The 144,179-nt window shown below is 36.6% G+C and overlaps 5 protein-coding genes across 7 annotated transcripts; 3 read left to right on the top strand and 2 right to left on the bottom strand.

The window, feature by feature from the left end:
* The first annotated feature begins 6,516 nt into the window (after positions 1-6,516).
* LOC137399852 (sialate:O-sulfotransferase 1-like) lies at positions 6,517-50,459 on the top strand. Of its 3 annotated transcripts, XM_068086089.1 has the most exons (9): positions 20,129-20,169; positions 20,354-20,478; positions 25,038-25,181; positions 29,316-29,468; positions 33,118-33,252; positions 36,875-37,037; positions 38,929-39,059; positions 42,209-42,432; positions 49,265-50,459. In XM_068086089.1, the coding sequence occupies exons 3-9, from the start codon at positions 25,076-25,078 to the stop codon at positions 49,466-49,468; spliced, it is 1,116 nt and encodes a 371-aa protein (XP_067942190.1). In that variant the 5' UTR covers positions 20,129-20,169; positions 20,354-20,478; positions 25,038-25,075; the 3' UTR covers positions 49,469-50,459. The 3 variants fall into 3 exon arrangements, with proteins under 3 accessions (XP_067942192.1, XP_067942191.1, XP_067942190.1); XM_068086091.1 differs by lacking the exons at positions 20,129-20,169; positions 20,354-20,478 and adding an exon at positions 6,517-6,550; XM_068086090.1 differs by lacking the exon at positions 20,354-20,478 and having other exon boundaries at positions 20,040-20,169.
* Positions 50,460-56,888: 6,429 nt separating this feature from the next.
* LOC137400262 (WSCD family member AAEL009094-like) lies at positions 56,889-67,889 on the bottom strand. Its single transcript, XM_068086589.1, has 7 exons — positions 67,811-67,889; positions 66,616-66,738; positions 65,567-65,698; positions 63,983-64,145; positions 59,474-59,604; positions 58,598-58,821; positions 56,889-57,432 (listed from the first exon to the last, which is right to left on the bottom strand). The coding sequence occupies exons 1-7, from the start codon at positions 67,824-67,826 to the stop codon at positions 57,256-57,258; spliced, it is 966 nt and encodes a 321-aa protein (XP_067942690.1). The 5' UTR covers positions 67,827-67,889; the 3' UTR covers positions 56,889-57,255.
* An 8,371-nt stretch (positions 67,890-76,260) lies between these two features.
* On the top strand, positions 76,261-104,272 carry LOC137399629 (kinesin-like protein KIF6). The gene is made up of 20 exons (XM_068085810.1): positions 76,261-76,357; positions 79,973-80,082; positions 81,501-81,575; positions 82,131-82,278; positions 87,526-87,635; positions 88,075-88,204; positions 88,689-88,807; positions 89,373-89,460; positions 89,760-89,903; positions 91,329-91,519; positions 92,618-92,723; positions 92,896-93,025; positions 93,696-93,894; positions 94,126-94,220; positions 95,129-95,287; positions 95,938-96,058; positions 99,290-99,454; positions 100,948-101,109; positions 101,370-101,632; positions 104,156-104,272. Exons 1-20 carry the CDS (start codon positions 76,298-76,300, stop codon positions 104,176-104,178), a joined length of 2,598 nt encoding a protein of 865 aa, XP_067941911.1. The 5' UTR covers positions 76,261-76,297; the 3' UTR covers positions 104,179-104,272.
* A 150-nt stretch (positions 104,273-104,422) lies between these two features.
* On the bottom strand, positions 104,423-112,314 carry LOC137400781 (high mobility group protein B3-like). Its single transcript, XM_068087118.1, has 5 exons — positions 112,277-112,314; positions 110,849-111,041; positions 109,344-109,512; positions 107,150-107,253; positions 104,423-104,713 (listed from the first exon to the last, which is right to left on the bottom strand). The coding sequence occupies exons 1-5, from the start codon at positions 112,312-112,314 to the stop codon at positions 104,423-104,425; spliced, it is 795 nt and encodes a 264-aa protein (XP_067943219.1).
* Positions 112,315-127,059: 14,745 nt separating this feature from the next.
* Positions 127,060-142,604, top strand: LOC137399593 (DBH-like monooxygenase protein 2 homolog). The gene is made up of 10 exons (XM_068085772.1): positions 127,060-127,137; positions 129,172-129,361; positions 130,435-130,528; positions 132,293-132,430; positions 132,755-132,937; positions 135,129-135,321; positions 136,628-136,833; positions 137,546-137,642; positions 141,555-141,660; positions 142,156-142,604. Exons 1-10 carry the CDS (start codon positions 127,109-127,111, stop codon positions 142,318-142,320), a joined length of 1,401 nt encoding a protein of 466 aa, XP_067941873.1. The 5' UTR covers positions 127,060-127,108; the 3' UTR covers positions 142,321-142,604.
* Positions 142,605-144,179: the final 1,575 nt, after the last annotated feature.

The following is a 144,179-nucleotide window of genomic DNA, read 5'->3' as shown; positions in this document are numbered from 1 at the left end:
AAGTAGACTCGCTTTCAGCTCATGGTCACTTTCCAACTCATAAGAAGTCAATTAGTTGCACTGGAAAGTAATTATTTTGTTATCCTCGGGCGAGCAGTCCATCCTTGACGTATAATTGTGAATTTAAAGGCAAAAAGTTCAGCAAAAACAGTAATGAGTAGCAGTAGACCATTTTCGTAGCAGTAGACCATTTTCGTAGCAGGGATGGTTGTGGGCTTAACTTTTTACCTTGATTGAGAGAAGCATAGCCGGGTTTTATTAATTCTGATTTATCAGCAGTGAGCACTTCTTTGCTGTCATAGTACTCTCATAGCGAACGCCTTCACAAAATTTAGAGAAGCGATATGACGTCAAATGAGTTCAGATTTTATTGTTTTCATGATTCAGAGCGGGAACAACTTCTAACCCATTTAAAGCAGGAAAACGCAGTGATAGATGGTGACGTGAATGAAACTGGTGCAGACCTAAAAAAGGCAGATGGCTCAATGGGCCCACAGCTATTACAACAGGAAGGGGTGTTAAAAGGTGTGATATCCGCTTAAGATTGGAAAATAAAGACAATTCAAGAGACCAGTGAGCCTAAAGCTATATATAACTAAGTGAATGCCCTACGTTGTCCGGGTAATAAAAGTCTTTGCCCAGAAAATTGATTTGTATTTAACATGTAACTACAGTTACCATTCTAAGTTTTAAACTACATATCATGAGAAAAGTGTTTTGTGCAGTTTAAGCAAATTAAGAGAAAAAATAAAACAACTGTAAAGGTTTTCAAACTTTGTTAAACAACTGTAACTTTCAAATTTTAAATCATGAGAAAAATGTTTTATGCAGGTCATATAAATTAGGAAACAAAATAAAACGACTATAAAAGTGTTTAAATGTAAATGTGAAATAGTTAGCGAGTAATAGCTAAATTTAGTCTGTTTTACTACGATTACAATAAAAGATGATTTTGTAATGATACAATTAATACGAACTGAGAAAACAAAATATAAATTCTGAATATGTTGAATTAATAATAACAATTCTTGCGTAGAAGTGTGTGTTTTTTAACAAGTATCTGTTCCATCAGATACTTGTTAAACATCCATCAAAACTCGCATCCATCGTATCCATCAAAACTCTGAATACGACGATACTGGTACCTCTCAAATGTAAAAATGAGATCTCGGACTGTCTTTGTCTGGAACTTTGTCTGACCGAACGAAGAGAGAATTTCAAGGCTATTCCTACTTGAAATAATACAATTGTCAGAGTGAAAAGTACTGGCCTTTACTGATTTAGCATTGGAACCTTACGAAAAACTGGAAATAGAAGTGTAACGGCACATTTCAAATTAAAGCGGCACATTTAAAAATTAAAAATTAGGTAACGGTAGCAAAAAATTAGTTTTTGATCAATTTCAAAAAATAAAAAATGCAAAAGGTAATATTAGTTATTAATCAAAAGTGCACATTTAGTGTGTGCATGCGGTATACAGTACATGATAAGAGCGATAGAATGTTAAGGACTGTATAGATCAGTGGTTAAATGCGTGGTTGCAATCTCCATGAGTTCAAATCCAGCATAATGTCTTACAAATGTTGTAAGAAAGCTGCTCTCACTGTCGATTTCAAGTCACAAAAACCCCTGAGTTGCATCTAATGAGGTAAAAACCCTTGACTGCGATAATTTTTAACATATTTCAGTAGCAGTTGGCAAAGCAAAATGTTCTCGTCTGATACAACTGTTTAGCTCGGTTGGATCAAGACAAACGTGTAGTGATCCATCAGGCTTCAACACATTCACAATGGGATGAACCTAATCAGTAGGCATTCTAACCTTGGGTATTGTATTGTTAGGTTCCATTAAGTCAAGCATGCTCTTTAATGAATCTCTCAACCTAAGTGGAACCCTTCTAGGGCTCTGTGCTACTGGTTTGCTAACCTCGTTGAGTGTCAAAGTATGCATACTGGGTAATTTGTCCAATCCTTCAAAAACATCAGTAAAATCAAATACAATAGAATTATTGGCTATGGCACATGCAGTTTCTACTGCAATCATAGTGATCAATTATGCTTTTGCGAGATACGGTTATTAGACTACACTGTAGGTACACAGATACGGTTATTAGACTACACTGAAGGTATACAGATGTGATTATATACTACACTGTAAGTATACATGTGCTTATATATTACATTTTACGTACACATTTGTTGCCATATACTCCCCTGTAGGCACACAGATGTGGCTATTAAACTGCATTTATTGATGGCCACCAAAGTGATCACCTTGACCTCTATTCAAACTCCATCTCTTCTCTCACTATGTTTCCATGACGCACAAATTTGAGCCAACCAACAAGTTAACCGCATCATGAAAGCGGCATAAATTCGCAAACTAAGCGAGTTTTGCGATTCACAAAACTTTATCGAATCCATCATGCTTGCGAATAATGGAAACAGCGCTTGAAAATGATGCTCATTGAAATACTGTGCCAACTATTCAATTGTAAACATTTTTAGTGCTTCCATCGTCCTTTCTTGATCGAGTTTCACGTGTTTGGCTTGCTAACACGTGCGACGCTAACGGCATCATTAATTATTAACTTATAGCGTACAATTCCTCACCTTTTTTCAACAAGGCCCCGGAATCAATCCGTATCAAGCGAATGTCCATAGAAACACTTAGTTCACATGGTAACACAACTTACACACAACTCCAAATACGCATGATTCGAGTCATTTGCGTCATGGAAACATAGTATCTGCTGCACTAACTTAACTACTTTAATACGATTCATTACGGGTTACCTGAGTATCCCTTTCCAGCTAAAGAGGAATTTGGGCTTTGCATAGCTCACGATCTACTTTATTACACCTCTTGTCCTTCTTGCCATCAACCATCACTAAGTTTCACAGCTCGTTTACAGGTCAGCAACTATGTTATGTAAAGCTTAGCGTGTTTACTTTGTCTGCATTAACTGTATCAAATTTTGCAGTTGCAGTGTCATGCTTTTGCTGATGTTAGCATTTTAGTTAAAATAAACCCTACTGATATTTCTTATGTTTTAATTAAAAATGTGCAAGTATATGTACATATATACACATTCAAAAACTATAGCCAAATTGTCTAGAAACTCTAATTAAACTATGTAGAGACTGTGCCCAAAATATGTAGAGACGGTACCCAAACTATGTAGAGACTGTAACTAAACTATGTAGAGACTGTACCCAAACTATGTAGAGACTGTAACCAAGCAATGGAAAGACTGTAACCAAACTATGTAGAGACTGTAACCAAACTATGTACAGACTGTAACCAAACTATGTAGAAACTGTAACCAAACTATGTAGAGACTGTAACCAAACTATGTAGAGACTGCAACCAAACTATGCAACTTACAAAACAACTTACTGCAACCTACAAATGAACAAAATATTTGTTACAACGGCTGAAAAACATTACAGATTTAAAATTAATACACGAAGTTGTTGAACAACAGAAATACAAAACAACATAAAACCTGTATTTGAATGCCACCTTTATTTGAAACTCACCTTTATTTGAACGTCACCTTTATTTGAGTGCTACTATAAGAGAAAAGTTGAAAAATAGAGTGTCAGCCTTTAATGAAACGTCACTTCTATTTGTACACCGGTATTGGTCATTCTTGATTTTTACGAACCCATAATAGAAAGCGATCAGTAGAAAAGTGTCCACACAATCGTACTAATCATGACTCGGTTATATCAATAATAATTAATTCTTTTGTTGTTTCTGTTTAACATCGAAGTCCATTTTCCAACTCCAAGTCTTTACAGCTTTTTCATTAAAACTTTGATTGCAGCACTATAGAAATAATTAGTAACTGTATCAGACTAATAGTAGTTCCTGTTCTTATGCGATCTTGATACTTCAATGCATGTGAGAAAAGTTTTCACATTTACGATGGATTCTGCGCTACTATGTATTTTGAGGCTAAAAATTTGAGTCTATTTTGATTACACGCAGTTTCTCATTTTTCTCGCAAGAACTGTATACAGAAGTACATCGCGTACAAGTTTTATCTGCTAAAACATTGTCTGAAAGCCAATATTGACTAGCTCAGCTGTGTAGAAGAGTAGTTGAGGTCAGAAGACACCGTGGAAGGTATTGAACAGTCAGAAGAATATGGAATCGTTCCAAACAAAAACAACAATCAGAATGGAACAAGCGGGGCAAATGATGTTAATATTTTTGTTTTAAAAATGATAAGTTTTGTTTCTAAATGTAATATAAATATGGTTTGCTCATATCACTTATTCTTTAATATATTTTGTAGCATTTGATATATTATTATATAATCTGTAAACTTGCAGATTTATAGCATATTATTGAATAGCATGATTGCGGTAATCTGAACTCCGCTTACAATGATCGACTCCCGTAACTCCTCTTCTTTTGCACATAAAAAGCCAGATTCGCTGCAAACTGTAGCAAACATATCATTAAGTGCAATGAGATGTTATGCAACATTATTTATATAGTTATAAAAATAAAAATATGCCTTATAATTTAAAACGAAATAAAAAACTTACAAACTCCATCAAATTGCACTTCAGGCTATAAGATCATCATAGGTTAATTGCAAGCAATAGATCTCAACTGGTAGAGACATGTATCAGCTCCCCGTGCAAATTATTTAGAGGTCTATGACAAGTTGGAGGTGAGTTAGCGACTTTCTTGCATCCAAAAGGGTTAATGGCGCTCCTCCCAAAGGAGGGTGCTAAATATAGTTGACATTTCATTCACCCGTGAACGGGTTAAATTTATCTTCTCAATACTTTGACGAGGTGTTTGAAAAAGTACAACGCCACCCTTTATTTTAACGTCCCATCTAATAAAGCGCCACTCACAGAGATGGGTTGAACAATTGAGCGTCATGGCATTCAAATAGGGGTTTTACAGTATTAGTAAAACTATTGAGGGGACCTTTTTTAAAGCCTTTTAATTGATCAAATACAGATTGGTCTGCTTGTCACGGCTTGTCAGAAATGAGGCAATAACATTTCATGAAAGTATTGATCCACACTCAGTAAAGTTCAGATTATGACAGTCTGGTATGGAAGCTGGTGACAAGCTAAGTATAACTTTTACACTCTGAGAAGCTATTCACGTGAGAGATAGAATAAGCTCTAAACAATGCCTGTCAGGTTACAGACAGACGCATGCGGGTGGCGTGGGTGACACTTGTCTTCTGTTTCTAGAGAGTTTCTGCTTTTGTTCTACTTAAGGTTATGCAAATGTTCTCATGCACTGATTGCTTTTCTTTCCGGTCTTACATAACCTGCAGCATATGACTACTCTTATAGTATAAAATATTGGGTGCAATGACTTGTATTGTGAAACTGCTTAAAGTTCTGAAAGATTGTCTATGTGAGCTGTTGGTATAATGGCCTAGGGCTACAAGATACACTTACTCTGATACTTTGCTATGAAAATTATAATAGCCTAGGGCTAGGTGCTACACTTATAGATCTCTAGCCATGACACCAGTAACGGTCTTGAGGTCAGACTTATAGATACCTGACCACCTTTAAAATTTAATCAAACAATAAAAATGTTTGTTAATGCTGATGCAACTTTACCTTGTTTCTATCCTAATGAAGTTGTTATTTGTAACATATACCTTGACTACCACAGAATAAGCGCTTTCTACCACATTTACAAACAAACAATGACACTCGGCCATTGACAAATTGCTTTGTAAATTAAAGAGATGATTAAATTAAACAGGCCTGCTAATGATGCACCTAGTTGGGTGCAAGCCAGACAGTTGCCTGCACCAGGAATGTTCTAGAGACTTCCCTTCTCTTTTTCTTCAGCAAATCGGGTCAATTGGCTTCATTCTTGAGTAGGCCGTGTGACAGCTGTGAAAGTTGTAATAAAAGTGACGTGTTGAATACATAAGCTAGGAAAGCATTATTGAAAATTATGTCTATGCACAAATCATTATGAAGTAAACATGGAAGCACCTACTGAACCCATGGAGTCTCCGCATTCCTCCAAACAGCTGATGCTTTCAATGTTTGCTCTGTCTCCTTCCCCCTCTTTGTCATCATCTCTCTATCTCTGCATTAATCACAGAGTTTCTTTAGTATTCTATTATTCATAGACTTGTACACTTTATGACACATCTATACAAAACGCTCTCTTTTTCGGTTTCACAACTTGCATACACCTGTCAGTTTTAGATAGGTGATACTGTAGACAGGGTCATGTACTTTCGAAAATACTCAGCCTGAGAAAAAGGAGATAGAGGAAAAGCTGAGAGTTACTCGAAGCGGACAGCCTTAAGAAAATTGTAGCGTGAGTATAATACGGCTTGAATGCGGGCAAACAAAGAGTTGAGGTCTGCCTATTCTTCTCCATTCAACATACCTACCAGCTTATAGCATTGTCCTTATAGAAATAATTGATCCGTCGGGCAAAGCCTGCCAGTGTACCTTGGCTCACTGTTACACTAGCCAAGCACATTTCATCTGAAGTGAAGGCGTGTATTCTTCAGGCGCACAGCTGTAAGGAGGTGAGTAAGGCGGTGGGAGGAAAAGCAAAGACTAACTAGTTTCCTTCACCAGGTAGGGATATCTAGGAGACTTCATTCCTCCTCATCATCAACTTTCTATTTTATCACATTAACTTTCCTATTCTATTTCATCAACTCTCAACATGGTCTACGATCAAGTTGAATGTGTGAATATTACTGCCTGCCGTGAACTAGCAACGCCTTAAATTCAATTGAAAAGGTAGAGAAAGTTATAAATTGCGCATGAAGTACACCCCTAGTAATGTATAAGCTAGGCAGTCGGTCTACTTTGCTCATGGGAATTTGTAGAAGCATTAACATTTTACTTATTATTATTACTAGTACCTTGGCAGTTCGGTACTCTGTGAGAGATCGTCATGTGTGATAAATATCTTCACAATTATTCCAAAAAACAGTAGGTTGATCTAGATGTGCAAATGGTTGTGTGCCTAGATGGTAGTGTGCCTAGATGGCAAGTTGAATGGGCAAGTTCGAAACCTGTGCAATGGAATCTTTTTTCTCCAACTTCTAACCATGGTTTTGGACAGACGGACAAACACGGTTTTGGACAGACGGACAAACATGGTTTTGGACAGACAGACAGACGAACACTGCTTTTGTTATAGTAAAAATTGTGTATTGTATATTATTGCGTTTAGGCATCTTCTTTGAGGTGAGGTGATAATAATTCAATTTCTAAATATTGTATCAACTAGATCTATATCAGTGATGTATTTTTGGAAACTCCTCGATGCTAGGTTTTGGCAGATAGTTCGCTGTATTGTTGACAGCAAGCAACTCACACGAGGAGACTGATAGTTATCACAGGCTAGCCTGGAAGTGAACTTTAGTATAGAGGTCTACTTGTGGTTGAAAACTAGGCAGGGCTATGTTAGCTTCTGGCTATCCTACCTGTATATAACATCAAGGGTGCTGTCAAATACATATCCTTACCTACACGTAAGGGCTTATTGCCAATAATATACCTCAACTCATATATAAGGGTATATTACCAGTAACATATCTCTACCCAGATACGAGGACATGTTACCAATAATATATCCCAACCCAGATATGAGGGTACATTACTAATAATATATCCCAACCCAGATATGAGGGTACATTACTAATAATATATCCCAACCCAGATATGAAGGCATGTTACCAAAGCAGAAGGAATAGTTAAAGCTAGTTCAATGACACGTAAATTGTTAAATCTTTCATTTCATTAAGACAAAGTATAGTTTAGGCTAATTTGAGACATCCAAAGCATTTTCCTATAGCCTACTTGCTTTCATTTTGTTTTGTCACCAAGTTTATACAAGAGAATGAATCGTGGAGGGCTTAATGAATAGATCAATGAAAACAAGTCATTCAGTGAGCAGACCACTCACTATGATATATTCACTATGATATATTCACTAAGATATATTCACTATGATGTATTCACTATGATGTATTCACTATGACGTATTCACTATGATATATTCACTATGATATATTCACTATGATATATTCACTATGATATATTCACTATGATGTATTCACTATGATATATTCACTATGATATATTCACTATGATATATTCACTATGATGTATTCACTATGATGTATTCACTATGATATATTCACTATGATGTATTCACTATGATATATTCACTATGATGTAATCACTATGATGTATTCACCATGATGTATTCACTATGATGTATTCACTATGATGTATTCACTATGATATACTCACTATGATATACTCACTATGATATACTCACTATGATATACTCACTATGTTCTCATGACCTGCATTATTCGCAAATTTGAGCCAATCCGCAAGTTAACAGCATGGAAACAGATTAAATCTGCAAGCTAAGCAAGTTTTGCAATCCCAAAACTTTATCAAGTTCATCACGGTTGCGAATTATGGAAACAGCACTTACGAATAATGTGCATTAAAATACCGCCCCAGCTATTCAATTTTAAGGGTTTGCAATACTTCCGTCGTCCTTTCTCAATCGAGTTTCTCAAGTTTGCTTCGCTAACACACGCGTCGCTAACTTCGTTGCCAGCTGTTAAATTATAGCGTACAATTCCTCACCTTTTTTCAACAAGGCGCCAGAGTCAATCCGCATCATGCGAATATCCATAGAAACACTTAATTCACACGGTAACACAACTCCAAATCCGCATGATTCGAGTCATGGAAACAGTGATTCAAGGTCAAAGCTCATCAATGTCCTATGATTGCACTGCGCAGTACCTATGACTGCACTGTGCAGTACCTATGACTGCACTGCGCAGTACCTATGACTGCACGGTGCAGTACTTATGACTGCACAGTGCAGTCCCTATGACTGTTCTGTGCAGTACCTATGACTGCACAGTGCAGTCCCTATGACTGTTCTGTGCAGTACCTATGACTGCACAGTGCAGTGCCTATGACTGCACAGTGCAGTCCCTATGACTGCACAGTGCAGTCCCTATGACTGCACAGTGCAGTACCTATGATTGCACAGTGCAGTCCCTATGACTGCACTGTGCAATCAGGGACTGCACTGTGCAGTCGGAAACCTGTCACTGTAAGCTTATGTGTGCTCTCAATTAGTAGTATAATAATAAAAGCTCATGGGAAATATTAAGTTTATTTATAGCTTTAGTATCAGTCTTCTTGCATAAATTAAATTAGCTCTACAAACACCGCTGTCAAAACTATAATTCCATCAACCGTTGATCAGGCTTCAATCATACGTCAACGACTAAAATTTGTGTATAGAGACCATTGGGTTTTTAGGTACGTGTATAAAGGTACATTGGTTGAACACTATCACTCATATAACCAAACTTTTGATGCACCCGCCACTTGGTTAAACCTTTGATATGGCATGAAACTGGACTTTTATGTACCAACCGGCAGTGTTGTGTCCTCGAAGCCTTGCGGCCTTATAGGCTACCCTCATAACATTATAGCCTCATAAACTCGTAGCCCAGTAACCTCATAGCCTCGCTGGCTTTGTTGTATTTTCTTGTCGAATGAATTAACATGAAAGATATAAAAGCCAAACACGGGTATATACACGGGTATATACACAGGTATATACACGGGTATATAAACGGATATATACACAGGTATATAGACGGGTATATACACGGGTATATACACGGGTATATACACGGGTATATATGAAGTCATGAAGGAGCTGGTTGACAAAAGCAACAGTTATAATACTAAATATAGTCATGAGTGACAGTATTGTATTGTATAAGATACCATGTTACAGGTACAAAGTAGCATATGAGATAAACCATGTTTTGTACAATACATACTTGTGCCCTGGCAGTCCTATGTACAGTGAGAGGTGTGCCAATAAAGCACAGAAAATAACCCTCTGCATAATTTTTTGGCAATATAGGAAGGTGATTGATCGGCACAAGTGTTTGAATGTCGGTTTTACAAGCAGAATATCACAAGTTTAAATCTCATTTCATGCAACTTTTTCTTAAACCGCGGTCTGTAACTTCAGGCACCTGAACGGACATGGCTCTCTCTAAACTAAAGACTAACAGAATTCCCAGCATTGCACGGGTATTAAAAACAGTTCATAAACAGTGGCAGGTACTGTAGTTGCCATTGGCTAATTTGAGTAGGTTAGTGTCCATAATGCTAAACATACTAATAAGAGCCGTGAGAGCAAGCTTTAGTGATGTTGTGTGTAACACAGAGTCGCTATGTGTATGTTAAACCAGATGACTCATATCGCCTAATGAATCCATTGCATCCAGTGTAGCTTATTGGATTAGCGTGTCGCCTTGTGAACACAGATTCTGATATCAAATCTTCTGCGATAGAGATTTTTCAGTGTTAGGTTTTAATCGATGAGAGACGACAACAACAAACAACAACAAACTTTGATATATATAAATACAGATTAGCTAGTCTTTTTGCTACTTTTTGCTCCATGTATGTACTTCGATGACCTGAGCTAACTGGAGAAATCAATTGAGAGTTGAGAATATACACATACGTCCGTTGCAACGCTAGTGAGGGGTGAGGTCACACGCCTCAAACTTGCTAGAAACCTACTTTAACCTCAGTCTTCTGTAAAAAGTTATTAGTCTGCAAATATAGCGTAAATAACTACTTTGATTATGCTGCAGCTAATTTCTAATTTTCCAACCTCTTCTAGTTGCTGGGGCCATAAAGATTGCTAGGTCATAAAGCAATTCATTGATAGGGTGTTATCAAAGATAGAGGTGATAGTTTGAAAAATTTCATTGTTATTTTATGGTTACGCAGTAGATAAAAAAGCTATAACATATATTATGCAATAATTGAAGACAGCTGTTGCTCACCTAAGAGGTTAGCTTAGTTACCTAGGAGGTGATTAGGAGGTGATAGCAAACTGATTGGCATATCCTAAAGTTGGATGTAAGGTAATAAGGCTAGTTTCCCATTTTCTTGATAGTGCTTAAGACCCTCACCTTGGTAAATACCAAGATACTTAGGAATAATGTAAGGTTATTAGAGTAGTTGTTTGTCAAGTTCTAACTGCTGCCAATTGGATAGCGGACTGGTCTAGACATACGCAGCTGCGCATTCCTGATTAGCTGAGCACTGAATTGCTGTGGAACGAAAACTCATGAAAACCTTTTCAGTGAATGGTTCTAATTCATTCGAACACGCTAACAAAATCAGTAAAAAAATTCCCATGCCAAGTTTTGCTTGGAAAAAGCTAGCCAAGACAAAAGCTTCAAAAAAGCTATAACACACAAATTATCAATTTTCTACAGTAATTACTTGGATTGTGCCAAATCCAATTATAGATTTACCTTATTCCCTTATATTGTCATCTGTAATTAATTATTGACATACTGATAACTATGTAGTATCCTAGCTGATGAGTATCCAATCTATATATACCAATCTCAAAGTCTATGTGTCTGTTACTAGATATGTGTATAATTCAGTATGTCCAGCTATAGCTATTATAATATTGGAATGAGAATCTTTATCCCAGAAGATTTGATCTTGGAACTTTCCATTCGCCAGGCAAAAGCCTTACCAATTTAGCTACGCAAGATTGATGAATTTGTGGGGCGATATATATCGCTATGTGGGTGAAATACGCTACCGTTCTCCTTGACGGTGCAACGTAATTTTTCTCACAGCTTTTATTTGTAAGCTTACTCAAATTAACCATTGGCATTGTGCCATGCTAATGGCAAGTGGCAGGCAACTACATTACCTCTAATTGTTTATAAGCTGATTTATAATACTTGTGCAACACCGGATATTCCGTTAGTACTTAATGTAAGTATAAATAGCAAAAAATATAAAACTGTTTGATAAAACCATTCTACAAGTATTAATATTTGATGGCCGTCGAGTTATAACCATAGCGATATAATGTTATTGGCATTATTAAAAAGCAACATATAGAATCGGTTATGATTGGCACCCAAATGTCTTTAATGCTGATGAGCTTCCTGTGTTACTAGATATTTGCTGCCTAAAATGTTGAGATTGATCTCCAATCTACCTGACCATCCATTACATTCCTACTTTTCCAGAAAAACCACAACACTTCATACCAGACACCAATACCTTACCAATCATTATAAAACAACCGTTATGTAAAAAGGCCTTTTTCTTGAAATATGCAGTTTTAGTGTTCTATTTTTTATCTCACGGTCTAATTTTTTTTAACAGCATTGACCGGGAATAATAAAGTTTATATGTGTCTATATATATATATAACGGACTTTTAAACCTTGACATAAAAATTTCAAATATTGAGGCTGGATAACAAAGCCCTTTATAAATATAAAAAACTTGCTGAATGCTTGGCAATACGTGAGTGGTAAAGAACATTCAACATTTACCATTCTAACTTTTAAATGAAGGTGTATGTTTATTTTTGTGTGTGATATAAGTTTAATTAATATCTGCTATATATATATTTATATATACATGTACATTTATAGCATTTTGGAAAATTCTGGGCAAGTTTTTTTTTGTCAAAATTTTCTTCTAGTTAGTTGGTTCAAGCGTGCTAGCTAAAGTGTGAAAGATGGGTATTTTAACCAATTGCCATTGAAGATTGGCAGTTATTATAAGTATGTGCACAATTATTTCATAGCATGGCAAGTAGGTGCAGGGAATAGCACGCCTGTCTGCAGAACCAGAGCTTCCGAGTTCAATTCCGATGCGATGCGGTTTTTGGTTCCTAAAATTTTATCGTTATTGGACACACCAATGACAGATGACAAACAAACAAATATTGTTATTTATATAAATAGATTAAAGTTGATGAAATTGACTAAAGGAATCCACCACTAAGTCTATGGTTTCTTGTACAGATTGCTATAGGGTAATTCTAATCACCTTTGGTCACCTAATCACCTAATCACCTAATCACCTAATCACCTAATCACCTTTGGTCGCATTAATTTCAGCTTGAAAAATATATAAGCATTTAGAGAGTAAGTTTGGAGTTTATCAAATAATAGTATATATATTATATAATAATAGTATATATATTTATATAATAATAGTATATATATTTATATAATAATAGTATATCGCTATAATAAAAATATTCACTGGCATACAACTCAGTCAGACTTTAGTAGGTGACTTGAAAAGGCAATAACCTTTGAGCTAGCTGTACAATTGTATTCACAAAATGGCAAAAAGTATTCAGCCTTGCTCCAATGAGACTAGCTCATAGTCGCTGACCTAGCAGTTGTCATTATCAAACTTTCACTTATCAAACTCTTGTGGCTGCTAATGGCAAACTATTGGTTTGGTTGCCATCTAACCTCCCTTTTAACTTCGTGTAACCCTTGTTTAGCGGCTTAGAGGCTGTTTCCAGAGTCAATAAGGTACTTCATGACTAGTTATCCTATTATTAAAGGTCAGTTCGGACATCCTTTCTCATAGGTTCGGAGAACTACAGTCAAACATGACATAATTGTCCGATCTTGTTGATGCAAGTCACAATAAAAAAGAAGATAAAATTGAATGTTTCAACACTCATGTCATATTTTACCATATTTCACTACAACTATACGAATGCTAGTCCACGGCTAAATCCTGAGAGTTGTTCAGTTTCAATTCAGTGATCAGGTAGCAATTCTCTAATTCACTTGATCTACCCGTTAAGCGTACAGCTAAGTTTACAATAAGCAAACCTCTACATTTCCTTACCTTTTTGTATTGTGTTATCAATGCAGAAGTTATCTTCCCTCTGGTGCTACTTGGAAAAACATGATTATAGGGTGTGCAGCGAAGTTGTGATTAGGGATAATTAGAGCATAACTAATTGTAGCCTGTGGTATTTTGGTATTCTTATTAGCGCAAAGCTGTAGTTCCTTATTGCTATAGTCATACGGAACAACACTTGCACAAACTAACATATCTATAATAATTGCCCTATTAATTACACAGAAAATCCTAAGTTTGTGCCAATTCTATGTTTTAAGTAGACAGAGTGAATGTTATATCTACTACTAAGCATTGAGCTTTGATAACTTTACTTGGCTTTTAGCATAGTAACATGCATGTAGTCTGTTACATAGCACTGTTGCTTTTAATACTCCACACCAACACTTCATATATAGTATGGCAGTGCAGACATTAGAAAACATTTCTGTTTGAAATGAATTATTCCCAGTAAAGTATTACATATAATACTTCATTGGTAATAAAGTATAGTATATATTATTTTTATAGAATCACTCTCGTGATTCGAGCACTCTTTTCTCTTTCTTTTCTCTTTTCTTTTTTCTTTTCTCTTTTGTCACAAATTGACATTTTTTCAAGTATGAGACGACCTAGTTGTTTTATGGCAAAAAGTCAACTCTCATTGGTGATGGGAGTTATCTGCCTTGCCTTCTCCGAGCTGCACTGATGAGGCTCAAATAGCCAAGGCAGTAACATGAGGATATATAGAATATACATACATCCTATATATACATACATATACGTGTGTATGTGGGAGCATGTGTGAGTATGTGTAATGGATGCATATGTGTATGTATACTAGCGGAATGCCCGGCGTTGCAAAGGTATTAAAAATCAGCTTATAAACAGTGACAGGTAATGTAGTTGCTTGCCATTAGCCTGGCATATTGCCAATGAGTAATTTGAGTAAGCTGGTGTTGCGAAACATGCTAATAAGAGTTGTGAGAGCAAGCTTTAGTACCGTTGTGCCGTAATGTAATTATATGCGTATTTTCACACACATAGCGACATATGAGTACATCAATCCCACGTAACTTAATTGGTAAGATATTTGCATGGTGTAGGGGAGGTTCTGAGATCAAATCCAGCATGAAACGAATATTTCATTCCTAATTTTTAATAGCTATAGCTGGAAAAGCCGAACTACACGCATACAGACAAACTTTGACGTTTATATATTATATAGATATTCTTATGTTAGTACAAAATAAAGAGTTCAAATGCATTAAACTGACAGTAATTAGAAACAAGGATGAGTAGTCATTTAAACTTTGTTATAGTATTTGAACTTTGCAGTGTAGGCAGCCATGAGCCAGGCAGGGGGTGGATTTGCTTGGTTATATTAGCTCCCCTGATCCACATGCTTCTCCGGCGTGCATAAAAATTTGACTGTCGTTTTTTCTTCTCGGAAAGCGCTACAGTTAATGCCCTAAATTACCCAGTTCCATTGCATATCCTCGGTCTGCAACTAGCCAAACATGTTTGTCACAATATTAGATATCAGTAGCAGGTCTGACTACGTTAGCTTATTAATTGTGTATCTGGCATTGCATTAGAGGATATTCACACAAACCTAAATTTGATGCAGTCTAGAGAATTTATTGCCTTTGAAAGAATGGCCATAAGTTATGTAACAGTTATCTGAACTTCAGTGTCGGGGAACAATATGATCATTTGATTTGCGTGTGACAATCGGAGCTGATTTCTATGCGAGCTTTTAAGGATTATCTCTAGACTTTCTCATAACCATTTTTTGTTGATTGATGTCAAAAGTTCAAGAAGTGCTGCAAAGGTGAAGGCCGTATCTTGCTGATTTGCTAACATGTTGCCAATCGAGCACGGCCTACTCAATATAAGAATTAGCAATACTTACGATATATACTGGTACTAAAGTAACTATTCAATACAAATCTGTTTTAATTCTTGATGCTCGTTAGTCTTAGGATATCACTAGTAGCATAAAACTTAGAAAAAGTTTGGTGTCACACTCCCACACACGATGAATGCTCTGATAAGAAAATACAATGATCTACTGCGATTATTGTGAAGGCAAGACGGGGAAGGCAAACCTTTATTGCCAACACTTATTTGTACCTAGAAAACTGTCTAAATAAAACTAAGACTAGCGCTGCCAACAACATGATGTGTGGGTGTTTCTGACTGCTAGATGTTATCAGCTCCTAGACAGCTGCTCCAGTTTGAGACATCAATCAGTACTCCATTTCCTTATTTTGTAACCCATGCCTTAGGTTTAAAGACAAAAGCACAAAATGAAATTTTATTTATTATAAAAACAACAGAAATGTAACTTTCCATAGAAAGAGATGCCGGTCAATGTTACACCCAACAATGTAACATAAGCTTAAAGTCACTCAGGTGGTGGTCGTCTTATAGCAAATCACCAAGAATGCTCCAACAGGTAAAGTCAACGACATAGATGAATATGGCTAACCTTATGACCCCGATGTCATCGCCTATGAAAAAAAGTAGAAATCTGTTACTAGGGTAGCCTATATGCTTCCACTGCCGATATGCCCTTGGACAGTTTCATCCACCTTTGCGGGTTTAAATTTTGGGCAGAAGATATGTCAGGTAGAGCAATGAAAAGGAAAACTCCAGCTTGGTAAAGTCATGATATTTTGGCTATAAGAAGTTCCTCATTGGCTCCATACTCGACCTGCTACTAGTTGCTCAGTAAAGCCTAGATAGCCTAGATAGCTACGTGGCCTCTGCGTAGCTTCAAAATGAGAACTATTAATGAGCGCAAATTAAGAGACATCACGCTGTACAATAATCGGCAAGATGGCGACTATACTTATAAATTGAGGAGAGGACAGACCCGTCAAGATACCTTTATTTGTACTAGTACGCTTAGCAGTCTCGGAATTAGCAGAGATTGTGAATAGTAATCAATGTATCCGTAATTAATTGGTGAAGTGGCAAGGTGACTGAGTGGTATAGTAGTTGGAGGACCGAACTGTAAATTGGATTACCCGAGTTCAATTATTGGGTGAGGCGATTTTTCCTAATGCTCTGAGCTTGGCTTCAGACAGATAGACAGATAGACAGATGAACAGACAGATGCTGCTCATATTATGGTAAAGATTTTATTGATGTTACAACTGCCTGTTACACTGTAAGACATATTTATTCAATATTTGGCTACTCGACAATTTATTATAGTCCTATACCTTAATTAACACTATGTTATCTTGAGACACGGTGAGATATCTATGCTTATGTTGTTATTGATACGTGAAACTACATTTTATATATATCTTGCGCTCCAACCATTAACAACTAGAACTCGTGCTCTAAGCGTTAACTGTGTAATGTTGTTATTACTGAAATAGTGGCCGGAATATAATTATACTTTACGGAACTACGGACCCTCTCTTCCTGCTACACGATCAGGATCTGCGCACGTAAAATAACAAGCAATGATCATATTCATCTTTTACTGTTGTGAGCAGAGAAGTAACTCTCCATGATGGCCACACCTTCCAATATGGGACAGCCCTACCAATCAAAACACCTTAAAACTCGGCTACTTTACTAAGTGTCTGGTTTCCCAGTTGAGGTAGTGCAGCCACCCATCTACTAACAGGTCAAGAGTAAAGTCCAAACTTGACGCTTCAGACATCCGACAGCCATTGCTACTCAAGAAAACATGTGACATGTCGACAAGCCGCCTACCAGTTGTTAAAGTGAGTCTACTATCAGCCCGAAAATGATATGCATTTTTTCACCGACCCATTTCAACAGCTCACCTGAACTTATCAACGACTCAACAACAGAGTCTGGCTGACTCGACAACAGACTCTGACTGACTCGACAACAGAGTCTGGCTGACTCGACAACAGAGTCTGGCTGACTCGACAACAGAGTCTGGCTGACTCGACAACAGAGTCTGCCTGACTCGACAACAGAGTCTGGCTGACTCGACAACAGAGTCTGGCTGACTCGACAACAGAGTCTGGCTGACTCGACAACAGAGTCTGGCTGACTCGACAACAGAGTCTGGCTGACTCGACAACAGAGTCTGGCTGACTCGACAACAGAGTCTGGCTGTCCGGGAGTTCCTGGCCTGTTGCCTGCTAGACACCCAGCCGCCTGAGCCCTCCAGTTGAATTCACCACAATATGTAATAAAAATAGAAGTTTCCCAATAAAGGAGGCTGTCATTTCAATATCTTTAACCCAATGAAGTACCATCTTCATTGAGGACAAATTAAAAGACTGTCTCCACGAGTCGTCATGGAGTCATGAGTCATCAAGCGACTCGTAGCATTTCAGAAATACTGAAGGCTATGTTGCAGAAGCATGGGTAAAACCGAAGAAGGTAACCGAATGAAAAATAATTCTCTGTTGTTGACACTGCCAGAAGGAAGGGGATATTTCACAATTTCACCCTAATCATTCTTAGCAAGTTCCGAATCGAAAATAATGAGTGTAGAGAAATGGGGATGACCAAGATTAGAAAGTCCCTGGAGGTAGTAGCTGTCTAATAGCAAATCACTAGGACATGCCCTAGCAGGTAGTGGCTGGCTAATTGCAAATCGTGAAAACATGGCCTAGCAGGTAGTGGCTGTCTAATTGCAAATCACGAGGACATGCCCTAGCAAGTAGTGGTAGGTGGCTGTCTAATAGAAAACCACAAAGACATGCCTCAGCAGGTAGTAGCTGACTAATAGTGAGTCATGAAGACATGCCCCAGCAGGTAGTGGCTGTCAAATAGTGAACCATGAAGACATGCCCCAGCAGGTAGTGGCTGTCTAATAGTGAACCATGAAGACATGCCCCAGCAGGTAGTAGTGACTGTCTAATAATGAACCATAAGGTTGTATGTATATTAAATCTTCACAATACCTTATCTGGTGGTTGTAGGATGAAGCCACAGACAAATTTACATAACCTTAAATTCTAACAGTTGAAAGTTGAAATGTTCAATCCGAACGAGCCCTGATTGAAACAGTAGGTTTCAAATCATCAGCCACTGCTATCTAGACACGGTTCCTATAGGTAAATAAAACTGGGCTCTGTCATTTAAATTTTGTGGTACGGTTTTACCTTTAAAGTGACTGACTGACCGTGATGAATTCCTACATCAAATGGACAAGATTCAAAACATTTCTGACCTCATTTATGTATTTTAAAGCATGCACCCTGCGCTGCAAAAGTTTAATGTTTTATTTCGCTTGAGCAAGCTGATCTGCTGGTCTGATAGTTTGCTGGGTAGCTTTTCTACTGGGTTACAGATCAGCGCGCTTTCTGCATAATTTTTGCTTTTTGACGAAGAAGTAAATATGTAGTACTACTAAAAGTAGTATCTGTCCGATGAGGATAAAACAAGTTGCGGATTTCCCAGATGAATAGAGGTACTTTTAACGAGGTCAGATTATTGCAATTGCGCTTTTGGTGCAATGTACAGAGCTGATAATACAAACTAAATACACACTATTTTGACAACAGTTTCTTATTTGCCTTGCTTGCTACTTCTACTAGGCAAATTAGTAGCTGTTAGAGTTTACTTCATGAGGTACAGAGAAGGCAGTAAAGGGTTCTAATACTTTGAGTGACAGCTAATCAGGGCATGCTTAATAATTAACTGTTGGATTTACCATGGGAGTAGCTATAAACATTTTTAAACTGTTTTATGGCTCTATCATTATGGTTAAACAGATCAAGACTCTCTTAGTATTAGTCTACCAGATCATTCCAAGCTTTATTTACAGGTCGTAGTAGAGTAGAAAGACACGTGCGGTAATTCCACAGGCATAATCGTCAATCGTAAACCTCAACTGCGTCATAGCAGAGTCTAGGGCTGCACTGATAACAACTTTGATCAGCTTCCAAAACAGAATCATAGATGCCTTAGAATTAAACTTTACATAACTGTTTTGTTAAAAGTTGAAAAAACTCAAATTTTATTATGGTTTTAATATTTTAATTAAAAAACTGCTTTTTGCCAAAAGGTAATGAAAACAACCACAAATTGGAACTATTGGTGTAGATTGTTATGCTACAACATACTATAAATAATGCACAAATCACGTTTTAATATGTAGTTTTGGTGATTGCATGTTACTAGATTGAATCTACATAAGCTAGTCTTTGGTATAACCTTATACCTAGATGTATTTGGTGTCATATTCACTGTCTAGCAAAAACGGAGATTATCGCAGCCCTACAAGATTGCGGCGCCAGGTCTCTCTTGTCATTCTAGCAACGGCTTAGCACCATATCGTAAGGTCAGAGTTGAGCTTGTGGTTGTATCACGTGTAGGAATAGAAGCACGGAGTTCTGTTGTAGATACAAGCATCACGCACGATTGTGTGAGTTTTCCGTTCGTGTGTCTGGTTAGCTCACCTAGCTATCAAGTAAGTATCAGTCTGGAAGTATATATATGTATATCTTAATAACCTTAATAGTTAACGTACTACAATAAATCATTTTAGTAAACTGTAGGATACACCATTTAGTATTAGTTATTGACCAACCATTTTTTGGGTGCTACCAATATCTTATTTTGAAGATGCTAATAATCAATATTGCTATCAACAGAAACCGTATTGCTAAATTTTGGTGTGGTAGCATAATTCCAGGTTGACTGTTCACATTAATACCAAAAAGCGGTTTTCATCCTTACTGATTGACTATTCTCACCCTCAACTGCCTGCCAAAACCAGGTATACCTATATTGTTAGTTACACCTCAACTACTCATAACAGCATTCGTTTGTGTTGTCTGAAAAACTGGAGGTCGGAGAGCATTCTGCGCTAGTAGGGCTTCCATATAACTATAACTTGCCATGTTACTACAGAAGCTCGCTTGGGTTTTAGGATGTGCAAAACTCGATGCTTACTGTCAAAACTACCAGAGTAAAGCTGGAATGATATATTGTTTATCTTTTGTTATGCTAGAGCAGCTTTCATTCTAAATACTTGATTCTCATGCTTTTCATCATGCTTATTCCTGTGTGCAGCTTGTATGAAGCTTATTACCAAACCTATTATATTGACTTACCTCATCTATGGTAAACTAACTGTTAGTGGATATGTAGTCTATATTAGTTATGTTATCGCTGGTTAGCCAGAGGCACTGCCAAAACATTTTTAGATCTATTAGATTAGACACCTAAATATTTACTGCCCGTGGAATAACATTCATGCATTGAGACTACTGGCTGATTGAAATTCTGATAGTATTGCGTCTGCACTGTTATTAGATGAATTTTTTTAATTCGTGTTATTTTTGTCTGTGATGGTGTGTTAGTAATAGTAATGCTGACTGCTGCCTTTGCTGTTCGTCTCCTACTACTGTATACTCATCTGGCTTTCTATGCCGCAATCATCTGCTTGTGGCGAGTTATTAGTAGTTTGGAGCAAGTAGGGCCTCGTGATGGTAGTAGAGCTCTGCCTACTAGTAACAAGTAGTAAGACTGTGTCTAAGTAGCTGTACAGTTGAAAGTGTTTATGCTAGTTACTTACATGTAAGTGCATTAAAAATACCTATCGCTGGCTAGACAGTCTACCAATAGCAATCGTTTAGGCCTATGCAAACGTGTCGAATTAGAGTTGTCCTGTTTATGCAACCTTTAACGGTTAACAACCATCAGAGTAATAACGCTATCAATGTAACGATGAATTAATGATAAAATCAATAGAAAAAAGCTTCAGGATTTTCAATTATCATCTATTTTAATCCCCAAGAAAAGCTACAGTAATTCTCCTACGACGGGAAGAAGTCCATGTTTGAAGTCAGTGTGTGACAGACACTACAATGATCTGTGAACTATTGAACTATAAACATGCAGTATTTAGCACAAACAAAATGAATCTGTTTGTCAAAACAGTTGTTTGGCTGCTGTTTATATTATTTGTAAACATATTTAGGCCAGCACTTCAATCCATGCATTGAAAAATGCTTTTATCAGCTGTCAAAGCAATCGACTCGACTATCACTTACCTTCATGTATCCCAACAGAGCCACAAACTACCGCAATTCTCGTACAGTAGAGTTCAGTTTGAAATTGATTCACGATTGAAATCCATAATGAAATTGATTTTCGATTGAAATCCAAAATAGTATCGGTCTTTTTCTATAATTTGCGATTGTTTTGGACTTTTGGTCAGACTACTAGGATGTTTCAAAATTAAAAACGACCAAACTTGATCGTCGTTAAAACGCTCGTTAGACAAATACGTGTGAAATAACGCCACTAATTGATGTCGTTGCTATAGTTGATATCCGCTATTGAGTTCAAGTTACAGCGTTACGAGTCTTTATTCTGTCGGTTTTCTGGTCGAAGTGCGACTATAGACGTCATAATCACATTACTTGAGTCTGAGCATTTTAACTGCGACCAAGTTTTGGAGATTTTAATCTTGAAACATCCTGATAGTCAGATCATCAAAAACAATCACAAATGATAGAAAAATATTGATACTTTCTGATAAAATCTACGAAAATTTTGTGTAGGTTCATCTTTAATGGGCCTGTAGTCATAGACTAGTCATAGACTAATTTGGGATACACGAAAAAGGGAGACTGCTATTGGCTCTATTAGGCTTTACTGCTTAGTAGAGCCAGTAAAGCACACAATAAATGGTGACAATTTGGAGAAAACATGGGTGAAATAAGTGTTTTACTTTTATTTAGGCAACATTTCAATCTCTCAACGAAACAAGTGAGCTCTCGCGATGAGGAAATGGCACCGTATTAGCTATGAAGGTTTAGTTTGGTGACCATTGTGGGCACAACTCCCAGATCCTGTTGACTGAGACTGTTTACTTAATCAAATAGTTTGTCTTTGTTCTTGGCTGAGTGTCGTTGTGAAATGCTTGCGTTGTTCTTGCGCCTCAACTAAGTTGCACCCCATAGTCGCCATGTGTCTGGTTTGCTAACTTGTTTAGTTTCGAGCACACAATTTGTTGTACAACAACATACATAAATCTTTGGGTGGTTGCGAGTGAGTCATTTTATGGATCAAGCGAACTGTGTCAAAGCCTTGTTACTAAATCCCTTTAGCCTTGCAATGTTTAATGAGAATTCCATCTTTGAGGGTTAATTGAGGTTGATCTACTTCTGTTTTGATTAAAAGATTAAAGCCTGGTTCCCATATCGATTGCGAGACCCCAGTGGTAATCTTGCGCAGCAAAATACTCGTGGACACTAGGTTTCTGTTCACATAAATCTGCATCGCTAATAATTGCATAAAAAATGTTTGCTCGCCATGCAGTTTCGATAATGCTGACCTTCACCTGTACAGTGCATTTCGGGAAGGCTTTGCCTGTGGCTCGTCGCGAAATTTGAACAGCGCTAAACTCGTCCGTTGACCGTCGGCAACTACTGGCGTTATTCGGCGCGTAGGTTCACATTTCACCGCTGATAGCCTGCGGTGCTGTCGGTGCTGCGGGCGCTTTCGGCGTATATGAGAACCAGGCTTAAGGCAGCTAGTCATCTGGGACTAGTCCCTACACACTGTCAGAATCATTGATTTTATGCTTTGAAAGTTGTGAGAGTTGTTATCTCATTGAAGATGTTTACGTAAAATATGGACAGGCAATGCGTACTAATATTCTAGTTGATTGTCATACCAAAAACAAAGTAAGTTCACAAAGTAACTGGTTGGATGCGATTGTTTACCAATACATCTACCAATATACAGTGTCTGCCAATCTTGTCTCTGCTTTTTTGTTCCCAAGTTTAGAAGTTGTAAATTTGTTTACATTTTCTGTTTTGTATTAAACTTACAAGTTTAATTTTATTAGATATATACTGTTATTTTATTAAATATACGATATGAACAGCTGCAGTTGCCATTGCACCAGGTATTCTAAAACGTGAATTGGATGTAACTTGTAACAGTCAGAAACATTGAAGATTTACATTTTTATTTGTGAAAGATTCTTTCATGTGACTAGCGCTCGAAGGTCAAAGGTAGTAGTATAATCCCTCTTATTCAAGAGTTCCCTTGCACACATTTATGTTACCAAAGTCGAGTTTTGTAAAGTTGACGATACAGTGAATATGCACTGTCGCGTAAGTATTAACATTGCTTACGAATCTGAACCCTTCAATGCTTCATATAACTATCAAGGCAAGTGTACATTGGATGGTTTGGATAGGCAACTTTTGTACGCAAACCTTCTGAGAAAAGGCGTGCACAAATTGACTTACAGTTGACCATTAACACTAGCAGTTGACTTATTAACACTAGCAGCTGACCTATTAACACTAGCGGTTGACCCATTAACACTGGCAGTTGACCAATTAACACTGGCAGTTGACCTATTAGCCCTAGCAGCTGACTTATTAACACTAGCAGTTGACCTATTAACACTAGCAGTTGACCTATTAACACTAGCAGTTGACCTATTAATACTAGCAGCTGACCTATTAACACTAGCGGTTGACCCATTAACACTGGCAGTTGACCAATTAACACTGGCAGTTGACCTATTAACCCTAGCAGCTGACTTATTAACACTAGCAGTTGACCTATTAACACTAGCAGTTGACCTATTAACACTAGCAGTTGACCTATTAATACTAGCAGTTGACCTATTAACACTAGCAGTTGACATATTAACACTAGCAGTTGACCTGTTAACACTAGCAGTTGACCTATTAATACTAGCAGTTTACTTATTAACACTAGCAGTTGACCTATTAACACTAGCACTTGACATATTAACACTAGCAGTTGACCATTAACACTGGCAGTTGACCATTAACACTGGCAGTTGACCTATTAACACTAGCAGTTGACCTATTAATACTAGCAGTTGACCTATTAACACTAACAGTTGACATATTAACACTGGCAGTTGACCTATTAACACTAGCAGTTAACCTATTAACACTAGCCATTTATACTGCTCAGTTTGTTTACTTTAGATACTCATTTCAGTCGAATTCCTTATGGAATTGTCAGCGCTGGCAGCAAATTATTGCTGCCCAATTCTGTCTCCTTCCGGCAATCAATTATCAGTAAGATAATTTGAGCTGCAAATAAAACATGGCACTAGTAATGGTTATGGATCGGGAACAGAAGGCATTTAAATGTTTGTTTTTAATCCTGTTCTAGTATTGCACCAGCTCTCTCCAGCGTGTCTCCACTTTGTGACGTTAATCTTTCTTGGGTAATCACATTACGTCGGTGTAAAACCTATCATTCGATACACTCCGCTACTCCCGTTGACTCATACATAGCTTTCATGCTGGGGATGTCCTGTACTTGCAGTTGCTTGTGGAGTTTGAGAGGGGCAACCAGTCGAGAGGATGAAGTATATTGTATGTATTTTCAAGGAGCGGAGATTTATCATATTATTCGGTGTTATCTATGTTGTATCCATGTTGGGAGTAATACATCGGACATCTGTTATTGGTGAGTACTACGAAGGAATGGTATAGTACTTTTATTGATGTAGAGTAGTAGGTCGTGTAGCCAATTTGCTAACTGTTACTTCAGGTTGTTAGAACATTATGGTGTCCCAGACATATTTCCAGACCAACTTTCTGGTGATGCATGGTATCACCACTCTTATGAAATTTACATTTGGCAAAAGATGGCTGAAGCAAATTCGATTGCTCAATAGTCGTTTGTTAACTAGCCGATTCTGCTGCGGGATCCAATTCAGGAAAAGGTTCGACATTTGCGCTTAACACGCAAGTTAGTATATATATATATATATATATTACTTTTTTGACAATAGTTTCATTTCAAATATGTTTTTCATATTATGCCATACAGCAATAATATAACAGAAAAAGGAAAAAATACTGAAAGAAGACATTTCAAGTCTATCAATTCTATTGTTATTACATTCGCTCTATTTTCATTGTTCGGATTTGGAATTGTGTGCACGTTAAGTTACCGTTCGCTAAGTGATTCAATGGTTACCATGTTGTTAAATCACTATGTTGTTAAACAATATGTTATCACCATGTTGTTGAACAATATGTTATCACCATGTTGTTGAACAATATGTTATCACCATGTTGTTGAACAATATGTTATCACCATTTTATTAAACAGGGTCAGTTATGCAGAATCGCTAAACATTTGAAGTATCAGTTTTCTTGTAACTCCTCAAGTAACATACACAATTGGCCATAGCTTGAAAAACAACTGCAGTCTGGGCCAGTCACTTGATACATTAAAAAGATTGCTGTTGTTGCTTACGGTAGCTGACTAATGAATTAACAGCATTCAAAATATGAATTTCTCAGCTATGCTACTGGATAGAGCTAAATCACTGTTGAGACAGGCGAAGGACGCCCTTGACCTACCCCTTTGATCATTTCTAATAATATCACTCTTTCAATGAGTTTGGTAGACTTGTAAAAATTAGAGTATTTCTAAGTGGTGTAGATGAGGTTTGTCACACAAGTTCATCTCTAGTGGTAGGTTCACTGAAGTTACTGGTGCCTGCGTCAAGGTATCACTGAGATGTCCAGCACATGCTCCTAGCAAGAGATCCATAGTCTGGAAATATATCATGATTGATTGGAGCATTGAGGAAGTCGGAATAGCATTTTGTAAACAATTATTTATAGATGTCATCACATGACTGGTTGAGCGCGTAGTTGTATTTTGAGCCATGGCAAAATATGAATGTACATTTTTTAATCAGTTTTAAGATAATTTATGCCTCAAATGACCTGAAATTTGATGATTCTAAACAACAGATTCAGCTTAACATGGTGTTAACAGAATTAGCATAACAACGTGGTGTTAGCAGGTTCAACTTAACAACGTGGTGTTTACAGACCCAACTTAATAACATGCTGTTAACAGACTCAACATAACAACATGGTGTTAACAGATTGTTTCACCTGAGCATCGCCTAACAGGACTTAATATATGATTAGATTAGATTAAATTAAAATAAAGCAGTTAAAATCCAGACGGCATTCTGAAATGCTTCAATCATTCAAATGTTCAACTGCTGACATGTGAAGATCCGGAAGAACCAAAATTAGACAAAATTGTCAGACATGAATGATTGTTGGCTGATCAGTATCCTTATTGCTCTCATGTAGCTCATGCAAGTTTTAGACTTTGGAAATTTCTTCTAAAATACTTGAATCCAAGAAACAAAAGATATTGGGAGTCTTCTGCTAAACAAAATAACTCTATCAATCTGAATTGCACCATTCTGCTCATGCAATCATGGTCATGGTCATTCCATGAAGGTTGGTCCAAAACAGCATTCATCAATTCGTAGGACATTGAGGATTTGATCTGTCAAATGAAGTGTTCAAGGATTCTTCAGCAAATAAGGACGGTGATTTTCCAATATTTAATATTCAATGGACAAAAATCTATTTATTAAGAACCTTGTAAATTGTTAGTAATAACTAAAGTGGTTAACGATGATATAAATTGTTAGTATTAACTAGAGTGGTTAACAATGATATAAATTGTTAGTATTAACTAGAGTGGTTAACAATGATATAAATTGTTAGTATTAACTAGAGTGGTTAACAATGATATAAATTGTTAGTAATAACTAGAGTGGTTAACAATGATATAAATTGTTAGTAATAACTAGAGTGGTTAACAATGATATAAATTGTTAGTATTAACTAGAGTGGTTAACAATGATATAGATTGTTAGTATTAACTAGAGTGGGTAACAATGATATTAATTGTTAGTATTAACTAGAGTGGGTAACAATGATATTAATTGTTAGTATTAACTAGAGTGGTTAACAATGATATTAATTGTTAGTAATAACTAGAGTGGTTAACAATGATATAAAATGTACCCAACAGTTAGTTCATGAGGCTATTTTAGTTTCGGCCTGACTAGTAACTAAAATATCTTTCCCTGCAGCCTTCTTTGACTTGGTAAAGCCATTTGCAGTTATTCCTTGAATAACTGCAGGAATAATGACTACGACTAGATATATATTCTAAGCATAGCTACGGTATAAAGAAGTTGTTCATTTGAACTTCTCATCCGTGTGTCATGATTACTATTACAAATATGACAGTAAGTCAACCTCTGTGTGCGCTGCCATGCTGTTGCCATATCAAAGCTCACCTTACATTGAAAAGAAGGCAAAGTTGTGCCTTCTTTTCGATGTAAGGAAATATTTTTGTTTGTTGTCTTTAGATTTGTCCCAAATAATGGCACTCCTAGATTTTTGTTTATAACGATATTCGTAACATGTAATATTTGATGCGCATGTTTGTTGCTAGATGAATTGCTTGTCTCAGGCTATGAGTAGAGGATATATCCAGTTTATGGAGGCGCAACGATTGCTCGAGTTTTGAATTCAATGACAAACATTTCAAGTGCATTATATAAAAAATATGTAAAATACGAAAAAACTAAATTAATGAAGTGTTATTTACTATAACACTATAACAAAAGCTGTGTAGGTCTGTCTATAGCCACTCTTAGATGTTGGAAAAAGGTTAAAACTCGCAACCATTGTCGCAACCATTGTCTCGGTAGACCAGCACACTGACCACAACACCAATCATTCTGCTGCCATATGATGTTACAGTTATTGCTCACATACTTCTCTGTGCTTTATTGACATACTCGACTATTTCTCACGGCTCTCCAGACTGCCAGGGTACTAGTAATCAATAACAAGATGTTTCTACCTGAGAAAGAAGTGAGCATAGCTTCATATATAGTTCAGATATGGTTCAGATATGGTAGTATAACAGTGGAGTCTGAGTGGAATCATGGCTGTAGCACTTGTTCATCCCATATCCTGTGTCAACACTAGAAAATTCCCACAATTCTCATGAGATAAAAATAGCATCTAACTAAACTGTGTAAACAAATTGGATCTGTTCTTATGTAAAGAATAGTGCATTACGAGGGACATACCCCCTAAATTGTTTTGTGGCATCCATACTTGCCAAGTAGTTGAGAAAAAAAGCGTGAGATTGACGGTAAATGTAGTAGTTGAATCTAAAGCCTAGATTTCTCTGTGAAGTTTTTTTTCTTCATTGATACCTACATAGGAGGCCCTTCCACGATTTTATTCAATGTTTAGGTACTCTACTATAAATGTGAGGTCATGGTCGTTTGCCAACGATATGTCACAGCTCCATGTATAATCTTTGTTTATTGATGAAAAACTGTAGAGCAAATCGTTAGACATCAATGTTGCTAAATCTAAATAACCCAGGTTTTATGGCAAACATACTGTTTAATAGCGATCTGTTTCATTGTTGCTAACTTTGTATGATGATGAAGGCTCACAACTAGTAAACAAAGGGAAAACGACAAGTAAAAAAATTAAACCACTACTTTTATTAAAAAAGCTGGAGGAAAACGGGAAATTTTGTGCAAAAGGGAGACTGACTTAAAAAACTGGAGGGTCCCGACCAAATTAGGAGACTTGGCAAGTATGGTGGCATCATAGAAATGAGATGAGATGTTGTCACTGGCTGACAAATATCACAGCTCTGCATTTAAGGGAGACAGCTCTTTGGAAAGACCAATCAGTCGCTAAATGATTGTGGTCAAGTCAGTTTTCTTTGTTTCAGAATCTGACCTTGAGGCAACAGAGGCAAAGAAAATTCTTATAAAAAGGAAAGTTGATAATGATAAAGCGCCGGTAAACGTAACGAGAATCAGAACTCCTGGTGAAAAACGAACCGTGTATGCAACTTTGAAACAACCCGTCGAACACCATGAAGGTAGGATACGAGTTTATCTCGAACTGAGCAGCAAACAGATATGTGATATTTTATAAATTCTTATGAACTATCAAAACAGTGTCAATTTTGCTAGATGAGCTGCGACATGCTATCGCAAATTGTCTCTGACGCTAATTTAATAAATGTCTCTCTTAACTCTTCAGACTCCTCTTTTGTCACTAAAGGTTGGTTTAACACTTAGTAGCCTTGGCTTGAGGTAATTTGAGGAGTTGTTTTCCCAGTTGATCCTACAGCCGAGTAGACTTAGCTCCGTAATTCTGCTTTGTTTTTTCATACTTGCGGTTTCTATCGGATTACATGATGTCGATGGCTTGTGCGTCATACGTCTGTAGTATAATTCTCAAGTTTGAAGCCAATTGGACTATAAGTTTTTGGGATATTGCCATAATGCCAAGAGCAATTCTGATCTAGCAAAAGGAGTTCACTGCTGACAGAACATAAGTTTCTAATTACATAATGATTGAAGTCCATAGTAATGATGGATCAGAAGTAGACAAAACTAATAAGCATCTTCTCCTCAGCAACAAGTGCTTTACACTAAAGCTAGTTGTTTGTCTAATGATAACAAATATATCTACACTCTACCAGACTCAGTCTACTGCAATCATTATGTTTCTTCAGTTACCTCTTAAACATCACTTTTTTAAAAGAGCGAGAAATTTTCTTTTTTTTAAAGTTTGATTTTAGAAATTAATAAATTTCTGAAAAAAACTCAATAAAAAACCGAAATTTGATTTCTGTTTTTTTCACTGAGTTCTACAAGCTTGCAGCTTTAAAATGATATTCACTTCAAAAGAAATTGTGCTATCATAGGTATTTTCACAGTCAATTGAATGTTGTTAATAGACTCTAGGATCAGGGGACCTGCTTGTGTATACAAGATTAGACTTCTAAGTATTAAATGATCGCAGCATTGTTCTTTGATGCATTGGAGTTGTCAGTCTCTCATTTTATTAATCTTTTGCTTGTATTCTTTTTAACGATTTATTTTATTAATCCTTTACAAAAAGAGTTGTTTGTCATTTTTGCTGCCAACTTTACAACCTTACAGAACTCCTACAGTTTTTTAGTATGTGTTGCACAGAGGGCACAGTGTGGCCACAGATAGACAAAAACTGATAAGCCGAGCCAACACCTTGGCAGTGGTAATAAGTTATGCTTAAGCGCTGTTATTTGTTACTGTACTTCTGTAGTGATGAATTTAAGATAATTTATGCAAAGTAATATAAAGTATTATGGCTGTTGCATGTACTGCTTGATTTGGAGACAGGTTGGCCTTTTTTATCAGCATACAGCCGAAGATTTCCTTCCAATAGATGACTATTTTATTCAGCTACAAATGCAGCACGTTTCAAGTTATGAATGATGCCATATTCCTTACACCCTGAATATTGCTATTCATGGAGTGCATTACTCTAATTTTGATATTGATGGAGTGCATTACTCTAATATTGCTATTCATGGAGTGCATTACTCTAATATTGCTATTCATGGAGTGCATTACTCTAATATTGCTATTCATGGAGTGCATTACTCTAATATTGCTATTCATGGAGTGCATTACTCTAATATTGCTATTCATGGAGTGCATTACTCTAATATTGCTATTCATGGAGTGCATTACTCTAATATTGCTATTCATGGAGTGCATTACTCTAATATTGCTATTCATGGAGTGCATTACTCTAATATTGCTATTCATAGAGCGCATTACTCTAATATTGCTATTTATGGAGTGCATTACTCTAATATTGCTATTTATGGAGTGCATTACTCTAATATTGCTATTCATGGAGTGCATTACTCTAATAATGCTATTCATGGAGTGCATTACTCTAATATTGCTATTCATGGAGTGCATTACTCTAATATTGCTATTCATGGAGTGCATTACTCTAATATTGCTATTCATGGAGTGCATTACTCTAATATTGCTATTCATAGATTGCATTACTCTAATATTGCTATTCATGGAGTGCATTACTCTAATAATGCTATTCATGGAGTGCATTACTCTAATATTGATATTTATGGAGTGCATTACTCTAATATTGCTATTTATGGAGTTCATTACTCTAATAATGCTATTCATGGAGTGCATTACTCTAATAATGCTATTCATGGAGTGCATTACTCTAATATTGCTATTCATGGAGTGCATTACTCTAATATTGCTATTCATGGAGTGCATTACTCTAATATTGCTATTCATGGAGTGCATTACTCTAATATTGCTATTCATGGATTGCATTACTCTAATATTGCTATTCATGGAGTGCATTACTCTAATAATGCTATTCATGGAGTGCATTACTCTAATATTGATATTTATGGAGTGCATTACTCTAATATTGCTATTTATGGAGTTCATTACTCTAATATTGCTATTCATGGAGTGCATTACTCTAATAATGCTATTCATGGATTGCATTACTCTAATATTGCTATTCATGGAGTGCATTACTCTAATATCTCCGATGCACTCTTTGTCTCACTAATTGAGTTTGCCGAAAAACTAGGGTGCTATCATTTCTTGAAGAACTTATGGTATGCTGAGATAGCATTCATCAAAGCATTGATTCATTTCCAAGAGTTGACTGACTGACCCCTAGACAAAGGTGATAGGCAGGAATCTTGTTAATTGTCTGATTTAGGGTAATCTTATAAACTTTAGGGTAAATTTTTATAGCAAAATCTCTCAACCTGGCAGCAGACCCGAATTTTAGAGGCCTTTTTATGGGCACGTCGGTTAGTCGAGTGTAAGTAACTTCATGTTGTTTTAGCAGCCAATCGTCAGCGTTGCTTTGCTTACACATTTCCATGAAAAACCGAAACAAGCTAATTATTGGCCATTAAACAATGTGTACAACTAATTTGTCAACTTCATTGCCCTGTCATAATAAGGTTTAACTGACAAAGAAAATAATATTAGAAGGCTTACCTAGGTATAGACTGAATGAAATCGTTTTATATTTCACCTCTGCTTTCTAAGATTTTCTCAAACATTCGGCGTGAGACTTAAAATTGAGTGGGTCCATTTTAAAATGAGCCTTTTTTGTTTCACTCAAAACAAGGAATGAGAGTTTGCCCTCGTCAGATGTAGAGGGTTGAGCTAAGAAAACGAATAGAGAAGTACTGCCCAGAAATAGCCACTGAGACCTTTGGCTAAGAATTATGTCAGGCTTGATGTTCATGAGTCTCCTATACTCAACAGATTAGGCTATAAACGACCAGAAAACTGGTAAAATTTTCCAAACAGTTTATCAGTTTCATGTTTGTTACTTAGTAGCTGCACATCCTGTATTGTCCCGAGCCCATTCTTTAACTACTTATAATATCGTGGAAACCTTCGTTCTGAACGCCGATTGGCTGTTTATTGCACCGGAAAAGGAAAAATCGTTGCGCCAAAAAGTTGCTCATCTCTCTGGTTTCTTGTTACTGTGAAAATCTGTCTTATAACTGAAAATTTTTATCCTAATTTATCTCTCCCGTCCCCTTGGGAATGAGTTCCTCGTGGTATAAGTTCATATTCTTAGAGCGCAAAAGTTTTTAGCCTTCAGCCTTAATAAATGGCAGCCCAAGGCTATGAGTGTTGAATAATACTTGACTTTACGCAGCTGAATTACAGATGCAGGCAAGTTGAATTGCAAAGACCTTGAACCTCCAAAATTCTTAGAGCCGGGCGTACTACCCTTAACAGCCCTGCACAGCTTTCCTGGTTCTGGAAACACTTGGGTCAGAGTTCTGCTTTCTAGCACAACAGGTAGGAAGGATATCCTGTGGCAGTCCACAAAACTCATTTAAGGAAACCCACAACACAACAGACGAATTTATTTTTATCAAGAATATTTTCCTCATTTAGCAATTTATTATTATTCATTGTGACCTGCGTTTTTCATTGACCTGTGTTTGTCATTGACCTGTGTTTGTCACGAGCAATAGTTCATTGGTCAATGACAAAGACCAGTAATTGTCATTATTGTCTGTTTTAGTTATGTAGCTATGAACTTAATGTTATGGCTGATACATTGTTATTGCATCCTCTTCTAAGAATTTTGTAGAAACTTATACAAGCATTGGACATCAAAAATCACCAACATGAGTCCTTGAACAGAAATAATTATTAGTGTGTATTTATAACATATCACTTTTCAGGAACATGTTGCTAAGGAAGTAGGTTTATTTAGTGCCCTTGTCGATTAACAAGAACAATACCGTAAAACCTCTATTTGAACACCATGTCGCTCTATTTTTCAACTCCTTTCCTATAGTGCTTCTCCATTGAGTATTATTAGATGTGATGTTCAAATAGAGGGTGGCATTGTATTTTTCAAATAACTTGTACGATTTTTTGAGAAGCTAAATTTAACCCTTTTATGGCCTAAGCCATTGTCGCCTATATTTTGCACTCTACCACTGGTGGAGCGACATTAACCCTTTGGGATGCAAAAAAACCGCTTTAACCTACCTCTAGCTTGTGGTAGATATCTAAATAAATACGCTTTGGGAAGCTGAGAAATGTTCCTAATAGTTGATATCTATGGCTTTCAATTAACCTACGATGATCTTATAGTTTACTGTGCAATTTGTTAGAGCTTTCAATTTTTTACTTCATTCTAAAATTGAAGGCATATTTTATTTTATAACTATATCTAACAACGCTGCATAAAAGCTCATTGCACTCATCGATCTGTTTGCTACAGTTTGCAGCCAAAACTGGTTTTTCATGTGCAATAGAAGAGAAGTTATGAGTGTCAATCCATCAAAAGCCGAGTTGAGATATCAGCAATAATACTATCATATGTTACAAATCTGTCAATTTAAAATTTCTTTAATAATAGTCTATCAAATGCTACAAATATATGTTAAGAGACAAGTTACATAAGCAAACCACATTTATAATACATACAGAAACAAAAACTAACACTTTTGAAACAAAAATATATGCATCATTCGCTCTGCCAGTTGAGTTCTGATTGTTGCTTGCATTTGGACACATTTTATCTTCTGGTTGTTCAATACCTTCCACATTGTCTTCTGACTTCCACTCTTCTTCTGCACTGCTGAACTAGTCGATATTAGTGTCCAAACAATTTTTTAGCAGGGCAAAGCCAACGTCTCACCACTTAAAATGCACATTTCACCTAAATGAAGATACAATTCTAGCCGCATGTAAGCTTACACATGCCCTAAGCAGAAGTTTTAACAACAAAATAGAAGTAAAGATTACATCGTGATTGCCAAACCATTTTTCACATAAATGATCACATTCAAGCATCAAGACTGCATTAAACATGGAACTACTATAATTAGCCCGATACAAGCCTGAGACAGTTATTAATTATTTTTATGGTGTTGCTTTAAAATTTTTAATGAAAAGCTGGTAAAACTTTGGAGTTGAAAAACGGGCTTTGATATGGACAGCAACAAAAGAATGAATTGTTATTGATGTAACCATGTCATTATTAGTATGACTTTGCGGACACTTTTCTACTGGCCACTTGCTATTATGAGTTCATGAAGATCAAAGAATCTCTTAAAGTGGCGGGTCAAATAGAGGTGGCCTTCAATTAAAGGGTGACGTTCTATTTTTCAACTTTTCTCCTGGCGTGGCGGTCAAATAGAGGTGGCTTTCAAATAAAGGTTATACGTTATTTAACAGTTTAGTTAGCTAGGAAGTCAGCGAAGATTATTACTACTTAATTTTTTGTGTCGTTTTAACAAACTTCCTAAAACTTATTCTAAAACAGAATTTTCAAAAATCTTCCACTTTAGCTGTATAACTTATGATTACTCATGTATACATCCAAACAAAATTATGTTATTATGTAGGTGTAATGTATGTATACATATGTTTGCATCGATATATGTACACAAGTGGTACGTAAACATACGTGAACATATTATAGACCTATTTATTATACATAACATATATATTGTATTTGTGTAGTTTATGAATACATACAATTAAATTTATGAGAACACACAAGTATCTGTAATGAATCGAGCAAAAATAGCACATATAATTCAATTGTAAATTGTCCGTAGAAATTGTAATAACTCCGCTTTGTAGCCCTCCCATGATTTGCTTGTGCTCATGTTATTGTAAAGCATTTGAGGTCAGCAAGTTGGCACTAGTTTTCATGAAGGACTTCCTGTTTTTGTGTCAACGACCATCACAATTGGATTAACAGTATCTCTTTAGCTTTCAACTCTTGGCAGTGTTATTCGATAAGCAGAGCTGAAATGTTTCCTGATATGCTTGAAGTAGGTTTGAGTCAGATATACGGAGTTGTTCATGTATCTATAATATTCAGTGGGATGATACCTATTATTCATCGAGCCGTTCCTCAAACCATGATGTAGAGGTAGATAGTTGTTATTGCATATTCTAGTGTTTAATAGGGCTAGCGCATTGCTGAACCTGACTTGTAAAATAGGAGAGTGGTAGTATCCTTCCACAAACGACCATTTGTCAAACATCTTGACTATATCATGTACCCAATGGCTTAGCTCCTCAAATCTGTAATTATTTTTATATCAAGGAAGAATTTTGAGATGAGTGCATAGAATTTGTTGACTTATGTGAAAATTATAGCAGGCCTAGTAAAAAATTTGATATGCCTCTGATTCGGCACAAAGTTATCTATCAAGAGATATATGAAACCATGTATTTTATTGTAATTTTAGCACAAATTATTTGTAGATGACTGAAATGTAGCTACGAAATCACATGTCCGTTGTCTGATTTTATCAAGGATAGAAATAAGCTAAGACACCAAGTTAACCTTTCTGTTTTAAAAGTACTCACAATTATTAGAAGTACTAGTGTACGCAACTACTAGATACACAGGCGTTATTTGATGATTTTAGATAAATAGCTACGTTGTAGTCATACGGTTTACAACTCTAACGTATGATGACCTCTACTCATGATTACCTCTGCATATGGTTATCTTTACTTTCATTTCCAAACCTATATCTCCTTGTTTTTATAGTCTATAAGAAAGCAGCAATAAAAATATTGTTCTATTAATACCTTGTTACTTTATTAATTTAATTTATATATAATTTGCTTTTATGTAGTTTGCTTCTTTACGTAGCTTTTATATGTAGTTAACTGGATATATATCACTAAGTTTTTGAACTCGTGAGTGAATTAAACAAAGTGCATCGTTTTCTTATAAGAATATCTTCTCCAAAATGTGTTTTTGTAGATAGTGTAAATAACTATCTTTAAAATTACGCTGCTCAATAAAACAACAAAGGTGTTAATCAGTTTTCCCCGCTGGAAGTGTACATAACCGCAAAAGGAAAACAAATACACAAGCGGTACACAGAAGTACACGCGATTTGTTATTGCTAAAAGACTGTGTTTATTGTAGGAATAAACACTGGTGACATATATCGGGATGGAGCCTTTGCTAAAACACCTGGCTTCTCCTACCGAAAAGATGACACCGTCATAGCTGTAAAAACTCATCATCCATTTTGGGATGACAACAATGGCCCAGACCCTTCAGCTCCTGCCGGAACTTACTGGAAAAGGTGAGAAGGAAACGCTTGTCTTGCCCATGCATTGTTAATGAGCTGAGGCATGAAGACATTTGTTATGTAGATTATATGTAAATTATATGTAGATACCGCCATAATTGTTGTATCGTGACGGAATCCTTTGCAATTCTTCCGTGTTTACAGTCGCTTCACGTCTTCTCATAGACCCTGCGCTGTCAGCTAGTTTTCATTTATCATCGCTGTTAAGATTGCTCGCGAATTCACCAACTGTCATAACCTTGGCCGTACCACTAATTTGGCGCAGGCCACCATGACATTTTAAGCCATATAAATCACATAGATTATCACAATATCAGGGCACCTCTCTTTTAGCATGCTTTCTTAGCTAGTATCAAAGACTGACAAAGAAAAATTAGAACACTTTCAAAAGTTGTGTTTTAAAGTTATGCTACCTTATATGGACAGTTACTATCAGAGTTTAAATTCCCTTAATGCTGAGCTAAACATGTTGTTATTCAGATATTTGATAGATATTTGCTGACAAAATGCTCAAATTGCATCTCCAATCCGCTTGACCATCTATTGCATTCTTCCTTCCCCAGGAGAACTACAACCCTTTGTACTAGACACCAACACCTTCCACATTATAGAACAGAGAGCTATGTAAAACGAGCTTTTTCTTTAAATACACATAATTTAACTATTCTTTATTATTTTTATCTCATGGTCTGAATTGGGTTTAACAGCCTTGACCGGTGATTAGACTTAGTGCATCGACACTCCTTAGCTTGTTCCCTATCGTAATAACATAGAATTGCTCTTTTCAACATTCCTTCTGGCTACGACAAACTCAATCTCTTGATTGTGATTACAAACAACAAACAGCGGCAGACTTCAGCTAAACCAACTTATCATTAGAAAAGCGTTAGTCTTCAGCACATTTCTCACACGAGGCAGCCCACCGGTTGCTCACCTTTTCCGGCATATATAAGATGGCCATCCACTCCAGGAACGTTCTAGAACTACTCTATTCTTACAAGGCATGCTTGGTGGCTAACACCAAACTTCCATAGCCTGAGTGGTTCATATAACAAAGATTATATTTTCTATAGTTTGTAGAATCGTTTTCGATATCGAAATCATAAATTTAACAGCCAATCTATCACTTGTAGACGTGAGACATAATTGCTAGGATTGGTTTTGACAGATCAACTTTCTTGGAGTAATCATGTCGACACTATTTGTAATAAGGTCACTGAGTCATTGACTCTGCTTCAGTTTTACAGGCCAAACATCAACCCAAAATCTGCCATAGCATTTTATTATCAGTTTATCCTTTGCAATATTATTTTTGGCATACATGTTTGTTATAATCTAGTTCCAAGATGCAATGTAATATATATATATTAATATTTATTATATAATATATATGTCACTAATCATTTCTTTTTGGAAAACAGTATTCCGACTAATTGCAAATCTACACCATATTCCAGTAGTATCTTATTCTAATGAATGGTCTTTTTAAATCTATCTCTTACTCTGCCTATAATAAATGTTTATTTTATGTTAATTATAAGCTTCAGGATCTTTCATGTTTGATGTATTCATTTTGTACATGACAGTTACAGATTGTCAACTCATTTCAACTTGCTTGATATGAACAAATTGCATTCATCTAGCAATTCTTTCAAAAATATCATTGCTTGCTGCTTTAACGATCCTCCAACTGATATCTCTTAGCAGAGAAAGGCATTTTAAACACTATATATCAAACCATTCATTTGATTTCATTGACTGTCGTCCTTTTTTATTTTATGATTTTTGTATGTCATAATTTGGGAAATATTTCTGTTTTACAAAAATTATTGCCTATGAAGTCATATAATTATCTAAAACTATCTGCCTGTTGACCATATTACAGAGCTGTTGTGGTCGTGCGCCACCCGCTGGATGCGACGATCTCTGTATACAACTGGTTCAGAATGAAAGGCTCACACATCAAGTCTGCTTCTATAGACAAATACCTTAAACCTGATGGCACCGTGACAAAAGGTTGGGGCAGTTACTCTTACCTCCCTCTATATTCTGTACATGTGAATTGACTGCTTGCTAGGTATACTGCAGCCTTGTGTCATTGTCTAATATGACTGGCTTTTCATATACACAAATGCTTAGTAATCTTATACAGTCTCTCTATATATTACCACAGGAAATATTGCATTGCTGCATGGCCATCACAAAATCACTACGGTTCCATTGCGTGTGTGATTCGCTCGTGAAGTTGTGTGCACGTTGTGTTACTATGCGATAAGTGGTACAATGGACATTCGCATCATGTAGACCAATGCGGGTGCTTTTTAAAAGAGATAACCTTTCTATGCCAGATGTCGCTGTGAACTCTGGGTCAGAGGTCACAGCGACGCGCACCTGTCTCTCTTAGCAGCATGCTTTTGAAATTGGAATGACTAAAGTGTAAAAAATGTTTAAAATGGAATAGCTTGCCCGGCATTTTCTTGTGTGTCATATGCGAGTGCAATTTCCATCATTTGCAAGCGTGAAAAATTTGATGAAAATTTGCGAGTAATAAAATTGGTTTGACTTGCGAGGTTTTGGGGCTTCCATCGTACGGATGACGCAAAATGGCCGATTAACCGCTTCGTGGAAACATAGTGCACGGTTGTTTATCCTCTATTAACCACTCCGTGGAAACATAGTGCACGGTTGTTTATCCTCTATTAACCACGCCATGGAAACATAGTGCACGGCGGTTTATCCTCTATTAACCGCGCCATGGAAACATAGTGCATGGTTGTTTATCCTCTATTAACCGCGCCATGGAAACATAGTGCACAGTTGTTTATCCTCTATTAATCACGCCATGGAAACATAGTGCACAGTTGTTTATCCTCTATTAATCACGCCATGGAAACATAGTGCATGGTTGTTTATCCTCTATTAACCACGCCATGGAAACATAGTGCATGGTTGTTTATCCTCTATTAACCACGCCATGGAAACATAGTGCATGGTTGTTTATCCTCTATTAACCGCGCCATGGAAACATAGTGCACGGTTGTTTATCCTCTATTAACCACTCCGTGGAAACATAGTGCACGGTTGTTTATCCTCTATTAACCACGCCATGGAAACATAGTGCACGGCGGTTTATCCTCTATTAACCGCGCCATGGAAACATAGTGCATGGTTGTTTATCCTCTATTAACCACGCCATGGAAACATAGTGCACGGTTGTTTATCCTCTATTAACCGCGCCATGGAAACATAGTGCACGGTTGTTTATCCTCTATTAACCGCTTCATGGAAACATAGTGCATGGTTGTTTATCCTCTATTAACCACGCCATGGAAACATAGTGCACGGTTGTTTATCCTCTATTAACCACTCCGTGGAAACATAGTGCACGGTTGTTTATCCTCTATTAACCACGCCATGGAAACATAGTGCACGGCGGTTTATCCTCTATTAACCGCGCCATGGAAACATAGTGCATGGTTGTTTATCCTCTATTAACCGCGCCATGGAAACATAGTGCACAGTTGTTTATCCTCTATTAATCACGCCATGGAAACATAGTGCACAGTTGTTTATCCTCTATTAATCACGCCATGGAAACATAGTGCATGGTTGTTTATCCTCTATTAACCACGCCATGGAAACATAGTGCATGGTTGTTTATCCTCTATTAACCACGCCATGGAAACATAGTGCATGGTTGTTTATCCTCTATTAACCGCGCCATGGAAACATAGTGCACGGTTGTTTATCCTCTATTAACCGCTTCATGGAAACATAGTGCATGGTTGTTTATCCTCTATTAACCACGCCATGGAAACATAGTGCATGGTTGTTTATCCTCTATTAACCGCTTCATGGAAACATAGTGCACGGTTGTTTATCCTCTATTAACCACGCCATGGAAACATAGTGCACGGTTGTTTATCCTCTATTAACCACGCCATGGAAACATAGTGCACGGTTGTTTATCCTCTATTAACCGCTTCATGGAAACATAGTGCACGGTTGTTTATCCTCTATTAACCGCTTCATGGAAACATAGTGCACGGATGTTTATCCTCTATTAACCACGCCATGGAAACATAGTGCATGGTTGTTTATCCTCTATTAACCACGCCATGGAAACATAGTGCATGGTTGTTTATCCTCTATTAACCGCTTCATGGAAACATAGTGCACGGCGGTTTATCCTCTATTAACCGCTTACTGGAAACATAGTGCACGGTTGTTTATCCTCTATTAACCGCTTCATGGAAACATAGTGCACGGTTGTTTATCCTCTATTAACCGCTTCATGGAAACATAGTGCATGGTTGTTTATCCTCTATTAACCACGCCATGGAAACATAGTGCATGGTTGTTTATCCTCTATTAACCACGCCATGGAAACATAGTGCACGGTTGTTTATCCTCTATTAACCGCTTCATGGAAACATAGTGCATGGTTGTTTATCCTCTATTAACCACGCCATGGAAACATAGTGCATGGTTGTTTATCCTCTATTAACCACGCCATGGAAACATAGTGCATGGTTGTTTATCCTCTATTAACCACGCCATGGAAACATAGTGCATGGTTGTTTATCCTCTATTAACCGCGCCATGGAAACATAGTGCACGGCGGTTTATCCTCTATTAACCGCTTACTGGAAACATAGTGCACGGTTGTTTATCCTCTATTAACCGCTTTGTGGAAACATAGTGCACGGTTGTTTATCCTCTATTAACCGCTTCGTGGAAACATAGTGCACGGTTGTTTATCCTCTATTAACCGCTTTGTGGAAACATAGTGCACGGTTGTTTATCCTCTATTAACCGCGCCATGGAAACATAGCGCACGGTTGTTTATCCTCTATTAACCGCTTCGTGGAAACATAGCGCACGGTTGTTTATCCTCTATGCAATCATATACTCTTGTTCTTTGCTTTCTTGCCTGATATATTACCATGAACTAATAATCTAAGAAAATTGAAGCATAACATTCTATTCTCTTGTTCAGCCATATACCATAACATTCACTAAGCACTTGAACACCTTTTGAAAACTGTTTTGTAGTAAGCCTGTCAATTTAGAGTAGGATGGCGAATGACAGCAAATGATTATTGAAATTCTTGTTTTTATCTGACAAGCAGCTGTTTATAGTATACAATGATCATTTTTGACAGAGTGGAACAAGTGGGCTCATGATCAAATACGTAACTGGGGACGATGCCTGGACTACTGGATAAATACATTCAACGGTCCCAAAGTTATAATATTTTACGAGGATTTGATATTGAACCTCGAAGAACAATTGACAACGATGGTTGAGTTCCTTGGCCTTGAACTTGATGAGAATCGGCTCCGATGCACCATTGAGTCTAATGCTCAACAGAAGTTCCACAGAAATGTAAGTAGCATGGCATGATAACAGGTGACATGTGCGGCAAGTGATAACAGATGGCATGTGCGGCAAGTGGTCACAAGTGAGACAAGCACTGACAGCTAACATAATACAGGAAACGCTTACATGCTTACATGATGGCATGAATACTTACATGGGTAGTATGACTTATGCCTCGTGTGCTAAGCCATAGTAAAACTACATGCATAGTGAGTCATAGGCTGGTCACATATAGTGAGTCATAGGCTGGTCACATGTCATATTGACATGGCTCAAACTTGTTTTATTATAACCCGAGGATATCCAATCCATTTTCCACGTATTACACGTACTACCAAGTAATTGTGATGAAGACAGCTAAGGTTGGTTCGAGCTGTTTGTCATGTGTCTTTCGGTTCCGAACAATTGGTCAAACAACAATTGGTCCAATTCCAATTGGTTCAAAGCTAATTCGTCTAAAATCAACTTCTCTAATTGTACGATTGGTCCAACAACACGATTGGTCTGAAAGTAACTTGTCCAAATATACAATTTTAACTTTTATACAAATTTCTGCTAGTCCAGGGGCATAATCTAATATTTTAAGCTAGCAGTATAATTATAGGCGTAATGTTGTTTTCCATATTAAATTTTTATTTCCTTTTTGTATTTTCAAAGTTTTTTGTACACAAAAATTACTTGAATTTACATTTAATTCAATAATATTCCCGCTATTTTAACTTATGTGTATTAAATACAAGTTTCTGAATTAAGTTTTCTTATTTCTATTCTTGTCTTTGTATCGAGTTTAGACTAATCAGCATTAGACCAAATTGTATATTGGACGGATCGGTTTTAGACTAAACGTCTTTGGATGAATTGGGCTATTAGACCAAATGGTCAAATTGCTTAATTGGTATTACACTAATTGTCATTAGACCAATCGTTTGAAATCCCATCTGTTCAGCCCTTGTCCCCCCTACCAGCCCTAAGTTGTCTGAATCACCATATAGTAAGCTTGGTGTTCAACTCATCTATCCTCGAAATGGCCAACAGAGAGTTCCATGCCACATAACTTGTTCGTTGCATCTGGTGAATGGGGCTGAGGTAAAATGTCACAGGAAGAAATCTTATTGTCGTCAAGAATGATGTCGTCATCCTTGAACTAAACTACACACGGCAGCCGGTCAGCCATAGAGGTTCTTGCGAAATCACTCAGTTTCCTTGATTGTTGAGCTAGCTGTCTTTTCTTTATTGCTTGCTAGTGTGTAACACGCTGCTGTTGTTTTTGATGACAAGACTACTAGAAGGTGTTTTCATATTCCAAAGTAATGCCTTGCTTTAGCTCGTAATGTCTTCACCGTAATTACAACTTATAGCTAGTTATTCTGTCTGTCGCGCGAGACTCATTTCAAGGCATCGCCATAGTAACCTAATGACTCTGAGCAGTTCATCAAAGGAAACTCAAAGAGGCAGTACACATTGAAGCATGTTCATATCACCCCAATAGTCTCATAGGCACATGCTTGTGTCACCCCAATAGTTTCATAGACGCATGCTTGTGTCACCCCAATAGTTTCATAGACGCATGCTCGTGTCACCCCAATAGTCTTATAGGTGCATGCTCGTGTCACCCCAATAGTCTTATAGGTGCATGCTCGTGTCACCCCAATAGTCTTATAGACGTATGCTCGTGTCACCCCAATAGTCTCATAGACACATGCTCCTGTCACCCCAATAGTCTCATAGACACATGCTCCTGTCACCCCAATAGTCTCATAGACATATGCTCGTGTCACCCCAATAGTCTCATAGATGATGCATGCTCATGTCACCCCCTGAATAGTTGGCTCCAAGTGATGGTCTCAGCAAACATTCTTGCTGCTTTTGTTGTGAGCTTTTGGGCATCGCTCTTCTTTTATTCGCTAACTTTCTGTGAACAGCCGCATTTCTTGGCTTGTAAAAGCTACTGAATATTTTTTTCTCATTTATTGAACAAATGTCTGTTGAAAATGGCCCTGACCGCGTACCTTTATTGATTAATGCACGATTAATCATGGGCATTATTTAAAATGGCAAATGCATATATAAGATAGTAAATGTTGGCACGGTGACACTCTGCCACTTAACTTCCGTGTCCTGAAACCACGAGTCATTCCGTTTAGCCACTTATGAAGTCCTTGTTTAGTCTTACAGTGAATGTTACGCAGTGTTTAGACCGTATCGTTCTTTCTCGATACAGTCTCAGGATTTTTGTCTACCTTTACCCGCTGTCTCTGAGAAAGTTGATTTTGTTTACTAAAACTAAGCGAGAAGATTGGCCAGCCGATCTGATTTGCTGCCGTGTTCTTCATAGTTTGAGTGGTAGCATCACCTTGTTGATAGATGGAAATGTCGAGGAGCTGTTGCCAAACATTTACTAGAAACACTCAATAATCTTATCTTACCGTTCATGCTGCCCTATTCTACAGAAGGTTTGCTTTTTCTTGCAACATATTTTTATTATACAGTAGTTATTCTTATCACAATATTTTAGGAGTCGTCAGCTTCTTAGTTACGGTATATCTTTGTACATCTTAAGGTTTTTCAGTATTGACCTCTATTATTCATTATTGATGACCAACATAGATCAATATTCAAAGAGGTTAATTTTGCTAAAATGTAAAATTAGGATATTTATCAGCTGGTTCGTTACACTTCATTTGTGCAACCTTTTCTATCACGACATCACACTTTTACCCCAGCAGTACCCAGACTGTGAAAATCAAGTAGGATATTCAACATTTCACTTCAATTTACATCGATTTTCACCTATCTTTCATACTTCATAGTATTGAATAAAAATAAGTATTTCTATATTAATACACTAACTTACACTGTAACATTATTACACCACATATTATGTTTCCAGTTTGATAGTTCTGAACGAGTTACTTCAAATTTGAAGAGAACTAAATAAAAATGCCCCCCCTCCTTCCACTACCCCCCCCATCCCTCCCCCCTTCCCCCCTCCCCCCTCCCTCCCCCACTACCCCCCCTCGGGTAACATGACTTGATGTAAACCAATCAACTTTATTATCATTGTGTAGCTAAAAGATTACTCTTCCTGGAATAAGTGAAAGTTTTCCATTTAAATGCATATTCAGGGTAGGACAACTATACAAACTTATTACATACATATCACATGTATGTGATATGTATATATATATGAGATATATATATAGGCCTACATGTATACACGTATACGTGTATACATGTAGGCCTATATATACAATTAGGTGAAACATCTGTCTTGCTGATTCCAAAAATGTGCACTATTATCTTTCTCTTGCATTTTGTATTTTTATCACTCACCATCATATTTCTTCCTTAGCGATGCTGTGACTATTTTTGGAACAATCTCTTAAGGCCAGTATTCTCCCATAAGTAATATTTTTACAGTAGAATCACTCTTTAAAATTGAGTCGCAAGAATTAACAATTGCATTGATTTTCGCTGGCAAGATCTCAGTCTACGGCTAGCTTCAGACGCATCGACTTTTTTGATCAAATGTACCGTGGACATCTCTCAATTTCTATCAGAAACTAATACTCCTAGTTATGGAACACAGACTAGCCGCTAAAGTTTGAATTAAACCTGTTAGCTTTTATTAGCTGGTGTCTCCTTTAGCTCTAATTTGTTGAAATATTCAGTGTAGTTCAGCATGAAGAGGTGTGGATTTCTTAGGTTCTCTTCGAATTTAAGCCCTTCATACATACAGTCTGGACTCTGCTTCTAGCTGGCTTCTGAATCAAAGTTTCACCAGCAAGAATTATTATACCTCAACCTTTAACCAAAAATTCAGCTTTTGATCAAACCAAAAGAATCAGCGAGCCCGAATACGCAACTCGCCGTCATTACCGTATTTTAATTGCTTTTAATGTTGCGGTTGGTAAAAATAGAAGACTCTAAATGTTTCTGCTATTTATTTTTATTTCACCTGATATTTGCTAGGATGCACGACTGTACTCTTTCATTAGAGTTTTAGATGGTAATCGTCGCGTAGGCTAGCCTTCACTGCTTGAACGACTGTTAAAATTGGTAAAAATATAAAAACAAAGTGTTTGTTTTTCTTCAGGATATTAGATAAGACATCTTAAAATAAACACATTCTATTTTGGCATTTTTATTCTTACAAAAATAATTTTCATAAAATTTTTTTATTCCATACTCATACCTCTTAGCCTTGCATACACAAGGCTACAGTACGAGTTGCTACAGTTACAGATGTTCAATACATTCCCCATCCTAGTATAGTCTATTAATAAACTTTTTTTGCCGCAATCACTGTATTTAACATATTACCTGCTCTCTCATTACATGTGCACACAGTTTATAATGTAAAATAGTAAAAAACGCTTTTAAAAAGTTATTTTCTAGATTTGGTGTGGATTGAAATTATTTAATTAATTCTAATGAAAAAAGATGATTCGACTTTTGAACAATTAGCTTTTCAAACAGCCTTTTAAAACAAAACAGAACCTTCTGGAACATATTATCCTCAAAACTAAGGTTTGACTGTACGTGTACTCCATACTGTTCAACTCGACGCTAGCACATCTTAGAAAGTAATTTTGAGTGGGGGGCAAATCTGTCATTATAATTTAAAGGCATATGGCGCAATTTTTAGCAGAGTTTCGGCATTGCTTAGTCATGAATTTACTATGTTACTCAATAGCTGCAGACATTTGTTTTTTAAAAATCTTTAGATATTCAACTTTTCATACCAAGATGAGTTGATATCAAATAGTAAAAAATCAGATTAGTACGAGTTAAAACATTCACTGGGCCACCACTTCTTCGCTCATCAGCAATGTCTTCTCGTTCGTTTTTGAATTCTTCAACCCACCTATAGCAGCTTGTTTGTGACATCCACCTTTCTCTCAAACTGCTCTTCCATCTTACTGTGTATGACACTTGGCTCAACACCTTCAGCTATATAAACTTATAACATCTATTCGCTCAAGGAGTGCACATTTTTTTTTGTGTGACCGTTTTGAATATGAATAATATGAAAAAAATGAATCACTTAAATGTTGAATGTTTAGGTATGTGATGACAACTCCCATTTGTAACAGTCTAGAAAGTGTTAAATTGATAGGTAAAATAGAGCAAATGTTTTGATAAAATTCTCACTGCTTATTGACTGACCCTCGTATTATTAAATCGTAACTGAGTGGATATAAAATACCAGACATGGTTTGAGTAATAAGTCACTTTAGTTGAAGGCTTGTTGTTCAAGTTTTTTTATAGATTGTTATACTGATGGCCTGTCTGTCTACATCACTGATTGCATCTTGTTGATTGCCCTAACTGTTGCAGATTGCCCTGTCTTGCCCCAGAGTCTTTGTCTCTGTCTAGACCTTTATCTCTTGACTCCATTATCTGACATTTTCAATTAATAGGAAATCTTTAGCTAACCATGTCTAGGTAATCAATTTATTCCTGTTTTATACATTATTGAATCTGCCAAAGCTCTCCAGCAAATCCCTCGGCAGTGTTTGGCTAGTCGTAATTATATTAGTACGTTTAGCGAGCTTAAATTGGTGAACAATTCAATACTTGTAGATCAAGTGTCATTGTGCTGCATTGTGATAAAGGCATATCAGCACACTCCTGGCTACTTTCTGTTTTTAAACTGAGACATGCGCTGTCACTGCTGTCACTGTAGGTCGTAAGGTATACCTACTTGAGGTGATTAAGGTTTGTTCACACTATATCACTGTATGTCGGAGTTGTCCTTTCTGCATTCATTCTCGACTATGTACAATGTAAACCGATAGCTTCAACGAAACAACACAAACACGTCGGGAAAGTTTGGAGCTGTCAAACTTTCACCGAGCACCTACAACAGCCTGTACAATGTGAACCATTTCGGCGATTGTAGTTCACGATCGCGGGTAACAGAATTTATTTATTTACGTTTATAGTAGTTGCTGCGGGCCTAGTATTTGATTCAAGCACGCAAAATCAAAAAGATTCCTTTGAGAAAAAGTAAAAAGAAAAATGAGTACACTACATCACGAAGTATTCGCTGATGCAAACGTGGATGGGTTTGTGACAGTTTGAATATCGGTGTTATCGATGATCACCGAAGTATCGTGGCATTAACGCCGAGATACGGAGATATAGTGCGAACCAGTCTTCACAGATACAACGCTAAGCTTTAAGCACAACTTTTAGCATGAAACTCGTTGTTCATACACCATCGTATATGGCAACCATTTTTTATATACCGTTACTTGTACTTCCGAGTATCAAGACCGTGTAAACAAGTAATCAAGTAAACAAGGAACTACTATTAGCCTGAGTGAGCCTATTAGTTATTTTTATGGTGTTGCTTTTAAAGTTTTAACGAAAAAAAAATGAAAAGCTTTGGAGTTGGACAACGAGAAAATTAATTGTTTTTAATGTAAACGATTAATAATTAATATGGTTTGTGAACACTTTTCTACTGATCACTTGCTATTATGGGTTTGTAAAGATCAAAGAATGTAAAGGTGACAGTCAAAAGGAACTGACAATCAGTTAAATAGAACTCTTTTTTCTGTAGTGGCGGTCAAATAGAGGTAGCGGTCAAATAGAGGTGGCGGTCAAATAGAGGTGGCGGTCAAATAGAGGTTTTACGATACTTATTCTTTCTTTTATTGACACGCCCTGATGATCTCTGCACACTAGACAGCCAGGATACTAGTTGTTATAAATTGCATTCTATAGTTTATGTTTGACTGGTTTTATAGTATTTTACCTTGTGTTCATTTGTGTTGAGATTGTCAAAGTTTTTTGTGTTGGCTAATTGCAATGCATTTTGTTATTGCAGCAACCAATAGACAAAAGGCTACTCTACGATAAAAGTATGTTGGAGCAAGCGGAGAAGGTTCTAGAAGATGTAAAAAACCTCATATCCACTAACTACACACACATACGACCCGGTTTTAGAATTCCTCCCAACTATGCCTCAACCTTAGTTAGAGAAAGCTTTTCAGTAAAGCCAAATATATTAAATGTGGATTCAGTGAGGTAATCTTCAGCCAGAGCGTAGGAGTTTTCTTATCATGCGTGTGACTTCACATCTTTTATAAATCTTATTTTGATAGCCAATGAATCTGCTTTTTACTATTAACATTCATAGAAAGAAGTATATTTACTCTACGATTTGTAAATATCTTTTAGTGCCTGTCCTTCAGCCAATCATATTTGATCTGACACATCACATCTCTATTGATGCCGTCCTTAGCCATTTCGTAGCCATTCCCACCTGCTTCTCATGTTTTTGTTATCTTTGTCTACCTGCGCAGTGTTGCCCTGGGGGACACGCAGTACTATGATGTCACTAGACTTGGAGATGAACTTGCACAAAATTCTAGTAGATTTTGTCCGAAAATGTTGGTATTTTTATCATATGAGATTGCTTTTGCTGTTTGATGTGATTTGACTGCCAGGATGTTTCAAGATTAAAATTGACAGAACATGATCGCGGTTAAAATGCTCAGATCAAGAAGAGACTGTCAGAATAGAGGTGTGCAATGCTGCAACTTAAATGCAATAGCTGATATCAACTATAGCAATGATAGCATCTAGTGCCGTCGTTTTGTACATATTTTTCCTCTGAGCGTTTCAACTACAATAACCTTTGATTCGATTTTAATTTTGAAACATCCTGGTAGTCAGATCATCAAAAACAATTGCAAATGATATAAAAATACGGATACTTTCTGATAAAAACTGCTAAAATTTTGTGCGCGTTCATCTATACGCAAATTATGCCAACTGCTTGCTAGTCATGTTTGCACCTATTCCAGGCTACAAGTCTAGTGCTCCAAGTGTCTGTTGTCATATATTTTTTGTTAATGTCATAAATATAATTTAGCTAATTTATTTGCCAATATGATGTAGCAAATATGGCTATTGACTTTCCAATTCAATGTCATGTCTCGTAAAATCAGCTATTATTATGTTGGGAGTTGTCTCCATCATGAAGAGATAACTTGTGCTTGTGATGGCATCTCTTGCTAACTTGGGTGGTTGTTAATGTAGGATTTATGGACGGTTTGTCGGTTACCTGAAAAACTGTAAAATAATTTTAATAAGTTTTATAATAATAATGCAAACACCGCATACAAATCCCTTCAATTAATTATATTAAAATTTCTGACAGATAAGATAATTCTAGACCTACCTGAGATATCCACCTTCCGATTTGTTCATCTGCTTCTCCATGCTTGGTAGTTGAAGCAAGGTCTGTTACGAGGACTGTCATGTTTTGTCACAAGAACTGTCTCGGAGTCCATCACAACCATATTATCTTTTAATACCTCTGTTTTAGCTATAAAATAAGGGGGTCATTTATAAAGTTGTAATTGACAAGGAAAAATAAGAGTAAAATGTGAAATGCGTTATTTTTAACTACCTTACATATCTAATAAAAGCATGGACAACCATTCCTTCAACTATTCGCACACAGCTCTGTTTAACTTTGAGTGCTGTTATGAAACTTCATAAATGGCAACTATTTGGAGTAGGTGATCACCCACCTTGGTAATGCCTATTTTATAACATCAATCATTAATTTTTATTGCAGTAATGCAGTAATTGCTACAAAAGCAGTCCTGTGTACTCTTACTTCCGAAAAGATGATACGTACTGTAAAAATAAAATAACATTGGAAAACTAACTCTCGAATGATTACCTAATTTTCACTATAGTACAAGCTGGGTATATCTGTTCATCTGTCTGAAGCTACAGTTGGAGATCAGGAGTTGAACCCACAACATTTGGTTTAGTAGCTCAACAATCTAGCACCTGCACAAATTGATATTCTTCCAGTGTTTCTGAACAATTGTCCACATACTTATATCCTGTGCTTTATCAGCACAACTGATGATCTCCCATGGCACACTTGACTACCAGAGTACTAGCCGTTTAACTAGAAGGTATATGCTGACTTTGGATGGCTAATAATTGGCATAAGACAACTTCCTCAACTGCTAATAATTTTCTTTCACACCAATGAAAGCCATTCTAGGTGACCTGCTGAAGGTGGACAAACATAAGTAACCTACATCTTTGGCAAGAAACTCGATATTAAATAAAAATATCTTCTGTTACAGTGCTTCTGTTGATTTTCTTTGTGCAATAGACAGCCATAGACAACAAAGGTCTCCACGATAGTATAACTATATAAAGAATGGGCTCGGGACAATACAGGAAGTGCAACTACAAAGTAACAAACATGAGACTGATAAACAGTTTGGAAAACTTTAACAGTTTTCTGGTTGCCTCTCTATAGCCTGATCTGTCGAGTATAGGCGACTCATGAACATCAAGCCTGAGATAATTTTTAGCCAAAGATCTTGATGAATATTTCTAGGGCAGCACTTCGCTATTCATTTTTATTGCCAAACCCCATACAACCGACAAGGTCAATCTTCACACCCCCTTGTTTTGAAATAAACAAAAAAGACTCTGATCTTTGACGTTCTCCTGCCTCTCCTCTGCTATTATCTGATTGAAACATGTTTTCTTTTGGGTAAGTGAAATGCACAGATACTTTCAGAATTGATGGCATTATGATATTTGTTTTTGATATATAGAGGATAGAAAACTCTGATTAATAGAGGTAGGCTGTTTTGATAATAAACAAGTTTTTTTTATTTTGACAGTTGATCTGAGAACAGCAGTTCCGCAACTCTTTGACGTGCGACCTCAAGAGTAAAACCCTGTTCTATGAGGGCTCAATGCCCAATTGCTCACTCTGCATTTGTTTCTTTAGCTCAAGGCACACAAAAACAGACTTATCTGTGCTTTACCAGCACACAATTAGTCAAGGTTTCATAAACAAGGAGTCATGATCTCAGGCTACCCCACAACTAAACAAAAGTAGTAAATGTGGGTATAAATAAAAACTACAAACTTTCAAGTTGACTCTCAGGCAGATTTTCATCAGCTTGTCTATAAAAAAAGTCTATTATAAGCCTTACTACTCGATGTAAGCGATGCTGTCAATATTGATTGATAATCGGGAGTTGTTTTGTCGCTGTGTAGACAATTTCTTTCCACATTTTTCGACCCATTGATGCGTAATAGTTAGGCTACACAGATATTTTTGTTGGCTTTTTGTAAAAATAAGACAGCAAATTAACTTGATCCAAGCATGTGATCCAAGGAACAATCTTGACCTTGCGTAGGAGAGACAGAGACTAACCTTTAATCTTTACGATATTACAAACGGTAATAGGCCTCATTTCATCACTGTTCTAAGGCTTCGATATTACTAATATTAGGTAAAAGGTTGTAAGCCCTTTCAAAAGGGAGGCAAATTATTTCTTTCTATACCATCACAAGTCAACTCCTTGTAAAATTTAAATACGCAAACTATATTTTCTAAACTTATAGAGTCATCAAGACCAGATCAAGGTAGCCCCATCTTTGTAGATTGACCTTTAACTTGATCTTTATACGTACTTGTTTCAAACTTACTTATACTTCAAGCTCACTTCTACTTTCTCCGAGTTACATATCACTAGTAAATATGTATGCTAAAATCCATCAAGTAAAGATAACTCCATGTTAATTTTTCGAACCCAACTTTTTAAAACAGTAAATTAAGATATTCTATTGATAAAGCCAGCATTAATTTTACTTGTTCAAATGGGCATTTGTTAAAAAGTCCTCAAGACAACATAATGTAGCGATTTTCTAGAGTAGGAGTAATTGGGTCAACGTGAACACATGGGCACTGTGAACCACACAGTTTTTATAGAAAGTTTATTGCATTAATGTTGTTTGTGCCCACTTCATGAACAAAATCAGAATCACCTTTTCTGATTCAGTCCTACTGTTTTGGCAAACATTTTTGAAACCCATCGGTTGCAGTAAGTAAATTAGTTTTAGCCATTCAGGCATCTTTGTTTAGGCTTTATAATATGGAATGCCATTTGTAAAATTTTGTCATATCCTCACTATAAAAGCATTTTTAGTACGTCAGTTTACATGTTTAATACGTCAAGATTCATGTTTAGTGTGTTAACTTACATATTAAACACTAAACACGAATCTTCACGTACTAAACATGTAAGTTGGCATACTAAATATGTAAGTTAGCATACTAAACATGAATCTTGATGTATTAAACATGTAAACTGACATACTAAACATGCTTTTATAGTGTGGATATCACAAAATTTTACAAATGGCATTCCATATTATAACCATGGCTTTATAATCATTTTATAATGATATCAACTCGTGGCACTTAGAGAGTTTCAATGAAGCTGTCACAATTTATCAAATGATGGAGTTACTTGGAAAGGCCTAATCACTAGCACTAACAATATTAATATTACATCTGGCTCCAACTGACCTGACATATATCATATCACCTTTTAATAGACATGGTATAGATGAGTTTCTCAGTCTTTTTAACAGATCGTCAAACCATGAAAAGGATCATAATTTTACCTACAACAGCAGATAATGCTTCAGGCTGCTCATGCATTGGTATTTCAACTGTACTTCTCGAACAAGAATCAACCACACCAGAACAATTACAGGCTATAAAACAGACCCATAAAACTGTTGGTGGAAAATTCAGATTATTTCCACTGTTTTCCCTGAAACACATGTAAAAGCCCGACTTGAAAGAGAAGTAAAGAAATGCCAAGAAAAAAAGTTGTAAAAAGGGGGATTGTAATATAGTCATAATATTTCAACTCAACTACCAGAACATGTTGTACCAAAGTTCCTATTGAATGTTGATCTCTTTATTTTTATTTGATCGATTAGTTTGCTTCTTTTTTTACACAAATATTTTGAAATCGTTAGACAAGTTATTTTATTTAATCATTTGTTCTACAAAAATGTTACAATTTGATGAATAAAATACTATTTTATGCTGTCCAAGAGTGGAAGTCAAGCAGCGATGAAGAAAAGCTAACAATTAATTTAACTGACGATGAAGTTGGTCCAAGTGAGCCTACACTGCGTTCTGATTTTATCAACATTGAGGATGAAGGTATTGAGATTTTGGGCTATATAGTGGTTACAGTGAGAGGCATAAACAACTTGCTTCTATGAAAGAAGTTTGCGGGTGCAGTAAGGACTGTTTGTGAGCAAGAAAATATCAACTTTTTTTCATTACATTCTCACCATGGTTCAATTTTTGTTATTTCTTTTGTCTCCACAAGGAAAACATTATCACAGTAGATATTTTAACATTCAAATGTTGCTACCTGATCTTTTAGTAGTTGGTGAAATAGCTCAGGCACATGAGTTTGGGCATCGATTCTTTGACATTGTCACCATTGCTTTATGCAGTTCTTTTTTAGCAAAATTGTTGTGTTAAATAGTTGTTGGACCACCATGTTTAGTTTCCTAGCAATTACCGTATTTTCTGCACTATAGGACACACAGTGTCACAAGGTGCAGTCTCAATACCATGGTCTATTTTTGTACATAGAAAAGTGCAGAAAGTAGCAACTATTTAGTGACTATTATTAAAAGCACTTTAAAAAATGCAGTCACTATGTGGAGGAACACAATGATAATTGGAATATTATAAAAATATTGGCTGAAGATGTATGTTTTAAATAGGTCCATTGGTTTTTTTAAATCAAAGTTGCGAATATTTATTTATTATAATTCATAGTATTATCCTATTTTTTTAAGTAAACAAACTAACGAAAATTAATGTCATCCTTGTAGCGGTGACAAACTTCCCGTCACACTTGGAGTAATACAATTATATAACTGTTCAATCTTATTATACCTCCTTTTTTGAAAATACAATTTCAGTAAATTCTTCTTTATTGTAAACAGAAAATTTAAAAAATGCTGTTGAAATCTAAACTTGAAATCTATCCCTTTTTAACTTGTCAATGCTCTTTTTGCTAGTATATAAGGCCATAGCTGTTTTTGACTCATCAATGTAAATTTGTTGTTTCCTTAATCCGTTTTGTGTGACTTGAAAGTTTTGTAAAACATGTCCGTATTTACAAGAATTATGCAAAAATATTAGTAAAACCCTTTATACTAATATTAAATGCTTCTAACAATTAGTTTACATGACTGTTAACTGGCAACTGTGTGTATTCATTAGATATAAAGAACCACAGGAGAGAGCCAAATCCATTATTTACCAGCCCATGTCAACTGCAGTTTTCTGTTTCAGTCTAGATTGTCAGTGGTTTGGGGTTACCTCCTCTTTGTTATTACCAAAATGCTTCTTTTAGTTTTGTTGTTAACAGATACAAAAAACTTCAAAAGACCACTTTAATCCGTTTATATTTAATATTTTGTAATCCAATATATTTCGTATCTTGAAACCGAACTTTTATGCCAAATATCGGTATAAACTTATATTGTTTCTGTTCAACTTGTTTTAGAGCTCAAAAGCCAATGATAAATACTTGTAAAAGTCACGTACTATATAAAACTTCCTTGTATGTAAAGGTTTAAACCTAAATTAAGTTCAGTAGTTGAGTGATTGACAGGTATTATTGTATAAGAGTAGTTTTATGTTTTGCCTGCTGTTATACTTTCAGTTGTCCGCTCATGCATGCAGTGTTTTAATTGCTTGTATCATATAATAATCTTTGCATGGTCATGTACATTCCCTCACAGCTAGAATTGTTGTTTAAAATGGTGCGTCTAATTCAAAGATGATCTCAGCAAAACAACAAATATACAAGTTATGCAATATGTAGCTTATTTTAACGTACACTAAAATAATCTAAATTAACTCGCTATATGTTTTTATTAATAACTTGCTTCATTTTAATTTTTTACCAGTTTGTTACTTTTTCTTACAAATCTATAGTGTTTTGACAAATTTCAGGTGTTGCATGTTGGTGATTACCGGTACTTCATGGGTCAAGTGTAGTATGTACTACACAGTATGTAGTATATACTATGTACTGTGCAGTATGTAGGATGTGCTATGTACTGTGCAGTATGTAGGATTTACTATGTAGTATGTACTGTGCAGTATGTACTATGTAGGATGTACTGTGCAGTATGTAGGATATACTATGTAGTATGTACTGTGCAGTATGTAGGATTTACTATGTACTGTGCAGTGTGTAGGTCTTGCTATGTACTGTGCAGTATGTAGGATTTACTATGTACATGTAGTATGTACTGTGCAGTATGTAGGATGTACTATGTACTGTGCAGTATGTAGGATGTACTATGTAACAGGTGGTATGCTGAAAATTCTGTGTGTCAAAGTAATCATAAGTCGAGGTTTTGCTGTAGCAGAACTCCCCTTAAACAATTTCCAAGAGTCACACTCTCAAATAGGGATATACGAAGATTAATACTTTTTCTTCAGATTTTTCAAGAGATTTCTCTGAGACAGCGTTAACTGTAGTTCACTGTCAAACAATATATTAAAAATAACAAAAACATTCATATTAGATAGACAAATATATAACCCGTTGTTCATCTTATGTACTACATAGTATTCTACCATAGCTAGTCATCACTATTCTGATAATGAACACTTTGTACAATGTGCAATGTATAATGAAATTCAAATAAACAAAAATAATCAATTATGTAATGTGGCATCTGCAAGGAATGTTTCTAAGTCTTATGTACACATAAATATATTAATGAAAAGTATATATTGAACTAGAAATGAACAGCATTGAATGTTTCTCAATGTTTCTATAAACCAGCAGTTTGTAAAGTTTTAATCGCGAACTACATGATTGCCTGAGCTGAGGGCTTAAACTGGTGTTTATAAAATCAACAAAAGAAATACTTGATGAAAACAGGTTGTATGATGTTTGTGGATCAATAGAAACATGTCTAAGGTGCGATTGAGAAGTCACGTTTGATTAGACTTGGTGCATAATTAGGAGGAAGCCTGAAGCCCGGTCGTATGTGTGTGTAGTTAGCGGATATGAGATTTTGTATATCTTCTAGAGCCTTCTCCGCTTCCTCTAGCATGCTTGCATCGTACAACAGTCTTTTATCATGATGATCCTGCAACACAACATTGTCCATCATTCGCAGAGAGAGTCAGCGTAATAAGTCAGCGTAATAAGTCAGTGCAGAGGCAGCACTACCTATGATCAGTTTTGGAAAATCAGGAGAAGAATAACAGGTTCATAACTTGATATTCGAACTGAAACACAAATTTTGTGCATATTTGACCTTGTGACCTTTTCATCTGTGTTTGTTGAAGCCAATTGCATACATTTAATTCAACTAACAATAGTTACGCACACACTTATCTCACAAGCCAGATAAGTTCAGATTGAACCAATGGCGATTCACCGCAGCCAACTTCTTCATTAGTTCGCCCTCCTTGCCATTGGGTTACAGAGGAGACGGTCAAGATCATGGATGTAGACATGGCCGTCTTATACGTCGAATCCATGCATAGCCGCTGCTTGCACCCCTAATCCCTGCGGTGATTGGTAGATGTGGCAGCAGCAATAGGATTGTGAATGTTGTTTCTAGATGCAATCTACCAGCATCTGGTGAGGATCCATCATCCACTCTACTTGCTGCTTTTGGAACTGATGGTAATTCAGTGGTTGTGCTCATAGCTGAGTAGCTTTTGGAAATCAATATGCTGATTTTCATTTGAGAAAACGGCCAGAAAAATGTTTTGTTCTGCGGTGGTAGCTAGCCGGCCCTATGACCGGGCCACTGATTCAGCTCAGCCCAGCTCGACTCAGTGCCCACCCCGATGCTGAGTCGGAAGAGGGCGAGGCTTACGCCGCCCTGTCGGTACTCCTGAAGGCCAGCAAAGACATGCTGATGGCAGAGCTCACTAGCGCCTACTCGTGTCTGCATGTGCATACACACAGCAAGTAAAACAATTACACATTTCTGATACTCAAATATACTGAGTTGTTTCTCGGAGTTCAGGTATGGGGGTAGTAAAAGAGTCCTACAGGCATCCTTTACTACCCCAACAACCTGTCTGGATGGCTGAATCCAGAGATTTTACCATTGCTGCAATAAGAGCACACAGATTTATCTAGGCCAATCATCAATCAGTATATTGTTGAGGTTCAAAGGCCAACTGAACTGAGCTCAAGTGCTTTGTTCAAAGAAACCTGATAAATTTCTATTAAGATTCTGATATAAAAGGCGCATCTGTTTCCAAATATCCAAGCATGGTAAATGTTGAACTCACTCTCCTGTGGAATCTTTGGTGCTTGTTTGATTCAACGGTGCAATGCAGTCTTTTTTGGTTTACCTCAAGTCCGAGGAAAAGATGGATGTCTATTAGCGTTTCTTGCATATTTGATAAAAGATTCTCGTAGAAGATGATGAGTTTTGGTCCTTTGAATGTATTGATCCAGTAACGCAGGCAACGAGCCCAATTGCGTATCTGGTCATGGGCATACTTGTTCCATTCTAAAATGGGGCAATATATATTTGAAAAGTCCCTAGTTACTAACTTGTGTAGACACATAGCTAAACATGAAGATAACTCCCTAGTTATTAACTTGTATAAACATAGCTAAGCATGAAGTTAACTCCTAGTTACTAACTTGTATATAAACATAGCTAAACATGAAGATAACTCCCTAGTTACTAACTTGTATATAAACATAGCTAAACAAGAAGTTAACTCCTTAGTTACTAACTTGTATACAAACATAGCTAAGCATGAAGTTAACTCCCTAGTTACTAACTCGTATATAAACATTGCTAAGCATGAAGTTAACTCCCTAGTTACTAACTTGTATATAAACATAGCTAAGCATGAAGTTAACTCCCTAGTTACTAACTTGTATATAAACATAGCTTAACATGAAGTTAACTCTCTATTTACTAACTTGTATATAAACATAGCTAAACATGAAGTTAACTCTCTATTTACTAACTTGTATACAAACATAGCTAAGCATGAAGTTAACTCTCTATTTACTAACTTGTATACAAACATAGCTCAGCATGAAGTTAACTCTCTAGTTACTAACTTGTATATAAACATTGCTAAAGATGAAGTTAACTCCCTAGTTACTAACTCATGTATAAACAAAGGTAACTAGGTTTGACCTACTTGCAGTTGCCTTGCCATCAGAATCAATAAACAGCTTGATGTCTGCCTTTCTAGTGTGAGAAGCTTTTGATTGCCCAAAATTGAAGACAGCGATGGTAGCATCTAAGGGATGGCGGACAAGTATGATTGCTCTGCAATGAAAGTCAAACAGACAGTTTAGGTTGTTAGGTACACATATACATGTACATATATAGTACATGTAGATATAACAATAAAACACACACTTTTCATCTGGCCATTGCTAGCATAAGAGAAATGAATGGTGAGACGGATGAATCTTGTGACACAACTGAATATGAAAGCGATTGGGAGAGCTAATCTCGTGTCATAAAGGTTAAATCCACAAAGGCTAAATACTCAAACCCATGTCACAAAGGCTAAATGGTTTATTTAAACAGACTATACTATACCATAGATGATTTATATGTTAGTAGGGAGGTTGGAAAGTTGTGCACACTGAAGATCCTTCTGACCAGTAATTTCTTTTCTTATACTCACCCCATGACCTCTGGCAGAGTCAGCAGTTTTATTTAATTTGTAGATTTTAGTTTTTGTTGACTTGAAATTCTGATAACTTGAAATTTTTATATTTTGAATTTCTTGTCACGTGTAATTGGATTTAATGATTCAAAATTTTTCAACTTGGAAAATTTTGAGATGAAATTTTTAAAATTGACCATCTTCCTGACTTGTAATTGTTGTTGCTATTTTGTACGACTTGTAATTTTTTTATTTGTAATTTTTTAATAACTTTTTTGAAATGTTTAAGAAACAAACCAAACGTTTAAATTCTTTGAAAACAGATGTTCTTTTGCAACCCATTGGTAGATGGTGCATGAATCAGCTGATCAAATTATCGCAAAATACAAAATTATGAAAAATATAGGAAGCAAGTTAGTTTTAACCTTACCTAGTCTAAGCAAAGGGAAGTTAGGTAGCAGATCTCTACCATCACATCTACTTTCAAACATGCCTTTTGAGGAGCTTTCTCTGCCCTTCCGGCATTTTCCGGCATCTCTAAGATAGCCGGAAGATAAAATTGTATTTGTTATAAAGCATTATTTTATCAAATAGCATAATTTTTATATAATGTTATTTACTCTAGTACCTTTTGTGTGATTAGCTACAATATTTATTAAAGAGTCTGTTGTATTATGGGAATTGTTAGGCTCAGGCTATATTGGTGTCTGAGCTCAAGGCAGTACAGGTGGTCTTGCTAATTTCGGTGAGTAAATAAAGCTGGATAAAGCTAGTGGGTAAAGCTCGTAGATAAGGTAGTATAAGGCAGTATGGGGAGGATATAAGGAAGTGTATCCAATGACGGAGGCGCTTCTTCATCACATCAATACATGTAACTGTACACTTTTATACAATGAGTCCTCACAGGTTTCAAAATGAAACAAATAAAATCAATTACATTGTATTCCTATAGGAATATTTGTTAAAAGCTGGCTGTATGTATAAGCCAACATTTAACAACTGAAGGTCACTCACAAACTCAGGCGAGCTTACAACAGCCAGGTGAGCAATTGCAGAAATATACGCCTCTATGGGTCATGATGCAGGCTTGAGCTATGCAACTATTCCAAAATACTATTTATAAACAACAATATTAGATCCACCATCCAGTCTTCACATACAAAAAATAATGCAGAATAAATTAACTTGATATACAGTCGAACCTCGCCTATATAACATTAGTTCGTTCAGGTGTTGGCATCATAAGGCGAAAATGTCGTATAAAGGGGTGTAAAAACCCATAGTTATTATCTAGTGCAAAGACCCCTCGGAAAAAACATCGAAATTTTATATACATACTGTACATATGAAAAATTAGTTTCAAAATAGTATGTTTACCTTAGCAACTATAGTTACCTACAAATCTTTAGTATGTTTAGTGGCTATGAAATTAATAAAATAAAATGCAATGAAATGTGACATTACAATGTACTATGAGCAGTGCATACCGTGGGGAGTTCTTACCTTCGAGACAGACGTACGAACTCGTATAACATAAACATTGAATTCAACTTGAATAAATGTAATTTACTAAATACACGCCTAAAGCTAAATTGTAGTATGTATTTTAATAAACTTTAATTTTGCCATCAACTAAAATTTTATCACCTATCTGTTTCTGGTTTCGTTTTCACTATAACTTTTAGCTGACCTCATTAACATTTTTTTCAACCAAATTCGAAAAGAAAATTCGAAGGATGCTGTTCTCGAAAGTGGCCTCTCGCATGCTTGCTCATCTAATGATCATTAAAAGAAAAATAAAATTCTATTTCTCTTTAGAATGACATGACTTGAGCGGGTGCATATGTATTCACTTTCGCTTACTTTTCACTAATATGCATACAAAGAATGCTGAACTGAGAGAGAGGGAGAGAGAGAGGGAGGGAGAGAGATGGAGAGAGGGGGAGAGAGAGAGGGAGAGAGAGGGAGAGAGAGGGGGAGAGAGAGGGAGAGAGAGGGAGAGAGAGAATGGGGGAGAGAGGGGGGGGGAGAGAGAGAGAGGGAGAGAGATGGAGAGAGGGAGAGAGAGGGAGGGAGAGGGAGAGAGGGAGGGAGAGAGGAGGAGAGAGAGGGAGAGAGAGGGGGAGAGAGGGAGAGAGAGGGGGAGAGAGAGAGGGAGAGAGAGGGAGGGAGAGGGAGAGAGAGGGAGAGAGGGAGGGAGAGAGATGGAGAGAGAGGGAGAGAGAGGGAGAGAGAGGGAGAGAGGGAGAGAGAGGGAGAGAGAGAGCGAGCATTATATCTCTTTCATGCGTAGTGGAGAGGGAAGTCAGTGAATAACATATCGGCATCTTCATTATTCCGACGTATTGAGCTCACCGACTGCCAAAATTGAATTTTGAGATAATATTTGTTGATATCGTATAACGGAAAAAGTATCAAATAGCAGAGGGGGACATCGTGTTCCACATCGTCAGACAAAAAACCTCATAAGAGGAACATCGTAACCCCAGAGTGCATTGTGTAGAGATTTTACTTGTCTCTCTGCACAAACACTAGTCTTTACTGTAGCAAGAACTGTGTTCGACCTTTAGACAGATGTAAGGAATATCTGTCTAAAACTATGGTGGGATGTTGAGAAAAAAGATTGCATTGCTTAGGAGTTGAACTCACAACGCTCAGTATTTTAGACTAACGCTGTAATTGCTGCGTGAATTGACTAACCACTGGATTACCAGTATAAATGTACGTATAATTATTACACCTGATGATCTCTCACAGTACACTAGACTACCAGGGTACTAGTATTAATAATAACAGCCATCTTGTTACATAGTAGAATAATTGTGAACATATTTATTACACCTGACGATCTCTCATAGTACACTAGACTACCAGGGTACTAGTATTAATAATAACAACCATCTTGTTACATAGTGGAATAATTGTGCACATAGTTATTACACCTGATGATCTTTCACAGCACACTAGACTACCAGGGTACTAGTATTAATAATAACAGCCATTTTGTTACATAGTGGAATAATTGTGAACATATTTATTACACCTGACGATCTCTCACAGCGCACTAGACTACCAGGGTACTAGTATTAATAATAACAACCATCTTGTTACATTGTGGAATAATTGTGCACATAGTTATTACACCTGACGATCTCTCATGGTACACTAGACTACCTGGGTACTAGTATTAATAATAACAACCATCTTGTTACAATGTGGAATAATTGTGAACATAGTTATTACACATGATGATCTTTCACAGCACACTAGACTACCAGGGTACTAGTATTAATAATAACAGCCATTTTGTTACATAGTGGAATAATTGTGAACATATTTATTACACCTGACGATCTCTCATGGTGCACTAGACTACCTGGGTACTAGTATTAATAATAACAGCCATCTTGTTACATAGTGGAATAATTGTGCACATAGTTATTACACCTGACGATCTCTCATGGTACACTAGACTACCTGGGTACTAGTATTAATAATAACAGCCATCTTGTTACATTGTGGAATAATTGCGAACATAGTTATTACACCTGATGATCTCTCATGGTACACTAGACTGCCAGGGTAGTAGTGGTAACAATTTCATCAAGTCTTGCCTTGCCTGTATATTGCAGATTTCTCGGTTTTCCGAATTACAGTTCAACACTAACTCTATCATTTAGCAAGGTCAAAACTGTTCAAAATTATGGTTTAAAACACAATAAACAGTATAGTAACAAATTCGGCATTCGGCAAGATCAGCTATCATCTCAATTCTCAATAGGTCACGCAGCTATTACATTTTATCTCAATTTTCAACAGCTCTAGTAAATGACTCAAGGAGCTGCACCCTAAAAATTGTCTTAGCCTTCACAAAAATCAGTGTAACTGGAGCAGAGTCTAACTCTCGCATATGATATGATTCACGGTTATGCTAAACCTTCCTGAAAGCAATGATACACAGCCCCCCAGGGCCAGCCAGGGGCTGTATATCATTGCTGAAAGTTAGTAAGCTCTTAGCTGTTGTCTCACCTTTCCCAGTATCTGCGCGCGGGTGCGAGTGGATCAGGCCCATTGTTGTCATCTAGAAACGGGTGGTGTGTCTTGATGGCAACTGCTGTATCATCATGCCGAAAACTGAATTCTTTTACTGCCCGGAAAGAGCCATCCTTGTAGACATCACCGGTGATTATGCCTGCTCAAAATCAATATTGTACTGATAGCCAGCAGATTGGCAAACAGAAGAAATAACACTGCTAATGCATTCAAATCACGAAAGGTGCCTTCACTTGGGCTAAAAGTCATACCACATATACTAGTAACAAACACTGAACGCTTCGTCATATTTCTACCTTCGTAAAGTAATACTAAGACACATGATGTTTAAGTAAGCTAAAAGGTTATAACTTCTATGGTGGGTAAACATGGATATTTGTTAGCTATTGTATAATACCAGATCCAACTTCTCCTGCAAACACTAAATTAATGTCACCTACATAGACAGCTAGAGAATATCTCAAGTGAGGGGTCAGTAGTGTCACCTACATAGACACCTAGAGAGTATGTCAAATGAGGGTTAGTAGTGCCACCTACACAGACAGCTAGAGAGTATGTCAAGTGAGGGTTAGTAGTGTCACCTACATAAACAGCTAGAGAGTATGTCAAGTGAGGGGTTAGTAGTGTCACCTACATAGACAGCTAGAGAGTATGTCAAGTGAGGGTTAGTAGTGTCACCTACATAAACAGCTAGAGAGTATGTCAAGTGAGGGGTTAGTAGTGTCACCTACATAGACAACTAGAGAGTATGTCAAATGAGGGTTAGTAGTGTCACCTACATAAACAGCTAGAGAGTATGTCAAGTGAGGGGTTAGTAGTGTCACCTACATAAACAGCTAGAGAGTATGTCAAGTGAGGGTTAGTAGTGTCACCTACATAAACAGCTAGAGAGTATGTCAAGTGAGGGGTAGTAGTGTCACCTACATAGACAGCTAAAGAGTGAGTCAAGTGAGGGGTTAGTAATGTCACCTACACAGACAGCTAGAGAGTGATTCAAGTGAGGGGTATAGTGCCACCTACATTCACTGCTAGAGAGTGAGTCAAGTTAGGGGTTAGTAGTGTCACCTACATAGACAGCTAAAGTGTGAGTCATGTGAGGGGTAGTAGTGCCACCTACATTGACAGCTAGAGAGTGAGTCAAGTTAGGGGTTAGTAGTGTCACCTATACGAACAGCTAAGGAGTGAGAAGAGGGGAGAGTCTTTTAACCGTGGCAGTAATTGCTAGCAATCTGCCAATGCACCAATGAAACCTTTGGATTGTTTTTTGAGATTACATACGCCTTGTTTATTGGTGTTACTACGCTACCAATTTGGTTTTGCTATTCATCAGTTTATATTGGATTAAGATTTGTTACAGAGATTTAACTGCAAAATTTGGTTCTTTGTTTACTGTAGCTCCACCTCTTTGTAAGAGTAGAAGTTTGCCGAGTAGGGCAGGGTTTTATGCCGACTCCTTTAAAAGGAGCTCAGCAAAAGTTGATGCTAGAAAATCTTTTGCACAAATGGGGCTTCAGCAGCATCTCCACAAGCACAACAAGATTGGATGTAGAATATGGACACCTGTTGCTGATGTGATGATAAGTCTCGTCCAAGTATTGCCAGAGCCAGGGAAGCTTGTCAGGGCTGTTAGTGGATGGACATTTGGAGGAAAGAAAGTTGGCTCCTCTAAATCATCGCATGATAACTCTTCACCTAAATAATAATTAGAATTAGTATTTAAGTGTTCCTAATATTGTTTTACTCAGAACAGAAATAGTAAACTAATGTTGCTTATATCATTTAAGAAGCATCAGTTTCGTAAGACAAAGCAAAGACGCGAATGAACATTTAAAAAAGATGCATGTATGTCCTAAATTAATGTGAAAATGGTAAAAGCTATGATATTATATTATATATAATATATTATTATATTATTAGTATATCATATATAATATATATTAAGATAATTTAGTTTAAACTTCAGCTAGTTGAAGTTAGAATAAGCGAATCTTATCCCGAATCTTTATCCCTCTCCACCAAACTAACAATTGCTGATCAAACACTTTTCTGTTCATGTGGAACAGCTGCGTCAACAGATGATATATTTTACAAGAAGCACGCCTCCAACTACATAAACTCCCAATATAGAGGTTTAGCTGTATTCATTCATCTGTTATGGCAGAGAGTCTCATCGTACATAAGGAGAAGAAAGTCAATGGTAAAAATGAGCTATTATCGAAAGCTCTGCGGCAATTTGGGCTCAAATAACTTGCGGCTATCGATGCTATGAGATTTTAAGGCATATTCTGGGCTGTTAATAGACTTCATTTATGTCTCAGATATCTCTGCTGATATCTATTTATAGAACCTAGATCTGTGAGAGAGACCGCTGCACCACCGGTCACACAGAAGCTTTGGTACAATTGCATCAAGGTTACGCAAGTTACATTCCATGACTTGTGATATCCATTGCTGCGAAATCAGACAGCTTTTGTCCACAGTGTTATCCAACTATTTGAAAAGAGAATACTGTACTGCTCTTCGATATCTTGTGAACCAATGACCTTGACCAACAGTGCAGCTCTTACCACTGTGAGACCGTGCTACCAGTAGTGGACTATATAAGTTACCTAGTTTTCCATCATCTTTAGCGGCCTTGGCTGTAGTAGCATTTTGGAAGCTATGACTCACTTTGCTTTTCAGTGCTATCCTTCTTTCTCTTCCTCCCGCTTCTCGCCTCTCCAATGTTGACTCTAAATCCCAAGCATGTGATATAGAAATCTACAGAAGCTGAATGGTTCAATATACAACTGTACAGTTGCTGATTAGTTCAATATATGACTATCAGTTACTGATTGGTTCAATGTACAACTCAACAGTTGTTGTTTGGTTAAAACAATTTTAATAACAATTGAATTTTATTGAACCTTAATAACAATACTAAAATCCTTAATTTCAATGACAATACTAACAATATGGCTAGTGGACTGAAAAACTGTGTTAACCCGTTTAAGATTAGACAACCACTTTAAAAAGTTACATGTAGCACTATAAGCAGAGGAGCGTGAAGGCGACAGAGAAAAGTTTTTTTAATAACATAGCTTTAATAACAAGAGGCTCACATTTATTTAATACAGTAGCCCTTAGTACAACACTGAAGGAAATGCCCGAATGCTTACAAAGAATGACAGGCAAATTTACAATATCTTACTCAATGTGACAAGTTAACCTACCGAAAAAAAGCACAAGTTTAGGCAAGAGCAACAACAGTTCTAGCTAAGAGAACTCTATCGTTTTATAGAGAGAAGCTATTAACATACTATCTATGCATATAAAATATCATATGTACTGGTCATAATTACCAATATGGACTATAAGACATGTGAACCGATGTTTGAGCAATCCCACAAGGATCAAGTATGACATCTGCTTAGCTTACTGCAAACAGAGACTGCGCATGTTTAGAGTGAACTGGACATGTCTGAGCCAAAAAACCTTTGGTTTCTTGGCCGCTAGACTATGCCCAGCTGAGCTATACTCAGTCGCAGAGTACAATTTAAGGTTGGATGTCATTCCTGTCACCACCAGTAGTCTTTATTGGTAACTGGGCCTCAACCTGTTGATTGTAGGTCACCAGTTCTAGACTACTAGGCTACGGGTACTGGTAGAAGCTCTACATACTTGACGAATTATAGCACATTCATGAAAAACTTAGTAAGATGTAATTTCTACAGACCTTTAATTTAAATCTTTAGTTGTATGGGAAAGTTGCAGTAGAAAGTTGTTGAGCAACTGCTCTAGCTGTAGCATGTACTAAGCACTAACCTATCACTGTCACCATCCTCTGCAGACGCACGACAAACAGAATATAGATGAGAGTAAAGAACAGAAGACATCTCCTTCCTGTGCATAGAGAAGTAACACGCATGGTCTGTCAGATCTGAAGACAGGTCATGCAGGTGCTCATTATAAATCCTTTTAAATGGCTGGGCTCCGAATGCATTTGGTGAGCGACTCAGTCTTTTTCTAGTAGCGATAATTACTTTTAGATGATCATATTGGCAGTTTCTGATGCTAATCAATATGGTATTGAGCCATTTTAAAAGCACAAATGATTGGACAGTTGAATGCTATTCTACAGCTTGTAAACAATGAGCAGAATGCTGAAACTCTCTACCCATATTCTATTACTGCTATTGAAGTCATAAAAGGGGAGCATTGACTGGCAAACAATTGACCATTGTTTGAGAATTTTATGATATACTTAACTGCTGAACCATGAACTGCTATTGCTAGCAATAGTTAACTAGTTAACTACTGCTAGCAAGTTAATTAGTTAACTTGCTAGCAGCAACTAGTTAACTAGCAGTAGTTAACTAGTTAACTATAGTTAACTACTGCTAGCAAGAAAAATAAGACTTGTATAGGGCAGTTGTAGGAGAGCCACATCCAACAACACATATGCAACCAACAGGAATACATGCACTGCATGAGAATAATTTTATTGCCTGGACTGGTTCTAGAAACCATAATTCAAACATACCTTTTTGCGTGTAAACATACACTCTTGTAAGCATATATAACTTTTATTGTAATTTGTACTAAACAACAAAATGATGGTTTTCATTACATGCCTAAAAAAAGAAAAACAATTGAATGAAAAGACAGAAATCAGGAATTATCGAGTGAGTTTAACAAACACGTTTTGACAGTTTTTAATCTGAAAGTATTGCGGAGGAATCAGGATAGTGAATTGTAGGTTGTAGCAACAGAGAGTTCATAAACTGAAGCATATGATGGTAGGTGTAGTATGTTGGTGTCACAAAATAGAAAACAGTATTTGTCATTTGTGTGGAAGGATAGATGCAAACATTCTATACAGTTTACGCAGGATTTTGAAACCTGTAACACAAAAGGAGAAACGAGCTCTTTTGCAAAGGATAATGGAAATAAACATACTCAACAAATCACGGAGACCAAATTGGTGGATAAAATTTCCACTATGATAAATGCTTGTCCGTCCATCCTTGTCTGTCCAAAGCCACTCTAAGATCTTTAGCAAAAATACTGCACCACACAGGTGTCACTCGTTCACCTTGCTACACTATGGAATATTTATGCATGTAGTTGTTACACATGATGATCTCTCAGGGCACACGGAAATGCCAGCGTAATAAAAATAATAATGAAACAAGAATAAAAAGAACACTTAAAATCTACTGGTCACAATACAAGACGGCGTAGTAAGATACCAAGTCCTGGTGAGTTGGTAAAGAAGGTATACAAAAATAAAAATGAAAGTAACAAAAATATTGCATAAAACTTTTGTATTTCTTAAACTTGTAGGTCTGTCAGAGAAAAAGAAGGTATAGATGAAAAGCTGAATATTTCTCCAAAATGCCATAATAAATTAGTCACATTTTCATATTCACTTGACATCAGAGGGTGTTCTCACCATTGTCTATTTGGTACAGTGCAAGCTTGCTGGAAGAGAGCTGAGATTCATCAATGCTTAGTTATAAAGTACAGTGGAACCTCGGTTCTCGAACACTTCGAATCTCGGCCAACTCAGTTTTCGACCAGATTTTGAGATCTGTTTGTCTCGGATCTCGAACATAAATTCGGCTCTCAACCAAACCGGAGCATGCGCATTGGAAATGGAACAGCTCCGGAAACAGCATGGAAACATTCGTTAACAAACGGAGAAGCAATTTACGCTTCATAAATTCTTTACAAAAAGGGAGGAACCATCAAGGACGACGTATCCTCTACCGAAGAAGTTTGCTATGGAGATAATCTTTCCAGTTAGGTTACCCTTAATTGTTTTGGAGGAGGATTCTCCTTTAAAGATGTGAAGTAAACAGGCCATGCCATTTCTTTTTCATACAATTTTTGATTTAACTAATCTGTTGCATTTTTTTGCTGTTTTATTATCGATTTCTGCAATTTATGGTATTGTATCTTAACCTTCAATGTTTTTGATGTTTTAAGAGCAAAACATACGAAATGTTTACTTCTGTTTTCTTTTTCCATCATCATAAATAGAAAACCCTTTATTAAAATTAAACACGATCTATATCTACTCGTTTTTATTTATAGTATGCATTATACAGTACAGTTTATGGTGGAAAATGTTGAAAAAATATTTTACCGAAGTTGTTTTCTCGCCTTGGACCAAATTAAAATTTACATACATTTATTCCGATGGGAAAATTTTTTTCGGATCTCGAACAGCTCAGTTTTTGAACAACCTTTATTGGAACGGATATGTTCGAGAACCGAGGTTCTACTGTACGAATTGATTGCTTAGTGCGAGCAGGGGCGATGAAGGTATACCCAACATTAGAAACCCACAAGAGATAGTTGCACAAATAATCACTAGTACACTACTAATAATTAGTATACCACTAATGACTAGTACACTACTAATCACTAGTATACAACTAATGACTAGTACACTACTAATCACTAGTACACTGCTATCACTGGTACACTGCTAATCACTAGTACACTGCTAATCACTAGTACACTGCTAATCACTAGTACACTACTAATCACTAGTACACTACTAATCACTAGTACACTACGAATCACCAGTACACTACTAATCACTAGTACACTATTAATCACTAGTACACTGCTAATCACTAGTACACTACTAATCACTAGTACACAACTAATCAATAGTACACAACTAATCAATAGTACACTACTAATCGCTAGTACATTACTAATCGCTAGTACACTGCTAATCGCTAGTACACCACTAATCGCTAGTACACCACTAATCGCTAGTACACCACTAATCACTAGTACATTACTAATCAATAGTACAATACTAACCACTAGTACACTACTAATCGCTAGTACACTACTAATCACTAGTACACTACTAATCACCAGTACACTACTAATCACTAGTACACTGCTAATCGCTAGTACACTACTAATCACTAGTACACTACTAATCATTAATACACTACTAATTACCTGTTACTGAGAAATTAGGTTAGAACATGACTAAATATTAACATTACAATTAGTAATAGGGGTAAAAATATCAAAGGGAGTTGTCTACCCATGATAAACATGACAAAAGATTTTCCACACATTGTCCACATTTTAACCAGAAGATTGATTAGCGAATCATTACGCTGCTATTCAACAGCAGATGCAATATTTGTACAAGTGTAATTGTAGCCATACATGTAAGATGACCGGCAAGTTATTTACTGCAAGAAAAGTCACAGTAGATGGCTCCTTCATACAGGTAAACACTCCGTTAACTTGCCCAGTGCAAGGTTATGGATTCATATTAATTTTTATTGTTGTCCATGTGACATGATTTATTTACCAATACACCTACTGCCAATGGAAAGATTTAAACAGATTTGCTGATACATCTATGGATAAGAACACATGTAATGAAAGAAAATAAAAAAATCCATATCTTTTGATAAATATAGGTCAAACTTTGCGTACGTCTATTCCTATATGCCGCGTTGAAGCTGCAATTGCAAACATTGCAATATAGAAATGATATCACAATTTGATAGATTGAAGTTGTTCTTCCTGCTCGAACTTATAAATTGTTCAATTTGTTTTCTCCAAAGCTCTATTCACCCAAACATACCGACTGTCTCAGCCTTTCCATGTCTATTTTCCAAACCAGCATCTGTTTTTGCCAACTGTTCAGCCGATTTTACTCATTTGCAATGGCAAGTCGCTCTAAAGGGCTCATCTGTGTAGTGATTGTTTACAAAATTGAGCAGGTGGTAATTTTGCAAGATGCTGAGCGTTGTTTAAGGTATGGAAGTGATGCTAAAGCTATTAGCAACAACTACTTTTCTTGAAGATTTCTGCTTGCAAAACTTCCACTAGTAGCAACATGGTCATGATATTGTTGTAGAAACAGATTGTTCGGCATGTTTCTAGAAACAGAGCCGAACAATCAACTGAACAAGTCTAGCAATTCTGTGATGCTTGATGTGAATAGCAGTGAAAGCGATTTCGTGTTGATATATATATATATATATATATATATATATATATATATATCTTCATCAGCAAATACATGCCTATAACAATGAGACATGTTGTCCATCTTCCACAACTTATTCTCATGTTCGGCAGCCTAGGCCTTCTAAGAGCTGTCTTGCTACTTTTATATTTACAGATATCTTTCAGGAAACGTTTCAAGCTCACTTTCGCTACTACTGTGAGTAATAAGTTGAGCATATATCGAGTCAAATGAGTCATCAATATGATTAAACGTCACAACATTATCATTATTACTGCTAAAATAAAATAATCACTCTCACTAGTAGTATTGTTCAATAGAAAATGATCAAAAATTCGCTGATCTACAGTTTGTGAAACCTATGTAGCTGTAATGTGTCTAACACAGCTGGTCATTGCGATGAAGAAATTGCAATAAAAATTAAGTGTTTGCAAAGCAAAACTGCTGTAAAACCTCTATTTGAACACCATTGCGCTGTTTTTAAACCCTTCCCTATGGTGGCATTTAATTCGAGATGGCGTTCAAATTAAGGGTGGCGCTGTATTTGTCAACTAGCTCACCAGATTTTGGGAACGATAAATTTAACTGTTTTACAGATGAAACGATGCTAATGTCGCCTATTTTTTACACTCTCCTTTAGGCAACTCGACATTAATGCCATCGACCTCAGCATTTTTTCTAAAACGTTTTTCATATACGTCGAAGTATCAGACCAAGTTTAACAAGGAACCACTTTGATTATAAAATATTAGGGCTATATATTTGGATTATTAGCTGTTATTAAACATTTCAATGGTGTCGATTTCAAAGTTTTAAAGAAAAAAGCTAAAGCTTTGGAGTTTAAAAACTGACATAACGTTTTTAATTTTCAAAAACGTTTTTAATGTTTAAAAGTTAAAATATGCCATAACAATGGCTGCTATTACGTCATACGGTGTTCCTGAAGAGTATAATTCTCATCGTTCATCAATCATTTTAGTCTTCAGGTAAGATTATAAACCACATCAGGGACGATTCTGAAAACGATGGATATGATTTAAACCTTAGTCGCTTTGAATCCGAGTGTAGTTCTGATGATTGTGACAATCGATCTTCTCAGGTACACCGTAACCAAAATCATGGCAACCACTACAGCAACAAAGAAAACAATTAATTGTTATTGATGTAACCGAGTCACTATTTGTACTACTGTATTTTGTGGATACTTTTCTACTGATCACTTGCTATTATGAGTTCGTAAAGATCAGAAATGTGAAATGGCAGGAAAATAGAGGCGGCGTTCTCTTAAAGGTGGCATTCAAATAGAGGTTTTATGGTAAGCTCAGGGTGCCTATAAAATTCTTACTATTGGCTCAAAGCAGACAGACGATTGTTTCCTTTCGTTTAAGTACAGACACGATACGCGAATTAATTATTACTCACTACAAACGTTTTGTATGAAACCTACTACAGCAGCACCACGCGGTTCTTGGCCATACACAAACGGTGTGCCAAGCTATACTACACGGCTGGTGGTACACAGTGAGTTAAACTATTTTTTATTCTCAGATTACCTTGGTGAAACGTGAAAAGATGTACAGGCTCCAAGCGGTTAGTTTGGCAAAATGGGTGATAGAAATAAACAGCGTAATTCACTCAAACCTATATTAGACAGACAATTAAACGCCATATAGCCATTTTAATCGTAACTGTAATTTACTTCAGTTGATTTCTGCTTCTAGACCGGAAGCAGGTGGTAAGAGACTTCTAATCAGATGTGGGCTGAAATATATAAACTATCAAAAGACAACCCATGTTAATCCTGGTTTGTAGTTCGAAAAGATCCAACATACATGCAAACTACCAACTCTTATACAAACTAAACAATATTTGTTCAGTAAAACAAAAAATAACAGGATTCGCCTTACAATTTATGCCTTTAATTACGTTAAGCTCTAAAATTAATTATCCCCGCTGAAGATGCTTCATTAATAGTATTAAAGCAAGACTTGAATATTTAAACTATTCAGGGATAAATGGTGCTACTGATAGCCATGAATGCTTTACTAAAACTAATTATTTAGTCCATTCATGATTAACTAAACAACTAAAATTTTTACCCTTAATAAAAATAACTCTAAATTCTTTCCATGCATAAAAAGAAAAGTAATTAAAAACCTCAGTTCATGCTGCGCTACACAATAAACAATGACTACCAATAATTACTTCAATTCACATTTACTATTGCTCAGTCAATATAGAATACTTTTCAACACTCACAAGCTGTGCTAATACATAAAGATGTAAAAGGCAGAAACAAGTAGGGAAAACGATTAATAGAGTGTCTTTGACACTCAAAGACACTGAGCACAGCTAATGAGAAGACTGGTATCCAGAGATGGGCACTTCGAGGAACATGCTTGCTCGACCAAACCTTAAGACTCCTCTCACAAATGAATTGATTCTCTAGTAACTGTTACTTACTGTCGAATTGCTTTGACTCAGAGCATCCTACCAGCAAGAACTGAATCTAGTCTTTACCGTCACCATAAAGGAATTGACTCGATTCTCTAATTTCAATAAGCAAAACGACACAGGTCAAAATGCACCAATCCCTTCCCTTTATAATTACTGCGTTGACAGAAAATCCATCATGGATAGTGATGTACAAAGTAACACAATCTGTTACTTGAAGCACTCTAAATAAATGCAGTCAAATGTTGCCACCCACACACATTTTTAAGACTTCCATATCACTGTGTATATTTTCTTTGGTTAATATTATGTACTATGCACTAGCTTTATGGCTTGCCTGAACACTGACTATAAGCTTATTTATAAGTTTTATAGCAGCGCGCGAGTATCATTCATTTTACCGAAAAGCCTTTATAACGACTCGACTTTGTACCTATACAAAAACAACGACCGCGGATAGCAGTGTTATAAGATCGATCCAAACTTTGCCACAGTAAATTTAGGAAGTTGAGTTATAATTGTGCGAACAACTAACCAGTTGCGTAGTTTTTCTGTAACTCACAAACCAGCATAAAAATCCTGGTTTCATTTTCTTTAAATTCTTAGTTTGGGATGAATGAAAGAAATACTGTAAACAGCAACCTAAACGGATTTCTGCTCGCAAGGTCCTTCAACACTGGAGCAATGATATTTTTTGCTACTATATTTTTATATTATGTGTCTGCGTTTTGGTAAAACTGCAAAAACGATGACGGTTTTTTTACAGCCGGTTTCATGGCAGGCATGACTTAATTTTACCCGAAAAAGCAATGAAATCCCTACTATTAACCAAATGATATTTGATTAATAGTCAATAGATTAGCTAATGCGTGTAGCTAAGTTAGCGATTGTGTGTTCTTAATTTGGTATATTATCTTACGTTAATTTTTGTGAGAACTGATTAAGAATTGGTTTTGTCTATTTGGGAGAATTGAATCGCGTCATTAAAGTTAGGAGAGCCAAAGGATTGATAGTAGAATTGTAGTGTTTTTGCAATGAATTGTGAATTGAATCGATTCTTACACGACATATGATGAATTGGGAATTAAGTTGTTAATTTTTTGATGAGAATTGAAATTAATCGAGTCATTGTTCAAGCCCTATGAACAAATCCGCTGGTATTATAGAAATGGGCTCTGAGATAACTGTAAAGAAAAGATAAACAAGGATAGTCAAGCTACTTAACACATTTGCATTGCTTGAAGGATAAAGCACATCGACTTCTCTATCAAATGCGGATGAGCTAATAAAAACGAGTTTTGTTATAACAAGATTCGCAACTACAGTATCAGGATTAATTATTCCCTTATCAATTTTCCGTCCAGTAGAAAAAATTATGACACTGCCACGAAAAAGTGATAAGGAAGCAATGGACCTACAGTGAAGAGTCAATCTGATCGACTTGAAAAAACTATAATGATGATAATTTGAATTGATAACTAATTTACTGGTCGCGCCTTCACATCACGTGGGAGGAAAAGGAAATACCGAAGACAGTAAGAGATCTTACTATTGGTTAATCTTACTCCTAGTCTGGTAGCTCAGACCTGCTTTACGTAGGAAATATGCAAAGCCGTGTAATCCAACCGCTGGTTGCAAATAAAGTAACGACGACAAGTGCGTTAGTACAGATGAACGAAACTTGTAGAGGAAAGGCGACACACTGGTTAGAGAAATCAATCTCGTATGAAAGAGGCTTGCATACAGCCCCAAATGTCAAGGTAGTCGCATATCGCTAGATGACGCTCCCGTAACTACAACACTTAAATTTCATTGAACAGCCATTGAGTCTACAAACTATGGTGAAACAAACCATACAAATATTTGCTCGAGTAAAGCCCACTAAAGCTAAAACTGGGGTAAGAGTGTTGTGTATTGAAAATATGTTGAACTTACGACTCTACACTGCGATGTGTAGTGTCAATTGTCGTCCACATCTTGAATATGCTGCAGCAATAAAAACACAGCAGATATAGAAGCTGTTCAAAATCAAGCTGTACGTTTTATAAGCCACCTTGAAAGGATGAGAAAATGTTAGTGAAGCGAAAGAAAAGCTTGGTCTTGAGCTACTACAAAAGAGACGTCGTGACATCAGACTACGGCTTTTAATGAGTACTCAATTAATACGACTTCTAATGAATACTTAGTGAAGAGGATAAGTATTCAGCACTGAACAGTTCATGCGACCAACTGATTAACCAATCTGAGCCTCACATTCAAACTTGAGCAAACAGTAAAGGACTACCATCATCCGTACATGCCACTAAAAGTGAATACTTTAACAGCTTTCCATCTAGAACCATAAGAGACATTAATAATCCTTCAAATAACCACACTGCTAAAGCACTATAAACCTATATAGCAAGTTAAGCTTGCACTACTGACTAGCATTAAACTCAATTACTCGAAAAATGAAAACTACTAACAAAATAAATTAAATCGTATGAGTCACACCACTTCCATATTAAATGGTCTAGTGTGAAGACAACTACGAGGTAATACGAGGTAATGAGAACTATTGCTATTACTTGCAACAAAAGAGCAAAAGCATGACCTTACTAAACAAAATTAGATGATAACAATAACCAACCAAACGGATTAAGATAGAAAAACAAAATATTACATGCAACATCAGTATAGAGATAATAAAAATTTGTGCAGTAAGCTATTAACTTCAACAGTATATTTATATTATATGCTTCTCTCTTGCATTATCACTTTTCTTGCTTAAAAAATCTGCTATTAGATCGAGTATTGGCTAACATTAGTACGGAGCTGCTAATAGATTTTTTGTACATTTTGTATTACATGTATATCATTATGATACAATTGGCAAGTTCTCACTGCTATGAGACAAAGTAATTTTTACTATTAGGCAGGAGGCACAGCAGCAATTTAAGACTAGATGCCAAGAAATGAACCATTATTGTTTGGCTGCTTGGCATTGCAGAGTGCTTACCACCACACTAGACGGAGTAGGCTACTAACTAGCACTAGTAATGAGAGGAAGAGTGTATCTCTCACTCATTCCTGTGTGACTTTGTCTAGAAAATTATGCTAGCATTATGCTAGAATTGTTGGCCAGAAGCAAAATGCTTAAACACACATAGGCAGCAAAACTATTGCAACCAGTATAGAGCTGTAGTAGGCACTGCAGCTGGTACAGTATGAATTACACCAAAATTAACACAGTACACACAAATAAACACAGTGCACACAAATAAACAAACACGTTCATATAAAAAGTTAGAATGGTAGATGTTGTATATGTTGATTAAAAGCAAATATTCTGTGCAAACCTTTTTTATTATCATTTCATTATTATATATGGATGTGTATGTATGTGTATATACATGTAAATACAAATTTTGGTAAGAGCAGTATCTGTTTGTTCGTTTGTTTTTTCTGAAGCCAAGGTTAGTGCTTAAAATTAATTATTAAATAAGATTAAAGATAAAATCAATAATAAATCTACTTATTTTAATACTTCACAAAGAAAAATATAGATATTTCATTTTATAATAAATAGAAGTACAGTCAAACATGGATAACTCACCCACGGATAGCTCGAACACATGGTTAATTCGAACAGTTTCTTTGGTCCGTTCCCATGTAATGATAAATTGCTATAGATAACTCGAACTCAACACTGTTAACTCGAACTGTTTTTTGCCCAACGGCTACCGAAACGGTTGTTATCGCTTTAGAAAATCACTTTATTCCAAGCCATAGAGGTAACCTCAACTTTTCGTAATTCATAAGCGTCGTTATTACCACCGTCGGCAAAATATTTTTGTCAACGACTTTTCTAAAGGTTTGGTGAAATTTGATTTATACCAAACATCCGCTTATCGATCGCCCTTCCGAAGCGAGGTAAAGTGAGGTAATCTTTGCATAAACTTCAAGAAAAATCGGCAAAATTGATCGTGGGTAAAATGCTCAGAAGAAAAAGATGTCTTTTCTTTTAAGCATTTCAACAACAATCAAGTTTTGCCAATGTCAATCTAAAAAACGTCCTGGCAATAACATCACCTCAAACAATGAACCAATCTCAAGTGATAGAAAAACCTATACTTTTTGATAAAAACGTTTTAAACTTTACATTAGAAGCATTTAATTTAAAACAAGCCAGTTGTGCTTTTGATTTATATTATAGTTTGTATATGTACATGTATCTACTAATAAATAAGTAAATACATGGACTTGTGACAGTGCTCTGATAACTTGAACGCTCTGATAATTCGAACACTTTTGCTCGGTCCCGTGAAGTTCGAGTTATCCATGTTTGACTGTACCAAGCTTTGGATGTCAACGAGACTCCAACTCGTGATACTCAGCTTTATACTCTGACACCTGCATCAACTGACCACCTTTAAGTACTTCTCAATAATTGTGCAGCTGCTTATTCACTGCACTTTGCCAGCACATTAGATGATCTCTCACGGCACGGTAGACTGCGTGGGCACTAGTCTATAATAGAGGTATCCCCATACATCTTTTTCTCTCCCAAGTGCAGCAATAGAGAAAATTATATTTTGAAGGCTAACTATGGGATTCTTGTTATTCCAATCGAATTTGAGAACTTGAACCAACTTAATGCTTTACATTATGTAGAATTTCTTACGTAATACTAAGCAAAAATTCTACATAAATTATTTACATCAAGCGTAATTTATGTTATAAGAGCGTTGACTGCATTGATATCAGCAGTCAAGAAGTGACACAACTATTTGGCAAAGTTGTTAGAACCATAACTGCTTTTGATGTACTACTAAATAAAACTGTAATTGTATTTGATGTACTACTGAATAAAACTATAACTGCATTTGATGTACCGCTGAATAAAACCACAACTGCATTTGATGTACCGCTGAATAAAACCATAACTGTATTTGATGTACCGCTGAATAAAACCACAACTGCATTTGATGTACCACTGAATACAAATTTAATAAAGCTCACCTCGATTTGTATGTCACGTTTCCAAGGGCACTGTTCAACTAAAAGTTTGTGAGTGTTTTGGGAAATAGACTTTGTCTTGTAAGTGAGTTAAATGCTTTAGAGAACTGTTCAACCCTAGTATAGCAAATATTGTTGCTAGCATGTATCGGTCATCGGTGGTCACTATAAGTTTTATTATATGATAACAGCCATAACTTACATCTTGAGACGAGGATTTGCTAACTTTTGAATTTAAGTATTTACTTATAGCTTTGTTTTTTGCATAGATTAGTTTTTTGATATTTGCTTTTTTAACATGAGCATTGCGAGTTCTGTGTCTATCACTACATTTATTTTTATCAGTTTCAACTCTCATAATTTCCTTTTACTTCAGAATCTTAAGAGACTTCAGCGGTTGTACATTCGAGCGTGAAGCACAATATTTGATGAAATTTTACGTTGTATGTTAGAAAGTTGACAAGTTGAAGTATTGATAAGCGGAGGTTTAGCTCAAAGCTCTCTTTACGCTTCAGGCATATGACATTGAAGATCGAGACGATGGATCATCTCAACTTTCGTTTTTCATTCCAAAGGAGTTGGCTGGTGGATTAGTAAATAACAAGAAGGAGAACTATAAGTTCAAGTAGGTGACAGTATGATTGTCTCTAATCAATACATGTCATACAAGTTGGTGAGAGTATGATTGTCTCTAATCAATACATGTCCTACAAGTTGGTGAGAGTATGAATGTCTCTAATCAATACATGTCATACAAGTAGGTGACAGTATGATTGTCTCTAATCAATACATGTCATACAAGTTGGTGAGAGTATGATTGTCTCTAATCAATAATCAATACATGTCATACAAGTAGGTGAGAGTATGATTGTCTCTAATCAATACATGTCATACAAGTAGGTGACAGTATGATTGTCTCTAATCAATACATGTCATACAAGTAGGTGACAGTATGATTGTCTCTAATCAATAGATGTCATACAAGTAGGTGAGAGTATGATTGTCTCTAATCAATACATGTCATACAAGTAGATGACAGTATGACTGTCTCTAATCAATACATGTCATACAAGTAGATGACAGTATGACTGTCTCTAATCAATACATGTCATACCATGACAACAGTGTTTTGTCATTTCTGATCTTTTCTTAAATATTCAGTTTTGTCTCAGTGATTCAATTTTTTTTAAAACTAGAGATGCCTTTTTAAAGATGCATGACCCGATACCGATCTGATCGATCCAGCAATCCTCACTAAAAGTAACTAAATTCAGATGCCGATTCAGATCTTTTGTGTTGCGTAGTTGATCGTTTATTTTATTACAGAAAGTGCTAATCAATTATACATCGGCTTATTTTAATACTTTACAAAGAAAAATATGCATATTTTATTTCATTTTGTACTGCTAGTAAATAGAAGTACTTAGCTGTGGATTGGTCCTAATAATATTCATCATTGTAAACGGAAAATAGCGCATACATGTATTATTTGCATTTCCACTAAAAACAAAAACTATTTTGGCGGAACCAATTGGTTAAGTGTAAATTAAAGTAATGTAGTTAGTACCAGAGTTCTTTGAATTTTTATATCCAAGTCGTAAAAACTTTTATTTATACTATACTTTACCGTTATAGGCTCAGATACGACCGCCATGATGAATAGTGGGTTTGCAATGAGAGTCTGGAGTTATGGATTTACATGTATTTTAAACCATTGTCCGAAACCGGATGTCGATATTGATACCGGTATTGGGACATTTGTATATTAAACAGACCAGAGCTTGGAATAAACTGTACCATTTCAAAGTGTTTCCGTGTGACACTCATTTGACCAAGATCGTAGAACAGTAGAGCCTCTACTTGAGGAAGTAATTTATTTTGGAGGCCTTTTGCATCTAGAAATCTCTTTCGTAAGTCGAAGAAACATTTCGACTAAAAGACTTCGTAACTTGGTATTTTCACTTGTAGAGACTTTTGTAAGTAAAGGAGGTTTCACTGTATTTATGTAGTCTCTAAAGCATACGTGCAAATTTTCTGTTTTAGGTTCGAAAGGATATTTGATCAAAAGAGCAAACAAGAAGAGATATTTGAGAGCGTGGCCAGGCCTGTCATTGACAAGTAGGTGTCACCAGCACTATGACTGTCAACTCAGTACTACTGTTAGTCAATACTCTATATACTATCAGCTCAGTATTTACTGAGCTGATAGTATATAGACTATTGACTATCAGTTCTATTTTACTATCAGTTCAGTACTACTGTTAGTTAATACTCTGTCTACGAGCAGATGTCATAAGCATGAAAGTGATTATGGAAGAGAGAAGCATATAGTAAGAATATACTGTTGAAGTTAATAGTTTACTGCACAAATTTGATTATCTTTATACAGATATTCCTTATGATGTTTTGTCTCTATTCTGGCACCTGTCACTATTCCAGTGTTTTGTCTCTCTATTTAGGCACATGTCACTATTCTAGTGTTTTGTCTCTCTATTCAGGCACATGTCACTATTCCAGTGTTTTGTCTCTCTATTAAAGCACCTGTCACTATTCTAGTGTTTTGTCTCTCTATTCAGGCACCTGTCACTATTCCAGTGTTTTGTCTCTCTATTCAAGCACCTGTCACTATTCCAGTGTTTTCTCTTTCTAATCAGTCACCTGGCATTATTTCAGCGTAATTAGTGGCTACAATGGAACTATATTTGCTTATGGCCAGACAGGCAGTGGCAAGACCTTCACAATCACCGGGGGCGCAGAGAAGTACTCACAAAGAGGAATTATTCCCAGAACTCTGAGCTATCTTTATGAAACGTATGAAAAGGTCTCTATCCAGTTTACTATAATCTTAGCATAACTGACTAGCCCATACTTATTTTTTTTATTTTTAACAGATATTTACAGAACCTATGTGCAAATACAGTAATCCTTTTTACTTCGCTGAGCGGGCATTCCAGACCAACCTGGAAATTCCCAGGATTTCCGCAAAATGGAAACTAATCTATTTTAAGTTGTAAAAAAGAAGTAACATGTTTGCAGATATGTTAGAGAGAGGGGATAACTCTCAATTGTCACATTGTATAATTTAGTAAAGCTTCAGTAATAATACTCACAGTGTATTGCTGTATGTAACCAAATGAATGTCATTAAAAACTCGCGATATTTCGAAGTCGCTGTACTAGGAGCTGCGAAGTAGGTGGAATTACTGCATTGATATTGACAAGTTGAAGTTTTTTCAATAGTTAGTACAAGGGAGACTATCCAAGTATCGCTTGTGATATATCTGAAAACAGCTAAGAAGCTTATGTTTTGTTTAGCACCAAGGTGTTTGCCCATACAACAGATTTTATACTCCAGAGCACCAGACGTAAATGACAGGTGGTAGTCATTCCTTTAGTAATAGAACTATTCACATCGTAAAAAGCAGACAATGCTATGCGTTTGGAAAACTTAATTGTATTCTAAATTTAATTTTAAATTAAAATTTAATTATATTTATGCCACTTCTATAAATGTCTAATATTTTCATAAAATGCTGTCCATGATTGCGAGATATTAATCAACATACCGGTAATCAGTGTGTAACCTGGCCCCGCAGCATATCACAGTCCCCTGACAGTATATCACAGCCCCCTGACAGCATATCACATCCCCCTGACAGCATATCACAGCCCCCTGACAGCATATCACAGCCCCCTGACAGCATATCACAGCCCCCTGACAGCATATCACAGCCCCCTGACAGCATATCACAGCCCCCTGACAGCATATCACAGCCCCCTGACAGCATATCACATCCCCCTGACAGCATATCACAGTCCCCTGACAGTATATCACAGCCCCCTGACAGCATATCACATCCCCCTGACAGCATATCACAGCCCCCTGACAGCATATCACAGCCCCCTGACAGCATATCACAGCCCCCTGACAGCATATCACAGCCCCCTGACAGCATATCACAGCCCCCTGACAGCATATCACAGCCCCCTGACAGCATATCACAGCCCCTGACAGCATATCACAGTCCCCTGACAGTATATCACAGCCCCCTGACAGCATATCACATCCCCCTGACAGCATATCACAGCCCCCTGACAGCATATCACATCCCCCTGACAGCATATCACATCCCCCTGACAGCATATCACAGTCCCCTGACAGTATATCACAGCCCCCTGACAGCATATCACATCCCCCTGACAGCATATCACAGCCCCCTGACAGCATATCACAGCCTCTTGGCAGCATATCACAGCCCCCTGACAGCATATCACAGCCCCCTGACAGCATATCACAGCCCCCTGACAGCATATCACATCCCCCTGACAGCATATCACAGCCCCCTGACAGCATATCACATCCCCCTGACAGCATATCACATCCCCCTGACAGCATATCACAGTCCCCTGACAGTATATCACAGCCCCCTGACAGCATATCACATCCCCCTGACAGCATATCACAGCCCCCTGACAGCATATCACAGCCTCTTGGCAGCATATCACAGCCCCCTGACAGCATATCACATCCCCCTGACAGCATATCACAGCCCCCTGACAGTATATCACAGCCCCCTGACAGCATATCACAGCCCCCTGACAGCATATCACAGCCCCTGACAGCATATCACAGTCCCCTGACAGTATATCACAGCCCCCTGACAGCATATCACATCCCCCTGACAGCATATCACAGCCCCCTGACAGCATATCACATCCCCCTGACAGCATATCACATCCCCCTGACAGCATATCACTGTCCCCTGACAGTATATCACAGCCCCCTGACAGCATATCACATCCCCCTGACAGCATATCACAGCCCCCTGACAGCATATCACAGCCTCTTGGCAGCATATCACAGCCCCCTGACAGCATATCACAGCCCCCTGACAGCATATCACAGCCCCCTGACAGCATATCACATCCCCCTGACAGCATATCACAGCCCCCTGACAGCATATCACATCCCCCTGACAGCATATCACATCCTCCTGACAGCATATCACAGCCCCCTGACAGCATATCACATCCAAGTGCCATGTCAGTTCAAATGACTAGATGTAAAAGCTGTTCTACCTTTGCTGTAGTACCTTTGTTGAACTTGCATGAAAATATGGTCACTATGTAATTTATATGGTCACTATGTAATTTATATGGTCACTATGTAATTTATATGGTCACTATGTAATTTATATGGTCACTATGTAATTTATATGGTCACTATGTAATTTATATGGTCACTATGTAATTTATATGGTCACTATGTAATTTATATGGTCACTATGTAATTTATATGGTCACTATGTAATTTATATGGTCACTATGTAATATATATGGTCACTATGTAATTTAGCTAATCTGTGATATAAGACACCGTCGTTGAGTAGTATGAAATATTATGTGGACCAGCTGACTTTCATAGAAAAGCTTGCGAAGGTCGCTTACAGATTTGGGAACATGTCTTTTGCATCTATTACCAATCATGAAAATGCTGCCTTTGCTGTGGGACACGACATTGCAGTCATACGATTAGTTTTTTGGGCAGTGCGAGTGTTGAATGATGGAATACGTGATAAGAGAAATAAACGATTACTTGTACTTATAACTTGCACATTTTGCAAACGGCGTAAGGTTGCAAGGTCATCTTGATGGTATGACCTCTTCAAACTACCGTAACTGTGTCCTTCAAGAAGAAGCTATACTTAAGCTTCTTAGTGATTCGTTGAGTCGCTTTGCAAAGTGTTATAGCTGTATTATTACTTGGACCTGTCTTTTCGTACGACCCAGTCCGTTGTCTATGGTGTTGTGTGCTTTTTCCTGAGAGTTATAAGTAAATGCTGCTATTCACAAACTGATATTGTTGGATGGAATTCACTGCAACGCTCATTTCTACTTTTAGTTTGCACTCAACTTTGTATACCAAGTATACCTCTGCCTACATAGTTACTTTGTATACCAAGTATACCTCTGCCTACATAGTTACTTTGTATACCAAGTATACCTCTGCTTACATAGTTACTTTGTATACCAAGTATACCTCTGCCTACATAGTTACTTTGTATACCAAGTATACCTCTGCCTACATAGTTACTTTGTATACCAAGTATACCTCTGCCTACATAGTTACTTTGTATACCAAGTATACCTCTGCCTACACAGTTACTTTGTATACCAAGTATACCTCTGCCTACATAGTTACTTTGTATACCAAGTATACCTCTGCCTACATAGTTACTTTGTATACCAAGTATACCTCTGCCTACATAGTTACTTTGTATACCAAGTATACCTCTGCCTACACAGTTACTTTGTATACCAAGTATACCTCTGCCTACATAGTTACTTTGTATACCAAGTATACCTCTGCCTACATAGTTACTTTGTATACCAAGTATACCTCTGCCTACACAGTTACTTTGTATACCAAGTATACCTCTGCCTACATAGTTACTTTGTATACCAAGTATACCTCTGCCTACACAGTTACTTTGTATACCAAGTATACCTCTGCCTACACAGTTACTTTGTATACCAAGTATACCTCTGCCTACACAGTTACTTTGTATACCAAGTATACCTCTGCCTACATAGTTACTTTGTATACCAAGTATACCTCTGCCTACACAGTTACTTTGTATACCAAGTATACCTCTGCCTACATAGTTACTTTGTATACCAAGTATACCTCTGCCTACATAGTTACTTTGTATACCAAGTATACCTCTGCCTACATAGTTACTTTGTATACCAAGTATACCTCTGCCTACACAGTTACTTTGTATACCAAGTATACCTCTGCCTACATAGTTACTTTGTATACCAAGTATACCTCTGCCTACACAGTTACTTTGTATACCAAGTATACCTCTGCCTACATAGTTACTTTGTATATCAAGTATACCTCTGCCTACACAGTTACTTTGTATACCAAGTATACCTCTGCCTACATAGTTACTTTTATCATTTTGGTTACAAATGCTATTTTTAATTTACATTAAAACCTTTTAAAATTGAAGACAGCAGCTCATAATACTTGAATAGGAGAGCTCATGTCTTTTCTTTATTTTTCTTACGAATTAGCTGTTTGTAAAGCATTTCTGTTAAAAATATAATTTATAGTAAACCAAAATAGCAATAGGCTATTTGAATATATTTAACACTCCGTAGTGGATGGTACATCTATGTGTCATGCTTTATCTAACACTCCGTAGTGGATGGTACATCTATGTGTCATGCTTTATCTAACACTCCGTAGTGGATGGTACATTTATGTGTCATGCTTTATCTAACACTCCATAATGGATGGTACATTAATATGTCATGCTATATCTAACACTCCGTAGTGGATGGTACATTTATGTGTCATGCTTTATCTAACACTCCATAATGGATGGTACATCTATATGTCATGCTTTATCTAACACTCCATAATGGATGGTACATCTATGTGTCATGCTTTATCTAACACTCCGTAGTGGATGGTACATTTATGTGTCATGCTTTATCTAACACTCCATAATGGATGGTACATTAATATGTCATGCTATATCTAACACTCCGTAGTGGATGGTACATTTATGTGTCATGCTTTATCTAACACTCCGTAATGGATGGTACATCTATATGTCATGCTTTATCTAACACTCCATAATGGATGGTACATCTATGTGTCATGCTTTATCTAACACTCCGTAGTGGATGGTACATCTATGTGTCATGCTTTATCTAACACTCCATAATGGATGGTACATCTATATGTCATGCTATATCTAACACTCCGTAGTGGATGGTACATCTATGTGTCATGCTTTATCTAACACTCTGTAGTGGATGGTACATGTACATTTATGTGCCATGCTTGATACCAATGCTCTACTACCCGTGAGTCTTACAAAGAATGCTAGGTTTTAATGGGTTTTCAAGACTATATCGGACACACCTGAACAGTTTAATAGACACACAAAGCTTTATGGTATGTGTTTAGACGTTTTGCCAGCTGACTAAATGCACCACTGTTCTATTATCGAAAATGGAATTGTTTCATCGGTTTTCGGCTGCGTATCCAGGCACCAGAAAGAGAATTTACCACAAATGTGTCTTACCTGGAGATATACAATAACAGTGGCTATGACCTGCTTGATCCAAAGCATGAGGCGGCCAAACTCGAGGATTTACCGTAAGTACCAGAATAGTACATGTGGTGATAGTTGTACCTGCTGTTCACTTATTATATTAATGGATTATATTATATATTCTCTTTTAACGTTATCTTTATATGTTACTAAAGTCCTTTCTGCCATACGGCTACAGGAATTATTGCATAGCTATTTGGTGATGTCTGTGTGAGGCAATAAGTCTGCCGTCTGTATCTCTTTAAAGATCTCTGATTTCTGTAAATTATTTTTTTAAATATTAATCAAAAATGGTTGCTTTCAGTTTTCAACAAGATTCCTGAGAGCATTTTCATTTTTCAAATGCAGTTTTTAGTTGATGAGCACATTGTGCCTTGTTATTTTATCAGTCCTACCGTTAGAGAGGGTCTTGCATGGTTTAACCTGTGCACTCCTGGTTTTGGGTAGTACTTCAGTAAATCATTAATACCAGGTATAATTTAGGAAAGTGTCCTTGGTCGAGGATGAGGGGCAGAATATTCACCTTAAGAATCTTTCTGTGCATGGGGCTGGCAATGAAGAGGATGCACTGAACCTTCTATTTCTTGGTGACACGAATCGTATGATAGCGGAGGTAGGTATCTCTCATGTTGTCTGATACTTCGAGTCACGTGTCAGCGGGTGGAATAGCTGCGACACGTGTCACTCATGTTGTCTAACATCTTGTGTCATATGTCAGCAGGTAGAATATCTGTGACATGTGTCACTCACATTGTCTAACACTTTGTGTCATTTATCAGCTGCTAGAATAGCTGTGACATGTGTCACTCACATTGTCTAACTCCTTGTGTCATCTGTTAACAGATGGATGGTGCAAAGCAACATTTGTTGAGAAGCTTTTGGTATATAATTTTCCTCAGCTGTTTGAAGAAGATAGCTCCTAATTTGCTACCGCATTCATTTTTTGTAGTTTCTGATATTTACTAATGCTTAATTCCATCACAAAAGTTTTCAGCTCATGGCGAAAAAGTTGTAGAAGCCCACATATTTGAGTAAGTTTGTTAATGACAGTTACAAAAATAAGCTCACTCTACGCTCTATATGGTGTGTTCTTGTAGACACCGATGAACCAGGCCTCCACTCGATCTCATTGCATCTTTACTATCCATGTTACATCAAAGGAAGTTGGCTCAGCAACAGTGAGGAGGTCCAAGTTACACTTGGTAGATCTAGCTGGGTATGTTAAAATCTTCAAGTCATTTCTTGCTCATTTTATCACGGGGGTGGATATACCACCCTTCTCTTCTATATGAGCATGGTATTTCCTGCTCACTTTATCACAAGAGTGGATGTACAAACCCTCTTCTACTTTATACAAACTTATTAGAATTGGTCTATTTACAGTAGTAACTGAGTTCCATTATATTGGCTGGTGTCTTTTGGTTGCAGATACTGTTGTTACACTCTGTCATTGGCCCATGATCCTAGCAATTCTCCGCTTTGTATTTCTAAACAAGCACATATTCAAATTGAATGGTTTGCAGCCTTCAGTGTCTCAGTCTGAAGATCTCACTGCAATATATTCCTTTTTACAAGTGTGCATAGCTCAAGACTAATCTGCTCAAATTTTGTGTCTGTACTCTGTAGTCACCTCACCTGTAGCCCGAGTTGTTAAAAGTAGTGGACTTGTATTCCTAGGCGATTCATGTCTTTGAGAGTCATAGGCTTAAGTGTTTCTCAATTACTAAATATTCTTTAATATGAATGTAAAGACAGTTATTAGTGTACCAATCTGATATCAGGTCAGAGCGAGTATCAAAGACTGGGGTGAATGGTACACTGCTCTCTGAAGCCAAGTATATCAACCTCTCTCTGCATTTCCTGGAGCAGGTAAGTGATCTAACATAAGAAGCTGTTTAAATATGCTGTTTAAACATAAAAAATTAAAAAGTGTTAAACAACACTAGGAGTTGTCTTTCTATGATAACTATCCGTAACTGGGCATGTGGGAGGCCAGCATTAGACAATCTATCAGGCGATAAGGCTGCAATTGTCATTTTTTCATCTTTGATAGGCTTGTGATTGTAGAGTGTTAATAATTTAATAGGCTTGTGATTGTAGAGTGTCTGTCATTTGTAGGACTCTAATTGTAGAGTTTAAATTTAATAAGCTTTTTTATTTATATCTAGGTGATCGTGGCACTAGGAGAGAAGTCTCGATCCCACATTCCATACAGAAACTCTATGATGACTTCTGTGCTGCGAGATTCGCTTGGAGGCAATTGCATGACAACCATGATTGCCACCTGCTCTATAGAAAGAACAAACATAGATGTGAGTTATAATTATCAACTTAGAATGTGTGTACAGTTTGAGAATGACTCCTAGTCTAATCACTGACCTTTTGATGCAGTGGTCTTCTCAAAGCACTAATCCTGACTCTTTAGTTTGTTATACCGTATACATTGAACAACTACAACTCTAGCGCTCATGGGATTCCCTTGTTTGCTACTAACTACTAACATGGCTGCTACTAACTACTAACATGGCTGCTACTAACTACTAACATGGCTGCTACTAACTACTAACATGGCTGCTACTAACTACTAACATGGCTGCTACTAACTACTAACATGGCTGCTACTAACTACTAGCTTGACAGCTACTTACTACTAACATGGTTGCTACTAACTACTAACATGGCTGCTACTAACTACTGACATGGCTGCTACTAACTACTAACATGGCTGCTACTAACTGTTAACATGGCTGCTACTAACTACTAACATGGCTGCTACTAACTATTAATGTGGCTGCTACTAACTACTAACATGGCTGCTACTAATTACTAACATGGCTGCTACTATCTACTAGCATGGCTGCTACTAACATGGCTGCTACTAACTACTAACATGGCTGCTACTAATTACAAACGTGGCTGCTACTAACTACTAACATGGCTGCTACTATCTACTAGCATGGCTGCTACTAACATGGCTGCTACTAACTACTAACATGGCTGCCACTAACTACTAACATGGCTGCTACTAACTACTAACATGGCTGCCACTAACTACTAGCATGGCTACTACTAACTACTAACATGGCTGCTACTAACTACTAACATGGCTGCCACTAACTACTAACATGGCTGCGGTAGATTTTTATAAACCTGCAAGTGCAGGTGTAACAGTCCCACAGCCAGCAGCTAGTCATTCTACAAACATATCCATTTCCACGATGCGTGTGGTTATAACTTTATATTGCCATTAGTAGTCATCAACAAAATGATGTTTTATATTACATACCAAAGCATAAATGAGAAACACAAATCAGGAATCATTGAGTGTGTTAAGCAGTTCACAATTCCAACTCCTCAATACTATTAGATTACCAACAAGTTCGTAATCTAATAGTATTGAGGATGAGTTGGTATAGTGAATTGTAGGCTATAGTAACAGAAAGTTCATAAACTGAAACATATGATGGTAAGTGTAGTATGTTGGTGTCACGGAATAGAAAACGATGTTTGTCATATATGAGGAAGGATGAATACAAACATTCTGGGCATAATTTACGCATGATTTGTAAAATTGTAATGCAAATGCAGAAACGAGCAAGTTTGGGATGAGGCAATATGTTAAAAGGTTTTGTAATGTGATTGGTGGAAGTGTGGTGAGTTGGAATACGTGATCTGTCATGCGATTGATAGACAAAGAACCCAGTCTTACTGACATCTGTGTGCTTGCTCTCTTGCAGGAGTCGATATCAACGTGCAGGTTTGCGCAGCGAGTCGCCCTCATCAAAAATGATGCGTTACTTAATGAAGAGATGGATCCAAGGCTGATGGTGGAACGACTCAAGAAAGAAGTGGCTCTGCTCAAAGAGGAGCTCGCTATGGCAACAGGGGAGCATCGCACTGATGACCTTACAGATGAAGAAGTCGAGAGGTAATTTGTTAATAGTCACTCACATTTCGCTGCGTAGGCCTATCTGACGCTAAATGTGGAGCTTGCTATGTCGGGGGTAGCCCAGCTCTCACTAAATATTTTTGAAATTTGGTTCTATAAACTGAATAGAAAAGTGCAATCATTTAAAAAAATGTTATTTTGCTAATCTAATAAAGGCTCTAAAACAATAGAACGATAGCTGACTCATGTGCATATTATATAACTATATAACTATAGCTAACCACAGAAGGGTGTGTCTCTGCATTTGTGACACTGAAATATGAACGAATTTCCACATTGATATAAGTTTTTCATCGAAGTGTTAAGGAATTTCATAGTTTGATCACTGGACTTTCAAACCAAATGATAATTACAATGTTTTTACAATTACAGGTTACATAAATTCAACTACAATAAAATACAACAGAATGAGTTGTCTGCTCTTCGTCAGCATAGAATGAAAGAGAAGACAACTGCATTCACACTGTTCTTGGCTGACTTCCAACCATCATTGTTTTGGAAATTCCAGTTGGAACAATCAAAAAATTTGTGATGAACTACCCAACACTTGTAAATTGAAAGCCACAGCATTTTCTTGTTTATATTCGCAATTTTCAATAGAGCAGCCATGGCTGAGTCGTCTAGAACTCCTGACCTGCCAACAACAGGTTGAGGTTCAGTTCTCAAAAAAAGGCTACTGGTGTTGACATGAATGATATCCAACCTTAAATTGTACTCTGCAACTGAGCATGTCTCTAGTCGTTAAGGTTACCTTGCCACTGGGATCGAAAATTTCCAGCCAAGATCGCAGAACCATTGTTTGTACAACAATGCTCTTTAAAACACTCACAGCCTCTGCTTGCAGTAAGCTAAACAGACGCCATACTTGGTCTTCGATAGATTGCGCAATAGAACAATATGGACGTTACTTTAATGGGTTAATGAGGAAAAACTTAAAATAAAAATGTTTACCAAGTTTCCGACTACCAAAGCAATTTTGCTTAAATGGTACAATCGTAAAATATTTATATCATTTGTCATCTAAATATGTAAAAGTTGCGACTAGTCTGTAATTAAATGAGTGTTTCCATTTTTTAGATGTTCTGCTGCTGTCAATGCGTATTTAGAGGATAATGACCCAGAAGCAATACTGAATATCGGCGCTGATATGAGAAAGATACAGAGGTGCTACAAGTTATTAAAGGTATTGCGCATGTGTGCACCTTGGACAGCACTTGTAGACAGTGCCTTGGACAACACGCTACAACATGGTTGCTAGTGTAGACTGCAGCGTATCAATATAGTTTTATCTAAAGAGTTGAAAAATTGTTATCAGCCATATATTATGTTATCGGCAATGGTAGCATTTGTTGTAGGTTATGGTACAGAGCTCTCCGACGCCGCCCCCACCACCAGCAGCCCAACCAGAGACAGAGCTTTCACACTATGATAAAATGGAACTGAAGAAACTACAAGATTTGTTACTTCAGAGAGATAATGAAATTAGTAAACATTCTTATAGTCAATGATTGCTTATCTTTCACTAGCCCTATAGTCTTGATGACAAAGACTTTAGTCTGAAGTTCCACAGTCACAGTCACAGATTCTAGATTTTTTTAAGCAGCTCTTGTCACATACCCTAAACCTTTTCTAGACTATGAATTGGATCCCTGTTTATTTTATTAGTTAGTAACTTGTAGTCATAGAGTTACTACTAAGGCAACTGCTTATTAACTCCCAGCCATAGAGTTACTCCCTTTTGCAACTACATGTAATTACTAGCTCGTATCCATGGAGTTGCTCTCTATTGCAGCTAATTACTAACTGCGGCCATAGAGTTACTCCCTTCTGTAACATAATGTAATTACTACTTTGTAGCCGTAGAGGTACTCTCTACTGCAGTTAATTACTAAGTCACAGCCATATAGTTACTCCATTCCACAACTAATTACTAACTTACAGTCATAAAGTTACTTGCAGTCATAGAGTTGAACATTTTGTCAGAAGCTAAAAACTGTGTAAATAGTCACAAACTTTGTAATTGGCATCCGGTTTTACTGAAATACGGAAAACTTTGGCTATACTCCTTAGGGCTTCACTCTCTAAACTATTCTGGTGTTTCGCTTCTATTCTAGAAGAAAAATACAGTTTTAAATCCTTTGAATCTTTTATGTAGATATTCTAGTTAATATGCTGAAAAAAGAAAAGAAGCGGGTGGCTGGAGCACATGCTACTAAAGTGAGTTCTGGTCATAGTTTAAACGCTGATCAGACACCTGATCCTAGACATAGACTGAATTCTCAAGGTCGTAGTAAAGGGTATCAGTCAGCTTCCTCTGTAGCGGGCTCGTCTTTAGATCATCATCATCCACCGAGGTAAGTGGAATAATACGGCAGGCTAATTGCTAGTACTAAATATTCTCTGATGTTAAACATCGATACAAAATGAAAAACTACATCACAATATGCTTTCTATGGTGGGCTGGACTTCCTTAAAATTTACACATTTTTATAGGCATTGCATACACATTGCGTACAATATTTCATGTCAATTTCAATAAAAATGAATTTAGAATTCGGCAAGCGCAAGCTTTCTGCTGTTTGTAGTCCCGAAAGCCGAATCGCAGATGGCTCACAGGTAAACCATAGACAGCAAAGTGCTAGAAAGGCAAAGCATCATACTATCAGCTCTAAACAAATTTGTAAGTCTGTGAATGTCTGGATTTGAGTTATTTATGAAATCTCAAGCAACATCGTAGTTATTTATTTTTATTTTTCATTGGTTATTTTTTATTTTCGTTGAATCTAGTTTGGTTTGACACTTTGTATCATGTTACGAGACCTCAAGGGATCAGAGTCGAGTTTCAACCTTGTTAAAGATGGACTTACAATAAAACTTTAGTAGATTTTATCAGGAGGTAGCAGTATTTTTCTTATCATTTGCGATTGTTTTGATGTTTGAACTGATCTGACTGCTAGGATTTTTCTAGATTAAAATCGCCAAAACTTGATCGTGGTTAAAACTCTCCGATTATGCGAATGTGCGATTATGACATCTATAGTTGCAATAGAATAGAAGTGCATAACGTTACGACTTGAACGGAATAGCCGATATCAACTATAGCAAGGATCGCAACTAGTGACATCATCTCCCATGTATTTTTTCTGAGTGTTTTAAGCGTGATCAAGTTTTGTCTTTTCTATTCTGGAAACATCCTGGCAGTCAGATCACCTCAAACACCAAAAACAATCTCAAATGATAGAAACATACGGATACTTAAAGATCAAATCTATTAAAATTTGTGTACGTTTATCTTAAAATGCTGCATTATATGTGAGAGCCAGTATTACTCTGTTGAGCAGAAACGGTATTCAGAATAATTTTTATCAGTAAAAGATTTTTCAACACAGCGTTTTTTACTTGATCTAATGTTGCTGTTTATCTTTTTTTTAGTTATATGGGGCAGTAAATTTGGGCTGGGATGGTAGAAAATGATGGCAGATGAAACTGAGTTACATGGTTTATAGACCTTATCACTCGGCTCTCTGAATTGGAATCTTATGTATATTCTCATTAGTGATTGCCTCTCCATGTTTACCGCTGTTGCAGTGGGAAATATGTCGGTGGGGCGCCAGGAGGCCTTCGAGGTATTCAAGAGAGATTACCATGAGAATGCATCTATAGAAAAGAGTAAGTCCCACCTTAGACAAAAATATACTGAGGCCAAGCAGCTCGGTGCACTTGTCAACAGAGACAGAACTGTCGTCAGTAAGTGCTTCATTACATAACATTTGAACATAATATAATTTAATGTAATATATATAATATGTATATAATATATTTAATGTAATCAACACCTGTACAGATTATATTAAGTATTAAATATAATATAATAGGACCATCAACACTTGTGGAGATTACATAACCTGTTACTAGCCTCTGGTCCTCAAACGTGTTCACAGTAATGGTTATGAAGGTGTTCCTTGCCGCATAAATGTAAAACCTTTGTTGTAATGTATTGCGTATGCACAAATAAAATTGTATTTTGTAAAACTGTTACCATCATGTATTAAGAGTTTCTTGCTTTTACTGAATCTGAATTTTCAATTATTTCTTATTGGCTTTCTGAGACTTGAATGAGGTTATTGTGAAATTGATTGAAATGAAGCAGTTTTTACAAACTTTTAGTTGTAATGTACCTGGTATACATCTGGGCTAACATTCACTTTGTATTTTCATATAAAATTTGTCTGTGACTGAATACATTCACCAACAGACTTGAAATACTTATTAAAGTGTTTCATTATAGATTTAAATTTATTTTATCAATTAATTTATTTGTGTAATTGTTGCCAAACTTTGTTCAATAATCACTTATTATCACTATCAATGTTCTTATTGAATCGTCGTACATGTAGACAAAGCTAAGAGTGAGCTGGAACATTACCGTATGCAAAAGGCAATGAGGGGGGACACAACTTCTAATATAGATGACACTGAGTCTGACTTCAAGGATGCCCTGGAAGATGCCAAGCGCAGGTGAGGCTTGGAGTGTGATATTACAGTAGGGTTCACTATGGTGATGGCATTATCTTGGATGGTTTCGCATTTGATCGCTTCAAGTGGACAGCGACTCTGAATATTAGAGCCGTATCAAAGCGATTCGCAAACCATCAATTTTCCTGTGTAATTTTTGAAAGGTTAAAACTTTGCAGATGTTTTGTTGTAGTCAACACTGTATGTGTAATGAGGTTACATTAATCATTTAGTCCTGTTACTACTTTTAACCTCGAGTCGAAGGCAGTACAGTAAGTACAGTAAGTACAGTAAATACAGTAAATACAGTAAGTACAGTAAATGCTCCCATAACATACATTCCACTTAACATAAAGAATTCATGTAAAGTTTTTGCTTCATACTACATAATAAACTCCATATAACGTAAAACGTCATGTTGATACAAGTTCTTAAATGTGATGTGAATAGTTAGTGTGTCAGTCATGGGGCACATTAGATGATCAGCTATTGAAGTCTTTTCTTGATCCAAGAATTCTCTCTCGGACATCTTCTGAATTAAATTGCTAAGAACAAGGCATGAACATTGCTGGCGTGAATCTTTTGATATCCTTAAGAGGTCTTCATGCTTCTTTGGTCTTATTCTCTATTACCCCCGATATTAAACACAGCATTGAGTGTGTAACTGTACATGTACAATGGACCCACCATATGACATTAATTCGTTGCAGTGTTGGTATCGTAAGGCAAAAATGTTGCATAAAGGGGTTTAGAAACCCATAGTAATTATCTAATGCAAGCATCCCTCGGTAAAAAACATCAACATTTTATATACGTACATATTAAAAATTAGTAACAAAATAACATGTTAACTTTAGTAACTATAGTTAATTACAGTAATTTTAGTGTATTTAGTAGTTCTGATCTGCAATAATTTGTTACATTATTATGTACAGTATGTACCGTATGCAGCTCCTACCTTCGAGACAGAAGTATAACATAAACTTTGAGTTTAACTTAAATGAATTTAGCTTACTAAACACACATTTAAAGCTAAGTTTTAGTACGTATTTTACTAAACATTAATATTGTCACTGTTTTAATGTTTATTACCCGTTTCCGGTGTCGTTTCCACTATAACTAATAACGAATAATGCTGAACTGAGAGAAAACGAGCATCGTGTCTCTTTCAGGCGTTGTGGGAGAGATTTCGTTGAATATCATATCAGCATCTTCGTTATTCGGACATATTCCGCACATGGACCACTAATTTTGAGTTTTAAGAGACATTTTATTGATGTCGTATTGCGAAAAAAATGGCATATGGAGGGGAAGAAAAAAATGTCGTGTTCCTCATCATAAGACGAAAAAACCGTATAACAGGGACGTCATAACCTGGAGGTGCACTGTACATATGTTACCAGCAATGTAAACTTACATGTATGTATAGGCATTTAATGGTACACAGCTGGAAATGTACGTGTACATATGTTAATGATAATGTACCCTTGTAGGCAAATGATTGGTTACAGACAAATAAAATTTGTAAAAAGGTATCTTCTGCGATGACAGTGATCCATATATTTGTCCAGCATCACACATTTGTCTATGAAACCTGAATCATGGCATTAAGCAGAATTTTACATGTCATCAGTATATGAAACTCAAAGGTAATTGGAGGTACCGATGATGATTCAGTACATTCAACCAATCGAATGGCAGTTGAGCAGCAGACAATACTATTGTAGTCATTCAAAAGCTGGATTCTAACCTCTACATATATTCTAAGTGTCGTTTATGTAACAGAGCATGTGTAGTAGGGCTGGGTCGGTATGGAGTTGAGTGTCGGAGAGGATATCCATCTGGCTTTTGATCAGTATCATATCATCGGTATCCTCGGTTTTTGCGGGTTTTAGTACCCTATTCCGGTATGAGATGGTCGGTATTGTCGGTATTGAAGGTCGGTATAAGGTTTTCCTGTCTCAAAGAAACACCTTTGCTTCTGTTGGTGAGATGGTGGCATAGCAAAATATTAAACAAAACTTGGGTTGAGAAATGAGATTAGTAAATCACAATGGCGCGTTGAATTAAGGTCTGAGGAGCGAAGTAATAAGTTATACCAGTATAGCTACATTGACATATTTATTCCAATACAGTGCAGTGAACGAATCGCGCTACTCAATGTTTACGCACCAATGTAATTGATGAATTATTGTGTGACTAGCTGTACTACCCGGCGTTGCCCGGGTAATAGAAAAGTCTTTGGACAGAAAATTGATTTGTATTTAACATATAACATTACAGTATATATATATAAACATTAGACAGTAGTGAGAGTTGCTCGCTATTAACCTGCGCTATTAGTGCTCTATTAGCCACTACGTTTTATAATGTGAGCGAACAGCTTCTCGTAACCTTGTGCAAAGCAAAAGCAAAGCCGTTGGGTATTTGCTCTGATATAATGACTTATATTGGCAATGCAGCAACACAATCTCTGTTAGTCTAGCGGTAAGGCGTTGGACTGGTGAACGACAGGGTCTGACATCGAATCTTCTTCGGTACAGAATCTTTATAACTTTAGCAGTTAATAGACTGCTGAAAAGGCCTTTTACTGAAGGTAAAAAACGAAAGTACTGAAATGCAGAACCGCCAACGGATAAAGTAGCAATGCCGAAAATGGTGAGTTTTCCAGGATACCGAAAATCCTTCAGTTCGTTATGAGCGGATAACTCCATACCGGCCCAGCCCTAATGTGTAGTGTGTAGTTTATTTATACAGTAGCATACGTAATATGTGAATATTATGTAATATTTCAACAAAATCCTTTTACATTCTCAAACCAATAATCCTAAATTTCAGCTGCCGCTTAAATCAGTCTGAAAGTGTTCGCCTTCCTTCCACTCCTTACAACCTGTTACAACTTGCCACACTTTTGCCTTTTTTCCATTATGGCGGTACCTTTTATAACTTGTCATATCTTTGCCCTTCATTTCACTCCTAACAGTCGTACATGTTACCATTTGCCACACTTTTGCTGTCCTTTGCACTCCTTTCAGACACCTGTTACAACTTGACACACATTTCTTTTTGAAGTCGCATAATCTAAGCATAGTTAGCTTTGCATGGGAATATTGAAATTAGAAATATCGGAAAAAACAACACTATTGGTAAAAAACATGAGTTTTCTGCTATTCTCTGTATCCACAAGTTTCAATGACTTGTAAAACAATGAATCTAGTTTTGATCCTTCAACAGCTACAAGAGCAAATTCGCTGCTTTGCGTGAGCTGAAAACAGAGATAGAGCACCTGCAGCATTACCTAGAGAGAAGCAAAGTTAAGTTGATGAAGGAGTTTGAGTTCTGGTGGGCGGAGCAAATGAGTCAGACTGAAACACAGCAGCAATTGTCTTCTCAGGTCAAGTAAGTAGTCTATGGGTTTTTAATGTAGAGCAACGATAGTAGACGAGCAACTCTTATGGTATCTGTGGGTAGACAGCAGAGCATTACTTGATCAGTATATATATATACTGATCAAGTAATGCTCTGCTGTCTACCCACAGATACCATAAGAGTTGCTCATATATATATATATATATATATATATATAAAATTTATTCATGTAAAACCTTAAATAAAAAACAACTTCATTACTATTTGTTTCATGTCTGTTCTGACCACTCATTGAGCACTATCTGGCAGCTTTGACACACTACATTGGAATATATATATATATATCATATATATATATATCATATATATATATCGGTATATATATATACACACGCTTCTATGCACAAATTATTATTATTAATTCAACTTTTTTTTTCAGTTCGTATTAATTGTACCAAATCATCTTTAGCTATTACTCGCTAATTATTTCACATTTACATTTAAACCCTTTCATAGTTGTTTTATTTTGTTTCTTAATTTATATGACCTGCACAAAACATTTGTTTTATGATATAAAGTTGGAAAGTGACAGTTTTTGGACAAAGTTTGAAAAACTACAGTTTTAATTTTTCTCGTAATTTATATAAACTGCACAAAACCCTTTTCTCATAACATAAAGTTTGAAAGTTAGAATGGTAACTGTTGTTATATGTTAGAATGGTAACTGTTGTTATATGTTAGAATGGTAACTGTTGTTATATGTTAGAATGGTAACTGCTGTTATATGTTAGAATGGTAACTGTTGTTATATGTTAGAATGGTAACTGTTGTTATATGTTAGAATGGTAACTGTTGTTATATGTTAGAATGGTAACTGTTGTTATATGTTAGAATGGTAACTGTTGTCATATGTTAGAATGGTAACTGTTGTTATATGTTAAATAAAAAAAATTTGTGCAAATACTTTGATTACTCGGACAACGCCGGGCATTCAAGTAGTATATGTATGTAATACATGTATGTATATACTAGTATATGTATGTAATACATGTATGTATATACTAGTATATGTATGTAATACATGTATGTATATACTAGTATATGTATGTAATACATGTATGTATATACTAGTATATGTATGTAATACATGTATGTATATACTAGTATATGTATGTAATACATGTATGTATATACTAGTGTAAATGGTATATATCTGTATATTAGATTATTTCATATGTCGAAGTAGCCAACAGTATTTGAAGAAGTTTAATAAACACACAACCATGTGACGTAATGTTCTTGAGTTTTATTTTAATAGTTTCTGACAGCAATTTTACAATGATAGATATTATTTGTATTTTACCTGAATACTGCTTATCTCACACCACCTCGTTTATTACGTACGATGTTTCAATGGGTAGACAACTTCTAGTTATTACCAGAATTATCAATAATAGTGAGCTGGTTATAAAGCCTATTTCTGCTGACATGAAATACACTCTCATGCTGTTTATATCTTTCAGGGCTGCTTGGCATACTCCACCTCCTTCGGGTGGCTCAACAACAACAAAGCATTCTTTAGAGAGGGTGTCACATGTCCCACCATTAGATCTACACGCAGCGGATGCAAAGTCTAGCGGTACATTCATCAGACATGTTGGTCCTGCAGCTCACATGAAACAAAGGTAATGTCTTGCTAGTAAACTATTGTTTGTTGGTGGAGCTAGATTTGATGTCTCGCTTGCAGCCTTAGTGGGAAGGGCAATTTGGGTACTAGTGACAGATAGCTGTGTTCTGCATGACAGATAGCTGTGTTCTGTTCTTAACCAAAGGTTTAAGTGGCAAGTTTTGCGGGGGGCGCAACTGTATTTGCTAAAAAATGCTAGTATTATGAAACACATACTATGTTTTCTAACTAATGCTAGTATTCAGTCTATCTTTTTAGCGCCAGTGATAGTGTGAGTGTCAACTCCATGTCCTCAACATCTCTAGACTCCCACCTGCATCACCTGTCGCCGGCCCCTGTCAATCATAGTCAATCATTACAAGATAAGACCGGGCAAACACCTTCATTTTCCCACCAGTCACAGTCGTCGCAAAACCAGTCAAGACAAGCACCTGCCACAAGTATACCACTCACAGGAGATGCTGAAGCAGATGCGGATGTTATGGCATTTCTTAAAGCACGCCAAAATGCTATACAGTTAGGTGAGTTTGGTGCATGTGATATATTATGTAATTAGCATAATTGACTGTTGGTAAGGAACGGAGGCTTCATCATATGCTGTACGGAATGTACAAACAATAATTATTAAGATTCGACAGTGCTCATATACAGCCAGTGATGTAGTGCTAACCTTTTTTTAACCATAACTCTAAAGTTGAGATAAATGGATGTAGATGACAAAGAGTCGCAACGCGACTCCATCACCATGTAGTGGCGATTGGAACAGCTGGGGGCCTGGGGGGGGGGCGCTGTAAGCCTCCCAGTAGGGTCTGGGGCAAAGCCGCGGCGGCCAAAGGCTACAGGGCTTTAAAATCATGTATATTATATGAGAAATGAGCACATCTGTAGTACATGTAATAAATAAGTTGAGAAAATCATACCGAAATAGAGCTATAATATACCTTGAGAATTGGCAGTCTAAAATTTTTTAACCCTAACTATTATAGTTATACTTAAAAAACGCACAAATTTTCTTAGCATAACTTAGTTAGGGAGAGTTAGGGTAGCACTACATCACTGTATACAGATAGTCACTATCAGGATTAGACAGTGTTCATATACAGATAATAACTATCAGGATTAGACAGTGTTCATATACAGATAATAACTATCAGGATTAGACAGTATTCATATACAGATAATATCTGTAAGGATCAGACAGTGTTCATATACAGATAATAACTATCAGGTTTAGACAGTGTTCATATACAGATAATAACTATCAGGATTAGACAGTATTCATATGCAGATAATATCTGTAAGGATCAGACAGTGTTCATATACAGATGATAACTATCAGAGTTAGACAGTGCTCATATACAGATAATAACTATCAGGATTAGACAGTGTTCATATACAGATAATAACTATCAGGTTTAGACAGTGTTCATATACAGATAATAACTATCAGGATTAGACAGTATTCATATGCAGATAATATCTGTAAGGATCAGACAGTGTTCATATACAGATAATAACTATCAGAGTTAGACAGTGCTCATATACAGATAATAACTATCAGGATTAGACAGTGTTCATATACAGATAATAACTATCAGGTTTAGACAGTGTTCATATACAGATAATAACTATCAGGATTAGACAGTGTTCATATACAGATACTAACTATCAGGATTAGACAGTGCTCATATACGGATAATAATTATCAGGATCAGACAGTGTTTATATCCAGATAATAACTATCAGGATTTAGAGTGTTTATGTACAGATAATAACAATCAGGATCAGACAGGGTTTATATACAGATTGTAACTGTCAGGATCAGACAGGGTTCATATACAGATAATATCTATAAGGATTAGACAGTGTATATATGATAATAGATAATACTCATATATGCATACAGATAATACTCACATACAGATAATACTCATATACACATAAAGATAATACTCATATACACATACAGATAATACTCATATACACATACAGATAATACTCATATACACATTCAGATATAACTCAAGTACACATTCAGATAATACTCATATACATATTCAGATAATACTCATATATACATACAGATAATACTCATATATACATACAGATAATACTCATATACACATACAGATAATACTCATATACACATACAGATAATACTCATATACAGATAATACTCATATACACATACAGATAATAGTCATATACACATACAGATAATAGTCATATACACATACAGATAATACTCATATACACATACAGATAATACTCATATTAAGCAATTTTAAAATGCTTGTTATGTTGTCTTGCAATGCTTATATTGTTTCTAACTTGGTTAGTTTTCTCGAGTACACAGAGACACTTGTAATCTTACCACATCAAACGTTCTATGTAAAACTGGACAACATTTGACCAATTGCTGGCTGTGTACGAGTTTTGAGCAATTGCTGGCTGTGCACAAGTTTGAGCAATTGCTGGCTGTACACGAGTTTGAGCAATTGCTGGCTGTGCACAAGTTTGAATTCCAAATGATCTGTGTCATCATATTATTTTGTTTGATTTTCACGTTCGGATTAAAAAAATGAGTATACCTAAATTTTTAGTAGATTTTATCAGAAAATATCAAGTTTCAAAACATGTGAGATCGTTTTTGGTGTTTGAAGTGATCTAACTTCCAGGATGTTTCATGATTAAAATCGACAAAACTTCATCCCCATTAAAACACTCAGAAGGAAAATAGTAACAAAATGACTTGATCAGTTGCTATCATTGCTATAATTGGTATCGGCTATTGCATTCAAGCTGCAGCACTAAGTGTCTCTATTCTTCTCATTTTTACAAGTATAGACATCGCTTTCTTTTGGTCTGAGCATTTTGACCATGATCGAGTTTTATCAATTTTAAATTTGAAACATCCTGGCCATCAGATCAAACATCAAACAACATAAACTATCACAAATAGTAAAAAATACCGATACTGTCTGATAAAATTTACTAAAATTTTTTGCAAGTTCATCTTTAATGACACTGATTGTTTTTTGTAGCTCAATCCCGCCAACCACGATGACTTACAGCATAGCTTCTTGCTATTTCGGATGCGACCGACGAGACCAGCTGCTGACATGGATAATCTCTATGCTTTCACATTATCAGCAATATTTGTTACTCCGTCCAGACAGTTTTTATTGCTTTTGCTACTGTTAGTACTTCAGTTGTTTTATTTAGGAAATAATGTACTCAATACAATCACTTTTCACATGACTCACATCAGACAGGACAATATAATACAAAGTTTACTCGTAAAATACTTGTTATAGTCTCTTTCTCTTATTCTTCGCCGATGTCTTTCTCGATGTTTCACGTTTCAATTTGTTTTTTTGTGTTCTTCGTTTGGATATTTTATCAAGCGAAATCTTTTGAGTTTTTGCTGCCAGTTTAGCTTGTTTTTCTCTAGCCTTTTGTTTTATTGCCTGTTTCTTTAGTCGTCCTTTCCACTGTTTAGCGAGCTCCTTCTGCTTCGAAAATTCTTTCCATTCCTTAGCCAGCTCTTTCTGTTTCTCCAGCTCTTTCTTTTGCTTTGTCAGCTCCTTTAGCTTCTTCTTCTGAAAAGTTTGAAGCAGATCATCAATATGCTTATCATCACCTATGAGTCAACACATGGGAGTTATCATCACCTATGAGTCAACACGTGTGAGTTATCTTCACCTAGGAGTCAATACATGTGAGTTGTCATCACCTATGAGTCAACACATGTGAGTTATCTTCACCTACGAGTCAACACATGTGAGTTATCATTACCTATGAGTCAACACGTGTGAGTTATCATCGCCTATGAGTCAACACATGTGAGTTGTCATCACCTATGGTTCAACACATGTGAGTTGTCATCACCTATCATGAGTCAACACATGTGAGTTGTCATCACCTATCATGAGTCAACATGTGTGAGTTATCATCACCTATTAGTCAACACATGTGAGTTATCATCATCTATGAGTCAACACATGTGAGTTATCATCACCTATGCGTCAACACGTGTGAGTTGTCGTCACCTATGGTTCAATACATGTGAGTTGTCATCAGCTATGAGTCAACAAATATGAGTGATCTTCACCTATGAGTCAACACATGTGAGTTTTCATCACCTATGAGTCAACACATGTGAGTTGTCATTACCTATGCGTCAACACGTGTGAGTTGTCATCACCTATGGGTTAATAAGGTTGATATGTTTGATTCATCTACCTTGCCCACATTGGAAAGAGTGAACCCATTTATGAATGACCTCTTACTGTTTTAATTTGTTTAAAATGTTCTCAGAGAAACCCTCAAATCAGATATAGTCAAGGTGTAGTCCTCAGGGGAGATAACCCGCGACCCTTTCATTATGTACTTGTACTGTGAATTGGTAGACATTTGAGGTTTTATTGAACTGAATTACTTTGGCATAAAATCACAGGTAAGAATGTCAACTTAAGGGATGTCTTTATCAAAACGGCAAACGATTTACTTTCAGACAAATCTTTATATAGGTTCACACAATTGCAAAAATCTGCAAGTTGTGACCTTTAAAAGCTTTAAGTGGTTAGGAACAGCCAAAGGGAGTTGTTCATAGTTTTAAAAAGGTGGTAATTTAACAAAAGCTTTATCAAACTAAAAGGATTGACGATGTTTATAAAAAGAGCACTTTAGTAAATTCACGTTTGACAGACTCATATGGCCTCTAGCTTAGTGGTGTTACAAACAAACGGACAGCTCTAGAATTTTGACGTTTTCGTAAATATGTTGTAGTAGTTTCTAAGCAATGCTTTAATGTTGTACTTATTATATGCCTATTATATCTATATATCTATTATATGTCCATTCTATTATATGTCTATATATTCTATGTCTATATCTATTCTATGTCCATTCTATTTTATTTCTATTCTATTTGATGTCTATTCTATTATATGTCTATTCTATTATATGTTTACTCAATTATATGTCTACTCTATTACATGTCTATTCTATTATATATCTATTCTATTATATGTCTATTATATTACTATTCTATTATGTCTATTTTATTTATATCTATTCAAATATGTTATTAAAAACTCATTTGAAGTAGTTTACCGCTCAAAATGCAGGCGTGTGCTGCTTGCTAGTACAAAAACTGAAAACTAGCAATTTTTTAGTAAGTAATGTGTTAAGTTTATTATACATGTAGTTATGATTTATTAAATTTGCTACAGTTAGCTGTGAACAAACGCTGCAGAAGTTGATGGCCCTGAAAAGGGCCATTGTGGTTGGTTTAGGAAGCCTTTACACTGAAAATTTTATGACACATTTACAGTACACCGGTCCAGAAAACTAACATTTCTTTTAGACTGTTTTAATAACGTACTTGAATAGAGGAGACTCTGAGCTTCTATCTATAAATGTAAATGTGAGTGTCTGTCCATCTGTCCAGTTATACCAATAAATTTAAACTAACAAAAATCCTCTTCGAAAAAGATTTGATTTCAAAACCTCTAAATTTAGAGGTGTCAAGCTTACCCATTAGACTACACAGTCAACAGAGCAGAGCTATTAATTATGATGAAGATATTCATTACATTGGTTAAAACACACAACGTTGCATTCCACATAATGATGATTAGCTGGCCTCACAAGATGAATGCCTGGCATTGCACGAGTAATAAAAACAACTTATAAACAGTGAAAGGTAATGTAGTGTAAAGGTAATAAAGGTAATGTTTATGCAACCCGTGCAACGCAGAGATTCAACTAGTTTTTATATATACTAGATGTAACTTCAAAGAATTGGTTAGCAACTACTACGTAATATTTATGGAGGTTAGTCAAAATTCTATGGCCGTCTGTTTATTGTTTATCACATTATAGATCAATAAATGATCGATAACTATGTAACATACTTATTTCATATTAGATACAAAACGCTGTGCTTGCATTGACCCAGGTACCTTGTCATGTCAGCTTAGGGATAGCACTGATAAAATCCTAGAAAGCTGAGAGAAAGTTAGACATTTTACCTTATATTCTTCGATGACAGTTTGATATTTCTCGGCAGCTTTTCTCGCTGCCTGTTCATATGGCCCCTTCTCAGTAACTGTGAGCAAATTCCAAGCGGTTGCCCCTGCAAGTAACCCAGTAATAACATTAGCTGGCAGAAAATAAGTTTTACTGTAAATTCTGAAGAGCTGGTTTTGGTTAGATATGGCGTCTTACAGTGCCTCGCGTTGCGCGTTCACAACTCGAGTTGCCGAATTGTACAACTCGGCCTGGGCTTATGATTAACTCGAGTCGTGTTATACGCAAAACTAACCCGGGTTTGTAAAAAAGCAAAGTGAGTAATTGGGGTGTCTCATTTACAGAACATTTACAGAAATTTAATAATAATAGTTTAAATATATAGACACATTTAAATTATATATATATTGGCGATATTTGCGCATATTTATTTCTATAAATATAACAAGACAAAAACAATTGTAGAATGTAAAAGCAAAGTAAAAACAATCTATGTGGGAGGTAGGCCACTTCTTTTTCAAATGAAAAAGAGTTATCTCTCTAGAACCTGACAAAAAAGTGATTGAACACCGAAAATGAACATAGAAATTATTTCAACGGCGTTTAATGATGCACCAAAATAAATTCCATATATAGAAAATATAGCTAGAGAAAATGAAATGATGAGATGTTCTCAACCGAGTTGTTGAACTCGAGTTGCTGTTAAAAAAACTCGGTCTGGATTTTTGATGAACTCGAGTTGTGTAACTCGAGTTGTACAACTCGAGTAATTTTTACAAACTCGAGTTGGTAAATATAACTCGAGTTGTACAGCTCGAGTTGTGCAACTCGAGTTGTACAACTCGAGTTGCAAACTCGGCGCAGTATAATTCGCTATTAGCTCTAGTTTTACAGTACATACATAGTGTAATTTCTATTAGCTAACGGGTGCCTTTTGATGTACCATTGTTAATATAACCAGATCTACGGTTATGCTACCGTAATACCAATATATTGCACCTTACTTTTGAAAAGTCGCGTTGCGTGTTAACAACTCGAGTTGTGCAACTCGAGTTGTACAACTCGAGTTGTGAACGCGCAATGCGAGGCACTGTAAGGCGACATAGTTAGAGGCATGTAGGCCAACCATCAGTTTGGAGGGCACTATGAAAAATACCGCGCTCACGCCACTGGCTTGAAATGTTCTGTGTCACTCTAAGGTTCTATTTACAGTAGTTGACCTATTTTACAATTATAATAATGACCTAATTTTCTTGAGCTAACAGAGTTGATTGTTGTAATCGCTTGTAAAAGCCTGTCAGCCGTCTTACCACAAAAGTCTGTTACAGGCATATATATACTCTAAATCATTTGCGTATTTTTCAGGCCATATCTTTTGATAAAAAATTAAGTTAACATTAATTTTAACCCAAACATGAATATAAATTTGCAAAAATATATAGCTCAATACAACTGCAATGTAACGGAATACAAGCGTTCTAATGAATAGATTCCAGGTCAGTTTTTTGTTTCTGAATGCATTTCATCAAAATATAAAGTGAAAACTGTATTATTTTCTATGTTTTAAGGTTAAGTTATTTAAGTTCTAACATAACCAATATTTGCAAATATAATATACTTATTTGAGTGTAACTAATTAAATTAGTCGGTTTTTGTAGTCCTTGATATGAAACAAAACTAGTAAAGGTGTGAATAACATTTGTTATGGTATAATGGATACAAACCTGTTGAAAGTAGTCCCCAAATAATTCAGATTTATGTAATCACTGTTTAATATGACAAAGGTTTGTGTAAAATACAACATATCTTTATAAAGCATATTTATTTGAGTTGTTGCTTAGTGTTCGCGTCTGAAATAAGTAGTGATTTGATTTCCAAAAATAAATAGTAGAAAATAGATATAATTGTCTAAGTACATTGTGCTATGTAGTTTTAGAACATCCAAGGTTGTGGAAATTGTGTTCCCAAAATAACTGAATAGACACAAGACTCAACTTTATCACACTCTATCATCAGGTTTCTTTCTGGCAGTCAGAATGTAACAGCTTAGTTTACAGTTTATGTCATTTATCTGAACGGAATGTTAATGTGAATTGTGGGTAACCATCCACATGATAGAGAAATACGCTTGACTTTGTCAAATATTATTATTTGCTAAAAAGAACTTTTCTAATTACTAACTAAATAGCAACAAACCTTTTTTTGACATCTCGCTAAAGCCCCAGCCACAGTCAGCATTTCGCTGTCGAAAATCTTTTAGAAACAACATGTATGCTGACAGGGCTTTCTTTGGCTTTTTTGGGTCTTTTTTCTCTTTGCTTGAACAGGCACTTTTTGGCAGCTTTGGCAGCAGTTTAACCTTCTCCTAAAGCATCAACGCTATAAGGTTACCCATAGCAAGTGTAGCTCTATTTAGGTGTATAGCATACATAGCGAGTGTAGCTTTATTTAGGCATATAGAGGTGTATATTTAGGCGTCAGGTACTTGTACCCGCTATTGCATAACCATCAAGATCGATACAACCTGCTACCTTGGTAGGACTGCCGGCGACTAAGCCGTCACCACCAGCTCTAAGCTGAGGTGAATCTGAGCATTCTGTTGGATTATAGTAAAATAGCCAACAAAGAGTCTGACTGGACCTCCCAGAAAGTGTGATGTGGCCAGACTCAAAGGCCGGCATAGAGAGAGATAGCAAGTTATAAGTTCTTCAATTCTATATTTTAAGCTATCGTAAAACCTTGAATAGAGTGCCGCCTTTATTTGAACGTCACCTCTGACAGCCACTATAGAAGAAGGTTTGAGAAATAGAGCCCCATGGCATTTAAATAGAGGTTTTACGGTAGGTATATACAAATTTGTCTGTTCTACCGACCTCTTTCGCAACCAATATGTATAGCAATCAGTTCATGAGCAGAACTAATAAAGTAACAGCCCAGCATTGAGTATTATTCATGTACTGTATATAAATTACTCTCACTAGAGTCAAAAGAGGACCTTCACACGTTAACGGCTGACTAATATCACAGTGGCAGCACTACACTATTTCTCAGAACTTCCAGAGTACACAAGTTATTGCTTACAGAACTCTACTCTTATCTCTGTTTGTGAAGGTCTGAAGGTACTCTACGCTTCTGCGTGTAATGCAGTTGTGATAAATTGTATTCGAATATCTCACAAGAGTGCTGAGGGGAGTCATGTAGCGATGGTGTACAATACAAAGTTATTGCACTAGATTATATTCAGATAAATTGTGTAAGTTTGTGAAGCAAAAGTGATTAATGACTGATAATACTTTACAAATACTAACAATATTACAACTAATAATATCTATACTACTACTGTGACTACTACAACTGCTTTTACTATTGTTCTTGCCATCATAAATGTTACTAATAACCATACTACTACCACTGCTGATACTATTAAATTTACTACTACCACTGCTATTATGACTACTGCTATCATTACTACTACTAGTACGACTACTACAACTACTAAAACTACTAGTAGTACTACTACTGGGACTACTATTACGACTACTGTTAGTGCTACTACTACTGCTACTACTACTACTAAAACTACTAGTAGTTCTACTACTGGTACTAATACTGTTCCAAAAATTTTGGCAGAAGCGAATTATTTGCAAACAGTAATAGCTTTTGGGTTAATCAAGGATAGGATAACTCCTGCTTAAACACACCTTGTATTTATGGATGTCTTTGATGTATTTTTCTTTCAATTTTAGTGATTTTTCCTCATAAGGAAATTTTTCTCTATTTGTCAAGTTCCTCCATGCTGAAGCACCACGCCTTGTCATTTCAACATTGGTGTAGCCTTTGGAGTTGTTCCTTTTACGAAAGTCTCCGAGGTACAAAAGGAATGCTGTCATGTACCTGGTCAAGGATTGCAAATGACATTAGATTTTGCCAAATAAAATTAAAAATTAAGTTTGGTCTATTTGCGATGCTATATTTTTTTCAATATATTTTCTTTCAATGAATATATTGAAACAAAATTTTCTTTTAATGGTATCAATGATATAACAGAGCAACAGTGAAATTGATTTGTAAAGGTTTTTATAACCGATGTACTGCTTTGGGTGAGGGGGGTGTACACTATGAGAGGTATAAATATGTGTATATACTAATGTTAATAATAATCTGAATGCATAAATCTAAGTACTGGTTTGCCGTTGTTGATTTGTCTGCCATTCGTATGTCCAGTTCTAGCGACCAAGTTTTAGGAACGAAAAAACCGACTCGCAATGTAATTAAACTTAGAAAACCCTAGTTCTGCAGACAGGCATGCTATTTATTACACTACATAGCTTAATTACTGTACTATGGTATAATTGTGTACATAATCCTTACACCTGCCACTCTTTAACGGCGATTGATTAAAATACGCACACTTCACACTTCAGCTAGCACACTTGAAGATCATGATTGCATAAGAGATGCAACCTTTTTTCCTAATGCTGGCTTCAGAGGGGTAGACATGGTTGTTATTATAGTAAAAGCTTAGAGTAGCTCAAGTTACTCAGATTCGTTGGTTAAAGAAATTAGCCAATTGAAAATTTATTTTTTATGCAAAAACTTTTTTTATTACCCGTGCAACGCCGGGCATTCACCTAGTTATACACTATAACTGATATAATACAATAAATGTGTTACAGTGTATATGCTACATGTATGAAGTACAGCAGATAGTGTGCTGTATAGGAAAAGCATTAGATAGTGTGCTGTACATGAAATACATTGGATAATCCGCTGTACATGAAATTCAGTAGATAGTATACTACTATACATTGTATGTGGAATACAGTAACTAAAATGCTATATATGCAAAATAGTAGATAGTGTGCTTCACACGAAATGCAGTAAATAATGTGCTATATATGCAAAATAGTAGATAGTGTGCTGTACATGAAATACAGTAGATAAGGTACCAAGCAGGAAATACAGTACATAGTGAATTCATATATGGTGAGTTCAGATGGTGAATAAATACACTCAAATACATATAAATCAGTAGACCCATTAAAAAAATTAGATACGTGTATAATTATATGTATAGATAGTGTGCTGCCCGCTTGCCATTAACCCTCATATTGGTTGCACCAACTGACCTTTTAGGTTTATCTGGATCTTTGTGGACTCTCACCATGGTAGCTCTCTCGTTAACCGTTTCCGTGCAAGAGATGCTAAATGGAATGCGATGTCTTTAATACGCGAAACCCTTTTGAAAAATGCTGACATAACAATTGGTTGTTCCAAATACTTGACTAGAAAAAGTATTTAAGCAATGGCATTTTAAATATTTAAAAATTGCTTTTATTGATGCCAGTAATATGCCAAAACCAATGAGTGCACTGCAATGTCTCAAAAACCCCAAGTTTATTAATGCTGAACTGTACTGAGCTACAGGCAATTATTCATTTGTTTGTTAGATTGGTTTGTACATATTGTGCTCTTTCATGGGTGTTACTAGTAAAATGACCAACAGGACATGGTCTGTATTTTCACCAGCTGTCGTAACCAACCCACCAAGTGTGAGAATCAAGCTCAAACTAATGGTATCTTTGTAAAAAGAAGCTATAATAATTATCTTCTGCGTTATCCCATAGTGTGCATTGTTTGTTGTGCATGTGCATTTTTTATAGCAATTAGTTGTTGTAGTTGTCTTATCTTTAGTGCTGACCAACAAATAAGACAATAGACAAATATCATAGTCAATAGAGAAAAATGTCCAAAAATGTTGTATCTCCGAGTGACGAATACTAGTAAGCCCTTGATTTTGGAAAAAATATTTTCTTTGCTTAATTGAATCGGCTTCATCGATTTTATTGATAGATAATAACCAAAACATGTATTTTTCACTTCTTGTATTTAAAACTTGATGTGCTTTATTTTGTACCAATAACAATTAATAATGCGAAAAAGCAAGAAAAAATGTAGGCAATATGACCCATCTTATGTTCAGGATGCAGTCATTCGGCAGCAAGAACAATCTGTTACTATCAAAATCACTTTCATTCATATGGGCGATGCTTCGATGGGCCCTGCTAAACTTTCCTCAAGGTAGAATCACAAGCCCATCGAGACAGGTTCTTGATTTGAAAAAGGTATGATCATGAGCCCTTCAAGATGGCTTTTGTTCAGAACAAGGTATGATAACAAGGGTTTCAAGACTAGCTTTAGGTCAGAACAATTGGTATGATAAAAAGCCTTTCAAGGCTAGCTATTGATCAGAATAAGGTATGATCACAAGCACTTCAAGACAGGCTTGCGTCAGAATGTTTGCTGTGAAGTGTGAGGAAAATTTTTCTTGGTTAGTTTACTCTACAGGTGTACATCAGCTTTTCACAAGCGATGTACATGTAGGTCTCACCAAATGGTCTTCTGTTTGATAGTTTTGGCATTTTTGCGAGACAGAAACACTGATCTGAGCAGTTCGGGCATTAATAAGATCAAATTATTCTACTAGAAGGAGCTGCTTATGAAACTCAAAAAACTGGACTTATTTGTACAACTCTAGGATATGGACAATGTACGCACTAAACAGTTAATAAAGGTAATTTGGAAAATGAAGCTTGCGACACACAAATGCAGTCATTTTTTCAGCTTAGAAAGGGAAAAACTTGATAGCGAGTTACAAACAATAATTGTGTATGATTTGACTTTGTTGCATAGTGACTTCTTGCATGGTAACTCCTTGCATGGTAACATCTTGCGTGATAACTTCTTGCGTTGTAACTTCTTACATGGTAACTTCTTGCATGGTAACTTCTTGCATGGCAACTTCCTATATGGCAACTCCTTGCATGGTAACTTCTTGTGTGGTGACTTTCAAACTCGTTGTCAAAGTCTTCCACAGCTGAAAATACTACCTTTCGCGAGTTGTTAGCGTGAAAATGGATGATGTCAAAAGGCAGTCCAAGTGTGTACAGATTGAGTCGAATGAGGCTATGAACAAAGGATTGGCTTTAAAAATAATTGGGTCAAGGCATGGCTGCAGAAATAAATGTCTGAAAAAATAGACTTCAGGCGAGTCAACAAGTCAATGAAATGAAGTGATGCAATAAAGTAAAATATAATTGTATTTGATTAGAGTAATACTACACCCTAACTAAGGTAAGAAAACATGTTGAAAAACATCAAAAACAAGAGAGTAGAGAAAATCAATAAATTTTGATAGTGCTAAAGGGTGCAATGAGGAAATTTTAATAACATTTATAGAGGGCTGTAGGTACAGAAAAGAATAAAACTAAAGGTACATCAATATATAGATTACGTACCATCAGAAGGAAGGTGTTATAGTACAATCACAACTAAACATCTATGTATTCAGCAGGTGTACATCCGGAAGCACTCCGCGTTTGGCGTGCCAGATGGTTAGTTCTCCACTTCCTCTAACCTTTTCACCAGTTTGTGAACTAGCATTAATACCATGAGCATTCCGTCAGCTGTAGAAATTAAAAAGGAAAAACATAAAACAAAGTGACTAGGTATTCTAATGATAACAGCACAAAAGGAAAAGTAAAACTACAACAAATATGTCAAATAGCTTACTAGAGGATGACACCTCAGCCACTAGTACTGACTGGTTTCGTAGGGAGTGAATACCAATTCTCTGCCACACTTCATCTGATGGTAGTAAAAGAGCAGTGATCGTAATGATAGAAGGTAAACATTACTTGAAGGGATAAGCTATACATAAACACATATATAACTACATATATGAATATCAAAGTTTGTCATGGTCTGTCATCATCATAGTTCAGTGTCAGTTAAGCTGTAGCTGATTAAATCTAGCAATGGGAAAATCTGTATAGTAGAGGATTTGATCTCAACAGCTCCTGTTCACAAGGCAACAAGCTAACCCTTTAAGTTAAATGGGATGCAATGAATCCATTGGGCGATATGAGTCATTTTCATTATTATACGCATAGCGATGCTGTTTTACGCGCAATGTCTTTAAAGCTTGCTCTCACGGTTCTTATTAGTAAATTTAGCAACACGAATTCTAGCTTACTCAAATTAGCTAATGACACTACATTACCTGCTGCTGTTTATAAATTGTTTTTTAATACCAGTGCAACGCCGAGCATTTGGCTAGCATATATAAATCTCAGTGTTTTTCTGTTTGTCTGTCTGTCATTCAAGTGTGCAGTTATAGCGATAAAGTTATGGGAGCGACGAATGATTTAGCACTAGATTTAAACTCGGAACCTACAGTTCTGCAGACAGGTGTGTCTATCCATGACACTACGCGTCCAATTAACCATACTATGGAATAATTGTGTGCATTATACTCATTACACCTGCTAATCATTACTGGCGATTGGTTAAAATACCCATGCATCACGCTTCAGCTAGCACACTTGAATTAAATTACTAAAAGAAAAATTTAACGAGAAGAAACATACATGTAGGTGCCCAAACTTCTCCAAAATCCTATAAATATATGTATATATAATATCAACTTAATTAAACTTATAGAACACACAGAAATAAACAAACACCTTCATTTGTAGGTTAGAATGGTAGTTTGGAATGGTTAACATATTTTTCTTCTAGAAAATTTTTTTCTTCTAACAATTTAGTTCAAGCATGAAGTGTAGGTATTTCAACTAATCACCATTGAAGATTAACAAATGAAATAAGTATGTACACAATTATTCTAAGGTGTGGCAAGTAGGCTATGAGGCACAGTTCATAACTTGCCTGTCTGCAGAATGGTAGTTTTCAAGTTCAATGCCAGTGCGAAGTGGTTTTTTGTTTCCAAATTGTAATTATTATAACTGGGCATACGGACGACAAATGACAAACAAATCCTTAGATTTATATATATAGATATGTTATGTCAAAGATATTAAGTTAAAAAAGATAACTCAAAAATCTAACAATTGAGTATATTAAATCTAGATGATATTTATGACTAAAATGTTTTGTGGCAGCTACAATGCTGTTTCATGCTGCAATTGGTGGTTTGGCAAAATGCCGCTGTGGGGGGCTATCAATTCCAAAGAAAATAACTCCATGCATGCCTGCATGATGTTGTTAATTCATTCCTTTTATTTAGTCCTTTGTTTTGTTGTCGTTAGATTGAGCGTGTGCTTTTATTTTTTATTTTACATCATTTGTTTTTCAATTCCATGTGTTTATTAAGTTTTGATTAATGTTGTTTACTCTTCTGATTGAATGAAGCTTTAGGGTTACTGTATCTGGATTTGAATTCTGTTACGCATAATCATTACATGATTGTTTCCACATCAGTTGTATTTGTTACTTCAGCTTGATAAACTATGTTTTTAGTTGGTACACCTGCTGTTTAGTGGGCATTTGTATTTTTGTCTACAATCGCATTTTCTGTGTGGTTTATTCTATTTTTCTTTGGTGAGTTTATTGTTCTGTGCATTTATTATGTTTTTCAGATTTGATATAAAAGGCTGATTTTCAGAGTGTTTGTTTGTTCTAGTATTTGGTTAGGGTGTACGGATGCCGACAATGAATAGAGTTCTCATCAGTTGATGTTCGCTTTATTCGTTTAATTCGTTTGATTGTGACCTGTTTACAGTAAATCATGCATAATTATATACAGAAAAAGTATGTGCACAAATGCTAAGAAAAAATATACAGGGTGATTAGTAAAAAGCAGACAAATGAATTAGTTGAGTTGTACATGTGGTATTAGCACTTACAATAGTTAAGAGATATCCTCCAAACACTAGTACAACTTGCCCCAGTTTAAGTAGGTGAGATATTAATGACTAGCTGTTGTGAATCGTATAGCATTCTGGAATATTACAATTAGGTTCAGCTTAGCATGTGTACAAAAATTCCTCAAAAAAGTGCAAAATTACATGTAGTTAAAGTAGGAAAATAAACTTACTGTCAATTCAGATGTTCCTTATGATGAAAAGCTGAAAACTTGAAAAACTTGCACGCTCTCAAGTGATCCTCGCAAACTAGCTAATGAACATGGTTAAAAGATAGACTGTTTATATTAGCTAGAGTCATAAATAATCTCACAGCTTGTGATGAAAAGCTTAGCTTGTTAGTGTAAGGGGAGATAATAATTATGCTTGTAGAAAATCTGAAACATTGTTAAAGATTTTGTGAAGGCACCTGGAAATAATTTGAACGTATTTCTTTCCGATGTTGGTGGTAACATTTGAGCTTGTTGAGGTTGCACCACATAAGTTTTGCATAGGTTTCTACTGTCTATTTGCTTTTTTGTATCTGTTTCAGTTGTGTATTGGAATTGGTGGTTATATCCACTTTATTTTAGTGCATCTTGGTATGGTTGTTTCGTTTTGTAAAATTCTCATTCGCTTGATAAAAGTGCGCTCAGCCTCTGTGAATGGTTATAGGAATGTTGTCAATGATGGTTTTTGAGTGAATGCTGTGTTGATTCACACATAGGATGCCGTGGCTTGGTTTTAGGTAGGGACTTTGCGTACCGGCTGTTAAAATAAGTGTTACATCCAAAAAATTAACAATTTGTTTGTCTGCTTCAATTTCTAGTTTTAGGTAGTGATTTCAGAAAATGTTACAGATTACCTTTATTGTTCTTTCTACCTTTTGTGGAATTCTTTCACAAGCTGTGAGTCCATCATCTCTGTAGAATATATATATATACCAAATATACTCAGGTACTGTCATATGTTTGTCTGTATATAATACATATGTCTACACACATATACATATATATATATATATATATATATATATATATATATGTAGACATATATACTCATGCTACGAACAGTACGGTTTCGGCTAATGAAGCCTCATCAGTGCAGCTCAAAGTATATATATATATATAATCCGCATTCTTATATATATATATATATATATATATATATATATATATATATATATATATATATATATATATATATATATATATATATATATATATATATAAGAATGCAACAGAATTGGCAATGAGATCAGAAAGACGGTCAGAAAGACAGACAGAAGTTTTAGAGTTGAGTCGGTGGTTTCACCGGAATGTACTACCACCATTTGGATTTTGCTGGGCAAATTATGCCACTTCTCAGATACCACTGTGACTGTAGTATAGATGGGTGATCAAAGCAAAGAATGCATCAAGAATTCACATGAACCTATAATCCCTGGAGCAAACAGACCCGGACTGCACCAACATGTGTGTACGCACCAATTATTGACATTATACTTGACAAACTGAGGAGGAGTCACTTGATATGTGTACCGACTGAATGCTGGACACTAATACTGGACACTGAGTACTGGACCTTGCAACACTCTCTGCCAACTATCTATGACGTAAGTCTTTAACCTTTTTACCAATTGAGGAGAACTATTAAACTTAACAAAAACTCGTACATGTATCGTTTCACTTAAATTCAAACAAATTCTGATAACTTAATGTTACTGACACACTAATTTGGGTAAAGAATAAATAGTTTTTTGCTTTGTTGAAAGAGAAAAAAAGAGGATAATAATTGAAAAAGTATGGACAGGTTGATTGTTGCAGTTTGCTGATGCTCAACCAACCCCTGAAGGCACACTCGCACCAGATATCTTTCTGTGTTGTGAGCTGGTAAAAGTTCTTGTAATAGTGCCCCCTCCACTCTCCTCTGAATGCACAATGCATATATGTGAGCATTTTCCCAGATGAAAATGCTCACATATATGCTCACATAAAAGGTAGGCAAGTTTTTATATTTTAGCCAATCACAGAGCTCTACACAAAATTGACCAATCAAAACCCAAACACTAGTTGAAGCTGTTTGATAAATTTTCAAAATACATCTTTCTGATTGCTTATGACCATTCCGGCACCAACTGCTCCTCCTCTTTTCCAACTATTATCTACTAAGAAGTGCTGTCATCATGGAGTCTTTAAAATAGAAACCACGATGATTATGCAAATGTGATACTCGGCCAAATTCAACAAAACATTCAAACTCGCCCAGCAAAATTCTCAGGCATACTTCTCCAGCCGTCCACACTTAGAGTATGGTAATATCACGGGGTATACTAAATACCATATATATAATAAATACTAAATTATGGGGTTTTATTAAAGAAACAAATAGTTAGACCTGGACATCTTCAGTGGAAAATCCGGAATAAGTTAGTATCTAGGTTTCTACAGGCATTGAAAATAAGGTTAGGAACCCTGTGATAAAGGAATTGATAAAGCTGCTATAAAATGACATAAACCATGCAGGCGTCCCTTAGAACATCAGCCAAAATAATTCATTCTTAACTGCACTGAGTTTAGCTAAGGATGTGTGAGGGACTGGTTTACAGCCACCTTTCACATTTTTGTTATATAGTGAAGAAATATACTATTTCATTTGTGTTCCAGGCAACAGTTTGAGTTGACACTGTTATATAGTTTTAGTCAACCAAAAGAACCTTTGATTGGCTAAAGCTACATCAGCAATAGCAGAGAACAGACTAGAAAGCGCCGCAGCATATGTAAATGTTAGAGCTGGTGAGACTTCTGGTATATAGTTTGTACATATACGCTATATGCTTCAAACTATCAGCTGGTTTGTGGGCCAAGTAGAGTAGTTACATTTTTGTATTTGACATGAATACTTCATCACAAAATTGTGTTATTATTGTATAGACTATAAGACAATAACGCCATATTATTGTATACGCAATATAATATTGCAAACTTCTATGCAATTTTATTGAAAAAGTATTCAATTAAATTGTATAAAAGTTATAGCGTACAACTTACTGCAATAGTTTAATGTAATTGAAAAAATTGTGTGTCATTTTGGAATTATGATGTAACAATTATGGGTGACAATTACTAACATTAGGCAATTATTTCTTTGTCATGTATAAACCAATTCAGCGGACTGTCTAGACCATAGATCTACTAACTATACCTTACTAGTTGTAATAGTTTAATAGTATAGTTAATAAGTCTATGGTCCAGACTGATTTCATCAAGTGATAACACGTTATTCTCCTATTTAATTGTCCTGCACTTACTCTGTACTTACATTATTGTATCTATTATTATGCAATTAACTATTATATGGAATGTTGATATATAATGTGTTTGGTTCTTTATTGCTGGGTTGTTGTCATGTAGACCCGAATAAAGCCAAATAAGGCTGATCCTCTGACGGAGGATCGCATAGTGTGAACAGAGCAAACAAGCCTGAGACCAATTTTGTCCAGACAGAAATTTTATCGGGCAGTGCCCGATCGATGGCCAATGCTAGGTCGATTTTCAATTTGAGTAGCCAATGAAACCAGTTTCAAAGAGAGTCACACACTGTCATTTAAAGTGAACATCATATTTCTCATTAGATTCGTGCATGTTTTTGTCATAGCTTCACTCTCGAGTAGTAATTCCATTGATAGTACCACTGAAGGGTGCTATCAACAGAATTATTGCTCAGGTTCAATTATTATAGCAATGGCATAATAATTGAAGTATCTGCTTCAAGTATAACGCTGTCACTATAATATTTGAAGCATATTATGTTAGTAAAAGGTCATCCTTCCTATATAGTCATGATTTATTAGTGATGAGCTGGGCAGTGCAAAATAATTAGTTAACTTGCTAAAGGTGTCCACGAGCAACATCGTAGGAAACAGTCAGCAAAATGCAGAGCGTGACTCACTGAAAATATATCAGCTAAATTTGTATTACCTTGTAAGTAAAAACTGTCAAAATTGCCCACTCTCGGTGCAAACTCGACCTGGTGTAAACGGAAAAAATCTGGTCGATAGCTCCCATAAAACCGTTCAGAGATCGGCCACAAAACTCAGTTTGCAAATCACTATACACTCAAACTTATCTGCGCTGGAAATTAGAACAATTTTGTACAAGTTTTTTATCATCAGCAATAATACAAAAGTATTGTGCAAGGTTAAAGGTCATAAGTCAGCCTGTAAACATTGAATGTAAAAATCTAAAACGTAAAAATCTGCAGTTTTGTTTGCCTGTGCAGTCGTTGCTAAGGAGTTTTACTGTTAACAAAGAAGATGCATTGCAATCAATTTTAAACAAATATCTCTGTGAAAACGTGGTATTGAGCTACGCTATGCCAGTCTTCAACTGAAAAGAAAATGAATATATCTGATAGGTGAAATAACCAAACACGGCTGTTGGCTCCTTGTGATTGATTTGGTTGAGACACACCTATAAGGCTATAACCACTGTTACCCATTCGATGGGGTTACATTGAGAGAATTGTTGTATTAGTTTAGTGAACTGGAGGACACAAGGTGAGCCAAGCTTCTCAGCTTAGTAAAGTGATAGGAGACAAGTGGGGCTCATAAACCAGTTACAGTGGCAGACGTTTTACGTAATCATCATTTGAATTTTAGTATTTAGTTGTAATTAAAGTCTAGGCATTTCAGTAAGTTTAAGAACTTGTTCAGGTGTATTTGAACTACTGGATAAGAAAACATCTGTGCAGGGCATAAATTTAATACCTCAAAAGTAATTATAGAACTGAAGCACAGTGTTTGGTTAAACCTAGTGTCAATATGTAGGGCAGTTACTAAGCTACGTAAAACCTTTATTTGAACACCATGGCGCTCTATTGTTTCAACCATTCCCTTATAGTGGTGCTTAAGTAAGGGTAGGGCAAAAATGGAGGCTGGTGCTGTATTTTTCAAACAGTTCGTCAGAATTGGAGAAATAGATTTAACCCTTTTACAGGCAAAGCGAATATTGCCATTGATCTAACCGAGTCATTATTAGTAACATTTTGTAGACAAATATATTACTGATCACTTATGGCTTATCATTCAAATAGAGGCGGTGTTCAATTAAAGGGTGGTGCTCTATTTCTCAACACTTTTATAGTGGCGTTGATATAGAGGTGGTGTTCAAATCAAGGTGGCATTCAAATAGAGATTTTAGTGTAATTGTAACCGGTACAGTGCACCCCACCATATGACCCTAACTCATCTCGATGTTGTGAGGTTGTAAGGCAAAATTGTGGTATAGAAGGGTATAGAAACTTATGGAAATTATCTAATGCAAACACCCCTAATAAAAAACATCAAAATTATATTTATGTACTGTACTTACTAAAAATTAGCAACAAAATAGTTTATTAACCTTAGTAGTTATAGTTAACTCTAGCTTTGTTGTTAACATTGCTATTAAGCTTAGGACTCATGGTTAACAAATTAAAGTTATATATGTAATTATATAGTTATGTATGCCCATATAACTATGTATATATATAGTTGTATGGGCAACTGCCAGTGCCTAGCATGGAGGCATTAAGGCTAGGCACTGGCGCTAGACAGTAACGCAACATAATCAATCATCTTAGCCTCTTATAAAGGCAAAGGTGCATTTACAGCATTGCCATTTATTGGAGTTGCTTCCACGCTGAAAAAGTTGATTTGGCGTCAAACGGAAAACGGTTGTAAAAACAGCTTTGCCCAGTTTGTGACACAAATTCAGTAAAACACTGTATTGTTCAAATTTATTTATTACTAACTGTGCTACCCGGTGTTGCCCAAGTAATAAAAAGTCTTTGGACAGAAAATTGATTTGTATTTAACATATAACAACATTTGCAGACAGGGGACATTCTACCAAAAAGAGCTTCAGCTCAAAAGTGCTCGAGAAGTAATAGAGAGCTGAGACGAAGGAAGTCTGCGCCTACCACACTGGTTGAGATGGGAGTGAAGGAAACTCTGGCTGTAGCTCTCCCGAATTACAAAAAGGCTCTAGGGAAACTGGACCCCGTGTACTTGGAGGATGAGTTGAACATGGCAACACGCTCTAAATCAGACCAAGTCACACAAGCTGTGTTGTCAGGAGTGAGCTCGGAGATTGACTTGAAGGACAGTGAGCAGGCCCAGGAGTTTGCCTTGCAAGGCAAGGGGTGTACAAAACTGATCAGGGTACAAGCATTATACCAGCTTCACTCTACCAGTTATTTTTTCCTTGAGAAATTGGAAAAGAGACCTGTCCAATTCCTGATCAAGATCGGGTGCCCTACAAACTTGCTGAGCAAGCAAGTGTTTGACAAGCTCCTTCAGAGCCTGAGAGATTTGTTGGAGGAGACTGACAGCTTGACTATGACTCATGGTCTGGCTGTCACTCTCTTCCAACAATGACTCATGACCAATGGGACCCTGCTGCCATTTTACGGAGTTATGCACATATGGCTCTGAGATGTAAAGATCGAGGCAGTTTTGCGGTAAGTCACATCAGCGAGGATGCCATTTTAGGGATGCCATTCTTGGTAGCGCATCAGTGCGCAATAGAACTTCAACAGCCTGTGGTCTCCGTGGATAGTTGGTCTCTGATATGAGAGTATGGAACATGGTGGTGCCGTGTCGGGTGTCCACCAAGAATTACTGTTTGTTAGGGGTGATAGAAGACTGTTTGGATAGGCCATCATTGGCTACAAACTTCAACCAGCCTGGCTAAAGAGAAACGTAGTCTCGCAGTCTCTCAACCTTACAGACTAACCCCTATGCCTTCAAGCCGACATCACAGTCAGCACTTGCACAGAGGTGGAAGACCACCAGGTGTGTGGCAAGCCACCATTCTCTAACTCAGGTGTCGCACCTTCAAGTGCGAATAAGCCAAATGCAGGGGTGCCAGCCCACCTAAAGGACCTGTTTGCAGCAGCAAAGCTGCATGAAGCCAAGGCAGACTGAGTGGCTAGCACGGTTGCTGCCAGCTGCCAGGGTACATTCAGCACCGGTGATGGAGATGTGAGACAGACCTCCGATGTGAAGCATTCTATCCTACTGAAAGAGGAAACCAATCTTAGGTATTCAGCAATCTCTTCATCAGTTGGGACCAAAGAAGGAGGCAAAAGCTGAGCGTCAAGTCTAAGAGCTTCCGAGCAAAGAACTGATCAAGCTGACTGGTGGTTGGAGAAAAAGGATAGTAAGTGACGGTTCTGGGACAACTACCGGCGGCTGAATGCTGTCAGTAAGCAAGATGCTTTTTTCCTTCCACGGATCGATGACAGTCTCGATGAATTATCCAGCAGCAAGTACTTCAGTACACTAGACCTGGTAAGCGGCTACTGGCAAGCAGGCCTACCTTTGAACACCGATGCACAAGAGAAGTCAGCATTTGCTGCTCGTTCCTGTCTCTGGAAGTAGAAGGTCTTGTCCTTTGGTCTTACCTCTGCGCCAACCACCTTCCAAAGATTAATGGAATAAGTGCTACACAGCTTAAGTTGAAAGACTTTCCTGCTCTACCTAGATGACATTATTGTCATCGCCCCTGACTTTGACACCTATTTGCAGCAGCTGGAAAAAGTGTTTCAGTGTCTGAAACGTGCTGGGCTAAAGCTGAAGTTCTGTAAATGTGAGCGGTTTTAGTCACAGGTGCGTTACCTAGACTATGTGGTTAGTGCAGAGGTTGTATCTTCTGATTCAGAAAAGAGATTGGTCCAAAAATGGCTGGCCCCCAAAAAAGCTCAGAGACTTGCAAAGCTTTCTGGGCACAGTAGGCTACTACCAACAGTATATACCTAGCTTCACTACCACAACACGGCCTTTGCACTAACTGACTGGCAGAAGCAAGAAGTGGACTTAAGGCAAAGAAGAGCAGATGGCCTTCAAGAAGCTAAAGGAGCACATGTTTTTGGCCTCTGTACTTAGCTACCCTAATCCGAGCCAGTCGTATATCCTGGGCACGGATGTCAGTGGCTGCGCAGTGGGTGCTGTGCTGTCACAAATGCAGGAAGGGATTGAGAAGGCAATCACATTCTTCAGCAAGACCCTAGCGCTTGTGAGAGGAACTACTGTGTAACCTGAAAGGAGCTGCTTGCTATGGTAAAGGCAGGGAATCATTTCTAGCCCTACCAGTACGGTCGGCCATTTCTTCTGCATACAAATCAAGCTTCTTTTCAATGGCTATGCCAGCGGAAGAAACCTTCGAACGAGGTAGCTATGTAGCTAAATATCCTAGCTGAGTTTCAGTACAAGGAAGAACATGGGAGTTCTAATGAGCTCAGCCGACAGACCTGTGAGTACTGCTAGGAGTGTGAGCTCATTGAGCCAAGGAACAGAAGACCGACTCACAAGGAGCTTGCCACTGAAGGTCAGATTTTGTTGGAGAGACTCGAAACAAGCCCAGCAGTTGTGCCAAGGAGCCGCCAAAACCACAGGCAAAACAGTCACCTGCAGGGGCCCGTGTGCTGTCACGGCAACCAGAGGATATGGGGCAGGATTGATTGAGGCTATCATTGAGCTCTGTGACACGGCTTGGGTGACGACTCAATGCAATCTGCTGATCACGGACCGGTGGCCACCATGTACCATGTCATTGCTTGAGTAGAAAAACTGACACGGGATCAGCTGAAGCTGGGAAGATAGGAACTTTGGCGGCTATACAAGATCTGGCCATTTCTCAGGCTATGACCAAATGGGGTACTGGGGACTCGGACATCCTTTTACGGCCAGCCTCGGGGTTGCACGGTCTATACATCAGGAAGACAACCGTTTGATAGACTCACGCGCTTGCTCACTTTCAGCTTTCTTTTCAACTTTGTTGTTCATCAGCGTGCGCTATAGCTATAGCCGGAATGACAGACAGATCCACATACTTTGAGAAATATATATAGATTTGTAAAGTATACATGTTGTTGCTTACACTTGGTGCATTTATTCTTGTGGAGTAGTAAAGGCGACTGACAGTTTCTTTTACAATAAAGACACCTGCGGCAGCTATAGCTATGAAGATACTTGTGACAGCTATATCCATGGAGACACCTGCTACAGCTATATCCATGAAGAAACCTGTGATAGCTATAGCTATGAAAACACCTGCAGCAGCTATAGCTATAGAGACACCTGTGACAGATATAGCCTAGGAGACACCTGTGACAGCTATAGCTATAAAGACACCTGTGGTAGCTATAGCCTAAGAGAAACCTGTGACAGCTATAGCCTAGGAAACATATGTGACAGCTATAACCAAGGGGACACCTGTGACAGCTATAGCCATGAAGACACATGTGACAGCTATAGCCATGAAGACACCTGTGACAGTTATAGCTATGAAAACACCTGTAGCATCTATGGCCTAGGAGACACCTGGAACAGCTATAACTATAAAGACACTTGTGACAGTTATAGCTATGAGACACCTGTGACAACTACAGTAGTGGAGACACCTGTGACAGCTATAGTCGTGCAGACACTTGTGACAGCTATAGCCATAAAGACACCTGCCACAGTTATAGCCATGAAGACACCTGTGACAGCTATAGCCATGAAGACACCTGTGACAGCTATAGCCATGGAGACACCTGTGACAGCTATAGCCATGAAGACACCTGTGACAGCTATAGCCATGGAAACACCTGGAACAGCTATAGCCATGGAGACACCTGTGACAGCTATAGCCATGAAGACACCTGTGACAGCTATAGCCATGGAGACACCTGGAACAGCTATAGCCATGGAGACACCTATGACAGCTATAGCCGTGGAAACACCTGCGACAGCTATGGCCATGGAGACACTTGCGACAGCTATAGTCATGGCAACACCTGGAACAGCTATAGCCATGGAAACACTTGTGACAGTTATAGCCATAGAAACACCTGCGACAGCTATGGCCATGGAGACCCTTGCGACAGCTATAGCCATGGGAACACCTGCAACAGTTATAACCATGCTCACACATTTTCGTTGGTAGTTTGCCTACTTAAAAACCTTGAGGTTGCTGGGCTATACATTAGCTGTTAAAACGTGCGTAATGAATGCCTACACGCAGCATTATGATGGAGTAGGCTTACAAAGAGCATTGTTTAAAACTAGACCACAGTACACTTCAGAATTGTTTGTTTAATGGGTGAGAATATAGAGACAGCGAATCACTAGTGATCAGCAGCTTTCTAGCAGACTACGCAAACACTTTTCACACTTAGTTTGTAATCAATAATAACCTTGCTGCACATGCGAGCTCACTCTCAGATTGATTCGTCATGTCTAGACAATCTTCACCTGCTTTTAGGTATGTACAGGTAAATATGAAGGAAGACAAGGTAAGTTTGTCTTCATATTCAGAAATTGTACGCTGCATGGCAGGTGAATTAAAGGTGAGCTTAGATTCCTTGACAGGTCACTCAGAACGCAGCGGACTAATTCAAACAACAAAACTTATATAAGGTATAGGGCGGTTGTTCGGTGAATTGGTACTTGTAGAGCAGATGCAGGCAAATTCTGTCAATATTAATATAAAAATAGGAGACATAGTTTGGTATGCAATCGGCTATATTAGTTGACGTTTGACCTGGAAGACAGCGTAACAGACAATCTACTAGCTTTTCAACCTGCTCATGGTAAACGCGATGTTGAGGCCATATGACTTTGCAGGTTGGCATTTGTATTATAACTGCCATCAGATGAGCTCTTTGAGTAGTTTACAAAATATGCTTTTACGAATCACTTTTTTGCGCTGCAACTATCTATTATAGAAAACCTACTACATCTTATATGCGCAAGAAAAGGGCCCAGTTGCATTCTTAACAAGCAGAAAAAATGAACCAAAGACATGATTGTCTATCTATGAAACCTGCAATATTGCGCAAAAAACACACTCTGTCAGCTGATTCTGCAATCTCCTTCATCTTCTGTTCTGCACATATGTCGCTGATGGTTTGAACAAATGGTACAAGTCATGCCATATGATTATATCACTAAAACAAATGCTTCATTTTCAAACTGCGTGTCACTCATCTAAAGACTGGCTCATATTATATTGTCGTATGTCGGCAGTGTCCTCTCAGCGATTATTCATCAACTATGTGCCTGTAAACCGGTGGCATCATCGAGACAACGCTGATGCGTTGGGAAATATTGCAGCTGTAAAAATTTCCTGATAGTTCAGGGGTTTCCATCATCGCCTGTGTGATGTGTACCACTTTGGTAACTGGTGGTCGCGGATTGCTTGATCTATATTTTCCTTTCATGACAGTTGCTGCAGGACTAGTATTTCATCATTTCTGTTATCGTATAGTATGATGAGAATGTTTTGTCACTGACTAATCGAGGATGTAAACGCTGATGGGTTGTGATAGTGGGAACAATGTTATCACGAACAATCACCGACGCATTGTGGGATTAATAGTAGCATATGGCGATATAGTGTGAACCAGTTTTTAAGCCTGGTTTCCATATCGATGGCGAGACCCCCGGTGGTAACTTGCGCAGCAAAACGCTTGCAACGCTGGGCCGGCGGCTTCTGTTCACATATAAAGCTGCATCGTTAATAATTGCATAAAAGGTTCGCTCGCCATGCCATTTCGATAATGCTGACCTTCACCTGTACAGTGCATTTTGGGAAAGTTTTGCCTGCGGCTTTTCGTGAAATTTGAACAGCGCTAAACTCTTGCGTTGACCGCTGGCAACTACCGGTGGTACTTGGCGCGTAGTTTCACATTTCACCACAATAGCCCGCGGTGCTGTCGCCGGTGCTTTGCGGCCTATATGGGGAACTAGGCTTTAGGGTCACTCTAGACAACTTTGTGAAAATGTCCCAAATGCATTGGTAATGAGTTATCATGTCACTTGCTAGCAGTTGTTTCACTAGAGACTAGACTGATGCTACGGTCCCCTGTTTATCCAGTTATCAATCTATGTGCAGAACATGAGATGATGTCATGAAGTTATTTGGTCACTTTTGTTGCCCGTAATTCTATTTCACTTGCTTCAGTGATTGTCTGCTGCATGCTTTAGTCTGTCTATTGCAAAGATTACCCTTGTCATGCCAATGAGGCCGATACGATAACGATACGATAACTGATGCCGATACGAGAGACAAAAATCAGTCAAATGTAGTAAATTTTTTACACAATTTAAATTGTTTATTATAGAATTATAAGAGTATATTTTTTGTTTTATTTGTACTATGTGAAGATTCTATAATCGGCAATGCAATGAAATAGTCTCATTTCTGAGATGATGACAAGAAGGTGCACAGAAGAGTATGGTTAGATACAATTTATGTTTAAAGCCAAAATTAAGCAGCAGATGTTCTACTTTGCAGAGCAGCACTGATTGTGGTATATCTGAGCTTCTGCTATGGCTACAATATCTATGAGGACAGCATACCTAACGGGGCGAGTGTCCCCCACCCTTGCAAACCTAACTACATATGGAAAGGAGTCGGGCATGAAAATGTTTTAGGTGGAGGAGTTAGAAACCCATTCGGGGTCCACTTTCAAGAGGCAGGAAAAGTACGTATAGAGATTATCAAATGTCATCGTTAATATGTCTAATGATCGCTTCATGTTTAACATTTCAGGTTCATATAGAATATGCAGTTTGCACATCGGGTAGACAACTCCCAATTTATTAAACAATAAAGCCGACAATTCTTATTGTCAGCACCTGGAAAAGGTACATGCAAGATATCATAGTAGCTTTTAAGCAATGCACTCAAAAGCTATTTTAAGTAGTTGCGAAAATATGAAGGTCGTTGGAGGGCATGGGTTATTTTACAACCAAGATTTTGCAATAACTTCAGCTGATCACTTTGTTTTCAGTCGATCAGCAACAATTACCATTAATATTGTGATGTCACAAATGCACGATAAAGTCGCAAAAAATGCAAAATAAATGCAAAAAATCGCATTTTTTGTGTGATAGTTAGAACTTCCTAGTCAACTGCACCCAACAGAAGATTAAAGCAAATTTATCATTAAATTAATAACAAGATAATTTTTAGCCATTTTAAAGCAAAAGTATTACCCAGAATACATTAATTATGGTTTCATTGCTATTGAGGATGAAGGAGAACACCGCAATGCGTGATTTGCATGAAAAATTTTGTTGCCAAGCCATGAAGTTTGTTAAAGTGGCCCTTTAGATGGAACCATGCAGAAGAAACAAACAGAGATCAAAGTTATTTTGAGCAGATCAGACAGAATGCAAAAACAGTGCCGGAATCAAACGGGCCAGTTTTAACTCCATTTCTTGGCAAAGAGTGTTTTAGACGACTAGACAATAAAATTCCAACTCTAAAGTCAAAACAAAAAATAATAAACCTTTTGTAGACAAATCATGTCTTTTTCGAATCTATTTCCAACCAGTTTCTAACCGCTTAGATTTCAGATCACGTTCTGAGCAATATTGGCATTGGCTATCTGAAAAATGTCTGAGTTCCTTGCTCTGCTTTGTTAAACTGGCAAAATCTTTTTTGTAAAAAGCTAAATTAACATAAATTAAATAAACATAAATTGAGGCTGTGTTATATGAACGTATCTTATATGATGTAGATGTATTTTAACACTGACCTTATGTTATATAGCAATGGACGGTGGACTTATGTAATGCTGACTCCGATGGAGATGGAAAGAGTAATGGAGAGGAGTTGGGAGATCCAAATTGTGTTTGGGTCTCAGGTAAGAATACTTCTTTAACCAAAATATCACTAATGGTCATGAGAAACCAAAGGAACCAAAAGAAATAGGAGTTGTCTAAGAAATTGGAGTTGTTTATGCATGTACCTACATGTACGTGTAAATATAGGCAAGACTTCCAGATTTACTATATAGCCTTCTTAACGAATAAAGTTTGATTTTAGTATCAAGCATAAATCAAGTCTAAACACCAACTACATGTATGATAGCTGAGTGACAGTTATGATAGTTGAGCGACAGTTATGATAGTTGAGCGACAGTTATGATAGTTAAAGTGACAGATATGATAGTTGTAGTGACAGTTATGATAGTTGTAGTGACAGTTATGATAGTTGTAGTGACAGTTATGATAGTTAAAGTGACAGTTATGATAGTTGTAGTGACAGTTATGATCATAGATATAGTAAACCCTAGATTGGCAAATAGCTATCACTACAATGAAGCAAAAGTGAGGCACATAATTGGCTGTTGTTTTCCGACGTTACGTCGCAGTGATGTGCATCACAGCATCAGAGCCTTCAATTGAGCAATGAGTTTAGTAGTGAAAGCATGCTTGTCATACTAGTTTTTAAGTCATAAACATAACAATAAGACCAAATTCTTGGTGAAATGTCATCAGAGGAGACTACAACACCCCAGGTATATCCTGAATAGCCCATAACAAAACAGAACTTGAACTCAAAACAATAAGTTCTCAACAATACCATAAGCTATCTATGCCAATTAAAGACAACAAGCGGAATGCTGCTAGTGGAAAATAATAGGAAAATCATCATCATTGGTTTTGAGTCAGCAGCCAAATCTGTACATGGCATTGCTCAATATCTTTTCAGCAACTACTCTTACATCAACTACTTCCTAACCTTTAAGATCAACCAGGATCACATTGAGACTCTGTTTTCCAAAATACGATCTAAGGGTGGCTATAACAATAACTCTGATGTGCAGTGCTTTAGATCTGCACTTCGAGCACTGCTCATAAAAGCAAGTATCACACCAAGTCCTAATGCTAACTGTATTGATCTGGATGTAATCGCTATATTAAAATCAGAATACACTATGCCGCTTCAAAGCAGGAATCTAGTTCAACCAACCTTGGACAAAAACTATCTCGTCTAGTTATTTTCAGTCATTTCTAATGGGTGTTTAATACAGTGGTCCAGCTTAACTGCTTCTAAATCTCATTTGATTCATTAGCTTGTTATTAGTTTAATTTCTATTTGGTCACTCTTTGTATTATCAATGATAAAGAAGCTGCTAAATCATTGGTATTATCCATTACCATGTGTGTAAGATTCTTGCCTTTCTCATCCAAAGTCATTTTTATATATTTTCAATAAAATATGCAGTCTCAGATGCACAATCTATGGAATAATTGTGCAGTTTTTTGTGCTAAGTCAATAGGAATTCTTAGATCAGCTGATTCACTCTACACATCACCATGACGTCGTGTCATGCTAATTATAGGCCTCACTTATTTTGATTATTCGCATATCTAGGGTTTACTATATCTATGGTTATGATAGTTAAAGTGACAGTTATGCTAGTCGAGCGACAGTTATGATAGTTAAAGTGACACATAATTTCAGACTAACCATGACTAACTTGGAACAACCATAACACAAGAAGGAATTACTTCCTTCTCTCTTAATACTCTATTGTTTTTTCTGTCTCTATCTGGTTTTCTCTCTTTAATCTCTGCCAACTAGCTCCACCCGCATTTGTCAGATTTGCATGCTTTCACAGGTGTTGCTGAGCGAACTCTCGGATTATCTCACCCTGGCATATGTGAGCCAACAGACTCTGACCTGTGTCTTCAGATGAACAGCTGGGAGATAGATTGCAGTATTGCTGACTTTACTTGTCATGGTCTAGGAGAACCTGGTGAGTTCCGCTTATCATCTGTAATAGCTGAGCATGACGCATAAAAAGTATTCTTTTATGCAAAAAAGATGTGAAACAGTATTCTGTGAGAGATCAAAAGGTTACTTTTAATAACCACAGCTACATGTAGGAAAAAGTAATATAAGTATAATGAAAACGAACATGAAACAAGACAAGTATGAATGCGTGTTTGGATACACTGAAATGTAAATTCCAATTAATCCTTCCTACGCTTTCTGCGCAAGCTTTCACGGGCCGAAACATATGTAACGGCTAACAATATAGCATATAACATATAATGGCTAACAATGTTTCCTATTACAGACACGCAGAACGTAACAATAAAATTTGACAGAACTCCTGTGCCTGCGCAGGAGACAACCTACATGTGCCAGACCTTTGACATCCCCAATGATCAGGTCTACCATCTCTTCGCCAGCCAGCCAGTTATAGACAATCCCTATGTGATGCATCACACTCTTGTCTTTGGCTGCACAGACACACCTCGTGAGTCAGCTCTGCCCCGCATATCTCCTTATTTTCTCCTTCGTATACTCTGTCAACCTTGGATATACTTAGTAAAACGTACTGTTATGGTTGCTTGTAGTTGTACATATGTAGTTTTCAGTGCACGATAGAGGGCAAAGTGCAAAGAGAGAGGCCTTAGTTCCAATCCTCTCTATTATTATTATATTATATTATTATATTATTATAGTAACTGTGTCCATTCGTTTATCCTATCTGAAGCAGGGTTGAGAGGTTAGGAAAAATGTTGTACTATGTAGGATTTTAACTCCAGACTTTCATCATGGTAAGCTAGTGCTCTAACAACTACTCTAATCGACTGACCATCAAATTTTAGAATAGTTGTATGTATAGTTATTACACCTGACTATCACTCAAGTCACGCTAAACAGCCAGGATACTAGTAACTAAAACTGATAAGTACTACACACTGACAGCTTAGAGCAGGAATTGCTGTCATTAATAGTAGTAAAACCAGATAGGGGAAATATGTAGTTTCAAGAACCAATAACAATATAAGCAAGAGTACCCTACAGCGTCCCTCTGTAACAAAGTGTTGATTTAGTATGAATCAGCAAGTAGCCTAATAAATATTTAATAAATGGGTCTTCCAGTGTAACAGACTGACAAAGTCTCAATAAATACGAATAAATAAATAAATGTTGTACAAAACGTCTTTTTCCTTCTTCTTATTTTTTTAACATACTTATAAGTCCCCTAATTTAAGGATCAGCTCTTAAAAACTAACTGTGTAAAGAATTTGATATGATTGAAATATTGGGACTTCACCGAGTCGGAGTTTTCCTTCTTAATGTACTGTTTTATATACTGTTTAAATAAAATTTTTTAATTCCATCAAAGGTGGTCGATACTGTCCAAGGGCCGCTCGGCAGTGTAAGCATATACCCTGGTCACAGAATTCTACTTTTTCCTACAGTCTCTGATACCAGGGTCATAAGGTTAGCCATATTAACCCTCTGATTTCTTTTACCTGCTGAAGAATTTTTTAATTGAATATTCTCTAAGCTATCAATAATTCTATCATAGAGTTGTGTGCTCCACCGGTTAGTTTTAAGATAGGTTGGCAGTCACAAATCTTGCACATTGACTTTAGACGGACAACTCTACTGTTCTTCAGCAAGTACCTGCATGTTACTCATATAACAATTATTTAATTAGACAATTTTCATTTGCTCTATATTTTTGTAAAACCGCGTCTATGTTTGCTAGCTGACTAAATAACGATTGTAGACAGTCTTTTTTCTGTGAAAAGACGAATAACTACATCTAATTAAATTAACATCAATTTTGCCGAGTTTCTCTCAAAATGTTTTATTGCTCACAAAAACATATGATTATACTGAAAAGGCTTATATAGCACTCGGTTATAATCCATGCATTTTTTAAAGTCATTACAAGAACAGACAGCTTAATTTTAATTAGCGTTTAGCCCGTGTACCAGTTTATAACAGTTCATCAGGCTTGCGGATGAGCAATGACTCAGTTCAATGAAAATAAGAAAGCATATACATAGCAAACTACTTAGTCGACTAACTAGATGATCTTAACAATCTGGGCAACTACTATTATGGTATAACTTTTTTATTTGAGCGTTTTGAAGAACTTTGCTTAAGATATATAAGCCTGATATTCAACACAAATAAATTCTATAAAACTGTTAAGGGTACATTGTTATCACACCAAATGTTTGGAAATGTAGAGCTCTGTATTCCATAAAACTGTTAAGGGTGCATTGTTATCATACCAAATGTTTGAGACTTTGGAGCTCTGTATTTTAACATCTATGCTTATGATCGATTGGAGACCGACTTATAAGAAAAGATGGTGGCGTACTTACTCTCTTATTTTTGCATCCCAAAATCAAACAAGATTCTGCTTCTCATCATTAAAACTAGAAGCACAAAAGTTGTAATACATTTTACCAGATATCTGTTTGAGGTAATTACATTAAACTAATCTCCATTGCTAATTTGAAATAGAATGTCCTTCTTGTAACCAAAAGCTGTTGTCTTTTGGCTGGACTACTAGGCCACCCATAATAGAAACTAGAAACAAACTATTACAATGTTTTATAAAGTTCTTGTTAATAGTTAAAATTCCGCTTGAGATTTTACACTTAGTGTATTAATTGCAATTATTGCTCTGTTATTAGCCAGCGAGTACGCCTCACCAGCACCATGTGGCATGTCAACGAGAGCTTGCAGAGTTCTAATCGCAGGCTGGACTGTAGGTTCCCCTGGCAGGTGCCTGGGATCCACTGATGGGTTTTTGGTTGGAAAAGGGCACTTCAGCCAGGTAATGATGGAGCATCATTGGAACAACCCGACAGAGGAAACAAATTACTTGTAAGTCAGACAATTAGTGGACAATGAAAAACTGTGTAGCAAAAAGGTCAGCTATAATGAATTCACATCTTCAAGTTCATATGAAACTAGATGGAAGCTGTTTTATCATCTGTAATACCTTAATTTGTATGTATGCTGCGTACTTGGTCTCTACTGCTTTCCTAGAGATAAGGATTACTTAGAACTGTAAAATCCTATACATTGATGGTAGTTTTAAACTCAATAGCAAGAACTGCTAGACAAATGAAGAAGCGCTCATCCTTCTATTTTGGTATGTAAAAAAAAAACATTTTCTCTGGAATGCCCATCATTTTAATGATGGGAATTTTAAAATTAAAATTTGATTTAATTTAAAATTTTTAAATTATTAATCATTTTGAAATTGAAATCATCATCATCGGTGTCTACTCGTAAAATATTTTATCCAGCAGTCCACACCGGCTAATTTAATATTTTGGTAAAAAGTTCTGGGTTAGCAAAAAACACAAATAATTTAATTTTACAGCTTTTTAGAAGTACTGTACTTCAGCCTAGAGTAGCTTCAAACCACACTAGTGAACACAAAATATCAAAGGTTTATGGTAGAGGTTAGAGGTTTATGTTAGAGGTCAGAGGTTTATGGTAGAGGTCAGAGGTTCATGGTAGAGGTCAGAGGTTTGTGGTTAGGGTCAGAGGTTTATGGTAGAAGTCAGAGGTTTATGGTAGAGGTCAGAGGTTTATGTTAAAGGTCAGAGGTTTATGGTAGAGGTCAGAGGTTCACGGTAGAGGCCAGAGGTTCATGGTAGAGGTCCGAGGTTTATGGTAGAGATCACAAGGTTTATGGTAGAGGTCAGAGGTTTATGGTAGAGGTCACAAGGTTTATGGTAGAGGTCAGAGGTTTATGGTAGAAACCATATTTTCAGTTTATAAAGCAGCCTTTGCTATCAACTACGGTATGAAGGCACAACTGAATGCCTCCTTTTAACGAGCACTTTTATTCAGTTACAATTACGAAACTTTTTTCTCATGCGCCAATCAATTTGCGTTAAACCAACTCCTTTCGCCCGATCTACATAGTGAAGATAATAATTTCACAATAGAATTACTCAGTTTATAAACTAGATCAAGCTAAAGATAGATCAATATGATTGTGATTAGATTCTTAATAGTGATTAGGAAAGGTGAGACAGCGTGTCAGCCTACAGTAGACATGGCATATATACATTACTCCTCAGTGCTAGCATTACTGCCTCATGTGAATTCCTGTCACTGCAATGCTCTAGCAATTTCATTCCTAAATACTAAACAAAAGATGGCTCTATTTTAGCGATGCGTCTGGTATCACTTTATTCCTTACTCGTAACTTGCGGGAAAACAGCTTGGGCACTTTTATTACTGGACAGAGATCGTTGACTATACCTCCTGGAGAAGATTCTTTCACTGTCAATGGAGTCTGTACAAAAGACTGTCTTCAGCAAAAATTGGAAAACACTCTTTACATCACCTCAGCCACTCTACATATGCACTACCTTGGTCAGTACACACTATTTCTGACAGGCTCTTGTGTGAATATGTAATTGCATCAGCAGGTGTTTGTGTTTATATAAAGTTATCTTGACATTTATCTTAGTTAATATGCACCATAATGGAATTGGCAGGTACTTGCGTCAATGTGGGATTATATTGGCAGGTACTTATGTTAATGTGGGATTATATTGGCAGATACTTGCGCTAATGTTTAATTACATGTATGTTGGCAGGTGTCAAATTATGTTGGCAGGTATTTGTGTTAATGTGTCAATATGTTGGCAGTTATTTGTTTTCAGGTGTGGTTATGTTGACAGATACTTGTGCTAATCTTTTTATATTGGCAGGTACTTGTGTTTATATGTGATTATGTTGGCAGGTACTTGTGTTTATATGTGATTATGGTGGCAGGTACTTGTGTTTATGTGTGATTATGGTGGCAGGTACTTGTGTTTATTTTATGATGAGTAGCAGCAACTTTTTAAACTCACATATGGTCCACCTTAGATATCTTTTGTAACTCACATTTAATCTCACTACAGATGCATGAACTACGGTGTGATTCATAGTAATCACTTTGTTTGCTCAGCTGTCAAGCTGTGGAGCGGCTAATGACCAATGAATAAGTAAAAGGCTTTATCGATGACATCACATCTTCATATGATTATAAATTAATACATTCAGTGAATAGTTTACTTGAATAATACAATTGTTACAGGTTCCTCTGGAAGGGTTGAGCATTGGAGGGATGGAGTCCTTATTAATACCTGGTTTGATGCGTCGGAGTACAGCTATGACTCTCCTGTCACAAATGTGTAAGAATATAAAGCATCTAGTTGAATGCCCAGCTTTGCACGGGTAATAAAATAATTATCCAATAAATTTGAGTAACCTAAGTACCTGGTAAGCTAGCAACTTAAAGGTTGACTTGCAACAAAATTCACATTACAGTTATTTGATATCAAAAGATTCACCAAGTCTTACTCTGTTGTGTTGTAAGTGCAAAATATGTGAGAATGTGATTACAAGCTCTTAAAAGCTCAAAAATGAACAGTTAATCGCAGCCACACGAGACCGTCGTAGTTTGGATTCTCTTTCCAAAACGGCTCAAATGTGACATAGTTGTGGGAGATGGTTTCTGTTTACACTTTTGTGCAACCTTATTCGTCGAAATATTTTAACCAATATACTTCACGCATTCAATAAAACCATGTCTTTTGTTCTTACGCGTCTATTTTATTGTCATTTTAATGCTGTCACTTTTAGCAGTGATATCTTATAACTTACCGTAAAAATTCATTTAATTTTTTAACCTTACCTCGAAGGAGTACATATCATTGTCTAATAATCATGACGAGCCTGTTGGTCACCTGTGATAATTGAAAAGTGCTGAAAAATTATTTGCGAAGTATTGAGTCACATGATCAGATGACGACTTGACGATTAGATCAAGCCGAAACAAAACTGTAAAGTAGCGAGAATCTATATTTGATACGGGGTCTTCGGTAAAACTCGAAGTGTTTGTCATAAACTAGTGCTACGATAAGTTTTATATTGAGCTTTTTATTGGCCTTTCAATTCACGTGAGAACATCACATGACAAGACGATAACCAAACTGTAATGATTATGTCAGAGAAATAAACAGATTCCAATCTACGGCGGCTTTTCATTTTTGAGCTTTTAAGAGCTTGTAATCACATTTCCACATATTTGGCACCTACAACACAACAGAGTAAGACATGGTGAATCTTTTGATACCAAATAACTGTAATGTGAATTTTGTTGCAAGCCGACCTTTAAGCTAGTAAAATCATTACTATAGTGAGAGCCGCATCAAAAGCCGACTTAATAAACGTTACGTTACGCGTAATGATCAAGCGTAATAGTTATTAGCAACAAGCAATTTAAGGGCAAGTATTTTAGCAGATGTAATAAATGTCATTACAATCATTAACTGGTATGGCCAATTGGACATTGTCGTGTAATGGATTAGCTCGCTAGTTTGCAGACCTGACGGTTACAAGCTGACATCCTCTGTGAAGGTGATTTTTCATTCGTAAAACCTTATCCCTGTAACTGGACAGACAAATGACAAACAGTGAGATTTATATATATATATGTATAAATATGTATACGCATGACAAAATTGGCACAAAAAATCAAATTATTTAAATCATTTTCAAATAATTCAATCGTTTTTGGGAGAAGTTGGTGATTTAAAAAAGCAGAATTAATTGCGAGGTAGCAGCTGTGACTGGTACAGTTTTCCCTCACTGCTCTGTTTAATAAATGAAATTATGACATCAAACGCTTTAATGCAATCAGCTTCACTGCAAGCATTGGAAAGTATTTTTCCCCCTTTTGGTTTCGTTCATTCAAAATTAGGAAATCGACTAAAGAACACGGCAACCTGGTAGATATATTTATATTTCGAATGATCAACCGCATCAACCACACCAAGGAAGAATGCGCTCAAATATTTCATACTGCCTTTTCATGTGAAGCTGCTAGTAGCTCTACTTTACTAACTTACATGTAGTTTGCAAATTATTATTTTATATGCCTTTTATATATGTTTTATTTGCCGTTTATATATGTTTTATATGCCTTTTATATAAGTTTTATTTGCCTTTTATATATGTTTTATATGCCTTTTATATATGTTTTATATGCCTTTTATATATGTTTTATATGCCTTTTATATATGTTTTATATGCTTTTTTATATATGTTTTATATGCCTTTCGTATATGTTTTATATGCCTTTTATATATATGTTTTATATGCCTTTTATATATGTTTTATATGCCTTTTATATATGTTTTATATGCCTTTTATATATGTTTTATATGCCTTTTATGTATATTTTATATGTCTTTTATATATGTTTTATATGCCTGTTGAATGGAAGAGATATGAGAAGTTGTTAAGCTAAAGCATGTAAATTCCAAATACATGAATAAAAAAGAGGCTAACCAGCGTTCTGGTGTGCGATACAAGCCACAGATTATTTGCATGAGCAACGATAAGCTAAAAAAATAAAATTTATCAAAGAGATCGCAAAAATCAAAATAATTGATGAAAATCGAAAAAACCAGAATTTTTTGATTTTTCTGAAAAAAACCATGATTTTCTCAACTCTGACACATTGAATTTAATACTTACACAAAGTCAACCTAACCTAGAGCCTTAACCTAAAACTTAATAAATCTCGGTCTTACTCTTTCATATGAGATGCACTACATGTACTTGTAGTACATGTACCTATATGCACTAAATTGCACTACATGTACCTACATTACAAGACTAGTAGGGAAGTTACTGACATGCTCAGAGTATTCGTGAGCAAAACTATTGCCATAAAATCAGTATAAGGAGATACTCATGTGAGTTCATGGGCTGACAGTAAAACATGCTGATTGGCCTTGTCCAATAATAATAATAATAAATAATGATACACCTTACTACCTATTATCTATAGGCCTACTTAGTAGGATAGGTCATATGCCTTACTACCTATTATCTATACTTAGTAGGATAGGTCATACGCCTTACTACCTACATATTATCTATACTTAGTAGGATAGGTCATACGCCTTACTACCTATTATCTATACTTAGTAGGATAGGTGATGTGATGTAATCTATATTTAGAAGGATAGGTCATCCACCTTCTTGTCTGTAATCTATATTTAGAAGGATAGGTCATACACCTTCCTGTCTATAATTTATATTTAGGAGGAGAGGTGATACACCTTACTGTCTGTAATCTATATTTAGGAGGATAGGTGATACACCTTACTGTCTGTAATCTATATTTAGGAGGATAGGTGATACGCTTTACTAGCTTTTATCTATACTTAGCTGGATAGGTGATGTCTTACTGTCTGCAATATATATTTAGAAGGATTGGTGATACACCTTCCTGTCTATAATCCATATTTAGGAGGAGAGGTGATATGCTTTACTACCTATTATCTATACTTAGTAGGATAGGTTATGTGTCTTACTGTCTGTAATCTATATTTAGGAGGATAGGTCATACACCTTACTGTCTGTAATCTATATTTAGGAGGATAGGTGATACGCTTTACTACCTATTATCTATACTTTGTACGATAGGTGATGTCTTACTGTCTGCAATATATATTTAGAAGGATTGGCGATACACCTTTCTGTCTATAATCCATATTTAGGAGGAGAGGTGATATGCTTTACTACCTATTATCTATACTTAGTAGGATAGGTGATGTGTCTTACTGTCTGTAATCTATATTTAGGAGGATAAGTCATACACCTTCCTGTCTATAATCCATATTTAGGAGGATAGGTGATACGCTTTACTACCTATTATCTATACTTAGTACGATAGGTGATGTGTCTTACTGTCTGTAATCTATATTTAGGAAGATAGGTGATACGCTTTACTACCTATTATCTATATTTAGGAGGAGAGGTGATACGCTTTGCTGTCTATTATCTATACTTAGTAGAATAGGTGATGTGTGTTACTGTCCGTAATCTATATTCAGGAGGATAGGTGATACACCTTCCTGTCTATAATCTACATGTACATTTAGGAGGATAGATGACATACCATATATGACTACCTCTAAAGTGTCTCTTATTTGTGTTCCTAAAGAAAAGGATTTAGGTATATAGTTAGGCGTACAAGAATGTACCATAGTATACAGCGGCAGCAAAAATATTGCTTTGATTTCTCGTAGCTTTGATCCACCGATTCCATTGATGGAAGGAGATGAGATAAAGACAATCTGTACATACAAAACCACTTCAAAAGACGAAATTACCTATTATGGAGATGCCACTTCGGTATGACAGATTTCAGTTGTTTTTTTCTGATGTGTCGTTGTGTGCCTGTTTCTTTATAAACAAGCAATATTGCTGTCAAAACAGGCTTAGCAAAAAGGGTAACGAAACAAGACACTGTAAATCTGAAGCTATTGCAATAGTGATAATCTAAATGGTTGATTTGTTGTAATGTGCAGTTACTTGTCTGCTCGTATCTCTTATAAGATATGATACTCAAAGAGATTAGGGAATGCCATTTTACTTCTAACAAAAATAGACAGTGAAGATTACAGCATTATGAAATACAACTTATAAACCGGTAAAAAACTTTAACTGCATATTATCATTAAATTTTTTCTATTTGTAGTTTTTCCTGTTATCGTTATATTGTTGCTATTTATAATTTTTCCTGTTATCGTTATATTTTTCCTATTTATAGCTTTTCCTGCTATCATTGTATTCTTCCTATTTATGCGCTGCTGAGAGTAATACTGCACACATTCGTTTATCCTGCAGGATGAGATGTGTTTTGCGTTCATGAACTACTTCCCCTCCGAGAGAGGACCGGATGAATGTGTGGCCTTTGACGACATCTCCTCATGCGATCGCTTCTCAAGTGCAAATTCGTTTTCAGCATCCGTCTATCTGTTTATCAACCTCCTATGCCTTCGGTTTATCTGAACTCCTTAACATTTTATCACAAGTGTAAACCTTTTTGTCCTAACATGAATTTCTCTTCTCTCATGTTAGCTATTGCATAGATTGCAAGCTTAGCTGTTCACTGTCTTTTTCCATTTGTATAAACGTATTTTCGTTTTAACCCTTTCCTGAAATATACTGTGTTCTCTAATGAGCGTTTCTGTACGCTTTAACGACCCATATTTTTTCTGAAAAAGTTTTCTTATACATTTGTCTCCAATTTCACTAGCTAGCATTTTTAAGCGCAATAAAGTACACAGAATAGCTACGGTGGCATAGTGGAAAAAACCCAGAAGTAAAAGTATTGACAGCTGTTGACAGACTATGATTACACATACAATAGAGTAAGAAGGAGAGACCTTAAGTTTCACATGATTCATCCTTACATGCGCACACCTCTTTTCTAATGGAATTACATTTATCTTAACCAACATTTAAGTCGTACCTTGCAGATGTTACAGTCAATGTGTAAAATTGATCAATTTGTAAAATGCCTAAACTATTTGGTCAATTTACAAATTTCCAGATTTATTCAGGCATTTTACAAATTGACTAAAAAATAAGTCAATTTATTTAACAGATTGCCTGAACATTTGAAATGAAGCAAGACAAATCATTTACGTCAAGTAGTGCACCAACTATTACATATATGCATTCTTACATTGTTTAATTTGCTACTATTTACATGTAGTATTTTGAAAATACTTCTTTTAATAAGTAAAACATATGGTGTGTAATATTTGGTTGAAGATATGAAGATTATCTACAGTTGAACAGATGTTAAGATCAAGTACTCGAACCAGACGCTTGAACGCTAAGGTGCTTGGATGAGTTGTTAAGGGTAGCCATACAGGTAGCCAGAATGTAAAGGGTAGCCATACAGGTAGTCATAATGTAAAGGGTTAGCCATACAGGTAGCCATAATGTTAAGGGTAGCCATACAGGTAGCCATAATGTAAAGGGTAGCCATACAGGTAGTCATAATGTAAAGGGTAGCCATAATGTAAAGGGTTAGCCATACAGGTAGCCATAATGTTAAGGGTAGCCATACAGGTAGCCAGAATGTAAAGGGTAGCCATACAGGTAGTCATAATGTACAGGGTAGCCATAATGTAAAGGGTAGCCATACAGGTAGCCGTAATGTAAAGGGTAGCCATACAGGTAGCCATAATGTAAAGGGTAGCCATACAGGTAGCCATAATGTAAAGGGTAGCCATGATGGTGTTTACAGTAATTCCTGGTGAGTTAGCATTAATGAGCCTGCTTGCTGCATTAATTGGAGCCAAATAGCAATCTCTGGTAGAATACTCACATTAAAATAGACAGCCATCTACAAATTTATCTGGTGTTAGTATAAATCAATGAAACAACACAATGTTAGAAATTATTTATTTGATAAGTACAAACAATTGACCTGGAATATTCTGTAAACAGCTGTATCAACAAACTCAAACTATTGGTTTCCAAACCAGCTATTATATTGGCTCTACTCAACAATTTAAATTATATGTGCATTTAAAATGATTAAAGCACCTTCTACCAAAGCATAGGATCCAGTTTGAATAACAATCACGTGGTCATTGATTATGATAACTTATAGATTATTAGTGTCCTCTTTTATTCGGACATGTCAAACTTCCATGACGCCTACTGTTACATTTCTCTTTCGCCTGTAAACATTTATGTTTGTTTGACTCGCACTGCTTGCCATTCTGTCCACAATCAAAAGGATGTCAAATGTCGCAATACACAGTGCATGTACTTAGTTAAATTTTCTTATTATACCATAATACGATGATACGAACCTTTAGCCATGGACTGCATAGGCCTATCTATGAGAT

The sequence above is a fragment of the Watersipora subatra genome, chromosome 7, assembly GCF_963576615.1.
Source record: "Watersipora subatra chromosome 7, tzWatSuba1.1, whole genome shotgun sequence".
In the NCBI taxonomy this organism is placed as follows: domain Eukaryota; kingdom Metazoa; phylum Bryozoa; class Gymnolaemata; order Cheilostomatida; family Watersiporidae; genus Watersipora; species Watersipora subatra.
This window is presented reverse-complemented; position numbering and strand designations above follow the sequence as displayed.

Coding starts and splice junctions, on each gene's coding strand:
- LOC137399629 (XM_068085810.1), top strand. CDS start 76,298: ATGGTGAAACAAACCATACAAATATTTGCTCGAGTAAAGCCCACTAAA. Junction 82,279..87,525: donor TTTATGAAACGTATGAAAAG/GTCTCTATCCAG, acceptor CTGCGTATCCAG/GCACCAGAAAGAGAATTTAC. Junction 94,221..95,128: donor TATCAGCTCTAAACAAATTT/GTAAGTCTGTGA, acceptor CCGCTGTTGCAG/TGGGAAATATGTCGGTGGGG.
- LOC137399593 (XM_068085772.1), top strand. CDS start 127,109: ATGTCTAGACAATCTTCACCTGCTTTTAG. Junction 130,529..132,292: donor AAATTGTGTTTGGGTCTCAG/GTAAGAATACTT, acceptor ATGCTTTCACAG/GTGTTGCTGAGCGAACTCTC. Junction 137,643..141,554: donor GACTCTCCTGTCACAAATGT/GTAAGAATATAA, acceptor GATTTCTCGTAG/CTTTGATCCACCGATTCCAT.
- LOC137399852 (XM_068086091.1), top strand. CDS start 25,076: ATGAAGTATATTGTATGTATTTTCAAGGAGCGGAGATTTATCATATTA. Junction 37,038..38,928: donor GCCGGAACTTACTGGAAAAG/GTGAGAAGGAAA, acceptor ACCATATTACAG/AGCTGTTGTGGTCGTGCGCC. Junction 39,060..42,208: donor TGATGGCACCGTGACAAAAG/GTTGGGGCAGTT, acceptor CATTTTTGACAG/AGTGGAACAAGTGGGCTCAT.
- LOC137400262 (XM_068086589.1), bottom strand. Junction 64,146..65,566: donor TATCATCACATCAGCAACAG/GTGTCCATATTC, acceptor GATTTTGAGCAG/GCATAATCACCGGTGATGTC. Junction 58,822..59,473: donor TGATGGCAAGGCAACTGCAA/GTAGGTCAAACC, acceptor GCCCCATTTTAG/AATGGAACAAGTATGCCCAT.
- LOC137400781 (XM_068087118.1), bottom strand. CDS start 112,314: ATGGTGAGAGTCCACAAAGATCCAGATAAACCTAAAAG. Junction 109,513..110,848: donor AAGACATCCATAAATACAAG/GTGTGTTTAAGC, acceptor TTGATGCTTTAG/GAGAAGGTTAAACTGCTGCC. Junction 107,254..109,343: donor TAGCGAGATGTCAAAAAAAG/GTTTGTTGCTAT, acceptor GGTTACTTGCAG/GGGCAACCGCTTGGAATTTG.